General features: G+C 40.2%; 6 protein-coding genes, 1 long non-coding RNA gene, 21 other non-coding genes and 1 pseudogene across 30 annotated transcripts in view; 16 read left to right on the top strand and 13 right to left on the bottom strand.

Annotated features, from left to right (window-relative positions):
* Positions 1-2,951: 2,951 nt before the first annotated feature.
* TRNAS-UGA (transfer RNA serine (anticodon UGA)) lies at positions 2,952-3,033 on the bottom strand. Its single transcript has one exon. It is a non-coding gene; the product is annotated as a tRNA-Ser (tRNA).
* Positions 3,034-8,148: 5,115 nt separating this feature from the next.
* Positions 8,149-8,220, top strand: TRNAQ-CUG (transfer RNA glutamine (anticodon CUG)). Its single transcript has one exon. It is a non-coding gene; the product is annotated as a tRNA-Gln (tRNA).
* A 3,691-nt stretch (positions 8,221-11,911) lies between these two features.
* TRNAS-AGA (transfer RNA serine (anticodon AGA)) lies at positions 11,912-11,993 on the top strand. Its single transcript has one exon. It is a non-coding gene; the product is annotated as a tRNA-Ser (tRNA).
* Positions 11,994-23,270: 11,277 nt separating this feature from the next.
* On the top strand, positions 23,271-23,352 carry TRNAS-AGA (transfer RNA serine (anticodon AGA)). Its single transcript has one exon. It is a non-coding gene; the product is annotated as a tRNA-Ser (tRNA).
* A 4,921-nt stretch (positions 23,353-28,273) lies between these two features.
* Positions 28,274-28,355, bottom strand: TRNAS-AGA (transfer RNA serine (anticodon AGA)). Its single transcript has one exon. It is a non-coding gene; the product is annotated as a tRNA-Ser (tRNA).
* Positions 28,356-32,946: 4,591 nt separating this feature from the next.
* Positions 32,947-33,018, bottom strand: TRNAQ-CUG (transfer RNA glutamine (anticodon CUG)). The gene has a single exon. It is a non-coding gene; the product is annotated as a tRNA-Gln (tRNA).
* A 6,203-nt stretch (positions 33,019-39,221) lies between these two features.
* TRNAS-AGA (transfer RNA serine (anticodon AGA)) lies at positions 39,222-39,303 on the bottom strand. The gene has a single exon. It is a non-coding gene; the product is annotated as a tRNA-Ser (tRNA).
* Positions 39,304-44,008: 4,705 nt separating this feature from the next.
* TRNAR-UCU (transfer RNA arginine (anticodon UCU)) lies at positions 44,009-44,096 on the top strand. Its single transcript is given in 2 exon segments — positions 44,009-44,045; positions 44,061-44,096. It is a non-coding gene; the product is annotated as a tRNA-Arg (tRNA).
* Positions 44,097-56,562: 12,466 nt separating this feature from the next.
* Positions 56,563-56,635, bottom strand: TRNAK-UUU (transfer RNA lysine (anticodon UUU)). Its single transcript has one exon. It is a non-coding gene; the product is annotated as a tRNA-Lys (tRNA).
* Positions 56,636-58,478: 1,843 nt separating this feature from the next.
* TRNAM-CAU (transfer RNA methionine (anticodon CAU)) lies at positions 58,479-58,550 on the bottom strand. The gene has a single exon. It is a non-coding gene; the product is annotated as a tRNA-Met (tRNA).
* A 7,758-nt stretch (positions 58,551-66,308) lies between these two features.
* TRNAL-CAA (transfer RNA leucine (anticodon CAA)) lies at positions 66,309-66,416 on the top strand. The gene is made up of 2 exons: positions 66,309-66,346; positions 66,371-66,416. It is a non-coding gene; the product is annotated as a tRNA-Leu (tRNA).
* A 2,442-nt stretch (positions 66,417-68,858) lies between these two features.
* TRNAL-CAA (transfer RNA leucine (anticodon CAA)) lies at positions 68,859-68,965 on the bottom strand. Its single transcript has 2 exons — positions 68,928-68,965; positions 68,859-68,904 (listed from the first exon to the last, which is right to left on the bottom strand). It is a non-coding gene; the product is annotated as a tRNA-Leu (tRNA).
* A 4,908-nt stretch (positions 68,966-73,873) lies between these two features.
* On the top strand, positions 73,874-73,946 carry TRNAT-CGU (transfer RNA threonine (anticodon CGU)). Its single transcript has one exon. It is a non-coding gene; the product is annotated as a tRNA-Thr (tRNA).
* Positions 73,947-80,250: 6,304 nt separating this feature from the next.
* TRNAI-UAU (transfer RNA isoleucine (anticodon UAU)) lies at positions 80,251-80,344 on the top strand. Its single transcript has 2 exons — positions 80,251-80,288; positions 80,309-80,344. It is a non-coding gene; the product is annotated as a tRNA-Ile (tRNA).
* A 15,501-nt stretch (positions 80,345-95,845) lies between these two features.
* Positions 95,846-95,918, top strand: TRNAF-GAA (transfer RNA phenylalanine (anticodon GAA)). Its single transcript has one exon. It is a non-coding gene; the product is annotated as a tRNA-Phe (tRNA).
* A 2,904-nt stretch (positions 95,919-98,822) lies between these two features.
* Positions 98,823-98,895, bottom strand: TRNAG-ACC (transfer RNA glycine (anticodon ACC)). Its single transcript has one exon. It is a non-coding gene; the product is annotated as a tRNA-Gly (tRNA).
* Positions 98,896-99,990: 1,095 nt separating this feature from the next.
* TRNAS-CGA (transfer RNA serine (anticodon CGA)) lies at positions 99,991-100,072 on the bottom strand. The gene has a single exon. It is a non-coding gene; the product is annotated as a tRNA-Ser (tRNA).
* Positions 100,073-108,979: 8,907 nt separating this feature from the next.
* TRNAT-AGU (transfer RNA threonine (anticodon AGU)) lies at positions 108,980-109,053 on the bottom strand. The gene has a single exon. It is a non-coding gene; the product is annotated as a tRNA-Thr (tRNA).
* A 2,254-nt stretch (positions 109,054-111,307) lies between these two features.
* On the top strand, positions 111,308-111,381 carry TRNAI-AAU (transfer RNA isoleucine (anticodon AAU)). Its single transcript has one exon. It is a non-coding gene; the product is annotated as a tRNA-Ile (tRNA).
* Positions 111,382-114,449: 3,068 nt separating this feature from the next.
* Positions 114,450-114,523, top strand: TRNAI-AAU (transfer RNA isoleucine (anticodon AAU)). The gene has a single exon. It is a non-coding gene; the product is annotated as a tRNA-Ile (tRNA).
* A 3,911-nt stretch (positions 114,524-118,434) lies between these two features.
* Positions 118,435-125,138, top strand: LOC111168453 (uncharacterized). Of its 3 annotated transcripts, none has more exons than XR_016394569.1 (3): positions 118,435-118,907; positions 120,332-120,432; positions 122,929-125,138. It is a non-coding gene; the product is annotated as an uncharacterized LOC111168453 (long non-coding RNA). The 3 variants fall into 3 exon arrangements; XR_002643043.2 differs by having other exon boundaries at positions 118,438-118,914; XR_004022379.2 differs by having other exon boundaries at positions 118,439-118,609.
* A 3,896-nt stretch (positions 125,139-129,034) lies between these two features.
* Positions 129,035-129,106, bottom strand: TRNAQ-UUG (transfer RNA glutamine (anticodon UUG)). The gene has a single exon. It is a non-coding gene; the product is annotated as a tRNA-Gln (tRNA).
* Positions 129,107-133,898: 4,792 nt separating this feature from the next.
* LOC115802012 (histone H4-like) lies at positions 133,899-134,351 on the top strand. The gene is given in 3 exon segments (XM_089918488.1): positions 133,899-133,934; positions 133,937-134,159; positions 134,162-134,351. Coding segments are annotated over 3 exon segments (303 nt in total). The 3' UTR covers positions 134,206-134,351.
* Positions 133,907-135,443, bottom strand: LOC111168484 (histone H2B type 1-L-like; annotated as a pseudogene).
* A 104-nt stretch (positions 135,444-135,547) lies between these two features.
* Positions 135,548-137,556, top strand: LOC149748164 (histone H2A type 1). Its single transcript, XM_089918483.1, has one exon. It carries the CDS (start codon positions 135,591-135,593, stop codon positions 135,981-135,983), a length of 393 nt encoding a protein of 130 aa, XP_089774609.1. The 5' UTR covers positions 135,548-135,590; the 3' UTR covers positions 135,984-137,556.
* An 87-nt stretch (positions 137,557-137,643) lies between these two features.
* On the top strand, positions 137,644-138,130 carry LOC115802482 (histone H3.1). The gene has a single exon (XM_030761056.2). It carries the CDS (start codon positions 137,676-137,678, stop codon positions 138,084-138,086), a length of 411 nt encoding a protein of 136 aa, XP_030616916.1. The 5' UTR covers positions 137,644-137,675; the 3' UTR covers positions 138,087-138,130.
* A 538-nt stretch (positions 138,131-138,668) lies between these two features.
* On the bottom strand, positions 138,669-140,471 carry LOC149748165 (histone H2A type 1-H). The gene has a single exon (XM_089918484.1). It carries the CDS (start codon positions 140,433-140,435, stop codon positions 140,049-140,051), a length of 387 nt encoding a protein of 128 aa, XP_089774610.1. The 5' UTR covers positions 140,436-140,471; the 3' UTR covers positions 138,669-140,048.
* A 207-nt stretch (positions 140,472-140,678) lies between these two features.
* Positions 140,679-142,791, top strand: LOC111168448 (histone H2B type 1-L-like). Its single transcript, XM_089918485.1, has one exon. It carries the CDS (start codon positions 140,742-140,744, stop codon positions 141,120-141,122), a length of 381 nt encoding a protein of 126 aa, XP_089774611.1. The 5' UTR covers positions 140,679-140,741; the 3' UTR covers positions 141,123-142,791.
* Positions 142,792-142,897: 106 nt separating this feature from the next.
* The window catches only part of LOC111168450 (histone H4), a 2,150-nt gene continuing 2,098 nt past the window's right edge, over positions 142,898-142,949 (top strand). The window contains exon 1 of the mRNA XM_022562162.3: positions 142,898-142,949. This exon is cut by the window's right edge and continues 2,098 nt beyond it. Coding sequence (XP_022417870.1) covers positions 142,941-142,949 — 9 coding nt within the window. The 5' untranslated portion in view covers positions 142,898-142,940.

Consider the following 142,949-nt stretch of genomic DNA (forward strand, 5'->3'; position numbering starts at 1 on the left):
GGGAGGTAATATCAGTAACTTACATTTGTTTGAGACTCTGTAGGCCGCTATCTAGGGCATGCACTTGCATGACGAGGCTAGTATCAGCTCAAGGTCCCTGCACACCACTTGGCCAAACAAATTGGATACTAAGGCAGTAATACCATGGAATAGCTTAGCTAAACTCTTGACATGTATAAATACAGATAGACGTGAATAAGAAAAACAAATATGGAAATGATAGACAATCCATTAGGAAAATGGGCAAAAGAGTTCTACAGGTCCTTCACAAAAGATATATCAAAATAACCAATAAACATACAAAAGGGTGATCTTCATTCATCCTCAGAAAAAGTGAAAAGTAAAACAATTAGATTCCACTATTCTATTTGTTAGAGTTTACCAGAGAAACAAAACCAATAGGATGTGTGAAGGAGATTTATTCTGAGGAATTGGCTCATGTGATTATGGAGGCTGGCAAGTCCAAAATCTGCAGAGTGAGCAGCAAGCCGGTGACCCAGGAAGAGTTGATGCTGCAGTTCAAGTCTGAAGGCTGACTGTTGGCAGATTTCCCTCTTACAAGGGAGACCAGTCTTTAATTTTATTTTTGCAATTGGATGAGGCCCACCCATATTATGGAGGATGATCTGCTTTACTCAGAATCCACTAATTTAAATGTTACTCTCATCCAAAAACACCCTCAGAGAAACATCACAGAAGCATGGATTAATGGTTGACCACATATCTGGGCACTGTGGCCCAGCAGGTTGACACATAAAATTAACCATCATATTTACCTACTGGAAGGGTTAAAATAAAATAATAAAAGACAGATAATACCAAGCATTATCAACGATGTGGAGCAACTGGACTCTCTCATACATGGGAATATAAATTGGTTCAATCACTTGCAAAATTGTTTTGGCATTACATACTAAAGCTTGAGCATACACAATGACTGCAATCGTGACTCTGCAATTTCGTCCATAAGTGTCTCCACCCAGCAAAAATCCTTGTTTGTATTCACTGAAAAACATATATAAGAATATTCATGGCAACACTATTTATAATAGCCAAAATTGGAAACAATCCAAGTGACTTTGTAGAGGAGGTGGATTTTAGAAATGCCTTGACATCTGGGGCTGATTTTGAAGAGTGGAGATGGTGCAAAGATGCCTGTCAGAACAAGGGGCTTCTGTGACTGAGGAAGCTCAGAATAAGAGTGTCCGGAAGGGGTGAGGACATTCCTGTATTTGGTACCCTGCTGGCTTCTCTTCTGTTCCATCCCGTCCATCTCCTAGCCTTCCTCCTTCTCGTTCTCTCCCTCACTACCCCCTCCTGTTTCTCCTTCCTTTTGTTTTTCCACATATTCTCTGCTCCTACCTGGACCTTTTCTTTCCACTTTCTTCTGCATGGGAATCAAAGTACTGAGTTTCTGAATTCATATTTTGTTTCCTGAATCAACTGTAAAGCCCAGATAAATGTTCACAACCATGTTTAAGTAAGTCGACAAAAAACCAAACAACACAATCAAAAAATGGGCAGAAGATCTAAACAGACATTTCTCCAAAGAAGACATACAGATGGCCAAAAAGCACATGAAAAGATGCTCGACATCACTAATTATCAGAGAAATGCAAATCAAAACTACATCAAAAAGTCTACAAACAATAAATGCTGGAGAGGGTGTGGAGTAAAAGGAACCCCCCTACACTGTTGGTGGGAATGTAAATTGGTACAGCCACTATGGAGAACAGTATGGAGGTTCCCTAAAAAACTAAAAGTAGAACTACCATAGGATCCAACAATCCCACTCCTGGGCATATATCAGAGGAAACCATAATCCGAAAGGAAACATGCACCCCAATGTTCATTGCAGCACTGTTTACCATAGCCAAGACATGGAAGTAACCTAAGTGTCCATCAACAGAGGAATGGATAAAGAAGATGTGGTACATATATACAATGGAATATTACTCAGCCATAACAAAGAATGAAATAATACCATTTGCAGCAACATAGATGGACCTAGGGATCATCATACTGAGTGAAGGAAGTCAGACAGAGAAAGACAAATATCAAATGATATCACTTATATGTGGAATCTAAAAAAAGGTACAAATGAACTTATTTAATCTATAGAAACAGAGTCATGGATGTAGAAAAAAATTTATGGTTACCAGGGGGAAAGGAGGGGAGGGATATATTGGGAGATTGGGATTGACATATACACACTACTATATATAAAATAGATAACTAATAAGGACCTACTATTTAGCGCAAGGAACTCTACTCAATACTCTGTTAACCCCTATGGGAAAAGAACGTTAAAAAGGGTGGATATAGGTATATGTATGTATAACTGATTCACTTTGCTGTACAGCAGAAAGTAACACAACACTGTAAATCAACTATACTCAAATAAATTTTTTTAAGTTGATAGTTCAAATACCATTTTATTGTGCAGTGTTGGGCAAGTCAATTCTCAGTTTCTTCATCTTTAAAATGGCGCTAATATTATCTACCTGATAGGGTTCTATTGGTGATTAAGTGAGATAATCCATGTAATGCCAATTCAATGCCTGGGGCATAGTAAGGCTTCAAAAATTGTAGCTGTTAGAATATATACTGTTTTTATAAATCTTGAGTTCCCTAGAACAGATAGTAGCAGTGAAATCACCTCCACCCTAGGAGAGGAAGGAATCTGACTTGGAGGCTGAGTGAATCCAAGTTGGCATGACCTGTAAATAAGGAAAAAGGAACAGCCTTCCTCGATTCAGGATTTGATATCATGCTGACACCGTGGTAGACTTACTCCTCTATTTCAAACTGTCAGTGTTTCAGGAGGACAGGTTATTTGACCCAAGGGAAATAGGTGACGAATGACACAGGGTGAACAAGACTACAGAGCAGTTTCGGTTGATAGTGGCAGGAAACTATGCAAAGAAGCCTTCGTCAGGTGCGGATAAAACCGTAGTCGGCAGGATTTGAACCTGCGCGGGGAAACCCCAATGGATTTCAAGTCCATCGCCTTAACCACTCGGCCACGACTACCTGCTGAAAACACCTTCTTGTTAACAGTGTTGAAGGTATAGAGAGCAGCGTGCCATTTAATCGCTGTGAATCAAAACATAGTGAAAGCTATTTTGGTACATAACTATTAGGTCTGGTAACAAAGAATTTCCTATGTCCATTCAGGGCTTCTCACGCTTGGATGAAATAAGTCATCCACGGCAAACTGAAATTCAGCGGAGGAAGATGGAACTCAAAGAATCATTCTGAGACAAAGGGATTCGAATTTCCTATGCCCTAGAACTGAGTGTCGCCCTAGTAGCCTCAGACCTGCAAGTGCCAATGGAACTGGAATCGGGCTGGAAGAAATCTGGGGAAATCCGAAATCGTGGGGCCAGTCGCGTTTACTTTTCAGCGTTAAACACTAAAACAGAAATATCTTCAATGGCTTTCAACTGCTTTTACCTTTCCCTGCCTTAAAAGAACTACTTGAAACCGGACTTGAGCCGGGTGCTGGGTGAGAGGGGTGGGGAGGGTCCAGGAACTGAAGGAAAAGATGCTGGGAAGATCTCCAACCCCTCAGGAGAAGTTCACTCCTTTTCGCCTTCCCCAGAGAGGAAAGCCCATAGCCCAGGAGCCTTACGAGGGAGAAGCAGCCTGAGGACATTCTCTATCTCTCTTAACACACAAGGTCGTGAATGCCAGACTAAATCTAGCTGTAGTAATAGGATTGTTTCCGGGTTTAGAGACTTGATTCAGTGAAACGCTGTAGAAGTGGATTCTTTTTTCCTTTTTTTTTCCTTTTTTTTTAAATGGGAAATTTAGGACTATAGCTCTGAGTTCTGAGAATTGAAGTACTTTGCCAAAAACACCGTCAAGTAGATTCAGACAGACTTTCAGTTACAAAGGGGAGAATGCCTTTCATGGCTGAGGCCCTCAAACTCTTTCATACGTAGAGCTCTCCCATATCTGTTGTCATTTACGACAGGCAAAGAGACAGTTGTTCCTGTAGTGAGTTGAGTTGTGTCACCCAATAAGGTACGTTGAAATCCTAATTCGAGATACCTGTGAATATGACTTTATTTGAAAGTAGTCCTTGCCAGTGCAATCAAGTTAAGATGAGCTCATACTGGATTAGGGTGGGCCCTGAATCCAATGATAGTGTCCTTATAAGGAGAGGGAGATTTGAGACATACAGAAAAACAGACACACAGAGATGGAGATTGTGTGAAAGGGAGGCAGAGACTGGAATGATGCAGCTGCAAACCAAGGAGCTACAAGGGTTTCCAGCAACCACCAGAAGCTAGGAGAGAGCCATGAAACAGTCTCCTGCAGACCCTCTAGAACCAAACTTGCAGACACCTTGAATTTGGATTTCTGGCCTCTGGAACTGTGAAAGAATAAATTACTGCTGTTTTAAGCCACTCACTTTGTGGTAATTTGTTAAGACAGCCCTAGGAAGCTAACATTGTTCCCCTCTCCTTATGCTTGGAACAAGATCCTTCTTGCCACTTTAGCACTTCTAAATTCCACCAGCGAGGCTCATGCAAATAGTTACTCCCTTTCATGTGGTAAACTCATTTTGAACAAAACTCTCCTAGGGAGGTAATCCAAACTAAAAGAAATCATTTATGTGCAGAGACATTTATGATACTTTTAGTTATAACAATAAAATAATTAAACATTTTCGATAATGGGGAGGGGGATGATTATATAACTTGGAGTATATATATACCTGGAAGAATATTACCAAGCCATTGAAAATAATATTTTGTAAGAAGTTTTGAATAGCTCAGGGGAGAAGCACAAGATATAATGTTAAATGAAAAGAGTAGGATAAAAAATATATGTGCTATATGACCTCAATTATGTAAAATTTGGGGGGGTGGGAGAAAATAAACAAAAGTGTTGCTAGTGTAGTTTCTGGGTTGTGTGATTGAGGGTTATTATTTTTTTCTTTGTTTTTCTATGATGTGAAGCAGACATCATTACTCAAGTTTTAAAAGTGAGGAAGCAGAAATAGTGATTTTATTGCTGGAACAAGAAAAACGTAGTCTCTAGATGCAAGACTTTTGTATTACTCCGTAATCAAACATTGAGCTCAAGTGGTCATTTTCCAAAGGGACTACTGTTTGCTATGGTGGTGAAACCCAGGACTTTATCTTTGCTTTCCTATGATGCTTGTAAGTTAACAATAAATGTAATTAAAAGAGGTGTAATCTCACAGTGATGAAAAGAGCAGGAGAGCAAATAACAGATGGTAAGAAGCATTGTTTGCTTTCCAAATTGCAGTAGCATGAGGCAGTTGAGATTTATTCCTTACTTGTGTAAGAGTCCGTTGTAGATTTTTGAGTCAGCAAAGAAAAGGGAACACATTTTTGCCCTTGTGCTGATTCAGGGACCCAGCTTCTTCCACCTTAAGAATCTGCTATCTCCTAAGCCTTGTGAAAGTCCATGCTTCTTAAAAGTCTAAAGGAAAACATGTTACTTTTGCATTCATAATCCATTTATTATTACTAATCACACAGTCACACTGAGATGTAAGTTGTCTTGGTAGATACAGATGCTGACTGGGTAGCTTATTCCCATAGACAACTCTGTACTATGGAAGATGGAACATGAATTTAGGTGAATACTACAATTACCAACAACATTTTGGGAGGTAGAAAGGCATTGGATAAATAGTAATTGAATTCATAGAGTGACTAAAGCTGAAACCTTACTGTGTGCAAGGTGGAAAGCTAAAAATTATAAAGTTATTAACACCTGTAAAGGATATTACAGATCCTTGGAAAGGCTAACAGGAATTGAAAAAAAAAAAAACATGTAACCTTAGGCTTGTTACTCTGGATTGCCCCTCTCTCACAGAGGTCAAAGACAAGACTTTCATTTTAGGGCAAAAATGCTCCAAGATGCTCTTGACTTACAGAGACTAAGCACAGCTGAAGGTGGAGGTGAAGAGCCATACTGAATACTGGGGGATTGAATGAAAGTCTCTCTGGGAGACCCACAGCTCCTTTTCTGTATTCGTTTCAGAAAGCATGGAAAGCTAACTTTACATAACCTCTGATCCTAAACACTTAGAAGATTAAAGGATTAGTCTCTGAGAAAACTGTCATGGAAAAACTGAACCACAGATATGAACACATCAGGTAACCTGATTGCGGTGGTCTGTCATATACAATCATTCTAGAATGGGTACATCTATTGGTATATAGGCTTATAGTACCAATTAGGTTTTAGGGTCTACTTCTTAAGTAAGACTGGACTGCTAAGGGTCACCAGAAGTTTGAGGAAAGATATGCACTGAAGCAAAAAAATGGAAGAAAGAGAACGTGATGGAAATAGAGACCAGTAAGTAACAGAAAGAAAAAAAAAGTATTATTAATTTTTTCAGAACTAAAAGAACATTTTACACCTATGGGACAATAATAGTTGCTATTATTTTTGAAAGAGCATCAAGAGGACAAGAACTCTTGAAAATTTTTAAAAACTGTGATGATAGGAAAAAATTTAATAGAAGGGTTGGACGATAAATTTGGAAATGTTTTCCCATAAAAAGGAAGAGAAAAGAAAGATGGAAAATGGGAGGACAGAAGATAAGAAAATTAAAAGGTCATTCTAGGAAGTCCAACAACATCTGATTGAAAGAGTTCCAGGAAAAGACAACAGGGAAAATAAAGGGATGACAATTACTTATAAAGGCAAAAAAATCCCCAAACCTAAAACATCCACCTATTTATTGCTCCACACAATGAATGAAAAAGACCAAGAATATACCGGAGCGTCTATTTAAGAATGGCATTTAACTTCATCACCACAATGATACCTAAAAGACAAAGGAGTCATGCTCACCAAATTCTAAGATAAAATGATTTCCACTCTAGAAATCTCTAGCTGACCAAACTAAATCATTTATGAAGTTAGAATAAATACCTTTTCAGAAATGCATTATATTTGGTGGTGGGAGGGGATAACCTGGAAGCAGAAACCTCCTGAGGACTTAAATCTGGGTGTCTCTAATGCAGGGAAATCGGAACCCGGGGGTGGACGTTGGGGGGAATCACATTCTGGCAGCAGGCCTGTCTGGTAGGGTCTGGAGTCATGGAGGAGACACAACTGCTGTTGCCAGGTGATGTTACATGAGGCAGAGAAGCAGTTACGGTGCGGCCTCTACAAGCTGGAAGTATTTCCTTCCACATACCAGACATCTTTATGCAACACAGGTTGTCTTGGCTGAATGCCGATTTGTCTTCAGGGTTCTTGCTCAGAAGGTTCAAATCCGCACAGCTACGATTTTTTACTCTTAGTAAAGACGTTTGCTTTTCTCCTCAACCCTTCCGGTTGGCAATCTGGAGGCTTCCGTCTCCTGCTGTTTCCCTACCCTGCTGCGGAGGCAACGAACCGTCCTGGACAACTCGCGTCCCCTGCTTGACATCAGGAAAAGTTTCCTGCTGAGGAGTTTGGGAGAGTCTCATATTTGCTGCCCTTAGAAGAGGCAGGTCACAGCTTTCTCAGCTAGAACCAAGTTACAAAACCCTGCTTTGAAAACATTCACGCTTTTTTATCGTGCTTTACCCTTTGGTCTCCACGAGGTGGAAGCTTTCCGAGAAGCAGGAGCCATCTCTTAGCATCCCGCTTTCTCTCCCCTGGGCAACGCCCCACAGGGCCAGGACTGGTTGGCACACCACGTCAGATGAAGTCATCCACAGTTTATATGTCACGAAATTAAACTTCCAAGAGCGTTCCTTGCGTTCGAAGAAGAGAACTCGGGACACAGACTCGGGAGGCAGCGAGCCCCGCCGTTCTTCCAGCAACGCAAGCGGGGAGCGCGGCTCGGCGGACGCCGTGTTGGAGCCGCCGGCCTCTGCGTCTGGGCAGCCTGGCTGACTGCGGCCCAGCGGAGAGCCGCCCCGGGAGCTGCAGAAAAGGCAGAGGGGCGCTAAAAAGCAAGGACCTACCGTATCTATCCCTAGAAACCGATTTGCTCTTGGGTTTTGCACTAGGAGTCCTGTGCGCGCAAGAAAAGGGACGTGTGCTGTGGAGGCAGATAGAGAAAACAAGGATGCGAAGTTCGGCTTTTCAGAGGGCTTCTTGATTGCAGAACTGAAGCTATATCGTATCAGGGAGGAGCGCTACCTGTACTGGTTGCTGCGGGGTTCCATGGTGTAATGGTTAGCACTCTGGACTCTGAATCCAGCGATCCGAGTTCAAATCTCGGTGGAACCTAAGAACTTTTACTACCTAATCATTTAAATGTATTTACTTATCTTTCCAGTTTTCCTTTTAGGGATAGTTGGCTGGGAATCCGCGGTTCACATTTCACCTTTTCTTTATAGACTTTAATATACGTGAATAAATGAATATTTATCGTGGTATAATACATAATTTTAGAGTTTTTCTTCCTTGTGAAAGTTTAAAATGGCCAAGTATACATTCTGCTTTTAAATTATCTTAACCAGATGGGAAGAATTTTCAAATAGAACTTTAAAGACTCAAAGCCAAAACAGAAAATAGCTTTCAAATTTGTTTTAAAATATTCTAGAAGTAAAGAATTAAGATACAATCACATCCTTATTATTCCTCATTATATTCTAATGAGAATATTTATAAACGTTTGTTGGGAATAAAAGTGTATGATGTCCTTTCTACTGTTATTAGCTAAAGAACGCTTTCATTATATTAATTTCCTTATATTAATTAATTCAATTTTTGTTAATTATTAATATTGCATAAAATATAGATAAAATTAACAGTTTTCTCAAATTATTAATTATTGAAGCCCTTGAATACCCATTCACACTTTAACTGATTCATAGTATTTCAGCATGTAAAGCACAGAAGGATATTTTCACTCTATGCTTAATAGCTGGAATTTTTATTCTCATTGCGTCTATTTTTTTTTCTAACTGAATTTTCAATTACCAGCAGATGTTATTGAGCAATCTGGAAAAGCAAATTGCTAAAATAAAGGGGGAAAACCACCTGTCGACACCTTTTCTTTCTTTGCTATGTTATTGTGGTTGCTAATACTTCAGCCTAACTGATACTGCATTTTATGAAGACATCAACTGCCTGATTGTAATTTGAAATCTTAACTCCTCAGGAGTTTGTGAAAAGGCCATATTTTCATTTCTACCAATGATACAATTTGTGCAAAGCCCTGCGTGGATGCTATTATCAGAGACTGCTTCCTGGTAGATGTATACCCCTGAGGCCTCAAACCCTTTGTTATAGGTACACGTTTTGTCACCTTCCCTTAGTGCATTTACTTATAAAGCCATGGAAATTTGATAGGTACAGCGAACCTCAGCTGGCACCAGTTCCTAATAAGGATGTCCACAACACTATTTTTAAACATAGGACTCCATAATAAAACATCTACTAATTCACCTCCAAAACTTGAACTCAAAAAATGGAGAAACAACCTAACAAAGTCAACAATTGTTGTAGGCAGTGGGGTCCTCAGGGAGCCACTTCCTGCTTCTATTAGTACAGTGGAATCAGCATGGTAGGTCAGGAAAAGAAGACACTCTGGAACTGAATTCTTACTCTGTGAATGTCTAACTGTAATTTTTGAAATATATAACTGCTCTGTACCTCAGTCTCTTTATATGTAAAAGAAGGTAAGGCATTCTTTACTATGCTTTACCATAGTAAGTACCTTGCTTAAGGAAGACACTCCACAAATACTAAAGCTCTCTCTCCCCCTTTTCTTTTCTCTCCTCCTCCCCCTTCTCCCCCTCCCCCTTCTCCCCCTCCCCCTTCTCCCCCCCTCCTCCTTCGAACAAAGGAAAGGAAGAAAAAAGAAAGAAAGAAAGAAAGAAAGAAAGAAAGAAAGAAAGAAAGAAAGAAAGAAAAAGAAAGAAAGAAAAGGACAGAATGGGGGAAAGGGGACATTTTGGTCTCTTTGGATAAATTCAAGTACAATGATGCTTCTTTCCTAAAAACATTCTTCTTCCCAGCAGAAGCAGCCCATCCTCTATCCCCAAACACTAGCCTATCCTTGCTTTAAAAACAGGTAAAGATCTCACCTGAAGCAGTTATCTTGTATGAGGATATTGATTTTTCTCAAGACCCACCTCTACCACTCCTCTCTGCCTACAGGACTCAGGGAATCAGTATATATTGCTATTTTACATACTGAAAGAATTGCAAGATCATGCTAATTCATATCAAAAGAAACCAGAGTAATGTGTGTGGGAGTGCTAGGTCAGGAAAAAAGAAACACAGTGTAGAATTCGATCAAATTTATTAATATGGGTACACTTAATGGAGACTCTGAATTTAGTGTGTTAGCTAGAATAGCTGGGGGTTATTATAACAGTGTGCTTGGTAGGTTGCTTGCAACCTGAAATCAGTGGAACTACAGTAAATAAAGAAGCCAAGACTTCTTCGGTATAAGGTAGAGAAAGATATCCAATATCTTAAAAGATGCAGGAAACTTGCAATGGATTTATCACATGTGACACCCACTCATCCTCCCTCTATTATCTCCCTAGAGGGCTCAAAGGACACTTTCCTCACAAAACCCCCTGAGAAACAGATGGGTGGAGGGAGTGCCAGGGTCCTTGGGAAGCTCTCTAGTACCTGTCCTCTGTAGAAAGGTTTGATGGTAGTACATGCATCCCTAATTTTTTTTTTAATTTATTTACCTTTTTGATCCCCTTCCTCCATTTCTCCCACTTCCCCTGGCCCTGCCCTCACCTCTGACAACCACTCATCTGTTCTCTGTATCTATAAGCTTGTTATTTTTTTTTTTTAGATTGGTATTTGTCTTTCCTCTCTGGCTTATTTCACTTAGCATCATGCCCTCAAGGTCCATCCATGTTGTCTTAGATGGCAAGATTTTATTCTTTTTTATGGCTGAATAATATTTCATTATATATGTGTGTGTATGTGTTTGTGTGTATATGTACATATATATATATATATATATATATATATATATATATACTATAACCTGTTTAATTCCTTCATCCGTCGATGGACACAGGTTGTTTTTATACCTTGGCTGTTGTAAACAGTGCTTCAATGAACATGGGGGTGCAGATATAATTTTCAAGTTAGTGTTTTCATTTTCTTCAGATAAATATCCAGAAGTGAAATTGCTGGATCATATGGTAGTTGTATTTTTAATTTTTTGTGTAACCTCCATACAGTTTGCATAGTGGCTGCGCCAACTTACATTCCCATCAACAGTGCACAAGAGGTCCCTTTTCTCCCCATCCTTGCCAACACTTGTTATTTCTTGTTTTCTCGATAATAGCCACCCTAACAGGTGTGAGATGATAGCTCATTGTGGTTTTGATTTGCATTCGTCTGATGATTAATGACATCGAGCAGCTTTTCATGTACATGTTGGCCATATGTTCGTCTTCTTTGGAAGACAAAGATCTATTCAGACCTTCTACCCATTTTAAAATTGGATTGTTTTCTTGCCTTTCAGTTGTATGAGTTCTTTATATATTTTGGATATTAATCCCATATCAGAGATATGATTTGCAAATATTTCTCCCATTCCAATGGTTTTATGGTTTTAGATTCTTCATTCAAGTCTTTAATTCATTTCAATCTTGACATAGGTCTTGGTGATGATTTTTTGGATTTGACGCCACAAGTAAAAGCAACAAAGGCAAAAAAAAGCAAGTGGGAGTATCAAATTAAAAAGCTTCTGCACATCAAAGGAGACAAAATACAAAATCAAAAGCCTTAGCCTCCTTCCGTCAGAGCATCCGAATAAGGAGTCATTCCAGTCTGAGGAGGAGGCGTTACTTGCCACAACTGCATATTTGTCTAAATGATGCCAAAGAGTAAGAAACTTTGCTTAATACAAGTACATTTTCCGATAGAAAATGTGACACTTTGAAGAGAGCCAAAGTTCTCTACAGCTACTTCCACGAAAGGACTCCCTTGTCAAGTAGTCGTGGCCGAGTGGTTAAGGCGATGGACTAGAAATCCATTGGGGTTTCCCCGCGCAGGTTCGAATCCTGCCGACTACGGTACCTTTCCCTATTGAGGCATAGCCAGTTGGGGAAGAATGCTGTTGCCTTACAGAGAGAAACTGGATTGTTCTCCAACCTGGCTCTTTATGGTTGCCGCTGAAAAGCTCCACGAAACACGCCGGTTGCGTCCCGAACAGCGTGGGGTCTTTCTATAACCATTATTATCTTTAGGTAATTACTACTATTATTTTAAAGTAATTTTCCCTAGAAGAGCCAAGGCTTTGGTGATGCCTTCCTGCTTCCTGCAATCAAAACCCTCCTTGCTAGGCAGCGTTTTCTAAAGAAAAAACTTGGCAGAAACGTTTTCCCCTTATTGGGGCTCTTCTGCAGTCATGTACATCCTTGTTCACGTAAAAAAGGAAACTCCACGAAATCTTGGATCAAATACAAGTGAAAGCCAAGACTCATAGCTATGGTTGCGAATCCAAACTGGGTATTAATAGGCAAACCACTACATAACTAAAGATATTAATTAAGCCATTTTTTGGGTAACCCGACAAAAATGTTGACGACATTATGCCAGACTGACTTGTCTTGGGGTCCAGGACAGTGGTAAAGAGAGAGGGACTTAAAATGAGGTGAAGTTTTGACTCATTCTGGGCACAGAATTCAGATGCAAAATCCCATTGTATGATTAACATGTTTGGGTTAATGTATTAAAGTGTTAAAGGAATGCTAACCACAGCTGAGCACCTTTCTAGGAACTCCTAGGAAAATTTGATTATCACTACCCTGACAGTTTAATGGAACTTGTCCTCACCTCTCTTGTGGAGATTGGCGCAGTTGTCATACTTTGGTGCATCTCATCCAAGAATGCATCTAATAATTTTTCTTAAACACAGTGCTTTCCATATTCATTGATTAAATACCAGATTCCTTCCTCTTTCATGTGTCTGTTTAGAGGAATGAAGTACAATAAAAAGCGTTGAGTTGCAAAGTCACATGGGTCAGTGATGCTGAGCTGTGACAAGTCCTCTTTGCTGAGCAGTGTCCGCCTGATGAACATGACTTGGTTTTGTCTACTAAGACCTGGGCTTCCAGAGGATGAACTTCTTTCTTTGCAAAACTCATCATCTCTCATCAAGCTGTCTCTCACATTCAGCATACGGGTTGCTTTGAGAAACTAATAGAATTCTGGAATGTCAAAGCTAATGAAATGTTAAGGCCCTTCTGTGGAAACAATTCCTGACTTTAGAGCTGAGGAAAGTGACTCACATGACATCAATGTACAGAATTTAAAAATAAAAATTTGTTCAAAAAGATACCTTAGAGAAGAGTGTTGATAGTATAAGCAGAAATTCCTCTCATTCTGGATACTTCTTTCTGTAGGAGCCCATGGAGAATGAAGCTTCGGTTCTGGGGGCTGGAATAGAGATCCTGAGCCAGGACTGACCATTACACAGAATCTTGCTTTGTGGAGTATCAGCCTGTGATCTGGTTTCCAAATACTGCTTAGGATTCTAGAAGGGGTTCTTCTCTCTTTACTTTTAAATCACTGAAATTTCTTATAAACAAGGAAAATAAAACCAAAACCAAAACACACTGGTGAACAGTGAAACAAAAACCAGAGTTACAGCAACTGCAACAGAGGATGTAAGTAAGGAAGTACATTTCCAATAGAAATAAATGTGAGCCACTGACATAATTTAAAATTTTCTAGTAGTCATATTAAAAAGTAAAAGGAGACAAGCATAATTCATTTTAATGATGTATTTTATTTAATCCAATATATCCAAAATATCATTTCAACATGTAAGCAATATTAAAAATTGACAGTGTGATATTTCACGTGTTTTTTTTTTTCATACAAAATCTTCAAAGTCTGGTGTGTATTTTGCAGTAAGAGCTCATCCCAAGTAGGACCAAGTGCTTAATAGTCACATGTCTCAAGTGGCTAAAGTATTGGACATCACAGATCTAGAGTGTGTAGAGGGCATAGAACTGAGTTGGTAGAAGACTGAAACCAAGGGAGGGTCTACACTGCAAACAATAGGCTACAGTCCAAGATAGAAGTCTTCTTGGCATGCACTTCTCGGTGCTTTTGGGACTCGTGCTGCTGTAACACCCAGTAACTAAACTTGCTATTTCAGGGAGCTCTTCCTTACCTCCCTCAGGAGTGTCTGCGGAAGCCCAGCGAGTGCTGTTCCCAGCTCCTCTTCCAGCGCGGAAGGCCGCACCTGGCCCAACATGGTGGACAGCTCCTGTTTCAGTACCGCGGGCACTGTCAGCCCACCGAAGATTCTATTTCTAGGAAGGCAGAGGCCGGGAAGTCCACGAGCCTCCTTCACTCATGTCTCTTTTCTTTTCATTTGTTTCAGTTTTGGGGATCATTAGTCTCTGATTGGCTGATTTGCTGTCCTGAAAGCCAAGGTAGAGTTCCTCAACTGTAGAATTGATTATTAGCTCCTCCAATGTTGTCACTCTCAGGTCCTTCACCTCCTGAAATCCTGTGCATTCTTAAAGGTTGCCTCCCCACGCCTCCTACTTCGAAAAGTCCTCAAGTTCATCCTTCATTCCCCTCCTTCTGTGCTGCTTATGGTGTCTTTGCCATAACATTGTTTAAGAAAATGCAACAATAATATTAGTGCTTCCATATTTCTTTGTTTATATGTCTTATATGAAACTACTTCTATATTTATCATGCATTCTGCCTGCTAGCATGTGTATTTTTGAAGAAGTGAACTGTTTAAGTCTTATCTTAATCCTCCAAGCCCAGGTAGTCGGTTATTAAATCACTTTAAATGATGTAAACTAATGTAGTAGAAACTAACCCCATTTATGAATCGAACTGGTGTGTGTTCTTTAAATAATATGTTCCTGTAGTGCATCCTTTCATCTCTTTTGTTTTCTTGGCACCATTTAAAAGTCTCAATAAAGTAGATGGTCAATTAATCCATCATTTTTCCTTATATATGTTATTAATCTTTTATATTTCCTTTGCTACACCTGTTAGTCTTTCAGAAGCAACAGAACAGCCTAAATTAAGTGTTATTTATGAGCTATCTTTGACTTTGAAAAGGAAAGTGCCACCTCTACATGTAAATTGTAGTAAACACTCAGTAAAAACACAGAATTCAGAATAATCATTAAGACTTAAGAGAGCCAATGTTGTCTAGCATCTGTCTCCTTTTGCATGCTACCTTCTTCAACAAGAAAGGGAGAATATCACAAATCAAGGGCTTCTTCTCAGTGGAGATCTTAGAGTAGGGGTTGAAAAGTAAATGAAATAACCTCTGGTTGAAAAAGAACAAGGTTCCATTCCACTGTGTAGGACCTATATATGTTTAATTCTAGTGTCCCAAATGTGTACCGTGAGAAACCCACACCCATGATCCCTCTGAAAAAGGCGAGAGACGCTCTAAGAACTGGTTTGACTGGCATTTTAGCTTCAGGCATGGGTGCACTTTGGCCTCCTAATTTACAAAATTGAGGTTAATGACTCACATAGCCATATTTCAAAGATGATATTTCTTCAGCAACTTTGTACTTAATTACAGTTTAGTAATGGTTAAGCTTATTAGTTAAAATTATGTCTTGTAACATAAAGGAGACTCTTCAGTGTAGAGGGTTCTCAGCCTCGTGTCTGTGTTCTCCAACAGTATTTGTGAATCCCTGATATGGTTTCTACAGTTGTTAGCTTTGTGTCAGGGCCATCTCTCTGTGAGAGGTTGAACAAATTTTATTTTACATACCGTGGGATTTTGAGCCAAAAAATAATTTAAGAGTCTCTGTCTTACTAACTTCATGACCATTGAATGAGAAGAATTTGTTAGCTCTATTTTGTTGTTTTGGGAAATACATAAAATGACTATGAAAAGATATGTGGGCTCCAAACAAATTCCTTCTCACTTTTGTAATAGATTTATCTGACATGAACCCAATATCTGTCTTCCCAGTGACAAATTCACACTTACCACTATACCGGGGAAGAAAGTTTTATTGAAAATCACTATGCTCACTGCCATGCCTTTGTATATTTCTAATGTCCACAGACCAAAACAGGCACACGTCCATCTAAAGCAAATAATTTTCAAAGCCTTGCCTGACCCATGTTGCTAAGGGCATTGACAAAGTTTTTCTTTTTCTTTACATTTCACTATCACGTTGATCCTGAGAACAAATAGGCAGTATCTTAATCTAGTTCACAAGCTACCTCTTGTACATAGAAAAGACATGGACTGGTACTCTCTTCTATTCAGCACCTTCAAGTCCCATTCACCTAAAATTACAAATTTCAATTTTATTTATGCTTTCCACCTTATCTCTGTCATCATGCTGTCAGTATTAGGCAGTTTCTTCAAACTGTCACTGTGTGGGCTATATTTATTTTCCCTCTATGGAGTATTCCACCTAATGGACTTGAATCACAAGGGCAGGGGTCATGCTCTTTGCCTTGTTAACTTTGTGTTATTACACCCCCGTCAATATGATTAATTCCATTCAGAAATGGGGTTTTATCATATCATGAACCATACGAAAGAGACTTTTTAATTAAGGTGGTTAATTAACCATTAAGGTGGTTCCCAGAAGTAATGATTAGCACTCTGGTCTCTGAATCCAGCCATCTTGAGTTTAAAGAAGCTGTTTATTTCACAGCTTTGTTTCCCTGTTGTCAGGAGTTCATTGTCTACAAAAGCCATACTAAGCAATTTTATTCCTGATATCTCTCAGCACTTAATATCTGTATCTAGGAGGCTTCAGACAGCCTCATCATGTTTCATAGGGAAAGAAAGGGGTCAAAAATAAATACATTCATTTAAAATAGCATCAAAAGGAATAAAATATTCAGGAATAAATTTAACAAAAGAAGTGCAAAACTTATACTCTGAAAACTACAAAACATTGCTGAAATGAATGGACATCTAAATAAAGAGGAATATATCTCATGTTCATAGACTGGATCTTAAATTAACATTGTTAAAATGGCAATTTTTCTCCAGATCGTTCTACAGATTCAATGCAATTCCTATCAGAATCCCAACTGACCTTTTTGTGGGAATTGATGGCTTGATTTAAAATTCACATGGAATTTCAAGGGACCTGGAATATCCAGAACAATCTTGAAAAGAAGAAAAAAGTAAGAGGACTTGTACTTCTCAATTTCAAAACTAACTACAAGGCAATGATAATCAAGACAGTGTCATAATGGTGTAAGGATAAGCATATAGATCAATGGGATAGAACTGAGAGTCCAGAAATAAAGTCATATGTCTATGGTCAACTGATTTTTTTAAGGGTGCCAAGACCATTCAGTAGGGAAAGAATAGTCTTTTCAACAAATGGTGCTGGGAAAACTATGTAACTACATGCAAAAGAACGAAGTTAGATCCTTACCTCATACAATTTATATAAATTAAATCAAAATGAATCAAAGACATAACGTAAGAGGTAATATTATAAAACTCTTAGAAGGAAACATAGGAGTAAATCTTCATAACCTCAGAGTTGGCAGTGGATTCTTAGATATGACAGCAAAAACACAAATAACAAAAAATAATTGATAAATTAGACTTCTTAAAAGTTACAAACTTTTGTGCTTCAAAAGACACTATCAGGAAAGTGAAAAGACAACCCAAAGAATGGAAGAAAATATTTTCAAATCATATATCTGATAAGGGACTTGCATCTAGCTTATACAAAGACTCTTACAACTCAAGACAAATAACCCACTTAAAAATGGGCAAAGATATAGGGGTTCCAGAAGAAAAAGAGAAAAAGAAAGAGACTGAGAAAATATTTGAAGAGATTACAGTTGAAAACTTCCCTAATATGGGAAAGGAAATAGTCAATCAAGTCCAGGAAGCACAGAGAGTCCCATACAGGATAAATCCAAGGAGAAACACGCCAAGACACATATTAATCAAACTGTCAAAAATTAAATACAAAGAAAACATATTAAAAGCAGCAAGGGAAAAACAACAAATAACACACAAGGGAATCCCCATAAGGTTAACAGCTGATCTTTCAGCAGAAACTCTGCAAGCCAGAAGGGACTGGCAGGACATATTTAAAGTGATGAAGGAGAAAAACCTACAACCAAAATTACTCTACCCAGCAAGGATCTTATTCAGATTTGATGGAGAAATTAAAACCTTTACAGACAAGCAAAACCTGAGAGAGTTCAGCACCACCAAACCAGCTTTACAACAAATGCTAAAGGACCTTCTCTAGGCAAGAAACACAAGAGAAAGAAAAGACCTACAATAACAAACCCAAAACAATTAAGAAAATGGGAATAGGAACTAATCACCTTAAATGTAAATGGACTAAATGCTCCCACCAAAAGACACAGACTGGTTGAATGGATACAAAAACAAGGCCCATATATATGCTGTCTACAAGAGACCCATTTCAGACCTAGAGACACATACAGACTGAAAGTGAGGGGATGGAAAAAGATATTCCATGCAAATGGAAACCAAAAGAAAGCTGGAGTAGCAATTCTCATATCAGACAAAATAGACTTTAAAATGAAGACTATTACAAGAGACAAAGAAGGACACTACATAATGATCAATGGATCGATTCAAGAAGGAGATATAACAATTGTAAATATTTATGGACCCAACATAGGAGCACCTCAATACATAAGGCAAATACTAACAGCCATAAAAGGGGAAATCGACAGTAACACATTCATAGTAGGGGACTTTAACACCCCACTTTCACCAATGGAGAGATCATCCAAAATGAAAATAAATAAGGAAACACAAGCTTTAAATGATACATTAAACAAGATGGACTTAATTGATATTTATAGGACATTCCATCGAAAAACAGCAGAATACACATTTTTCTCAAGTGCTCATGGAACATTCTCCAGGATAGATCATATCATGGGTCACAAATCAAGTCTTGGTAAATTTAAGAAAATTGAAATTCTATCAAGTATCTTTTCTGACCACAATGCTATGAGACTAGATATCAATTACAGGAAAAGATCTGTAAAAAATACAAACACATGGAGGCTAAACAATACACTACTTAATAACGAGGTGATCACTGAAGAAATCAAAGAGGAAATCAAAAAATACCTAGAAACAAATGACAATGGAGACACGACGACCCAAAACCTACAGGATGCAGCAAAAGCAGTTCTAAGAGGGAAGTTTATAGCAAGACAATCCTACCTTAAGAAAGAGGAAACACCTCGAATAAACAATCTAACCTTGCACCTAAAGCAATTAGAGAAAGAAGAACAAAAAAAACCCAAAATTAGCAGAAGGAAAGAAATCATAAAGATCAGATCAGAAATAAATGAAAAAGAAATGAAGGAAACGATAGCAAAGATCAATAAAACTAAAAGTTGGTTCTTTGAGAAGATAAACAAAATTGATAAACCATTAGCCAGACTCATCAAGAAAAAACGGGAGAAGACTCAAATCAATAGAATTAGAAATGAAAAAGGAGAAGTAAAAACTGACACTGCAGAAATACAAAAGATCATGAGAGATTACTACAAGCAACTCTATGCCAATAAAATGGACAACCTGGAAGAAATGGACAAACTCTTAGAAAAGCACAACCTGCCAAGACTGAATCAGGAAGAAATAGAAAATATGAACAGACCAATCACAAGCACTGAAATTGAAACTGTGATTAAAAATCTTCCAACAAACAAAAGCCCAGGACCAGATGGCTTCACAGGTGAATTCTATCAAACATTTAGAGAAGAGCTAACACCTATCCTTCTCAAACTCTTCCAAAATATAGCAGAGGGAGGAACACCCTCAAACTCATTCTACGAGGCCACCATCACCCTGATACCAAAACCAGACAAAGATGTCACAAAGAAAGAAAACTACAGGCCAATATCACTGATGAACATAGATGCAAAAATCCTCAACAAAATACTAGTAAACAGAATCCAACAGCACATTAAAAGGATCATACACCACGATCAAGTGGGGTTTATTCCAGGAATGCAAGGATTCTTCAATATATGCAAATCAATCAACATGATACACCATATTAACAAATTGAAGGAGAAAAACCATATGATCATCTCAATAGATGCAGAGGAAGCTTTCGACAATATTCAACACCCATTTATGATAAAAACCCTGCAGAAAGTATGCATAGAGGGAACTTTCCTCAACCTAATAAAAGCCATATATGACAAACCCACAGCCAGCATCATCCTCAATGGTGAAAAGCTGAAGGCATTTCCACTAAGATCAGGAACAAGACAAGGTTGCCCACTCTCACCACTCTTATTCAACATAGTTTTGGAAGTTTTAGCCACAGCAATCAGAGAAGAAAAAGGAATAAAAGGAATCCAAATCGGAAAAGAAGTAAAGCTGTCACTGTTTGCAGATGACATGATACTCTACATAGAGAATCCAAAAGATGCTACCAGAAAACTACTAGAGCTAATCAATGAATTTGGTAAAGTAGCAGGATACAAAATTAATGCACAGAAATCTCTGGCATTCCTATATACTAATGATGAAAAATCTCAAAGTGAACTCAATAAAACACTCCCATTTACCATTGCAACAAAAATAATAAAATATCTAGGAATAAACCTACCTAAGGAGACAAAAGACCTGTATGTAGAAAATTATAAGACACTGATGAAAGAAATTAAAGATGATACAAATAGATGGAGAGATATACCATGTTCTTGGATTGGAAGAATCAACATTGTGAAACTGACTCTACTACCCAAAGCAATCTACATATTTAATGCAATCCCTCTCAAACTACCACTGGCATTTTTCACAGAACTAGAACAAAAAATTTCACAATTTGTATGGAAACACAAAAGACCCCGAATAGCCAAAGCAATCTTGAGAACGAAAAACGGAGCTGGAGGCATCAGGCTCCCTGACTTCAGACTATACTACAAAGCTACAGTAATCAAGACAGAATGGTACTGACACAAAAACAGAAATATAGATCAATGGAACAGGATAGAAAGACCAGAGATAAACACATGCACATATGGTCACCTTATCTTTGATAAAGGAGGCAGGAATGTACAGTGGAGAAAGGACAGCCTCTTCAATAAATGGTGCTGGGAAAACTGGACAGGTACATGTAAAAGTATGAGATTAGATCACTCCCTAACACCATACACAAAAATAAGCTCAAAATGGATTAAAGACCTAAATGTAAGGCCAGAAACTACTAAACTCTTAGAGGGAAACATAGGCAGAACACTCTATGACATAAATCACAGCAAGATCCTTTTTGACCCACTTCCCAGAGAAATGGAAATAAAAACAAAAATAAACAAATGAGACCTAATGAAACGTCAAAGCTTTTGCACAGCAAAGGAAACCATAAACAAGACCAAAAGACAACCCTCAGAATGGGAGAAAATATTTGCAAATGAAGCAACTGACAAAGGATTAATCTCCAAAATTTATAAGCAGCTCATTCAGCTCAATAACAAAAAAACAAACAAGCCAATCCAAAAATGGGCAGAAGACCTAAATAGACATTTCTCCAAAGAAGATATACAGACTGCCAACAAACACATGAAAGAATGCTCAACATCATTAATCATTAGAGAAATGCAAATCAAAACTACAATGAGATATCATCTTACACCAGTCAGAATGGCCATCATCAAAAAATCTGCAAACAATAAATGCTGGAGAGGGTGTGGAGAAAAGGGAACACTCTTGCACTGCTGGTGGGAATGTGAATTGGTACAGCCACTATGGAGAACAGTATGGAGGTTCCTTAAAAAACTACAAATAGAACTACCATATGACCCAGCAATCCCACTACTGGGCATATACCCTGAGCAAACCATAATTGAAAAAGAGTCATGTACCAAAATGTTCATTGCAGCTCTATTTACAATAGCCAGGAGATGGAAGCAACCTAAGTGTCCATCATCGGATGAATGGATAAAGAAGATGTGGCACATATATACAATGGAATATTACTCAGCCATAAAAAGAAACGAAATTGAGCTATTTGTAGTGAGGTGGATGGACCTAGAGTCTGTCATACAGAGTGAAGTAAGTCAGAAAGAGAAAGACAAATACCGTATGCTAACACATATATATGGAATTTAAGAAAAAAAATGTCATGAAGAACCTAGGGGTAAGACAGGAATAAAGACACAGACCTACTAGAGAATGGACTTGAGGATATGGGGAGGGGGAAGGGTAAGCTGTGACAAAGCGAGAGAGAGGCATGGACATATATACACTACCAAACGTAAAATAGATAGCTAGTGGGAAGCAGCCGCATAGCACAGGGAGATCAGCATGGTGCTTTGTGACCACCTAGAGGGGTGGGAGAGGGAGGGTGGGAGGGAGGGAGATGCAAGAGGGAAGAGATATGGGGACATATGTATATGTATAACTGATTCACTTTGTTATAAAGCAGAAACTAGCACACCATTGTAAAGCAATTATACTCCAATAAAGAAGTAAAAAAAAAAAATGGGCAAAGAGCATGAATAGACATTTCTCCAAGAAAGATATACAAATGGCCAATAAGCACATGAGAAAAAGATGCTGTAATTAATCATCTGGGAAATGCAAATTAAAACCACAATGAGATACTACTTCACACCTCCTAGGATGGTTTGAATGAAAATGACATATAATAGCAAGTGTTGGGAAAGAATGGAGAATTCAGAACCGTCATACACTGCTGGTGGGAAGGAAAATCATGCGCCCACGTTGGAAAACAGTCTAGCAGTGCCTGGAACAATTAAACATAGCTTTACCATGTGACCCAGCAATTCCACTCCTAGGTATATAAACCAGAAAAAGGAAAATATATAAATAAGTAATAATGATAATAAAACTCAAGTTATTTTGAAGTATGTACAGTGAAAACTAAAATCTCTCTCCAGTCTATGTGCTCAGCTATTTAATTTCTATCCACAGTAGCAAACTGAAACCAGGTCTCATACAATCTTCCAGAGTTAAAATATATGCATACACTTAAGCTCTATTTTTTAAAAATCATTACTGTTACATGTAATTCTTAAGTGAATGTTAAAGTTTGTTCCAGTTTGCGGGGGATATCTCATGAACCTCCACCAGAGGCTGGCAGAGCAGAAGCTGATCTCATTCCAACAATCCATCAAATAAGGAGTCCTTCCAGTTCTGAGGATAAAGTGTTACTTGGCAATATGGTTACAACAGCATGATAGTCACCCAAATGACAACAAAGAATAGGAAATACTGACTGCAAATACTCTTTCTGATACATGATTCAGTCTTTCCGGTATGTGATTTGCTTTTATGAGACCTAAGTTTCAGCACAGCTGTTTACTTTTATAAGAAAACACCTTGTCGGGTAGTCGTGGCCGAGTGGTTAAGGCGATGGACTAGAAATCCATTGGGGTTTCCCCGCGCAGGTTCAAATCCTGCCGACTACGTGGTAGTTAGCTGAATTAGTTCCTTAAGGCTGTACATTTTGACAAATCCTGGAGTTGCTAGTCCAAAGACAAAACATGAATTCTAACCAAGATGCAGGTGGTTACTAAACTCGCCAGTTTATGATCCTGCAATTAACTTACCCATGATGGGGCTCCATCGTGCTGCCCAGAAAAAAGAAGTCATAATTACTGTATTTTCCAGTAGGCTTGACCTGTATCCTAATATATTTTCTTTCCTCCCAAGAAGAGTCCTAGCTTCAGAGATACCTTGGTGTTTCCTGCTATCAAAATCCTACTTGCTTCTCCATGGAATTGTTACCTTTTCAGGGATTTCCTTTCTCATATATAACTGTATCCTTTATATGTCTCAACACACTCATGTTTTCATGTCTGAGTGAGGTTGATCTACAACTCCAGGCTTGCTTCACACAACTCCAGCCCGTTTATGTGGTAAATAAAGTGCTAGAAGTAAATGCTATTTGAAGACAGCAAAATTCTTTGCCCCCATGTGACTGGAAAACTGTATCTACCAAAAAGCAGTAATCAACTGATATAAAGTTTATTTTCCATCCCTATTAAGAATTTTAGGGCTTCCCTGGTGGCGCAGTGGTTGAGAGTCCGCCTGCCGATGCAGGGGACACGGGCTCGTGCCCCGGTCTGGGAAGGTCCCTACATGCCGCGGAGCGACTAGGCCCGTGAGCCATGGCCGCTGAGCCTGCGTGTCCGGAGCCTGTGCTCGGGAACGGGAGAGGCCACAACAGTGAGAGGCCCGCGTACTGGAGAAAAAAAAAAAAAAAAATTTTAATATTTACACTAATCAAACATAATAATCATGATATGAAGCTCTAATGATTTTGAGGTTATATGCAATGAATAGAATCTATCTTCTATCTGTGTGCTGTAGCTGTTTAGTTTCTCCACAGTGAAATGAATTTTTGTATAACCTTCCAGAGTTATATGTGTGTATAGTATTCAATCCACTCTTTATTTTTAAATGAATGGTAGCAAACTTATATTCAGTGATGGTCTTGGTTTTTTCTCTCCCTTAAACATATATTCTGACCTGTACAAAATATGCCCAACTGATTTTTTGACAACAGTACAAAAAAAATTCATTGCAGGAGGGATAGCCTTTTCAACAAATGGATATCCATAGGTAAAAACAAAAACCCACGGTGACCTAAACCACATTGCATATACAAAAATTAAAATAAATCAAAACTGAAATGTAAAACTATAAAACTTTTAGAGAATAACATAGGAGATCTTCAGGATCTTAGTCCTTAGACTTGATACAAAAGCCCAGTCCTTAAAAGGAAAACAGATAAATTGAACCTCATCAAAATTAAAAACTTTTACTCTTCAAAAGACATTATTAAGAGGTTGAAAAAAACAAGCTACAAATTGGGAGAAAATATTCGCAAACCACATATCTGACAAAGGACAATATCTAGAAAATGCACAAGAATTCTCAAAACTCAGCAGATTAAAACAACAACAACAACAACCCTAACAATCCAATTAGAATATGGATAAAACACAAGAGATATTGCACTGATGGGTATATACAGATGGCAAATCAGCGCATGACTAGGAACATGCGCAGGGAGTTTGGCTCAGCTTTATAAAATTGACTCTAGCAATGTCAAAGTCCCTGGCCATAATGATCTTACAGCTTTCCCACATACCCTTTTTCAGGTCTTGGCTCAAAACTTTCCATTTCCTAGAAAATGACTGATGCTCAGCTGCATAGACCAAATGAACCTCTTTGGAGGTGGCTACTGTGTTCTGTTAATGCTGGTGGGAGAATACTGGCAGTCAATACAGATGTAGAAGTGAGGGCCCCCTTCTCCCCCCACAAAATTGTCTTGGGCTGTCAACACTGGCTCTGCAGTTTCTATGGCAGAGAATAGGGAAAAGAACAGAAACTCTGAGAATCAACTGGAGAAGGCGAGCAACCTGCAGAATTCAGAAGAGAATCAAAAAGAATGAAGGACAGCTCAAGGAGGAAACCAGTCAGCATCTTCTGAGGTTTGACTTCTTGCTGCTACAAACCACGCTTGCCTCAGGGGAAACTTGTCCCGAGGTTATGGAAAAATCCGCATTTCAGAAAAGGGACTTGTCCCTACCCTTGGGAGCTTTCATTTCCAGTTTGGGGCCTTGGCAACATGTTGAGTCGCTGGGGCCTTCTATCTTAATTCCTAAGTCTCTCCGTTTCCGAGCGATGAGAACACGTTCAAACGAACCTTCCATATGAGGAGACCTTTGAAAGTGTAGAGCGAAGTGTTGATGACTCCATATCGAGTTATGGAGAGAAGGAATCGCAGTTGGCCCTGAATCCCGCAAGAAGGGGGAACTTGGAAAAAGGGAGGCTTACTTTGGAGTCTCCAATAATGGAGAGCAGCAGAGCAAGTGAAACCTGCGCAGACACAGGAGGAGGGGAGAAACTAAAGCTGAAACAGAGATATTGTCTACTTTTGCCTGATAGATAGGAGTGCGTACTTGGAAGGAGGGAAAAGAAGAAAGGTAGTCGGTTCCAGGACCAAGAAGAAATCCTGAGGCAAGGGCTTTGGTTGAGGAAGAACCTGACTCTTGAAAGGTTTTATAAGGCTTTGCTGGGTTCTAGTTCTGGAAATCTGACATTGTAGCCATCATTGTTCCCTACCTAGCTATCATAATTCCCAATCCAAAGGGAATGATTGGCATCCACTTGAAGAAAGGGTTGAAGATTTATGAAGACCTCAAACTAGAGATGGTGTGGTATTAATATTTTGAGAATGACATGACTGTAAGGGTGGGAAATAAAGCGAAAAGTGTAGAGGAGGCGGATGAAGAAAAATAATGAAAAGAAGACATTGAAGTGTTGAAAAATTGGGTAAGAATCAAGACTGAAAAGTATTTCTCAGCTTTTTGCAGTGAGCAGAGTGGTGCAGCAGGAGCGTGCTGGGCCCATAACCCAGAGGTCAGTGGATCGAGACCATTCTCTGCTAGACTTGCATGTTTTTCTCAAGTCCAGAGATTTTTTTCCTGCTTCCTACACCTACTGAAACATCCACAAAGCAGAAACGGTAGTCAAAAGAAAGCCACCAGAGACAATCTCACAACCATTCTCATCCTCTCATCTTCCTGGGACAGGAGTATCTCATTTGCTCTGCTCCAACTATATTCAAAGCCCACAGAATGATGGCAAATGCTACCCAATCTTACTTGTCTTCCACCTCAACTGCTTACTCCCTCACTGCTTGCTTGGCTCTCACTTAGAGGTGCTCAAAAAATATATGCTGAACCAGAGAAGCCTTACCATGACCACGGCCACACACATTTCCTCCACTGCTGGTGTTGTGGTCTTTGAATGGGATGAAGTCAAGATAAACTGTGGAAGGAAAGCATTAGACAAAGACCCGGAATGATGGGGAATCTCCATGTGTTGGGCGGAGGCAGAGGTGGATTAATGTGATTCCACCTTTTCCTAGAGGAAGGGACGTGGAGGCGAAAGTGTCCAGTTGGGAAATGCTGGGTAATGGCGGGAGAAGAGGGAGAGGAGCGGTGAGAAGAAGAAAAAGAATGGAAGATGACGAGAAAGGAGACCAGAAGTACAGGACTGGGGCGATGTGGAGTTTGAGGGAGACGGTCTTCACCAACTGAAACAAAAATAATTTCAGCCTCCCGTTTGTTTGGTTTGTAAGGGACCAGGAGGGAGCTTGACCCTTGAGCCTAGGACTTCCTGACCTCCCGCCACACACCTAAAAGGCATCAAGCAATTACATTATGCTTCAGTCCTCTTCATCAGCTGGGTGTTGCTTCTTCCTCAAATAGAAGCTGGTTTCCCTCTGCACATTTTTGTATAGTTCGGGCCTGGGGCTTTTCTCCTGACTACGCGGAGATAAAACACACCCCCTTCATACACGTGCAATCATTGATTCCAGGAATAAACTCCCTGAATCAATCTTACCCTAAGTACTCAGCCCGACTTTGATCTACTTTTACCCTGCACTTTCGCGTATTTATCGTCAATAATGCAGAGATCAGCAATGACCCGCTCAGCTGCCACCGATCCCCCGATCCCCAAGGCCTGGGGTGGAATTAGGAATTACCAAGTCTTCGGAAAGACCCATATATTCCCTCAGATTATGGACCACTGAGTTGATAGAGACGCGCACTTTTAATCTGAGCATCTATGATTCAAATCCCTGTTTTTCTTCTTTTGATTTCAGCCTCACCAGATATGACCTACCGCCTACCTGGAAGATCGCTGCCCAGTGGAGAATGTCTGGGGACCCAGTAAGTTAAGAATAAGAAAAAAAATACAACTTGCAGATCCATCCACAGTCATACCCATAACTGCTTTGGGGCCCCAGTAAAAGCCAGCCAGGTGTAATGTTGTCGTCCCTATCTGGCTGGATCACAAAGGAAATGGCTTTATTTAATTTCTTTAGTTGTGTAAGTAGTTTGCTTATTAATACCCAGTTTGGATTCGCGACTTGGTGACCTAGCTATGAGTCTTGGCTTTCATTTGTATTTGATCCAAGATTTCGTGGAGTTTCCTTTTGTACGTGAACAAAGACGTACATGATTAGAGAAGAGCCCTGATAAGGGTGCGATTCTTTGGACACGGAAATGCTCCTATCAAGTTTTTTCTTTAGGAAAATCTGTTTTGTAAGCAAGGTTTTGATTGCAGGAAGCAGGAAGGCCTCACCAAAGCCTTGGCTCTTCTAGGGAGAATTACTTAAAAATAATAGTAGTAATTACCTAAAGATAATAATAGTAATAGGAAGACCCCACGCTGTTTGGGGCATAATCCGGTTGCTTCGTGGAGCCTTTCAGCGGCAACCATAAAGAGCCAGGTTGGAGAACAATCCAGTTTCTCTCTGTAAGGCAACAGCATTCTTCCCCAACTGGCTGTCTCAATAGGGAAAGGTGCCGTAGTCGGTAGGATTCGAACCTGCGCGGGGAAAGCCCAATGGATTTCTAGTCCATCGCCTTAACCACTCGGCCATGGCTACGTAGCAGGTGCTCATTCTATTAGCATAAGTGGCTGCATGGAACTCCAGCTCTCTTCAAAGGATCAAATTTTCTACCAGAAAGTGTATTCATACTAAGAAAAGTTTCTTATTCCTTGACATCATTTAGACAAATATCACGCTATGGCGGCAAACTGGCAAGTAACACTTCCTCCTCAGTCTGGAAGGGCCCCTTATTCTGATGCTCTGCTAGAAGAAACCTAAGCAGGAGACATCCTGAGAGACCAGCTTCCTGATCTGGCAGCTTCTGATGGGGATCCTTGAGATACACACACTCAAAACTGAGACACACTCTAACATTTGTTGCAGAATTATGAGTATAACCACGATTTGAAAAACTTGAGATGACCATCAGTTTTAAAACTAAATTTTTGGGACATCCATATAGTGGAAGATTCTGAAATTTCTAAAAGATTTCAATCTTTTAGAAAACTCACAACTATTTGATTTGAAGGATTGTCCCACCTATGTCAACACTTTTTTATTTTCCTGCATCCATATGCAAGAATAACTAGGGAACAGACCTCAAATAAAACAGCCCCCCAAACCTTAAAAACGTGAAAATTCATGTTACAAATTTAAAAGACTTATAAAACTGTGCTCAGTGTTCTTTCAAAATGATTTTTAAAAAAGAAAAAAAAATAGCAAGCAAGAAGGGGTGGAGAAGTCTTCATTAATTCTAACAGTCTCTAAATGGCATTGATTATTTGAGAAACAAGTTTAAGGTGAATGCTTTCACTGTGGAGTGTATCGAACAAGACAGACGATTAATCCAACTACCACTTGAGGCAAATATCCGCTCTCGAGCAACATCAGTAAATAACCAATAAATCAATAAAAGACATTGTTCCGCTATTCACTTACAAAACTTGATGATTACTTTACACTGTAAAAAGCAACAACAACAAAATTAACTCATAATCCTGCAACCCAGAAGCCAGCACTAGCAACGTTTTGAAGTACTCCTCCTCTACTCCCAATATTTCATATGCAAAAGTTTTGCATAGTTGAAGTCATGTTCTTTGCATCCTGCTCTTGTCAGTGAACATTATAAACATTTTCCCAGATCAATTACAAAGTGTTCCCAGATTTTGTTTTACTGGCTTTGCAATGATCTATTACACAGATGAAGCAAAAATATTTAAACACTTATCTATTTTTAAATACCTGCTTTTTGCTATCACAATGAGAAATAAAAATAAAGATTTTTATGCAGTACGTGTTTTTCTTTGTTAAGATTAGTTCCTTAAGAGGGTGCTTCTCAGACTTCGGTGGGCATCAGAACCACCTGGAGGGCTTCTTGTTAATACAAATTGCTGGATCTCCCGGCTTCTGCTCTCCCCCCTCCTAGCAAGTTTTTAATTCTGTAGATCTGAATTCAAGCCCAAGAATCTGCATTTCTCACAAGTCCCCAGGTGGTGCACATGCTGCTGCTGGCGACAATAACTTTGATAAGACCGCTCAAGGACAACAAACTTGAAAATAAATTTACTGTGTTAAAGGTTATAAACTCCTTATGAATCTAAATGGAGGTATATAGCAAGCGCCACGGTAGTAAGACCAAATAATATTTGCAAGACTACAGTGAGGGGAGGATTGTTTTTACTGTCCTAAAGAAAAACATGTTTTTTAGCTACCAGAGGGACAAATTCCAGCCTCGATCATGGAGGTCACATTCCTTTTGTATCTGAGATTCTCTTTAAATCTACTAGTTTATGCCCTGGGGACGCACTTCCATTCCTAGAACTCAGAGAAAGTCCTTGGTTTTGGAGTCCTTGACATTTCCATAAAAAGGAATCTAAGCCAAGTGTCCCCTTCATCATCCCATTCTCATAAACCAGATAGTCTCTGACTCAAGAATCAACCGTATTAATTTAGCTAGATTTATTCTGACATATACATGTTTGCATTTCTTTTTGGCGCTATTCTGCATTGAGAATGTCTTCCTGCTGAGTTCGGATCCCTGGAAAAGCTGTATTCTGAGTTCCTCCCTTTCCCCCGGGCTCCGGAGGCTGAAGGCTTCGTTCGCTTGGGAATTGTCTCGCGTCCTTCACTAGGACAACATAAGTGACCTTCAAAGGAAGGGGTCCGAGACCTCTCCTGCCTTGTCTTTTCCAGTTAGGACAGAAATTGCTCGCCCCCCACCCCGCCCCCTCATTCCGAACTGTCGCCGCAGTCCAATTTTAATCGTTCTTTTGGAAGCATGTCAGTTTGATCCATGGAAGAGATTCCTGATTTAGATTTTAAACCTGAAAGTAAACATAGATGACTCCTCACCCCCACCCCCGCCATTTCTTGCACGTTCCCTTCATTCGAGTTCCTTCTCCCATTGGTATTTGCGACTGGAGGTTGTTTAGAGCTCACTCTAAACTCAAAGCTCCCCTTCAGCAGGTTCCCGAGAATTAGGTGTGATCGTGCGTGTCCAAGATTATCACCGGCTTTTGGTCAAGCTCCAGCGTCTAAGAAGTTCGAGTCGCTTGTCTAGGAGCATTTTATTCAATTACATCACCAGCTGGCTCTTGATTTGCTCTAGATGAGCTCATTCATTCTCGAGGGAGTGGCCTGGACAGGGCTAAGAAACTTTTTGTTGCCAGACCTACCGTTGGGGAACGTGCCACATATCCACCACTAGTTTTCACTTTAGCCCACTAAACAGTCAGTAAGTTGGTAGTTGTGGCCGAGTGGTTAAGGTGATGGACTTGAAGTCCATTGAGAGTTTCCTGCGCAGGTTCGAATCCTGTCGACTAAGATTTTACCAGGAACTCTGCGTGGTTAAACACGCCTGAAAGAACATTGCAGTCCCTCTTTCTACTATAAAAGCACAGTGATATTCTCCTACTGTTGATTCGTCACTATGGTCAACCAAAGGGCTGTCGGGTTTCATAAAAAGTAGCGAGACGGGCCATTTTTGTTGAACACTTAAGATGTGATATAAGCAAGAGCTCCATAATATTTATATCTCCATTTGGTATTTAAACTGTGTGATGGCAATAAATGTATGCAGTAAAGATAGAGTTACAGTTGCAGAGTAGAGGCGTTTTTTGCATTTTCATCTGGGAAAGAAAATTTATGTATCAATAAATACAAGAAAGATAAAGCAAACTTCAATTCTGACCAAATTAAAAGTGATCTGTGCAGTATATGAACGATGGAGCATGAAGAGTAGATTCCACATACTGTGAAGGTCGAAGGGCTGTAATGAGACCATAAGTAGTGTTTTCCCAGTACAGCATATGCAAAAAACAAACAAACAAACAAACAGGGGTGTATAGTGTTTCACAGTTAGTGGCACTGTGAGAGAGAAAACCAACACTCTCTGGTTTTGAACAATGAAATATGTTTACATGTGGAAGCAGGAACTTCACAGAACTCATTTATTATGAAGGAGAATCTACATATGAATGTTTGGATAAGCAACTTACACATGGGCAATGTTAAGAAGAAGCAGACAGTGAATAAGATCAGTGTATGGGGGAGAATCTTCATTGTGAGCACACTTGGAGTTAGTGATATGTGTTGGTTGTGAGAAAAAAATTTTGCTTAAAAATTCCACACACAACCTGGTATCATAAAGAGACTATTTGTGTGTGGGGGGGGGGGAAATCTTCCCAGCCCCTAGTCCACGTGAAATGCCTGCAAATTTCTAATTCAGGAAAACAAAACAAAACAACTCACACTTCATCCAAGACAAATACTATACTAAAAAAAAAAAAAAAAATTTCCTGAGACCTGGGCAAAACAGTACAAGAACAAATGAAAAAAGGAAAACTTATATACAAAGAATGTAATTAGTAAAGAAATCATTCATTAGCATAAGTCACTCATTTTATCTGAGAAAAAGAGATGTTTGGTGTTTTGTGCATGGCACAATGACCAGACGAATATTGCAATGAAAATATCATTATGGATTCCCCCCTCAATTTTAACTTGAAGTGTGTTAAATCTGTAGATATTTTTTAAATGTAATAATGAGTCTTGCAGGCCCTTTTACTTAGAGTCACCTACTTTAAGATATTCTATATTTAGATCTGCCCCCCCCCCCGCCCCACCGTGTCTGTGGTGTCTGTCTGTATTTAGTATATATAAAGCACTTATATATACTGGGTTCAGTGGCCTTGTGGATGGGGTGGAGTGCGTCAGAAATTGTGCAGGTAGAGGTCATGGGCAGAAGAGAAATTTGCTATTAACTGTATATTATCCAATACTATTAGATTTATTTATTTCCCATATTTGAAATATTGAACAATTTCAAATATTCTTTTTAATGTGCACAGAAAATAAACTTTATTAAAGAGCGTTATTGCTTTTTATTAGAGTTGGCTTTCTAGTCGCAGCAGAGTGCAGGGGTTTTGTTATCTTCCACCTGTACTTAACTTACTTCTGATACTTCTTTTATGCCTTATAAAACGAATTCCATTAAACCAGAATGGAATTCCACTTCTGCCTCCTCACTCAGATACAAATATGTTTGGACTCACAGGAGCTCACAGGAGATATTAGAGGCAAAATTGATAGCGGTCTTTTAGGTGGACAGTATTTTCCGGGGAAAACAAGTGAAACGAAAGGGTGAAGCAGGTTCCACCGAGACTTGAACTCGGATCGCTGGATTCAGAGTCCAGAGTGCTAACCATTACACCATGGAACCGCACTCGAAAGGCTTCACATCATAATTGTCCATGATATGTCTTAGTAGCTCTACTGAAATCATCTAGCTTAAACAATCAAAATTTTTAGTCTACGTCCACTCAGGTCACTTTCGAAGAAAATCCTAGGGGATTTAATTTTATTTATTTTTACTTTTCATCCTATTTTTTGCCAAGGAACCCATAGTGTCTGCCCCCTACCATTAACTCAGAAACTTGGCGATCCTAGCCCTCGCTTTCTTCATTAAGAAAAACAGAGTGAGCAGTTCTTATATACACCAGCACTGAACTGAACGTCTTATATCCATTATATGATTTAATACTTAAAAACTCGCTGAAACTTTTTTAGTCTTTATATAGACGGGAAAACTGAGCCTTAGAAATTTCAAGTCTTTTATCTGCACCTCTGCTCAATTTCAGCCATGTGATATTTTTCCCCACAGAGTATGTAGTTATCAGGTCCATTGCCTCTAGGAAAACAAGCTTTAATGTGTTAATTTCTGGCACATTCACAGAAGAAACCTTGAGAAAAGCTACGTTTTCGAGAAAATGGAAAAGGTATGCTTGAAGAAAAAGTCTGAATTTTGTCACCTGTAGCGATCTGTAAGGGACGCGATATTTCAGGATCAGTGACTCATCATACTCGCCTTCATCAAGAAGAAGGTGCCCAGTGAAGGCTGCCAAATTGTACTAAAGACTTTGTGGGGTGTTTTTGTTTGTTTGTTTGTTTTACTGCTATTCCATAGACACCTTTTTCTTAGATCCAGAGCGCTTCCTTAAACACTAGGTTTCTTGGGCGGTGTCGGTGGATCCCTCCGCGTCTACGCAGCCAACAGAACCCCTGACTCCCTTTCAGCTCGCCTGTCCTCTCGCCTCCTTTCGGCTGCACTCACCGAGGCCTCCCAGCAGCAAGTTTCTGTTGAGATTTCCACAGAGCTTTAGCCGAGTTGCGCTTTGGAATTTGTGTTGGTGGAATTCTGGGGATGCTGGCTCCTTTCCCAGCACTCGTCACAGTGGATGTGTATATAGGCATTCTCCTACGACTGCATAATGACTTCTAACTCCATGGAAGGACATCTGCCCCCTTAAATGAGGCGGCGCAGTGACTACCCGGGGAAAACAAATGTCCGCCCTCAGGACTGTTCTGAGAGTTCAGTGACAGAGGCCTCTGCGATGGCAGCGAGAACGTCGCCACGTACGGCCCTCCGCCTCTCACTCACAGCAGCTTCCTGCTGTCTGGTGCACTCGCCCACGTGGCGGAAGATAACAGAATGGAACTCTCCTGCTAACTGAGATGAACAAAATTGCAAAGGGGGCCCACTTCTTCCAGTAGTCTCAGTGGTTACAAACAAACACAGGAGGATCTTGCAAAACATTAACCCCGTGCAAAACCCTTATAGTGCGGACCTTCTAAAGGCTATAGGAACTTGTACCAGACTCTGAGTTGTGTTCTCCCAACACAACTGCATATGATCTCCAGCGCGTGAATAAAGTATTATCCTGTAACTCACAAGAGCACAGAACAAAAACCATAGCCAAAAGAAACAATTTTAAAGGGAATGTAGAACTAACGCGTGCAGAGTCCAGAGATAAAACCTCCCCACCTTTCCTAAATAAGCCATTCTCTCAGGCCGGGTGATAGACGATGTCACCTCTTTGTCTAGGGCTACTATATATATATATGTGTGTGTGTGTGTGTGTGTGTGTATCAGAAAATCAGGAAGAAGGGATGGGATAAGAAGAAATTAGAAATGAAACAAAGAATTCAAACAGATTTTTTTAAGTTCTTATTGTGGAAAAAAGTCATTAGATTAGCACCTTTTTCAAATCATTTGTTTAGCTAGTTTTACTGAATTCCTGTGAAGGATCGGATGCTGTGCAAGGTGCTGGAGGCATAAAGATAAACAAGATAAGCGCGCAACCCCTGTCCTTGTGGAGATGCGTATCTACTAGGAAGGGAGCTCTATCAACGTGTACATAAAACAAAGCCTAGCCAGGAATAGGTTGGAGAAAGCGCTTGTAACTCAGACTAATGGCACAGGTATGATGGAAAGCTAAAATACAAATAAAATGGAATTTGGTTTGCACAAGAATTAATACTGCTACTCTGCAGAAAGTGCTGGTCCATGATCTTCCATACAAAAAATGCACAATAAGAGTGCAGCACATGGATCCTGATTGTAAAAGATGGAGTGGTTTATCTTGGGCAGCAACAATATAGTAATATATAAAAGAGAAAGTAAAGAATAAGCTCCATAATGGACTTAGAATTATGGCTCAGACAAGCCCCATTGCTGTTTACTTCTAGGGGGACATGCCAGCATCAGAATGTGAATGTGAAAACCAAGTAGGGCACTGCTGGTGAACATAGGAGCTTCCGGTGGGGCTTTTATCCTTAATATATTGGTGAGCATTGGTTGCCATGCGGGAAAAAGGCATTGAGCCCATGTAGAAAAGCTGCTTGTACTAGTTAAAAAGAATTTGCTTGGGGCCTCATGGCCACCAAAAGGCATTTAATGCATTTTTCAAAATAAGAAAATTAAGTTGGCATTTTCCTCTCTCTCCCTTTAATAGATTGTGAAGTTATTAGGAAAGACTTCTAAAACCTTTGTTTGTTTAGCACCCCATGGCAAATGGAATGGAAACTTAGGCACTCTCTCACACCAAGATGAACCTAGACACAAAACACAGCACTTAGCAAACCATGCCAGGGAATTCACAAAATTATTGAAGACTCTATGCCTTAGGCTAAGAGTTCCTCCTTTATATCATGTAGTCTAATTGTAACTATTAAAAAATGAAATCACTCAAGTAAAATTAGGCATAAAGCTGCTAAAGAAACATCTTTAAATTCAGGCTCCATGACTCATTAGCCCCAATATTGTAACTTACGAGGCAAAGCTGCACACACGCCTGAGGCTGAGATTCTAGTCAAACCAGTTCTGAGTGCCCCTCTCATCTCAGAGTGGTTGGTTATGGGATGTGGGTTCCTGACTATGCAGTTTTGAGAAGCCAGAGTTAGACATCTCTAGGTCAGGACCAGTGGATGGAACCAGGTTCATTTTTAAGCACAGGGTGATCAGAATCTGCACTGCAGCTTATCCTCAGTCTTCATCCAGAGTTTCCCATGAGAAAAATTATCTTTGAATTACATTTTCCTCATTTCTTTTGAGGAAGGAAACACGTAAAATTCTAAGAAGCAGCATGTCCCTAAAGTCTCAATGGATATTCTAAAGCTTGTATAAATTAAATATATTTTTTTCCCGAGGCTTTTCTTGTTGCAGTTGTCCAATTGGAGGGAGCACCTGGTATCTCCAAGTCCTAGCTGTTACATAAATCATGCTCTATGCAGAATTTCTTGCTTCTGGAAGTTTAAGAAATGGAGAAGAAAATCCAGAAATTGATGGAAGTACAAAGAGAAAGATAAAAATCACAGTCATGGTGGGATAGTTTTGCACAATACACCTCTCTGAAAAACTAATTAAAAGCACACATGAAAAAATAGCCATAAGACAAAGGAATGCAATTCATATAATATACATACATATATAAGGAACAGTGCACATACCAACTTCTGGATTCCAACTTTTTCCAAACACACATGGAATTATCTCAAACTTGACATTTTACCAGGCCACAAAGCAAGTCTCCAAAAACATAACAGGGTTAGATACATGCTATTATTTCAGAACAATAAAATTGTGCCAAAAATCAAAACACAAAAGTTAAAATTTGTATTTGTTTACAAAATAAATATGCTTCTAAATAATTTATGGTTTAAAGACCAAATGTCAATCAAAATTAGGAACTATTTTACATAACATTGTAAGTCAACCATACTTCAATAAAAATATTGACAAAAAAGAAAGAAATTAGGAACCATTCTGAAATAAATGATAATAAAATAGTATATGTCAAGACATATACTGTGCAGCTAGAAGGGTACTTAGAGGGTAAGTGCCCTAGATATCCTAGAAGGGTACCTTAAACACATATGTATAAATAAAATAAATGCTAAAGAGTAATTAAGCATTCGTTACCTGAAATTAAGAATCCGCCACTAATTTAATTCAAATGAAATACTATGGAAGGAAATAATGAAGCAAAGAGCAGATAGTAATGCAATAGAAAATAAATACAAAATGGACTCAGAGTGTTCATCGAAAAGAAAGCACAGCTAAAACTTTTAGGAATGGAAATGGACTATGTTGAAGACAAATCATCCAGTGAGTTTGTGTTCATTAACCCAAACAACAAAGACACAAGTGGCTGTGGAGAAAGCTTTAATATTTGACTCCTAGGGACTACTCAGGCTGTAAGCTCCAGGAGCGCTCATGGAAACCCTATGGCTTTCTGAAGAAATCTTGTGACAGTCACATACTCAAGGTTTAAAATGTATGGTTGCCTTATGAGTAATGTATTTTAATGCAAAAATTAAGTAATGCATTTTGAAAATGAAAAATAGCCAACAAAACTAACAACAAAAATTGTAATCTCTTTTTGATTTTTTATTGTGACAAAATATACGTAACATAAAATTGACCATTTTTAAGTGTACAGTTCAACGGCATTAAGCATATTCACATTGCTGTGCAACCATCATCACCATCTATCTCCATAACATTTTTCATCTTCTCAAACTGAAACTCTGTATCCATTAATTAATAACTGCCCATTTCCCCCTCTTCCCAGCCCTGGGCAGCCGCCATTCTACTTTCTATCTCTATGAATTTACTCTAAGTATCTCATATAAGCAGATTTATACAGTATTTGTCCTTTTATTACTGGCATATTTCACTTATCACAATGTCTTTAAAGTTCACTCATGTTGCAGTATGCACCAGAATTTCACTCCTTTTTAAGGCTGAATAATATTTCATTGTATGTATATTTTGTATGTATGTACATTTTGTTTATCCATTCATCCATCAATGGACACTTGGATTGCTTCTGTCTTCCTGCTATTGTGAATAATGCTGCTATGAACATGGGTGTACAAATATCTGTTTGAGTCTCTGCTTTCAGTTATTTTGGGTATACCCAGAAGTGCAATTGCTGGAACATATCATAATTCTATTTTTAATTTTTTGCAACTTCATTGAGATATAATTGACATATAACATTGTGTAAGTTTAAGGTGTACAACATAATGATTTGATATATGTATATATTGCGAATGATTACCACAATGAGGTTAGTTAACACTTCACCAAAAGGAGTACGAAGGTTGCAAATAACACCCAAAAGGATGTTCAGCATCATTAACCATTAGGAAATGCAAATTAAAATAACAATGAGGTATCATTACACACCTATTTAAATGGTTAAAATTAAAGATACAGACAACATCAGTGGCTGGTGAGAATGAGGAGCAACTAGAAATCTCATTCATTGCTGATAATAAAGAAAAGTACAGCCACTGTGGAAAACAGTTTGACAATTTCTTATAAAGTTATACACTTGCCATATACCCCAGCAATTGCACTTCTAGGAATCTATCCAAGAAAAATGAAAATGTACATACGCTAATGTTAATAGCTTTTTTCCCCACAATCGCCAAAAACCGGAAACAACCCATATGTCCTTCAATGGATAGGTGAAGAAATAAACTGTGGTACACCCTCACAATGGAATTCTATTCAACAGCAAGAAGGTACAAAATTTTGATATATGCAGCAACTTGCGTAAATCTCAAGGCATGTTCTATCTTAAGTGAAAGAAGCTAATCTCAAAAAGCTAATGTTACATTTCGTATGATTCAGTTTCCATAACATTCTCAAAAAAGTCAAACAAAGCAACAGAAAACGTATCTGGTTGTCCAACTGTTATGTACAGGATCAAGAGGTGACTATAAAGGGATAACACAGGGGAGGTTTATGGATTGATGGAACTGTTCTGTATCCTGATTATGGTAGTGGTTACACGAATATATGCGTATAATTTCAAAAAGCCAATATTACTCTATGACAAAATTTTTAATAAAATAGAAACAGCTTAACACTTTCACCAATGTGTCTCTTTGGGGAGGGTTTTGGGGAGAGAAAACTCAGGCACCCTTGAGCCTTGTACAAGGATGGGAACACGGAATTACTAAGGCTCTACTAGGGCAAAGTTTTTGAGGGAGTAATTTGTTCTTTGTTTTTCGCCGGAAGCACGTTTTTGCCAGGCTGCGGCAGGTACACTCTCCGTAGGTTAAAATTTCGATCGTAGCCGGCAGGATTCGAACGTGCGCGGGGAAACCCCAATGGATTTCTAGTCCATCGCCTTAACCTCTCGGCCACGACTACTGGTGGGGGAAAGAAGGGGTCTCATTATAAAACGATATGTGGTAGGTATAAAACTAAGACTCCTGCGTAGATAAAAGTGCGTGCAGCGAGTTGGGCAAAAACACTCCGGTGAATGAAAGCTTGGAGAGGGAAGTCAAACTCTCTCCGGCAGCCCCGACATTTAGGAGAACTGGGATGAGAGTACTCGCTGTACAAGTATCTTTGTTCAAAGTTCAGGTCAGTTCACCAATTAGCGCCTGCCTCCCTCGCGGATGAGTTGGTTTCATGCTGGGTGCTGGGGTCTCCGAAACAGGAACCAAATTTACTCAGCACCGAGGTGAAATCAGCGTAATCCTACTTTTAGGCGTGGTGGGACCAACCCTTCTGCTAGAACTTCTAGCCTGCTCGATGAATGATACTGTGCTCAACGGGTTTCAGGGAAGGAAATGCTCCCGCTGATTTGTGTCTAAGGTGGGAGGAGAGAAAAACGACGTTGAAAATCTCCTCTGGATTCCCTCACTCGTTCCTAGGCTCCTAATTTAGGCCCAAAGTATTAATCTCACTGTGTTTGGGAAAGTGCTTTGCAGATACAAATACGCTTTCACTTTCCAGACACGTTAAGAAGAGGCATTGCCGGTCCATGAGTTTCATCTTCTGTGAGATCGTAGCTGCTTTCTAAAAAATGGATTACGTGGTTCGGTTTTTTGGGGGCAATGCAAGGGCTCGTTTTCTCTAAATGTAACTCACATGGCACGTTTCCCGTTCTCCTATTTACATTTGTAACTCACTGGTTCCTTCAGCAGAATTTCCAGATGCTCTGCAGAAACGATTCAGAATAGAATGGTCAAATGCAGATGCTGAATCCCAAGATGCATATATAGGTCCCCATTTTATGTCCAACAAACTGGTAATGTGTAAGAGGTGAGAGCTGATGAATATGATGTATCTTGAGAAAGCTGGTAGGTAATTGCTTGGATTTAATACATTATATTTAACCAGAAGTAACAAAGTGTTCTTTAAATGGAGTTCTATTCAATTCAGATATCACTGAGAAAGCCTTATGGGAGGGGTAGATCTAATTAAATATCAAATAATTTACTTTTATCTATATCCAGAAAAGATCAATAATGCCATGACTAACAGAAGAAATCTGCTCATGAAAAGCAAGTGCGTCACTCACTCTGTGTGCTCATAGATTCAGAGCATTTCTAACGTGTTTTTCCATTGGCAATTTTTGGAAAATTCCCAGCCATTTGCATTAAGAGATTGCCAAATATATTTAAAATCTTTATCTTCTGTCCCTGTAGGAGTATTTTTGGGGCAGACCTGTGTCATGAGCGTTCCTAAAACGTTTTTTTAAAGTTACAATTTTTTTGTTATGAAAATAAAAGATTAGTTTATCAAAGTATGCATACAAAATAATTTAAAAAGTCTAATTAAATATCAGCAGGTGATGGGGGGACAGACGGCTCCATGGATTCTACAAACTTCTAACTAGCATCAATTATTCAAGAAGCAAACTCAAGGCCCAAGTGATTGTGAAGGGCATTGAAAAAGAGAGTTGCTCAAACCAAATACTACTGAGGTAACATTCAGTAACCTCAAAGTCCTTGAGTCTACGTTTAGAGAATTCATCTTTCTTGTGCCAAGTAAAATAAATTTCTCCTTCTTGAGAAAACTTGGGTAATGATGACTAACACACTTGGGGTCGGGGGGGCGTAGAGAGAAACCAGCAACAGCAGCACTTTGGTTTATCTCTCCCTCAGTATTTTGAATGCAGAAAAATGTGGATAGTTGAAGTCATACAGGATATGAATTATGCCAATGTCTTCCAGACAGAAACCACCAGGAATACATATGCAGTTGAACAAGTTGGGCATACAGCTCCTTGTAGCAATTGAGAACACAGTGGGGAAGCATGGGTACATCCTAGTAAAAGAGTACTAAAAAGTACTCAAAGAATTTAGTCTTGTGTTGGGCGATTTGGGAAAAGAGTTAAAGAATCAGGACTTTGTTTTAGATTAAATGCTGTCTGGAAGTAAGGGGTGATTCTGTGATTAAATAGTTTAAATTTAGGATTAGGATTTAAAATCCTATCCTGAAGGAAGGAAGAATAGAGCAATGCTAAAACTATGATTGGCAAAAAACCTTAGTCATTTTTTGGCATGTGTATTTACCAAGATAAGGAGGTTTGGGGTCATTTTTGTGATTTGAACAATGCTTTTGTGCAAGTGTGTGTGTGTGTGTGTGTGTGTGTTTCATGTTTGTGTTCGTGTTCAGGCATGATTACAAAGTGATCTTAATTTTGTCTTGATCAACCATGGTCATAGAATGGCCTTGTCTGACATTGGTGCTCTGTGAAATTGTTTCTGTTCAATAAAAGAACATCAAGTCCTAGCTGATAGTACCAGGTCAGCTCCCAAATGTCAAGGGCTGCTTTTATCTCTCGAAATTGTGTATTTTACTAATTTAATTGAATATTATATCAATATTTTTTCAGGAGCTTTCTAAATGTTATTTCAGTGGCTTTGTAATGTTCCATTATTCAAATGAAGTAAGAATTAATGAAATATTCCCCTTTGTTGGACAGCTATGTAATTTCTGCTGTGCTACTGTTATCAATGTTTTAAAAATACCATCATTGTTTTTGTGCACCAAATGTTTTTCTTCAGTTAATATTAATTTCCTAGAACAGTGTTTTACGAAACGAATTACTGATTCAAGTGTTATCAAGCTTAAAATTAGCTGAAATGACTGTATTTGGTAAGTGCTCTGGTTTCAGGAACAAATAACATCTTGTGAGATTATAAAGAAGGGAATAATTACTCCTGTTACAGCAGAGGAAAAGAGAAGCTGGTGAAATTTAACTACGAATGAGAGTTTGGGAGATATGGACTTGAGAAAACTTTTCCCTTGTAATCTGAAAATGTGTTGGTATTTACCTGTGCCCTAGCAACACACTTCGATTCCCAGAATGGGGATTGGAAGTCTAAATTAACTGTCCCTGTCCTGTTTCCCAGTAGCAGGAAGCTGGCTTAAAATCCTCCTCTCATGAACCACATAATCTCTAAACCCAGAATCAACACTATTTATAATAAAACTTAATTTTGCATAGCTTTATTTACATGTTTCTACCTGTCATTCGAGCTTTGTGCACGACAGAACTTCTGAGCGAGTTGGAGACCGTCCCTGAATCCTCCTTTTCAGTAAGGAAGGGAGCTGGTCAGCTCCCCACCGACTCTTAGCCAGCATTCCCCCCACGTGAGACTTCGAATAGTCCTTTGGGCCAGGGGAAGGGCAACCCAGTTTACTGTTAATCGAAGTCAGTTACCGGTTAGCTGTGAAAGCAGACGCAGACGACCCCGATTCTTTCGAGTGCCCTTCATTCCGGGTCCTTCTCCCACTAGCATTTCCAAGTCTGAGGCTGCCTGGAGGTGCCACTCAGCTCCGGCCCGCGTCTCCTCAGTTCCCGAAACTTGGACTTGAACCGACACGTCCTCAAAGACAAGAGGCTGGAGTATAAACTCTGTGGTCAAGGAAGCTTGACCAGATCTACCTCCCACCTCCCCAGTCCTTAGGCTGCCGGAAGGAGCTGAGGAGCTAAGGGAGTGATGCGCGGCGTGGTCCTGGGAAGAAGCCGAGCATTGGGAGAGCAACCACGGCCTGGAGGAGAGGATGCGGGAGTGGGCTGCTGGTGTGAACGCGCAGGCCCTCAATACCCAGGCTCCTAAGCTCTAGGGCTGCAAGAACTTTTTCACTCAACTCAAACTTCAGCTCTGGTCTAACACGTCCTTTTTCTGCTTTGCGTTTTTGCAGACAGTCGGTTCAGAGATCGCGTTTTGTCTTGTAATTTTCAGAATTATTTTCATTTCTGAAATAAAATGGCCTGAGCTTTCTTCTCTTCCTTCTACAACCCTCCTCCAGTTTCTCAGATCACAACCGCTCGCCTGCTCCGGGTCAACAAACCTTGGACTCTCCTGCACTTGAGTTTCACCCTTAATGACCTCACCTGTAATTCATCCCTTTCTGTCTTCAAAGACATCAACCCACGTGACCGACGGTCGCTAAGTGAGCCAGTGCGACTGGACCATACGGTGTCACAGAAAAGCGGCAGCGAATAAAAAGGCGTCTTTTGATCTCAGCGCAGTCACCAAAAGAAAATTCCCGAGTTAGAAAACCTGCGATCTTTCCAAAGCTCCCTGGACGCATTTAAAAACTGTAGTCCTCTCCTTCAAGAGAGAGGGCGACAGTGGGATTGCGTTGCTCCATGAGCCCATTGGCAAAACAACATACGAACTCACCTTTTTCAAAAAGAACACAAGTACGAACAAGAAGGACCCCCAGATCGAAAGAGAGAACTCCAACTGGAGGAAAGGGAGTGGTGGGGCTGGCCACATATTTACAATATCTCCCAACGTCATTTGCTGGAAGTTCCTCAAATTCCATTTTTGCGAAGCCAACCGTCCCGAGAGTGGACTTGGAGAGACCAAATGAAACTGGACAAACTATTTCTTATTTCATGACAACGAATGACATTAGTTACTGAAAGGCTCAGAAATTCCCCTATGTTGGGCATTGCGTGTCCCTTGCACTGTCTTATTTGTTTTTGTGTTTCTTGAACTTTCACGGTGACTGGAACAGATTAAATCTCCACGAATTGTATTTATTGATAGGCAAATAAATAATCACCAGTCTTTGGGAACCAGCCAAGCCCCATGCATTGTCAGGCTCTGTGGCGCAATGGATAGCGCATTGGACTTCTAGTGTGGAAGCGAGGTATTCAAAGGTTGCGGGTTCGAGTCCCGCCAGAGTCGTGGATGTTTTGTCACCAAGTGGATTCCCTTGCCAATAGCCGGTCCATTCCTGTATGAATTGAACGTTTTCTCCACAGTCAGCGAATACCAGGTCCCTACATTTCTCACTGCCGATATTTCTACTTTCTGGTGTTAACATTTGAGGAGCTTCTTCATAAGCATTCCCACGTGTGTCAACAGTGATTTGATGAAAAAATTATATATCTTACCCATCTTTTGTGTGTATATACATGATAGCAGGAGAAGAGAAAGAATCAGAAAGCCAGATATCAGGGAGAATTGTTGGGGCTTAAATTATACTTGAAATCCTATGGGAGGAAAAGTAGATTCTGTCATTCTCAAAGTTGAAAGTGTCATTCTCATTCCTTGGAGTGGCTACATATTGTAAGTAGAGCTGTTACTAGAGCCCAGGACTTCTGAATAAGAACTTTTAAGCACCCAAAATTGGGTCAGTGGATAGACAGATTGTATTGTTACTAACAAGAATGCAGTAATAAGGCAGAAGTAGAAACGGATGTGTGCATGGGTCATTTTCTGGGTCCAAAGATAAACAGTCACATATAGGACATTCATAAGAAATGTGGTCTGTCACAATGAGAAAAAATAAATTTTTTTTTTTTGCTTGAATGCTTTGCTTAGTTTTGGGGAGTTCGTTCTAATAATGCCAACGTTTCAGGCCATAACTGTTTCTTATGTCACTTCTGTGCATTCCTTAGGAAACCATAATTATGAGTAAAAGTAACTGATTCATAGGAGAAGATGCTGGTGATCCTTTCCCGGAAGAAAAAAGTGAGGTAACAGGATGTGAACCCAGCCGTGGAAGTAATGGTCCTGGCTTCTGTACTAGGATGACAACACAATGTCTACAGTTCTGTGGCAGAAAATTGGAAAAAGAACAGAATGCTAGGAATCGCTTGGAGAAGAATGGCACCGTGCAGAATTTAGTGGGAAATCAAGAAAGGGCCAATGATGGCTCCTGCAGGAGGTCAGTCAGCATCTCCTCAGTTTGGACAAGGCACAGCTGCCCTGGGCTCTGGAATCCTGGGCTAGTTTCACCACAACGCCTTATCACTTGGAGAGCAGTTGTTTCTTTTTCCTTAACATACTCGAGACATTAGTATACTCTATCTGCAGAACCCCACTTGAAACCTTACTTCTCATTGTTAAGAGTATTTTGTCTCTAAGAATTTTTACTTCAGAGCAATGCAAATTCATTTAAAATTAAATAGGCTAAAATTATGCATTTGAAAGCTAAGATGTGAATATGGCTAACTCAGCACCTGGTCACAGGGGAGGAGACTAAAATTGGCTCTGGTCTTGGATGTGAATAAAGTCTTTGATGAAGGAAAGATCGTAAGTTTGGACTCTAATAACTAAAAGATTAATAATAATCCAGAGAACCAAGGGAATATAAGATCTGCACAGTACCTGAAGACAGTACCCAAAATGTCTAAATAAGTTTTAGTGACCACTCTTGCTTGGCAAAGAAAGAGCTTCTTTGGGAGGATAGGGAAAGGAGGAAGTTAGTCTATGAGAACAAGAACTAAAGTGGAGGGAAATGGCTTTGCCTAAAAAGGATTTAATTTAAAAAGTTTCTAAATGGCTTTGCCCAGTTCCCCATCTGGAATAGTGGACTGTCATTGACAAAAAAAAAAAATCCATAGACATAACCATAAAGTTCTATTTTCTGATCCATCATCCATAGACAAAATGGTCAAGACACTACCAAAAAAAAAATCAGTTTCCTTTATAAAGTGAAATGGCCACTTCAATTTTCTTTGAAAAATAAACGATCTAGACAACATTATTGTATTATAATCATCAAACTTGCTAAGAGACTAGAACTTAATTACTCAAACCACTAAAAAGAAATCATAATTACTCTAAGCTAAGAAGTTAGCCTACTACAGTCTCATGGATACTGGCAGAAGATACAAGACTCCTGGATGAGAGACAAAGGACAGTTTATTATTCACCACAGTATCAGTAGCCAGATAACATCATTTGAACTGATTCCCCAAGTATCATATCCCCACAGGGATCACTGGGAGGACATCTTGGAGGCTGGCTACCAGATATGTCTAAGTGTGGTCTTTGTATTTATCCATCTTGGTTGTAGTAGGGCTTTTTGAATATTCAGATCAATTTCCAGTTATTATCTTTTCAAATGTGGCTTCTTTCCAATCTTTTCTCTCCTTGCCTTCTTGGCTGTAACTGTCAATGTGTTATACCTTCTCAACTTCTTGATTGTGTTTTCCTTTAATAACCTTTTTATTCTGGATAATTTCACCTTACCAGTTTATTAACTCTCTTTTTGCTAATTTGTTTTAAAACCCATCCATTACATTCTTAAATTATTTTTTAAAGTTTATATTTTCTTTTTCTATTTTCAGGTGGGTTTTTTTTTTGAGTCAAAATTCTTAATTTTGTATGTCATTTCCTTTGACTACATTAAGAGCAGCTAGTTTTGAATCACTTTGTTGGACTACCATTGTGTGGATTCCAGGAGGGTCGGTTTCTACTGTCGGATGTTTCTCATCGTTTTGGTCAGTTTTATTGGTGCTTTGGAAATCTGCCATCAGAAACGAAGTGTTTTACCAAAGAATAATGGATTGCATACTTTTCTTTTTAAACCTCCCCTTGCCATGGGACCACTGGTAAAGTAAAGTAAGATCACTTGAAACAATATGTACTGGTTTGAAGACTATGCTTTTAAGTCATAGTATGCTTTCCAATAGTCATCAAATTTTGGAATAACTTGAAGCATTGCTAGCTTGATTCAGTTCAACTTAAAATTTTTAGATGGGTTAGAAATTACATGGAGTTTCTATAACAAACATTATCCATACTAAATTAAGATATTATTGAGACAGAAATTACATATTTTATTGTATGTCCTCCGAAAACTCACTGATACTATAGTAAAAAGACTTTTTAAAGCACAACTATGGGAAGAACACAAAAGAAGTGAAAAGCAAGAAACATTAAAGCCAAAAAACAGGTGGACAAATAGTAATAGACTTCACAGAAACAACCCGATTTATACCAAAGATTCTTCAAAAAGCTCTGGAACTGAGAGCGCTATGTACTGGAAGCTAAAGGGAAACTTAAAGCAGATTGTCTAAAATTTGAGAAGCAATTAGATTCCTAAATTCTCTGCACTTATATATACTGACTGTTTGGCCTTCTACCACCCAGGAAGAAATCTGGAGATTTATTCTTCAAAGAAAATAAAGAATGGGGTTAGACTGTTACAGATGAGGATCTGAGTACCATAGTGAGAACGGGAGAGGTTAAGCATTTTGGTGTATAGGAACGCTGAAGGCCAAAATGCCTAGCTCTTTTTCTTCACCTTACTCTCAGATCTCTGCCAGTTAGGGCTTTACCCTGCTGGCAGGACTGAAAAAAACAGACTTTCAAAAATGAAAGGTAAAAATACTAAGGATCTATGTACGGGGCAACCGATGTAAGTTGGGAAAGTCTCACATAACAGATAAGCATATTGAAGGCTCTCTTCACCATTACCTCAGACTTTGAGTTATTTTTATAACCTAAAAAATAAAAACAAAAAACCCTTGAGAACACTCTCCACTAAAACAGTGGAGCAATTAAATGAACAAAAAATAGATTATAAACAGGTGAGCAAAGAGAAGATTCAGATGACAGCTGTGCAGCAGGTCCACAGAGCAACCAGTTCAGACTGCAAGCAAGTAGAGGTCAACTGGGAAAATAGCTTCAAGAAAAATATTTGAACTGATGTATTACCTGATTTGATTGATTTTGTGGAAAGCTCTACTGAAAGCTATTTGGCAGTTAAGGAAGAATTAGCAATTACCAATAGATGCGAAGGAACTTAGGCACATTAAAGTTTTTCTTTTTAAAGTTTGCCGTTTTAGGCAATTATTAGCATCCAGTAAAGAATGGAAACAGAATCATAGCTCACAACAATGCTGTGTATAATACTTTCATAGGAAAATGACATAAACAATAAATGTTGAATTAAACAAAAGCTGGAACATAATTATTTTGGAAGGATAAGGAGTAGTGGGTGATGGTGGTGTAAAACAATTAACTAATTAACATGATGGAAAGTAAGTGGATAATATCTTAATTGATTAATCAATAATAGCAGTTATACATATTATTTAGGAAAATAGAGATCTGTAAATCCAAGAAGGAAACAGTTAAAATGTTAATTTTGGTGGCATCTAGACAAGATAATTTGAGGAATTAGGGGACAGAAGACTTATGTATTTCACAATAAGACTTCTAGTAATATTGAACCTTTTAAAGCATATGCATGCTAGAGGAATTTATACTGAGACATTCAGAAAGCACTCATTTTTATTTTTAATATAAGGACTATTTATAAAGATGTATACAATTAGAGAAAAACCACCAGGGAGAGTGTAGTTCTCCAGCACAAGTAATAGTAGGGGTATTATTACTCCTATACCTGAGGAGGCATTGAGAGAGTGTAATTACTTGAACTCAGAAGAAGAGAGCCTTGTAGAGAGGGCTACCTTGAGGGGTGGCCCCCGGTCAAGTAATGCAGCTCATCTGGTGACCTGCAGGGAGAGAGACAAGAAGTAAATACCTGCCACTCATCTCTCCTCCTGCGACTCCCACTGACCTAACCCAGCTGGAAACTAAAGAGCTCGAAAACCCATACAGGCCAGGTCCAAGGGCTATATCAGCATGCAGTAGGGTGAAGAGCCACACACACACACATACACTGTAAAAAAAAAAATATATATATATATATATATATATGGCACAAGCACAAAAGAGAATTGACAATGAAAAAAACAGCAAACGATATAGATGATATTAGAAGAGAACAACAAAAACAGAACTAAAATTTCAAAAAGGATTAGGTAGAAAATGATATGTAAAAAGAAAAGCAAAGAAGATTCAACATATGAATTGCTGGATTTACCAAAAAAAAAATCAAAGTAATAAAACATATATTTAACAAATAATTTAGGTTCTGTTAGGTAGAGCCACCCTTAGGGGCAATGGGACCTGGGCAAGTTTTTCTTTCATTCTTTCTTTCTTCTTTCTCTTTCTTTCCTTCTGTCTATAAAAGCAACTTGATATTTAAAAATTACTCCTGGTTGAGAATCGCTGTTCTACTCCTTCTGCCTCTCACATCTCTCTTACCTTATGCCATAGACTATATCAACCTCTTCATTTCACAGCCCATACCCTTAGACTAGCAAAGAGACGTGATGGGAGAAGGTATGCAAGAAAGGAAAGAGGAAGGAGAAGAAAAAAAGAGAGTCAGTTGAGGACAGTGGAGAGGGAGGGACACGCAGGAGAGCTGTGGAAGAATATTCAAAAGTTATCCTTACAGAACAGTTAAAATACTGAATATAGGAACTTATAACCATGTAAGACCTGCATTTTAATACTGATATATTAGTATTATTCCATAGATATTCATAAACATGCAATTTTTATTGAAAGAAAGAAAAGGAAAGGAGGGAAGGAAGGCGGGCGTGATGAGGGAACAGACATCTAAATCGCACTGGTCCAAGAAGGGTGAAATATGGATGGTACTGGGTAAGATTTGGCAACGCCTCCTACGAAGGTAGTTGCGATTCACTCACAGAAGTTGCAGAATTTGGGCGTGATAAGAACAGAACAACCCCATCTCAGAAGTGGGGTTCGAAACCACGCCTCCAACCAGAGACCAGAAACCCCAAGCTCGGGAAGTAGAAACTTGAGTCTGGCGCCTTGGACCACTCGGCCATCCTGACATACTCGCTTTTAAGTGTGGTATAATCTGCTGCTGTGATTAACAGCCAGTGAAATTCGTGTTACATCCGGAATACGTGGGGTGAAACACAAAGCTCTGAACTGATCGCAAAACGGAAGAGGCAAAAAGACAAATTTTCATAGAAGCTGGAGGCTGTTGCTATGGCACAAAGTTAAGTCAGCCCCAGAGCCCGGGAGCCGGGGGTATTGATAAGCCGCTCCCACCACGCGTCCCCTTACCCCTCCCGCACCGCGCTGCCTGCCTCCCAAAGGCCCGCCAGGCCACGGCCCACGACGGTCCCCGTGGTGTGGGAATTTCACAAATCATAGAAAAGTCCACAGAACAGAGTTAGCGCTGGTTTCGAAGACCGCTTCAGCCTGCTTCCCGCAGTGTTCATGCTCTCGCATTCCCACAATAAAATAAAAAGTAACATAGGCAAGGAGAGAGCCCGTGAGAAGGGCTAAAGCCCTCCTTTAATAAACCTATTTTTAAAAATATAAACCTATTTAAACATTAGAACTGCCCGTCTACGAGTACGAGACGGGCGTATTGCACACTCTTCGGTGTTTCTCCCCATAATCTTCACTTCTCCTTCCATATCTTCTCTTCACTGGCTTTTATCTCCCTCATTTCTTTTCTCCCATTAATTTCCTCCCAGTGGCCTAGGGAAAGGGGATGCGATGTATTATGTGATACAGGATAATAGATACATGAGTTAAAAGGGTTGATAGCCGTTACTGAGTAACAACTAGTTTCTCTCTCTCTCCACCCCAGCCCCCCAGCCCCCAGTGGTAAAGGTGAGAGGTTTTTACTCTGTTGTTTATTCTTCATTTTGTGTCAAGCTAGTTCCTACTGTCCTTGCTTCCATTTCCTATGGTTATGGCTCCCAGCGTTGTAGACACCAAGTGTAAATCAGTTATTGCAGTCTACTTTGTATATGGACAATGGCCAAAGGGGAGTTGATTTTACTTTTGTTGTTTACCTGTCTGTAATTTTTTGTCTGACTGAGCACCTAAGATATTATTTGCTGCTTTCCTGACCTTCCCTTCCCAAGAATGTGACTTTTTGCTTTCCTATGGATAAAGCTGACTTGATTTATTTTTTTATTCACTTATTTATTTATTTAACAATATTTATTTAATGTATACTCAGATTCTGTAGTTGGGTCCGAGGATACAGAAATGGAGCAGTTGGGGGCTGGGGGCAGACAGTACCCCAAGCTAATGAGTGCCAAAACACACTCCTGCCAAAGTCTGCCAGTGACACACCTGCAACTGAAAAAGTTGGTTTTACTAACTATTGCAGCAAGAGAGAATGCACAGCAGGGTAACAGTGGAGTGTCTCAGTCAAAGAGTGTTAGAAAGAACTGATTATGGGATTTGGGCTTTGGTTAGGTGATTTGGGGGAGGGTTTAAGGAAGCATGGCTTTGCAGTTGTTTGTATACTGTCAGGAGGTGGGGGTAATTCTATGGTTGGATATCTTAAATCTTATCTAAAGGGAGGGCAAACTAGAGTAAAACTAGAGCTGGAATTAGTAAAGAAGCAGCAGTCGTTTATATGAAGTGGGAGAGGGAAATGTTTGGTATTCTGTAGCTTGGACAATGTTCATGTTTTCATTTGTGTGCAGGCACTATTATGGAGTTGTCTTGTTTCTGTCTTAATTTACTAGAGACGTCTTGTCTGATATTGGTGTTCTGGGAAATTGTTTATATTCAACAAGAAAACATCAAGACATAGCTGTAAATGCCAGGTCAGCTCCTGGATGTCCAGGACTGCTTTTCTCTGTCTCATAATTAATATATACAGACAGCTAGATGGTGGTAAAAGCCATAAAGAAACATTAAGCAAGGAAGAGATACTGGATGTGAGGGAGATTTTTGACATTGTTGAATAGTGTTATTATTGACGGTCTCATTGAGAAGGTGGCATTTGCACAAAGACCTGAATGAATAAAAGGATTGACTCATGTGAATATCTGGGGTAGATATTTCCAGGTAGAGGGAATAGCAAGGGCAAAGCTGATAAAAGGGATGAGGCCTGATGTTTTTGAGTAAAGGCAAAGAAACCTATCTATCTGGCAGAGAACTTGTGCAACGTATAATCTCATTGCTTAACCTGTCTCCATCCTTTCCCAAATCAAGATTATCATCCTTTCCTGCCCACTCCTCCATCCCTAGGCCTCACCGGAGCTCTCATCCTATTCTTTCTTCCACGTCTGATTTTTATCTTATCAATGACCTTGAGAATCAGAAAAAGTACCTAAAATCACATGAAGCTCAGAGATACAGAGAGGATGTTTATTTTATACACTACTTGGACATTGGGAGGAAAAATATTCTGCAGGTGTGATGGTTTGTATTTTTTTGGTCAAGTCAAAATGACCTCTGATCACATTAAGTAATATCTAAATGTTATTCCCCAGGTATATAATTGTCACATTATATTTAATTTCTGAAATTCTGTGTGTAACTTATATAATAAAATGACATTTACACACACATTATTTCATAATGGTTAGTATTATAGGTAATATGAGTTTTATGCATTATTTTCTTCGTATTTGGTCAGGATTGCATTTGGCTTCATGTATAGAAACCACAATAAATAATGCCTTAAATAATAGAAGGATTACTGATTCAAAAATAAGTAGTCCTGGGTTAGGCAGTCCTCATGAAAATAAGCACTTCCTATCTTCCTCTTCTGCCACCTATGCTTTGGGATGTTTGTCCCCATGATCTCTCTACGGGTGCTCAAAAACTGTCTCATGAACCAATAAACATTGAATGAAACAAGAGCATTATTTCCTTAACTGCCAAGTCATTCCTGTCTTTGGAGGAGTGGGCCTCTAGATAAAATGTGGAGGAGAAAATTAGAGGACGTCTTGGATTTTTTTCCCCTAGCCCTGAAGAACCCAGACATCCCATTTCTGAAACTGAGGGGAAACTACCAAAGGGTACAACCAGATTTGATTCTCCTGCATTAGGTCCAGGTTATGAACCTCATTTCTCCCCATCTTTTCATTCTTTGGAAGATTCTCCTCAGTTACTCCAGTCGTTCCTAAAAATGGTCATCTCCTCTGAGTTCCCCCACAGGTTGGTGAGGGAGCCTGTGCATCTTCTCTTCAAACATATCTGAGAAGTAAATACGGTCTCCGAGGGTCCTTCTGCCCAGATCTGCGAACCCCCTTTGGCAATAATTGACTCTAGGAATAATCTTCATTCTCCCAGCAATTAAAAAGTGTGCTTGAACGTACAGTGCAGAGGTTAAATGTTCTGCTTGGTGAGTAAATGATTCAAGTGGTCGAGCCACACTTTTGGAAGACCCTAGTTTTTCTGAAGCCATGGATTACTCCAGCTCTTCCTGGGCATTGAAATTGCTAATGGAATTTGGTTACTTATAGCATGAATTAAAACCAACAACAGGTACCTTGATGGCTCAGTTGGCAAAGCATCAGACTTTTAATCTGTAGGGCCCAGGGTTCAAGTCTCTGTTCAGGTGCTGGTTCCTGTGTGTTTTTTTTTTTCTTTTTCTTTTTTAGGCAACGCACATTGACGTATTTTGGAGAAAAGGGGGAAGGTTTATGTAATGTACTTTAAATGACTCAGAAAAATATGATATACATAGAGGAAATAATAAAAACAAATGGAGTAAAATGTTAAGAAAAGGTGAATCTCGGTAAAGGGTGTTCCCTCTAGTATTTTTATTTTTGCAACCTCTTGTAAGTTTGAAATTATTTACAAATAAGAATTTTACAGTTAAGTATATTAGTAAATGTAATTGTATAAACATCAAGAATCACCAGACTTTGAAATTTTAAACTACAAGTTCAGCAATTTTTACAGGTTGTATATGTCCAAATTTCAAAACATCCAAGTATAAAAGAAACCAGCGCACTGTATATGTTTAGGTGTACTGTATAACTTATGTTAGCTAGCACCTAATAACAACAACATTATCAGGCTTTTTCTTTTTTAACCAACACAATAGGTTTTCATTTTTACATATAAAAATTAAACTACTTTAGCAAATTAGAGCTATGGAAGGTGTCAGCTCAAATGTCCATATTTTTACATGAATTGAAACATACTATCCCCGCTGCACACTTTGACACTCTGTGGTGACTCCATGATTTGGAGGAGAAACACAAAGTTACTTCTGTTGTTGCTACATAATGGGCAACAACAATATAACAATATCATCTATGTTAGATCACTAGTGGGTTTACTTTTTTTATAATGCTTTACAAATAGTTTAAATTTTATATTAAATACAATAAAAAATGGAATATGTTAGTAACATTGTCAGAGTAACTAATGACAGAGAAATGACCAGCGGCTCCCAAACTTTGAGGCATATTGAAATCACCTAGGAGGCGATTTTAAAAACCTACTGAAGCCTGGCTCCCACCCCCAGACATTTTTAAAAGCACCCAGGTTAATCTAATGTGCATCAAAATTTGGGGACCATTGAGAGCTTTCCAAGGGCGGTTCCTGCACAAGCAACATCTCCATCACCTCAGTCAACAAATGAAAATTCCCACTGCAAGATCCTGGAATTTTTCCAGAGCCAAATGCGCACATTTTGAACCGCCACACTGAGGGTAACTTCTTCAGAGAGAAGGCGGCCGTGGATTCCCATCTGTAGGCCTTTGCTTGCTTGGTGGACGCATTGATAAACCAACACGCAGGAATTCGACATAAAACAACAAAAAGAGAGAAACAAAGCAGCAAGATTCCCTTTCTATGCAGTTAAAGACTGGGAACATTGCCTCTCCGCGGGGTAATCGAACCCCGGCCCCCTCTATGACAGGAAGGGATACTCACCACTGCGCTAACGAGGAAGATGTAACCATTGATTCGAAAGAGTCTCAACTGAAGATACATTTACGCTTTGTGTCCTGAACTCTTTCTGGGCAGTGAATTCCTGGGAGTTTCACCAATCTTTACAATAAGAATCTGTTATAAGAATCTATAAAAAGGAATTCCCCACTTATCTAAATCTGAAAACGGCCCTGCAAAGGATCACAACATTGCTATAGTTTAATCACTAATAGCAAAGAAATGTTCTTTAATAGGCATTAAACTTTAAAGCAAACAAACAAAAATCTCCCTCTGCTCCAAAGAACTTCCTTTCTTCTTCACCTCAAGCTTTTTCCTTATTTTATATTTACCTCAAGGGTCACCTTCCCCTGGGACTTTTTTTCACACCAGTGTGATTTAGATGTATTTCCTCTGTTTCACTTTGTCATGATAAGATCATATATAGATGTGTGAATTTCTATGTGGAATAAAGGTAAGGGCTTAGTCTTAAAATCTAGGTCTTAGATTTTTCAGGGTGGGCATTAAATGCATGTTTATTTTTGTGTAGCCTCTTGGTAGTAGAAATTCCACTGTTAGGAATAGTCCTCAGTAAAATTCCAGCTCAGTTCCATAGGTGGCTTTGCAGAGGACAGTCATTGTAGCAATTCCAGGCAGCAGAGAACTGGAGACAACTTGGATATCTAAAATGAATGTGCTACACAGAGAGAAAAACAGTACGTTTTCTAGGGCTGCCAGAACAAATTACCACAAACTGGTTGGCTTAAAAACAACCGAAATTTACTCTCTCTCAGTTCTGAATACTAGGAGTCCAAAATTAAGATGTTGGCAGGGCCATGCTCTTTCTGAAGGTTCTCTGAAGAACTCCTTCCTTGCCTTTTCCTAGCTTCTGGTGGATCCCAGAAATCCTTGATTTGTTTTTGGCTGTAGCTGTATCATTCCAATCTTTGCCTCCGTCCTCTTATGACTTTCTTCTTTCTCTCTGCATCTGTGACCTTTCTTATAAGGATACCAGTCATTGAATTTAGGTCCCACCCTAACCCAGTATGACCTCATCTTAATTTAACTAATTACTCCTGCAAAAACTTATTTCCAAGTAAGGTCACATTCAGAGGTTCTAGAAAGACACAAATTCCAGCTGACACTATTTAACCCACTAAAATTAAGCATGAAGGATGAAGTGTTATATGCATAAACATAGTTAACTGCACCAAAGTATGCATTAATAGCTGTAAAGGTACTGATTAAAACTGGTTGTGATGAGAGGGAAGGGAGGTGGAGAGGAAGAGTATACAATCTTATGTTATTATTGTTCAGACTAAAGAAACAAAAGAGATTCTCTAAAGAAAGACAGGCACCAAATGCCTAACAGGCAAATCTTCATGGTTCATGTTCTTTGATTGTCTGGTGAGAGCTTCCTGGCTCATGGACCGCTGTCTTCTCACTGTTGCCTCACGTGGCAGAAGGGAGAGAGAGCTCTCTGGGGTCTCCTTTGAGAGGGCACTATTTCTATTTAGGAGGGATTAACTCATGACCTAATCACCTCTCAAAGATCCCACCTCCTAATACCATCACATCTAGTCGGGTCCATCCAAATTGCTCCCCTCCACTCCCAGATTAATGAATCACTTTAAGGGAACTTTAAATGGCTTACTTCTCAATAAATCTATTACTGGTTTATTATTTTTATATGATGCCCTTTTTCGATTCCTCTTAGAAACTTGGGGAAGTGTTTCTGTGAATATTTGGGAAAGGAAAATTAATGAAAAACTAAAAGGTAAGCTATTTTAGGTCAGTGCCTTTCCCTGATTTGGCTGTTAAGGTTTCCCCACTTTCAGAGGCATTTCTAAATGGGCTCTGTTACCTGAAATGGAAAAGTAATCTATTCCGCCTGAACAGGGACTTGAACCCTGGACCCTCAGATTAAAAGTCTGATGCTCTACCGGCTGAGCTATTCAGGCTTCATCAGTAGTTTTTTAACTCATTATACAGAATGCCTAAGAACACCGAGGTGTGCTAGTGATGTTCATGATTTCGGAAATCACTTGGGTCTGCCAGGGGCGTTGATCGCGTACCCCCGACCCAGCGCTGCAACTGGCTTGACTGTATTGAAGATTCCATTTAACCCCCAAACTATTTCTTCGTTGCACAGACAATTATTGTGTAGCACTTATTGCAGGGGGAAAGTCGTGCTGAGAGTAGGGTGGGATCCGTTGGGGAGGGAATATTCCTGCAGTTAATGATTGCAGACAGAGCCCTTTGAGGCCGCACCCACTCATCAGAGGCGGCTTTAGAGCGGGCGCGCGGGCTCCTTCACCAGCAATGACATCAGTAGGTGGGAAGAACTTCAGGAAAATCAAAAATTGGGTAAAGAATGAAGGTTATGTCACAAGGAGGAGGTTTATTTCCCTTTGTTTCCTCCAGTGTTTTCTTTCAGAGTTGGGGTCTCCTGGAATTTTAACGCCACAGCAAGAAACAACCTAACGCCCACTTCGAAGTGGCGCTTCCGTCCAGGAAAAGAGCTCCCTGAAAACCCACTTCTTCAAAATTTTCTTACATCTCACTTTTTCAGCACGCCCACCTTTCCTTCACACGCCTTTTCTTCACCCTCTCCCCAGTCTCCTTCCCCCTCTACTCTTCCCTTCGTCTCTCCAACCTCCCTCTTGCCAGTGTGGGGAGTCCACATTTGTCCCTGTCCTATTCCTTTACTTTTCAACTCCACATTTTATCTTGAGCTCCACTCTCTTTAAAGGCAGGAAGGACCAGGCAGGTGGAACAGCATTCGCTGCCTCTGTCACGGCAGGTCTTCATTTGTTCATGAGACTGTTACCGAAAGTGGGGTCCGGGTGTCCGCTGCTCTAATACTTGAGAGGCAAGCTTGGTGAAAAAGAAAGTTTGCTTTATTTTGGAGGCCGGCAACCGGGGGAGAGGGCGGACTCCTGTCCAAAGGCCGACTCCCCCCACTGACAATGAGTGGCCAAGAGCTTTCAAAGGCGGGTTTCAGGGGTGGATAGGCAGAGGGAGGGCGCTACATGCAGAAATAGCACTGTTAGCTCTGACAGTCATCTTGAAATTGGTTGTGGTTGGTCTGATCAGTGTCATCTTGATTGTTTTGAGTACAGCCAATCTTTAGTTCCAAGGCCGATTTTTTCCCATTTCTTTGAGGTCAATTCTCAGAATTGTGGCAGCTTAGGTCATGGCTACAGTCTGGTCATCAGGTAGTTAACTTCTTCCAGCTGGTGGGGATTTCAGTATCTACAAGGCAGCTCACAGGATGTGGCTCAGAATATTACCTATAGCCCTTGAGGAGGAACTAAGGGGCATTGACTTTGCTCAATGACTAGACTATTATTATTTTGTCCTCTTTGAATGCTTTCCTTTGCTTCTGCATTTTCTCACTTCTCTGATTATACTTATTCTTTTGACTAGTTTTTCTACAGATAAAAGGCAGGCGGGGGGCATGGGGAGGGGCGGGGAAGACCGAAGGGTCCCGTTCCATTTCAAGTCTTGTTAACACGTCTGCATAGGCAAAAATGCAGTGACAGAGTCACTGCACACAGACGATAATTAAGATGTTGCATTGTTTCCCAATATGTTGCGAGCTTTATAAACATTGATAAAGACACATTTTTGATAGAGGTTAATTTTCATTAAGATCCAAAAGAAAACAAGAAATGTAAATCAGTAGTGTCACTGTCATGAGTGCTTGAATTTAGCTGCCTCTGCCTGGTGTTCTTATGGGAATCTTGTAGTTTGAGGGAGTGAATAACGTGTGTTGGTCCAATATTGGAAAAAGAAAAGTCATAGCAGAGGATGGTTTCGATCCATCGACCTCTGGGTTATGGGCCCAGCACGCTTCCGCTGCGCCACTCTGCTCTCTGTTTTTGGCTACTTTCTTGTACCTTATCAATTTGTACACAGACTGATAGACGCTCAAGCCTGTCAATTCTTCCCCCTCTCCCTTTCCCACTAACTTCCTTCTTTCATTCTGAGTTGGCCCCACATTTCCTTCTCAAGATTGCTGCCTACGAGCAAATCTCTAAGGCTTCTGCACTTTTGCAATTTACTCAAAAACCGAAGCTCTGAAACCCTTTCTCAGGAACTTGGTATTCAACCCGTTAGGGTCTCCTACACCGATTTCTAGGGATGAATTTAGAACTCAGACTTTTTTCCCCCGCGCCTCCCACAGCTCACTCCCAGACTCTGAAGTTGCGACGCCTTGGCTCTTCCCCCTCAATGGCAAGGCCGAGGACAGGGCAGGGGCACTGTACGCCCCTGGAGAAACTGAAGACGTGGCGGAAGAGAAGAAAAAGCAAATACTTCCGAGAATTGTCACTCGCAGAGCTGAGGGAGACGTGAAGCCCAAGGTGATCTACCCTAGCTGGATTCTTTGTTCACACCTCAGTCCACGGCCACCTGCTGCCTGCTTATTCAAAACCAGACTTCTCCCTTTTTACTTTCATGGTTATATGCCACATTCTTTTGTATGATTTGGATTGCTCTAATATATTTTTAAAATAAGTGTTGGACATCGAAGGTGCTACGGAGGAGGTGAAACTTTTAAGTGGATTTTTACAAAGACAGGTTATCAATACTCCAATCTCCTTAGGAACCAGAAATGATCATTTTCCAAGGGCAGAGAAAACTCGAGTTTCTTGAGACGAACCTAGCCACCAGTATTCAAAATCCAGAAGGGTGATTTTTGCTGCATAAGTCTACCTCAGGAGATGATTGATTGATTCCTTTTCTGAGCTGTTCTTTCCTTCTCAATTCCCCTCTGAATTCTGCAGGGCTCCGATTCTACTTTTTTTCATTTTCTCTGCTACAGAAGCCAGACTTTGTCTTAACCTCCTAAGACCGCAGCCATGGAATCATCACTTCCTCAGATATTTTCATCCCCAGTAACCTCCCCAGCTACATTAACAGAATAAAACTACCACCTTCAAAAAGAGAATCATTGGCCCATGGTCTTGTAAGCCAGTAACTTTTAGTCCTGAGTGCTCTCCCAGGAAAACCTTGGAAGGAAGGTTTGGAAATTCGATGAGGTATGGTTGGGGTCCAGGCCTTGGCATTATTAGTGGCCTTCTGTAAATCTCTTCAAAAGCTCAATGCAAATGTTCTTATTCCAGCAAAGTAACCTGAGTCCTTGAGGGTCACACCGTTTTTGTGGGCCTTTATATAGCTTTGGATTCTAGGGCATATACCACACATATTTCATTTCTATTGTTCATTCCTTATTGCCTCATCTTTAGCTTCAAATTTATCTTTCAATTTCTATTCATCTGCTTAAAGTTCTTATTTGAAAGGCCCATATTGCAGTCACAGTTCAGCTACAGGATGGAGCGGCTAGAGGAGCTGCAGACGATGTTTCATCACCAAAGGGACCAAGCCAGTATCTCTCCCACAAGATTCTGAATATGATCTGTGCTCCTTAAATGGGCCAGATTCATGGGCCTGAGGCCTATGCAGTCACGCAGCTCACTGCCCCCAAACCCACACTCAGAAGGGTCCTGCTCTTGGGGTTCAATGCTCTGCAATTGCTCTCTTGAAATTCTTAATAGTTTTACCTTTACACACGTTTCGTGAGGTCCAATAGGACACGGAGCACGTGCAGTTGTGGGGCTTTCGTTGAAGCCTTGGCTCTCACAGGTCCCACCACCCAGAGATGAGTTTTCAGCGGCCAATGTACCCTTCAGCTGGCAACCTGCCCTACTATCCTTCCCCACCCGCCTCTCACACCTGCCTCAGCAGTAAGCCCCCTGGGAGGTCTAGGGAAGAGGTGGTTGTTTAAGGAGCATAACCCTGGTGCCTCTCGGGTGTGGCACAGTGCCTGTTGTCCCTGCCCCAGGCTGGCAGCCTGACAGTGCCAGGCTAAGTTGGGTGGGAGTCTTGGTGGGCGTGAGCCCGTAACCCAGACTCATATGGGTATATTTTCATAATTTTAACAGCACTTTCTTCCTGCTTTTTGAACAAAGGGCCCTCATTTTCATTTTTCACTGGGTCCTGTAAGTTATGTGTCTGGTCCTGCTCCCCAAATTTCCATAGAGTCTGGTTCTCTTTCCTGCAAACCTCCCCCCCTCCCCCCCAGTTTCTTTACTATCTTTCTATCACCTTTGAAAAGTCAGGTCTGAATTCTCAAAGAGGGAGCCTGATGTCTTCACGGGAATAATGCAGGATCAGCTACTCCCCACAGGATAGGCCAATAAATTGAGTGACGAGGTGTTGAGGCAAGGGGAGTGACTATTTGAGAAAGCTAAACAACAACAGCAAAGAAGAAAAAAGAGAAATCCAGCTAACCAAGAAGATGGTGGACAAGTGCCCTTAACAAACCATCTTAATATGGTTTTTAAAGGCACAGGCTTTTAAAGGCAGTGTGAGGGAGGGGCTCCAGGGTGTGTGATGAGCTTGTGCACAGTTCTCAGGCTGGTTGGCATCAAGGTGAAATTTTGAGCACCACACGTCTTCTGGTTTCAGTCAGTCTGGGGTCTCCATGCTTGTGGTCAGCAGTTTTCATCTGGTGGGCGTCTGCTTCCCGTACAAAGTTAGTAATGTGTGTCCGACCTTTACGTCTATCTTTCAGGGAGCTGGGAGTTCAGTGACTCTGCTATACGGCTGGTTTATAGTCTAAATTGTTACTAGTTTCCTGGACCAACAGCTATTCTTTGTGTCTATGTCTTCACAATTCCTAATAGTTAACTCTTGAGTCAACATTTTGAGACTCAGAGGAGGCCTGGGATGTTAAAGCAAAAAGCCTTTAACCTCAAAGGACAAGAGCACAGGGGCTTGTATATGGTTTCAAACCTTCATTTTGAAATCCCACTGCTTAATGCTGCTTAACCACTCCCCTGTAGTACTCCCTCAGCAGATTTTTTAAAATGTGGTCATCTGGATTGAATTGTACTGAATTGACCTGGAAGTGTTTCCAGGGAGGAGACAAAGTAAAAACATTTAAAGGATACCAGTGAAGAATATCTTTAGGAACTAAAGGTAGAAAATAACTTTTAATTAAAAGGGGAAAATCCAACAATAAAGACAAAGATGACAACTGTGACTATATTAAAATCAAAACTTTTCATTAAAAATATTGCACTTCATGGGAGGGGTGGTGGTGGGATAAACTGGGAGATTGGGATTGACATATATACACTAATATGTATAAAATAGATAACTAATAAAAAAATCGCACATCATTCAACACTCAAGGGATGGGGATAAATAAAAAAATTAGATACAAATGAAGAAAGTAAAAGTAGAAAAAATATAAGTGAATATTCCTGAGTCAATAAAACAGAGATTAATAGAAGAAAAATATGAAAGACTAGTAAATAAGCATGAAAAAGGAGATTTAAAGTTCCAAACAAGAAATAGAGAAAACAGGATTAGAAGTTGCTCCTTGACTGGAGAATCAGCCAGTATTGTTTATATTTAGTCTGTAGATTCTGGAGTTAAGATATCACATGATGGGTAGTCTTCCTGTTAGCATGAAAAGAGAGCACCATGTCTATTAAAAGAGAAAAAATGTAATCTCTCTAAAGTTAGATGTTGAAGGGAAGCAGAATATGTCACCCCAAAATATGCCTCTTTGGCATGTGAATTATTTTGAGCTGAAGTCAATCAAGACCCAGGTGACTCAGGAAAAAAAATTTTTTACCTCTCCCATAGCTACCCAAAAGAGTTTTGATAGGGGGCCTGTACCAGAAAAAACAAACAAACAAATAAAACAACAACAAAAAACTATTACCAGATGTAACTTTTCTATCTGAAAGACCTATCTGCATGGCAGGGCAAATTTCTAATTACCAAACTCCTCCTCTTCTTATCCTCCTGTGAACCACACACCTCCCCTTTGAAGCCTCAGGCCCCTATCCCATTCCTGAGCTCAGGGTGGCATAAGCCTCAATTCGCCAATTTGCCCCTGAGCCTCATATCTTTGGGGCTCCTGTACTTATGAAATTAAATCAGCTTTTCTCCTGTTAACCTTTCCTATGTCACTTTAGTTACTAGACCAGCCAAAAAAAAACTAGAAGAAAAGGGAAATTGTTTCTGCATAGTAGTCAGCTCTCCATATCCCTGCACTCACATTTGCAAATTCTGATCGAAAATATTTGAAAAAAAATTTCAGCAAGTTCCAAAAAGCAAAATTGAAATTTGCCAAGTGCTGGTAACTATTTACATAGCATTTACATTGTATTTACAACTATTTACACACATTTACATTGTATTAGGTATTATGAGCAATCTAGAGATGATTTGAAGTATTAATATATGGAAGGGTGTGTATATGCAAATACCGTGCCATTTTATATAAGGAATGTAAGCATTCTCGGATTTTGGTATCCTCAGGGGTCCTGGAACCAATCCCCCAAGGATACTGAGGGATGACTTTATTTGCATATAACCTACACTCATCCTCCCGTACACTTTAAATCATCTCTCGATTACTTATAATACCTAATACAATGTAAATGCTGTGTAAACAGCTGCTTGTGCATGGCAAATTCAAAATTTGCTTTCTGGAACTTTCTGGAAATTTTTTCCTAATATTTTTGAACCACCGTTGTTTGAATTCAAGGATTTCAGAACCTAGGGATACGGGAGGGTTGACTGTATCTCTGGGGGTGGAGCCCAGGCATCTGTGCTTTAACAATTGCTCCAGGTGATTCTTTCGTATGTTAAATGTACTGAATAAGAATCTGCATTTAACCAGATCCCAAGGTGATTTGTAAGCTCATTAAAATGAGAGAAACACTGACCTACAAAACTTAAAAAAAAAAAAAAGGCTACTGTTCCAAGATGCTTCAAGTAATATAACTTAGACTTGCAGATACTAATTCCACATTTATGTTTATTTCAGAAACTGTTCTCTTTTCAAGCCAATTTCTAACTTATTTTGAGTAAGTGGAACTCAGTTGCAGAAGTCTTTATTCCATTGATTTCTAGCTTATGAGAAAATTCCATGACTTTGCGCAAATACTGCCATCACAGACTATCTTCTTTACGGCCTAAGCTGTCCCAGTCTCTGTTCAGGAGCTCTTAAAACAACCTCTTTCAAGTGCACACATACAGTTTGTGGAAAATGTATTTTTATTGTTCTTTCCCCTAAAAGACATCCTTACAAGTGAAAGCTTCAAAAAGTTCCCGGAAGGGATTAATATGGAGTTAATCAAACTGTGGAATCTCTAATGTGGAGTCTTTATTTCTCTGGTTTGCCAGATTTTGAACATTTCGATTGAGCTGCACATTGTATTGGGCTTGGGAAACAAAATTCACTTGCCTCTGGAGACACTGCTGATTTGGAATTCCCTTCACGCTACATACACCTGATATTTTAAATAATCAAGTGGGGAGAGATAGAAGAAAGATTGGAAACAAAAGCAGGATAATACATTTGTTTTTATTCATCTTGGAAACACAAGAGTCCATTAGAAAGCATGTAAACTAAGGAAAGTATAAAAGATTTAAAAATGTTCCACCTGACTACAGCACTGTAATTAAATATATACCCCCTCAGTTTTACAAATAGGTAAACTAAGACAAGAGTCAGAACTCAGGGACATGTCTCCATTTCCACTAACACTCTCCTAATTAGCTTACTGTTAGGCGACTTCCATAAATTGTCATATGTGTCAGGAAAATGTGTCCAAGATTTTAAAATGAACAACAGAATTTACTGGGTCCTTGCGTTAGTGAAGTACTGGGCATTAGTCTAGTAGACCACGTAGGAATTATCTGATTTTATAGGGGTGTGCATCTCTGACTGACTTTCTATTTACTAGGCTATTCTGGAACTGTATGGTGGGAGAAGTTAACTCACAGAAAATTGATAGTAATGCAACTGGTTCTTGTTTACATCAATGCAAAGGATTTTCCTCAGTTGAGATACAATTTTACCCAATAGAAGAAATAAGTCCAATCTTAAGTTTTATTACCCTACAGAATATTAACCAATTTTGCATCTGTTAGCACATTTATTTCAGCCTTTCAGATTGTGTGTTGTCTGTTCTTCATAATCTCCTTTGAAGCATTTTTAACAGCTTACTCATTGGTTAGTGAGATATATGAAATCTTTGACACTTTGTTCGTATTATATTGGTTTGAAAGTCAAGTTTTCAGCTTTTCATTGAATGATAACACCAATATGTTTGGGGGGTTCAAAAGAGGGAGAGAGAACTCCTGACTGGGATGTCGAGGGCTGAATGACAGAGCACATGACCAAGGGGAAGGGGGAGCTGTTACGTTTGAAAGATTATTAATTGGCAGAAAAGGAGAACCCAGAGCACATTTTCTAAGCGTTTGGAAGGTAGGACACCATAGTTCAGAAAAGGCAATGGAGCAGGGAATTTGGGTTGTCGCAAAACTGTATAAATGCCAGAGGTTGTAAATAGAACCTCGAGGGTGAATTGTCTCTTCAGTGACTGCTCCTTGTCACATGGCTTGCTGGGGAAAGTACCTACATAAATTCTTTTTAATCCCTCAAGAATCTTGAGGTAGGAATTTCCCTCTAAATTTACAGATGAAGGAAGTGTTCACAGATGGTCTCAATAATATAAAATATCACACATCACAGTTTTGTAAGTGATGAAGCTTGAATTCAAACATACACATCTGATTCAAGATCCTCATGTTTTCTACTCTTCCTGCATTGCCTTTAAAACTGTATTTTAGGTTCTCTGCATGAAGACCAAAAATGAAGCAAAAGAAAACAACTCACCCCTGATCGTTGTGCACACAAAATTGGATCTTTCAATAGCTGTTTTGCCAGTTCATACGTATGTGTTTGGGTTGTTTTTCTGTAGGAAATGAAAAGTTTCTGAAGGCTATTAATTTGGGAGACTAACTAAAGACTACTATGGGACAGAATGGAAAGAAAATATTGGATGAACCTCTCTCTTTAACCAAAGCAGGAGGGATTTTAGCAACAACAAAAACATTTTTTAAAACTCAGTAGAGATTTTAAACCAAGACCAAGACCTAATTTGAGTCCTCCATGCTCTATATTTCTCTTATTATGTGTCCTATAATAAACCACATCCTGTTTCTTCACTTCACATCCCTTCTTTCACGCAGGTGGAAAGAATGGAAGAGGGAAGATAAATTAGAGGGAGAGAAAAATGGCAACGGAAGGAAAGGGAGGAGAGAAGAGCAGAGAGGATAAGGGAGTGGACCCTTGCAGGAACTGTTAAGATGCTGGAAATACTACTGTACAGGGAATCTTTAAGTCCCACTCAAAGGCCCAGTCTCCACTAATAAAAACTTAAGATAAAATACTGTGTGATACTGTGAGCAGCGGGGAAAGCTCCTGAAAGCCGGTAGTTGCAACATGGGCCGATAAAATCTATATCCCAAGTCCCCTACTCCTTAAGGTCGGTCTTGTAACCGTGGTCAGCGGGGGGTGGAGTGAGAGAAAGAGACTCAAAGTAGGTGATGTGGGCTCCCGGTTTTCAGAGCAGCATCAGTTCTGTCGCCCAGCGCACGTCTTCACCGTAAAACTCCTCCTTTCCTGTCTTTCGGTTTTGCAAATAGTGCTTGGTTTGCTCCTGTAATTTCTAAAAACGACTGGTTCCTCTCCTTCCTGGATGGAACAGTCTTCAATCATGGACAGAATTGTTACCGCTGAGGAGCTGCTGCTGTCGTGTCAGGATGGCCGAGTGGTCTAAGGCGCCAGACTCAAGCTTGTGTCTTCCCTCTCCTGGGGCTTCTGGTCTCCGCATGGAGGCGTGGGTTCGAATCCCACTTCTGACAGGATTCAGTTTTGTTCTCGGCAGGCACACTCACCTTTCAGCCTTTTAAAAATCTCACTCTTGCCCTTCCACCTTGGTTTCCCCTGGCACTTGAGCATCATCCTCGCTTATTCCGTAGTTCGGCCCTTTCTGCCTCTAAAGACACCCCTCCACCAGCGTCTCCCGAACCTCCAGTCAAGCCTTTGACAAATGAAAATTCCCAATTAGAGAACCTGGAGTACTGGGTACATTTTAAAAATCTTAGCGCCACCGATGATGACCCTCTCTTCCCGAGAGAACCCGGCAGTGGATTTCCAGCAGAAGGTCGTGCCCTGCTATGTCAGCCTGTTGATCTTAATGAAACCCAGGAACTTGACTCAAAAACAAACAAAACAAAACAAAAATACAAAGTAACCAGGAAGATCTCCCTTTCCCGGAGAGACCCACTTGCTGTGGGCAGGAGGAAAACGTTATACTGGCTGCTTCGCTGTTGGCAAATCAAAGGCCAATCTCCTGCATGACCACACCAGCCAGAAGGACCCAGACTTTCTCTAGTGGTAGCTCAGCTTAAGGGTCTCCCACACAAAGTCCTAGACTTTTCCAGTGGGGAAATTATTGGAAAATTCACAGCTTTTCCCCATAGAGAGGAATTGAAAGAAACAAAATGGAAACAATCACACAATTGTTAAAATCAATTTGCAGTCTTTGTATTTTTGTATTAATGAGAAAGATATACAAAGGAGTAAGTATATACAGTTTCTGGTTTTGCCTTTTACATTTAAAAACAACATCACAATACCTTATTTTACCATCTCCTAAGTTAAATATTTAAGAAACGACACGTTGGGAAAAGTGGCAAGTACTCAGAACATTGTCTCCTAAGTTGTTTTTTGTTTTTTTTTGTTTTTGTTTTTTTTAAATCAAGCTCTGTAACAATTTCCTGGCTAGAAGGATCCTCAGAGCTCAGTACTCACCATCTTGAGCAGGTGTTGGGTACCTTATAAAGAGAAGTAAACATTGTAAAATTATTTTTTATTTTATCAATACTTTTTAGGTTTCTCTGTCTAGTCCAAAATACAGTAGGAATGCTTTGAAATACAAAATAAAGCCAGTAACAGGAAAATAAACAGTCCCAACTCGAAACAATGGTTGAAAAAGATGAAAATGGAGAATGGAGAAAAATAATTTAGAATTTCATGATTGCAGGGGAAATGCAGAGCAGAAAAGAGTGGTGCGTGCTTAGGAATCTGTAGAGTGTAAAAAAGTGGAATTTAATGATGGAAGGGAAAGAGAGGCTTTGGGTTCAAAAGGTAAGTTAATCACACTTGGTTGTCCAGGGCTCATTTGTGTTATTGGTCCATGAAAGGTCACTCTCAGTTCTAGTTTGTTTCATGGCCTGTATCCATCCCTTTCCTCTCCTTGCAACATATAGATCCTCTCTAAAGTTGTTAATGTTCTTTAGAAAAGAAACTACCCTCAAAAAAATGCTGTTGCTTTGTGTGATTTTAATTTTCATTGGCACTGTTCATCCTGATATTTTTTCTTGTACTCAACGCAGTTTGAAAAATCTATTGTCTTGCTACATTTACATCTGCTTCTATGTGCAACTACTACATAGTATGAAATTCATGGGTGGCCACTGCTGTACACCTGATGGACATCTAGGTTGCCTCTAACAATCTGGTACTGCAAAATGCTACACTAGGTAAGGCCAAGCATGGAGCTGAGCTGGAATTTCACTGAGATACATTTCTAGGAGAAAAATTGCTGTGTAGTGATTTAAAAGCTATACAGGAAGAAAAACTCATTTAATGTCAAAGCTGCAGAAGTCTAAGATCTTAATTTTAAGACCAAGATCTTACTTAGCCTATGTAGAACTTCATAGAAGGCATTTTTTACTTTATAAAATGAAAGACAAGACATCTAGATCACATCATTCTGAAAAGAAATCTGAAAATGAGCTATCAATTTACTTAATTTTAATAGTATGAGCATTTTTGGGCTATTGATAACCAAAAAATGTTTTCAGCAGCGTCATAATCTTGAGGGACTTTCCCTCTTAGATTTTAGACGTGATATAAGAAGGTGACAAAGGAAACTTTTTGTTAGAACTTTATAACAGATTCCTTTCTGTGTGCAGAAAAGCAGTGAAGGTTTCAGTAATTCTTCCCACAGTAAAAACCCAAGATCCAAGTGTGGATGACCGGTCAGTTGATCCACTAAGGAAAAGACCACAAGTTGTTATGGTAGTTTTTTCCTGGGAAGAGGGATCTCACAGAAGGCAGCGCTGGAGGTTGCCTCCATATAGCTCTGAAAGTATCCTAAGATTCTCAGACTGGGGAATTCTCATTTTCGAGTGCCCTTCAGGGTGGGAAATATTTGCGGTGCTGAGGGTTGAGTTATTATGAGCTAACCAAGGTGAAACTTTTGACCTGAACGTGGCAAGTGAAACAAAATAGGAATGTGTCAGAAGTGGGATTTGAACCCACGCCTCCATTCGGAGACCAGAAGCCTCAACGGTGAGAAGTAGATGCTTGAGTCTGGCGCCTTAGACCACTCGGCCATCCTGACACGTTGCTCTATTTGGAAGTGTTATACTGCAGACGCCGAGGGGTTAGCGCCTAGCTGCGTCCCAGAAGAAAGCTTCTGAAAATTTGTCGGACTAGTTCTGAGTTCAGAGACTGAGAAACAGAGAGAGGTAGGAGGTACGAGCGTTAGCGAGGACCTGAATAATTCTTTCTGCCTTGGAGACAGGGTGGCAGGGTACTGAGCGACACTCCCTCCTCGCCCCTCCCCCTTCCCCAGTACTCCCAGCCCAGTCTCCTGCTTTCTGCTCCGCCGCCCGCCAGACCAGGGTCCCGCGCCTCACACGAATCTCCTCCTACGGCCCCGACCCCCACATGTGATCTGGACCCCAGGTCACTGTGTTCTTTGTGATTCAAACCTTTATCCAGCAGGTCCAGTTCGATGCTGCCCCAGGATCGGTGGAAACTTAAAGTGAATAAATGGTCAACCCCACTGCTCTGGACAAGAGAGGGTCAGTCCCCTTGTTCTCAACCCATCCAAACTGTGATTTTATCTCCTGGAGCCATACTTACATCATTCATTCCACCCATCACCGTCTCCTGACCTTCAGGGTCGCTTGTGCTCTACAGTAATAATCCTGCCTTTCTTCTCTCTAGAGCTCTCAGATGCTTTCCAATAAATATTACCCATCTTGGGTGACCGCAGCTATTCTGAAACATAATGTTGAAAAAAATATGTTTAAGTGACTGAAAATGAAATAGCCAAAGTGGGGGAGGGACAAAAAGGAAAAAAAAGAGAAGAAATATCTTTGTTGCAATGATTATTCTAGGATTAAAGGAGAGAAGAAATTTAAAATTCCGATAACTAGGAGCATCACCAAGTTTCTATAATTAGGCTGTAAAATCTAAATCTATAGGACACTTAAATTTGAGAGCTATCACTTTTTAATTTGTAATTACCTCATCTATTACCCTAAAACTAAATGGGAAGCATCTCTTTTTAAAAAATAAGTTTATTGCTTGTAGATTTTAATCTTTTTATTGTGACTATTTTTTCACTATACTAACAGTACAATTACAAAGTATGCAAAATTGACAGTTTGTATTTTAATATATACATATGTTGAATTTTTGCACTAATGCTTCCTATACCTTGAAGCATAGGTATATTCCTATACACTCTTGAAGTCTATTTATATATTTTTTTGTAGATGAAAACGTCTGAATACAGGTTTAAAATATTTGGAATACTTGAAAATGGATATTATCAAAATATAATGTAAACATGAAATTGCAGCTGAAATATGCCATAATTCAATTTTCTTTATAGACTGATTCTTGCAGGGCCCAGTACAGTCAATATTCCATGAACTGCTGGGTAGTATGTTTCCTAGGCACCTGTTTAATATTAATATTAATTTATTTTAATGTCTCAAAATTTTCATTACAAGTCCAGGGGACATTGGATAAGTGAAATCTGAGGAGATAGAGGCTTCTAAGTGGTTAGAGTTCAGTCATAAAAAACCTGTAGTAAATTGTATTTTCCAAAGATGGCCATACCGCTGTATCTCATGCCACGTGTTTTCCTTTGAATGCAATTTTGACACATTTCCTTCCCGAGGTTGCGGGGGTCTCTGTTCCCTCCCCTTGAATCTGGATAGGTCTGTGACTACGATGGAAGAGATACTCTATGACTTCCAAAGCCAGGTCATAAAAGGTGATAGAAGCTTCCAATAGTTTTCTCTCAAGACATCTGTCCCCGGAACCCAGCCACCACACTGTGAGGAAGCCCAAACTAAGCCGCAGGGAGGGACCACATGGAAAATAACTGAGGCCTCAGCGCACAGCCAGCAGCAGCTGCCATACATTTGAGTAACCCATCCTTCAGATGATTTCCTGCCCCTGGTCTTAGGGTCTTCCACTTGAGTTTCCAGAAATCACGGAGCAGAGGCAAGCTGTCCCCACTGCGCTCTGCCCAAACTCTGTGAAAACCAACAAATCTGTGAGAACGAATAAATGACAGGTGATAAATTAAGCCGTTTAAGTTTTAGTATGATTTGTTACGTGACAATAGTTAGGTATGGATCAGTCTTGGTCCAATGAGGAGAGAGGAACAAATAACTTGGCAGGAAAAGTTGTTTATTTATTTATTTTTCCGTTTTATTGAGATATATTTGACATATAACGTTGTGTAAGTTTAAGGTGTACAACGTAATGATTTGACATATGTACATATTGCAAAATGATACCATAATAAGTTTAGTTAACAACTATCAGCTCACATAGTTACAAGGTTTTTTCCTTGTGATGAGAACTTTTGAGATCTACTCTCTTAGCAACTTTCAAATATACAATCCAGTGTTGTTAACTACAGTTGTCATGTTGTACATTACATCTCCAGAAAGTATTTCTCTTATAATGAACAGGGAAAGTTTAATACAGAGAATTATTACCTAAAGAAGGTGTTGGAGAAACAAGGAATTGGCTAGTAAAAAAGTAAAGACAACACTGACGAATAAAGGAATAGCAAGTCTAAGGAGCAGTCACTACCCTTAGGGCTGAAAACAGCTTAGGAAGTGCCCCTCACCTACAGCTGAGCCAAAGCACAGAAGGAAGAGCCCTCTACCCTTCACCCCACCCTTAGCTAAGATCCAGACCTCGATGGGGAAGGCACGGACATGGCTCACTGAAGAGTAGAGAAATTGCTCTCGGGTTGTGCCAGCAGAACTTGCTTGAAATGTGCCCTCTGGAACTGGCTGGAGATCCATCTTCCAGCGTTTCTTGGAAAGCTCTTCTTGGAGAGGTCTCTCACTGAGAGCACTCCACTATAAAACACTCAAGGGGCACGCTGGCCAGGGGAAGTTGGTGGCTGCTGGTTGCTGCTGGATCATGAAGCAGGGGAAAGCCATGCCTGGTGTAGCAGCAAGGCCCTGGGGAAGCAGCAGTCCAAGTAGTGCGTGGGAACCAGGATGCAAAACCCCCTTCCTCCTGCAATGATTCTCCACCATCCTCTACCTGCAGAGTTTCAGTGCCGACTGGCAAAAGAAAACCATTTAAAGGATTCATATCCATTTCCACAAGGCAGGCAAAAAGGGTGAATTTGGGACTGAGCGACAATAAATTCATGATGAGTACTGGGTAATGGACATTTTGTCACCTGAAAATGGGAACAAACCCTAAAGCATGTGACTTTGGGCCCGGGCAGCAGACAGAAACTAGAAAGACCTTGAGGAGAATGTTACTGAAAAGTCCTGAGGACAGTTTCTTCCTGTTGCCCGTCTCGCCGTATTTCATCGAGGTTATACATTTCTTTAGGTGCAAGAAAACCAGAGGTGAACACTATAACCTAAATACAGGATGAAATCTGAGAAAACTGCAAATCACAGGTTTGTTGGGACTTTATGAATCCCTCTTGAGCCTGCATCCCCTTCTTCTCTGATACTCAGGAGATGAAGAGGAGCTTCCGGTGACAGGCCCTTCTGCACAGGCAAGTTTAGGATTTTGGAGGATCTGAACAAACTGGCTCCTCTGGAAGGCAGGAGGCAGGCCTTGAGTCCAGAGACGTTTAGGAAGCACTGATGAGTAGCAGTGATAAAATCGACCTCAATTTCCTTCACTCCCCTCGCTCTCAACTTCTTTAATACCCCGTTTCTTTTTTTGCTGCGTTTCCCTATTATTTGCATTTATGACACTCCAGGTCACAAGGGCATTGTTTTGCCTGTATATGACTTTGGTGAGTGGGAGGTAGAGTGTGTTATTTTTTACCCTGGGAGACCTTTTAGAGAGCTGGCGGGCTGGCTTTTCAGAGACTGCAGCCTCTCCTCTGGGTTATGGGAGAACTGTATTCCAGGTTGGGACAGATGCATAGAGACTGGACTCCCCACTTCTCCACCAATAAATCTTATTTTGCTGAGTTGTTTTAATGTTACTTGTATTTGTCAGTAGTCGAGGTGTTTTGGTTTTGCTTTTTGTTTGTAATTAAGAGCCATTGTTTCTTTATTAGCCAGCTATCAAATCCTGAAAGTAGACAGGAAAACAGTCCTTGCTTTGTTTCAGGTGCACAGGGCCTCTGACTTGGGACAGGAGACCTAGGATTTGTGGTTGAGTTTTCTTCTTTACCGGCTCTCTGTACGTTATGGTTGTTGCTTGTGTGAGCTGAGTCGCTATACAGATTTTTTTTTTTCTTTTGGTGACCCTCACAGCCCCTTTACCCGGGTGGAAATTAACAATTTTCTGGTATCTTTGCCACAGCTCCTTTGGACAGAACTTTTCTATTTGGATTTCAGCGACGCGCGGTGGAGGAGAAACATGGCCCTTTCTTTACGCCCCGGGTTGAGGCTCCAAAACGTATTCCAGCCTCAAGGACTAGGCTACAAAATGCAGAGCCTCTCCTCGGCTTCTGTTCCCGGGAGGTCACTCAATTTCCTTCTTCCTGCTGGCCTCATCATTACCCTCACCCCTCAGTCTCTCTTCTGATAGCTGATATCGGGGAATTTGAGACAGATCTTGCCTGCTTTCCCCCAAGGCTCTAAGAACTGAAGTCTGGAATATCTGGGCTTCAATCGGTGCGAAAGGTACTGCAGAGCACCGGGCGTGGCTGTAACTAAAATCAAGTGACCCAGTAGCTCTCACCCCAACCTCCGCATCTTGGCTGGTGGGCTAGCTGTTTATTCCCCACTCCCGTCAACGTGCAACCTCTGACCCTCGGAGGCTCTGGATTCAAACAAAACTCTCAGAGGTGATTTAAGGGTCTTGTACTTCCTTTGACAAAAGCGACTCGAACGGGATATTAAAACTATCAGAGAGTGAGGGAATTTGTTTGACCACAGCCCAGAAAATCGAAAAGGGGATGAGGGCAGAGCGTCAAATTTTCTAGAAACCAATCAAAACAAAAACCTAAAGATCTCAGCCTATAATCTGCTTTAGGAAAAGGAGTGGAAATTTTATCAACCCGGGCTCCGTAGCTCAGGGGTTAGAGCACTGGTCTCGTAAACCAGGGGTCGTGAGTTCGAATCTCACCGGGGCCTTGGAAGCATTGGTTTTCCATCTCGCGCAGACTTTAATTAAGAGATGTATTTCTAAGGGGTGAGTTTCGGTTATCCTTGACACCAAAACCTAGAACAAAAAATGGACCTTTTCAAGTAAAAAAGGAATTACACAACAGAAATAAAGCTGCTGTGCCATCTGAGTTCTTGATGATACCTGAAATTCAGGTATGAAAACCTTCCTCGAAGTGCCACCAACACAATTAATACCAATATAAGCTGGCTGATAAACTATCAGTAATTTTTATTGGGATTCAATAAATTGCAACGTACAGTCCTGACTAACTTGGGTGCTATAAGCCTAAAGAGATATTGTAATTATCGATTTTATCATACTTACCTAATGGACTTTAAGCTCCCCTGAATGCAGGAGTCATATCTTGTTTGACATTGTATCTCAGAGCCTTGCAGAGTGTGGAACCTAGTGGGTGCTCAGTAACTATTGAATTAAGCCGAGCTGAAGAAATGTAACCAGAGTGTGGTGAGTTTGCAAACACCTTAGGAGGCATAAAAGTTACCTGAAAGCCAAGGAACCAAGGTCAGTTTATAGAGAAGAACAAAGAAAGTAACACAGTGCTGATGAAGATTCAACCTAAGTAGGAAGCAACTAATCTTCCCGGTCTCAATTTATGATCTCATTATTGGAATTAGCTGTCTGCAAAAGCAAACCCCTGATCACTTCTGAATGGCTAACATAAATTGCTAAAATCAATAATCTACATCAAAGATTAAAATGATGGAATTTCCATATACCACATTTGTATTAAATAATTAATAATATAATAATACCCCAAAGTCACAGATACATTCCTCAAAAAGTACTTTGGATTCTTGAAACAATCCAACACACTTTATATTGTATCATGTTTGAAAATTTTATTGTAAATTGCTAAAGATGCAGGACAGGCACAGATGATTCGTTTTTATTAAAATCAACCAGAGTAGCTGTCTGTTTCTTGCAACTGGGGACTCTGGTCGTTCCTCAGTCTTCAGAGTTTTTTATGCTTTGCATAGCTTCATGAATACCACTCTCTCTGCTTGAAATATGCCTCCATCCCTTCTTCTAGCTAAGCCCTACTCATCTTTCAGAATTCAGCTCATGTATCACTTTACCTTCAATCTAGGTGAGAGGTGTCTTTTCATAGCACCATTTGTACACCTTTATTATAGCATATATTGGATAATATCTACTAAATAATTGATGTATTTTTTTCTCTTTTTCTTCTAAATTGACACTTATTGATAGTCGAAACCAAGCCTTGTTTAGAGCTGTATCACCACAGCAAGTTGGAATTCAAATATGTGTGAATACATTTTTTAAAAATGAATGAGTGAATGCCACATTTCCAAACCTGCATGCACTCTGTAGACAGATGACATTATCAGGAAATTATTTAGCCTGGTGTTAAAAGGAAATAATACGGAAAATTAAAACCATCTTTGTAATAACTTTACAGTGTTAATGTCTATAATATTTGCAGTTTATCCACTGAACTTCAGGGACCTTGATTTTGGCACACACTGGTAAAAAGCTGTTAATTACGTGGCACCATATTCAGTAATTTAAAAAACGCAACACATGGTTTCCAGTTCCTCAGGTAAACAGCTTGGAAGTCTCCGCCCTGTCCTAGCAACAATCAAAAAGCTGAACAGACTAAAAACCAACAACTCTTCTTGAATCCTTAAGAGAGAGGAGAATACAGGGCAAACCCTTACTGGCAAGATTGGAGAGACAAACTGGTGCATACGAGTCACAAACCTACCAAGCAGAGACCCATGGCCAGAAACTGCCGGGGAACGAGCACTGGGAAGAAAACCTGAACTGTAATTTATGAATTTCTGGAGGCTCAATGTGGACAACTCTGAGAGTTAAAAACTCCAGGGGAACTCAGTCACAGGGGGCCCTAACAATATTGTGAGATTTACTGCCAGGAGTTCAACCAAGTTCTCACAGTAAATATTGGAGAAAAATTTTTTCATAATACTGGCAGAGGAAAAAAAAAAAGAAGAACTATTTTGAAATACACCAGAAGACTCTGTCCATCTATAAAAGGCCTGCTCTTGGGAGAAACTAGTTAACCAGAGCCTAACCTGATGGGGTATTAGCAGAGCCATATTGACTTGGGGGAGGGGAAATACTCTATTTCAGTCAGTTCTAGCCTTCTATATGGGAGAAGGAAAATGCCCAATGCCAGCCCAATCTAATCATCCTATCCCATCTAAGGGCCGGGGTTGGGGGTCGGGGGAGAAAAAAACAGAAATTTTGTGAAGTTCACAGTCCAGATGCGTAGACTCACTAAAAGGTCACTGACCTAATCATATGACTATAGAACACTTCCCTGCCCCCCACACCTCGCCACCACATTACTAAAGGTCTATTTACAGCAGTCCCTTCTACTCAGCACATCATGTCTGGCTATCAAGAAAAAATTACAAGGCATACCAGAAGGCAAAAACCAAAAACCAAAAAGACACTTGAAAAGACAGACACCATAGCGGGAATGTTGGAATGATCAGACCAGGAATGCAAAACAACTATGATTAATATTCTAAGGGGGCCAATGCATAAAGTAAACAGCATGCAAGAACAGAAGGACAATGTAAGCAAAGAGATGGAAATTGAAAGAAAGAAACAGAAAGAGAGAGAGAAAGGGAGGGAGGGAGGGAGGAAGGAAGGAAGAAGAGAAATGCTAGAGACAAAAAAACACTATAATGGAAATATAGAATGCCTTCAATGGCTTTTAAGTAGACTGCACACAGCTGAGGAAAGAATCTCTGAGCTAGAGGATATATCAATAGAAACCTCAAAAACTGAAAGAGCAAAGAGAATAAAGGCTGAATAAAACAGAACAGAGTATTCAAGGACTGTAGGACAACTACAAAAGGTGTAACGTGTAAGTAATGGCAATACCAGAAAGAGAAGAGAAAAAGAAACAGAAGAAATGTTTGAAACAATAATGACTGAGGCTTTCCCTAAAATTAATGTCAGACACCAAACCACACGTTGAGGAAGCTCAGAGAACACCAAGAATACATAACAAGGAGACTACAAGTAGGTATATCATTTTTAAACTACAGAAAATCAAAGATAAAGAAGAAGTCCTGAAAGAAGCCAGAGGATAAAACACCCTACCCATAGAGGAACAGAGATAAGAATTACATCCAACTTCTCCTCAGAAACCATGCAAGCAAGAAGAGAATGAAGTGAAATATATAAAGTGTTGAGAGAAAAAACCCCACCAACCCAGAATTCTGTACTCTGCAAAATTATCCTTCAGAAGCAAGCAAGAAAGAAAGACTTCTGGGTTTCGCTGATGGTGCAGTGGTTAAGAATCCGCTTGCCCATGCAGGTGACACAGGTTTGAGCCCTGGTCCGGGAAGATCCCACATGGCGCAGAGCAACTAAGCCCATAAGCCACAACTACTGAGCCTGTGCTCTAGAGCCCGCAAGCCACAACTACTGAGCCTACGTGCCACAACTACTGAAACCCACGTGACTAGAGCCCGTGCTCCACAAGAAGAGAAGCCATCACAATGAGAAGTCCGTGCACCACAGTGAAGAGTAGCCCACGCTCACCACAACTAGAGAAAGCTCGCGTGCAGCAACGAAGACACAATACAGCCAATAAATTAAAAAAAGACCAACAAAAATTTAGGGGATTTGTTGCTAGTAGACTTGCCTTGCAAAAAAATGCTAAAAGAACTTCTTAAGAGAGAAGGAAAAAATATAGGTCAGAAACTCAGGTCTACATAGACAAAGAGTACTGAAGAAGGAATACGTGAAGGTAAAATAAAACCCTGTATTTTTCTTATTCTTAATTGATATGCCATATAACAGTTTGTTCAAAATAATAGTGTAAACAAAGTATTTGCTCATGTATGCTTATTTGTATATCATATGTATATGTATTTGCTTATGTATGTTTACATATATGTGACATGAATGACAGCAATGATACAAGGTACAGGAGAGACGAATTGGGATTATTTTGTTATTATAAGGTACTCACACTATTCATGATGTGGTATAGTGTTATTTGAAAGTAGACTTGGATTAGCTGCAAATGTATATTGCAAACTCTAGGGCAACCACTAAAAAAAAGTAAAAGAAGTATAACTGATATGCTGACAGGAGAGAAAATAGAATCATATAAATGCTCAATTAAAACCTCAAAAGTCAGAAAAAGTGTAAGATGACAAACGTAGGAAAAAAGAACAAGGGCAACAAATAGAAAGCAATAATGAATTCGTAAATATTAACCTAACTATATCAATAATCACTCTGAATATTAATGGTCTAAATACCCCAATTAAAAGATGGAGCTATTATCAAAAAGACAAGAAATTACAAATGTTGGTGAAGATGTGAAAAAAAGGGAACCCGTCTGCACCCTTGGTGGAAATGTAAATTGGTGTAGTCACTATGGAAAACAGCATGGAGGCTTCTTAAAAAATTAAAACTAGAACTGCTATATGATCCAGCAATTTCACTTCTGGTATTTATCTGGAGCTTGAAGGAAATGTCCACTTTGATGAACGAAGTTGACCCAGAGAAAGGGATCCAGATAAATAAATACTCCAACCTCTCTGTCTTCTCTCATTCTGGTTTCCTGCTAAGTGCTCCCACAAATGAAACTCAAAGCTGAAGTCACAGGGCAGGGGAGCCCATGCTGTGGTCCATACAGGCTGGCCTTCCATGGAAGAGTAGGCAGAGATCAGAATGTGTGTGTGTGTGTGTGTGTGTGTGTGTTAATATTAACAATTAAAAGCACTTAGCTTTCTATCAACATTTTTCTCCATTATAATGCCTATGTTGTGTTAATGAAAGTCAGTTTAATATCCAGTGACATACTGTGAGTCTTGTAAGTTTTCATCTCTTAAGAACAGTAATTCCCTAGATACTGGTTCTTCTTACCTAGATCCAGACTTGGAACACAGCACCATGAGTGCTCTTATGAGGTTTATATAAATCACTCAGAACAGTGCCTGGCCCATGATAAGCTCGATCCAACTAGTGGCTGCTATTGTTATTTAGATGGAATGACCTCTAGAGGTTCAGGCAGATCTCGGTCTCTCTCTAGGACTGTGTGGTGGGAATGTAGGAGGAGATCGTGTGGTGAGATGGTCATTACTAAAGAGTCTATATCGCTTCTCACTGCTCCTCACTTTAAGGTGTATGTAAAGATCCCAATTCAGTAATGCAATAGACACCGAGATGTGGAAACACTTCTGCCCTCACATCCCTTCATGCGTCAGTATGGAGAAATTTGCTCACTGGTCTATTACTCTCTGTCCTGTTTGTTAAGTACTCTGTGGTCAGGAATAGACTATTCCCTTCTTTACACAATTCTCCTTTTCTCTGACAGGAATTATTCCATAAAAGCCAAAAGGTTTCATATCTCGTGTGTATGTGACAGCTGCGATTTCCCCACGCCAAAAACAAGCCAGCAAACACACAAATAAACAAAACTAGCCTTTATAATTAGATACCCCAGGCAGGAAACGAGGATACTGGGTGGGCATTAGATCGCAGAGGCAAACTATCTGCAATGAACCTCTAAAGAAGGTCAAAACAGGTGGAGGAGCAGGGTGGGATTAGGGGTGGTGGGCACCGCCTTGATTTCTGTAACACGCGCCACAAAGGAGCGGTTACCACTCTGGCTTTTCCCGCAAGAGATGCCGGACCAGCTGGCTGTATGACTTCGAATGCGGTTTTCAGGCAGGCTCGGGGAGGATTTGGGGGAACCGGGAGGCGCAACCTGGAGGTGCTGGACAGCGATGCGGGTAGTCCCTCCAGGAGCGCGGCGGGTGCTGGGAGACTCGCGGAGTGAGGGCTGGGCTGTCTCGGCTTCTCGGCGTCCTCCATCTGGTAGGAAGCATCACGGACCAGCCAGGCGGTGCGCGGTGATGCTCTGCCTCAGCTAAATAGCCCTTGTCTTCCATGGATATCGTTCTCTTATTGGGGTCAAGGCGAGGAAGAGCTAGAGTCCGCTCGCTCTTTCTCCTCAGCCTTCTCTCGGGGCTTCTAAAAGGAGCACCCCCGGATCCCGGGGAAATGCTGATTTCCGCTGGCGTAGAGGAAGGATCACATACACGCTTCCGCGAAAGATGAAAGTGTCTCGAACAAAGCGTGTTTTATTCGCCAGGGTAGCCGCGGTGGAGGAGGGTAGGGGTGAAGAGGGTCCCTAGCAGTGTCGCGCGCTCCAGCTCCAGCTTGTCTCGGGGACAGAGCGCGCCTGTCGCTCTTGACTCTGTAGAGCGCGCACCGAGAATGCAAAGAAAGCATGCTCCAGTGGCGCAATCGGTTAGCGCGCGGTACTTATACAGCAGTATATGTGCGGGTGATGCCGAGGTTGTGAGTTCGAGCCTCACCTGGAGCATGTTTTCTGCCCTTTAAGATTCCAGTCTCTTTTCATTCTACTGCTTTCTGTTCCTCTTCTTTAAAGAAAAAGCTGAAAAGAGGTTATTACATTTTCCATGGTGAGAATGCAGATATTCCATGATTAAGGAGGATATTTGGTCATATTTCAAACATAGGAAGAAATCACAAGCCAAAAGGAGGCAGATTGAACATATTCAAGCAGATTCGATTCTCCTCAATCAGGAGAATTTAAAGTCAGGTTGTACAGCCTCAGATGAGTCTCCCCCACCCTTTCCTCGCTCCTTTTAAAATACCATTTCTCAGATCCTTGGGGACTGAGCAAGGAGGAGGAAAACCTGGGTCTTGTGCTCTGCAATTTCGTGCAGCTGTCACCGGGGCTCACGGATTTGCGGAAGCTGCTGTCAGGCATCTTAGCTTTGAGTTCCACAAGATTTGCAGTGAGGTTGCTGAACTCCATCTTTGAAACATACATGTGCTTTGAGTCAGGCTCCACCGCCTACTTTACATAAACCAGACTGGGGAACAGAAAATAATTTCCCCCAGCAGTGAAACATAGGTGGCTATGTATGTATCTCTTCCTAATTTAATCAGAAAATAAACGGCTTTGTTTGGGAAAATGACATTCATCCTGACGCTGTGTCTGAAATAAATGATTGAATGTTGCTCTGCTTTTAACCAGTTTCTCCTGGATTTCAGTGTCTCACAGGGCCCTCCTCTTCTGTCTCTTACATATGGATATATCCCACGGTTCCATCTCAGCTTTTTTCTCATCTAATGATATACACATTCTTTGTATTATATTCATTCCCTTGATTACAACATCTCTCTAAATACTGATGATTGTAATATTTCTTTCCCATCCAGTCCTCGCATTTGAATCCAGACCTATGCATACTACTGCTTACAGGACGTTTTTGTCCAGAAATTTACACAGATCTGCAACATCAACGCATGGGATAATCATCAACTTCAAATCCACTCCCTCTCCTGTGCACTGTATCTCAAAGGCAGTCATTCAACAAACACCTGATGCCTGCTTTTTGCCAGATCCACTCTAGGTGCTGAGATTACTGCAGTAAAATTTAAAAAATCAGCCTCTGCTTTCTGGAATCTAAGTTCTAGTAGGGAGAAATAAACAACGAACAAGTAAATATAAATATACAGTTAGACAAAGTGATGATACGTTTTATAGAGAAAAACAAAAATAGTATAAGAGGGATCAGGGATAACAGGGATTATGCTGGGAGTGCTATATGAGGTAAGGTTGTTAGAGAAGGCCTCTCTAAGCAAGTGACATTTGAGCAGAAACCTGAAGGAAATACGGGAGAAAGTCTTGGATATATATGTTGAAAGAGGTGGAGGCAGAGGTAAGAACAAATGCAAAAGCCTAGACGTGGGAATGGCCCCATGAGCATAGTTAGAGGAGAACAAGGAACAGAGGTCGCTCCAGTAAGTCCCCTACATACGAACCTTCAAGAGGCGAGCTTTCAAAGATGCGAATGTGTGTTTGCACATCCAACCACATAAGTTAGTCCACGTGTCTGGCATACCTTGTCATGTGCGTGTATCCGCTACAAGTAGGTGTGTTTTTGTGTACTTTACTGTACAGTACTGTACAGAGTACGGCAGTACAGTCTCTTTATTTCAAGCCCAGGATGTCTGGAGGCAAGCATAAAAGCAGTGGTGATGTAGATGGTACTGCTAACAAGCACCAGGAATTGGAGGCTTAGAGAAAGGACGAAGAGAGACAAGAGGAAGAAGTAACTGAAGAACCAAAGAGATTCAGGATGCAGGCAATGGCAAGGGGATTTTCTTTCTTTGAGGAGGCACTGTTAGTTTTGAGGCACGGGACCTGAAGGTAGAACGGTGCACGAAGGTTGCAGCAGCCGTTCAGAATGCAATCCAGTGCTACCGTGTCATCTACGACGAGAAAAAAAGGGCTACTACCCAGATATCACTGGATCGTTTTTTTCAAGAGGGTAGATAGAATTGAATCCAGCTAGGAACCAGAACCTGAGCCATCAACGTCAGGCATTAGTGAAATTGCAGCTTGCCCTCTGTCTCCTATCGCTGATGATCCTTCAACTCTACTATCTCCCACCTCCTCTCCCTCCTCCATTCATAACTCTTCTTGCCTGTTCACTCAGTGCCAGCCCCTGTGTGCCGGCTGTTGGACTGTACTTTTCAAGGTACTGTACTGTAAGATTAAATTTTTTGTGTGTGTGTTTGTTTTTTATGTATTATTTGTGTGAAAAGTATTATAAACCTATTACAGTACAGTACCATGTAGCCGATTGTGTTAGTTGGGTACCTAGGCTAACTTTGTTGGACTTCGGAACAAATTGGACTTACAGATGCACTCTTCCAAGGGAACTCGTTTGTATGTAAGGGACTTACTGAATATTTAAACAGAAAAGCCTCTTCAATGATTCTTAAAAGCTAATGCGTGACATGATATTTTATAACACTAGTTAAGACAGTGACCAAACGACGGTTGAGGAAACAGTGTGAAAGTAAAGTTGCCAGAGGCACAAAGGTGTCTCCAGGGGCTATTCATGTTTCCTGTAGGAATCTCAGACCAGTCAAGGGCTGGGGTTGTCCCTGGTTTCCATGGCTTGATTTTAGAACTCTGAAATGACTCTGATCACACCAGCTTCTGCGGAGCTGTTCAAAACAGAAAACAGAGATACAGTTCTCTAACATTTCCTTTTTAGTAAGACATGTATGTACAATAAGATTCACCCATTTTAAGTGTACAGTTTGATTAATTTTGATAATTGTATTAATTTCCTATTGCTGCTGTAACAAATTAGCACAAACTTAGTGGCTTAGCACAAAATTATTGTCTTGCAGTTCTGTAGGTCAGAAGTCCAAAATGGCTCTCACTCGACTAAAATCAAGCTGTTGGCAGGTCTGTGTTCCTTCTGAAAATTCTCACAGAGAATTCTTTTCTTGCTTTTTCTAGCTTCTAGAGGCTGCCCACATTCCTTGGCCATTGGCCCCATTCATCTTCAAAGCCAGCAACTGCATCACTCTGATCTCTGCTTCTGCTGTCACATCTTCTCTGACTCTCATCTTCTTATGCTTCTCTCTCCTATCTTTAAGGACCCTATGATTATATCAAGCCCACTTGGATAATCCGGGGTAACCTCCTTGTTTTAAGATCCTTACCTTAATCACATCTGCAAAGACCCTTTTGCCATGTAAGGAAGCACATTCACAGGTTCTGGGGACTATGGTGTGGACCTCTTTTGGGGAGCTCTCATTTGCCTACCACAATAGTTATATACCATTGTACACATAGCACTGCATTTAACATGGGGAACAGCACCTTTCCCCTAAAAAGTTTCCTCCTGCTCTTTGGTAGTCCATCATCTCCCTACACTCCTGCCTCTGGCCACCAGTGATCTGCTTTCTATCACCATAATATGTCCTTTTCTAGAATCTCATGTAAATAAAATGATACGGTTTGTAGCCATTTGTGTTAGATTTCTTTTACTTAGCTTAACACTGTGCTGATCTCTGTAGCACAGAATCATTTTTGATTCCCGGCTTCTCCACACTCCCCATATTTATCTGTTCCTGAGTCTTCTCAGTTCTATCTTACCTCCTTAATATCTCTCAATATTACTGTGCTCACAGTCAGTGTTCCCGAAGGCCTCCTCCTATGGCAAATACTCCTCTTCTGCCCTGAAACTTCTTTGCTCCTCCTTTTCATTTGCTTCTACTTCTTCCATTGGAGATCACTTGTCTGTCCTCAGGACGTGATGAGAGCTCCACCTCCACAGTTTGGATCTCACGCTCTCCGGTGAGCTACATATGCTGTGCCAGGCACTTGATGTATTAGTTCAGTCTTATCTTAATTCGCTCTCATTTATTGGGTCATAAGCTCCTTGGGGGAGACAGGGACTGCATCTTCATTGCTTGTTTATTTAGCGCCCAGCTCAGCTGCTGACTGAAGAGATTGTAACTCTCACATAATTTTTCCGCCTGTGGTTTCGTGGAGGTCTCTGCTTCCTTTACAGCACTCTTTTGTCTTACCCCGTTCTCACTGCTTAGGGTGAAAGTTTATTGTATTGATTTAATTTATTCATTTTGGCAAAATAAAGGTTAAATTTCAGCTCTGGGAAATGAGCAACATTAGCAAGAGAGTTTTGTTTTGTCTTGCAGTTTCTTTCACTAAAGGAATGTAAAGATCTGAGGTCAGAAAAGAGATTTGCCAGTGCAAATAAAAAAGACCTCTTAAGCTCTTTTCTCCACCGATAATGCTCATCTTCCTCTTGTCCATGTGACAGACGTCTACTCATACTTCATGGCCCAGAAAAAAAATCTGATAATTTATTTCTTCTTACTAATAGATAATTTGTAATATTAAATTCACATTTATCTCATTGTTAAAACGATGTATTTACACATACAACTGTCTTCCTACTAGTTTGCTTATCAAGGACAATTGCCATGACTTTATTTAAAAAAATTTTTTTTCAATTAAGTAGTCCTGTATGTGACACTTAGTAATACCTCAAAAATATCAATAGAGTCTCAAAACTGTACAGTGGAATAAAGTCAGAACTTTGGATAGAAGAGGAGGATAGGAAAAGAAGAAGGAAAAGATAAGGTGGTTTGGATGGGAATGATGAGAAGGAAAAACAACGTGTTTCTTTTTGGTTGTTCCAGATGAAATTATTGGACATTTTGAACACTGTTACTCAAGGTTTTTCTAGAGTTGATATATGCTTCTGCCAAATAAAGGACTAACATATATGTTTGGCTAATAATTAGAATTCGAAATGAGTTTGTTTTAGCCCCATCGTAGGGTAAATAACTACTGTAGATCTCATACTATTATGAAAAAGAGTTAAATATTCTGCTTAAAATTTTTTCCTCTTCATATAAGAATACTCCAATAATTTTTTAGACTATTTATAGAATTATAGTGTCTTATATAATAGTGGAACAAGAAACTTTTCTTACCATTTTGACCTTTTGGGTTTCTTTACTATTTATTTCTCCCCAGTTTCCGTTTCTGTTGCTGATGCAAGCTGAAAAGATTTGTATCCTTAAAGGGTCTCCAAGTGATTTTATCTATAACATAAATATGGCCTACTTTTGTGTCTCTGGCATGTCCAAATTATATTTCATATAACTACTTTGTTAATTTTCAAATTTTTTGTATACATAATATATTCATATGGTTCAAAATATTTTATGTATAAAGGCCCTCCCTATTCCTATCCCCAGCCAACCAGTTCCCCTCAGTACAGGCTACTCATTTATGTTATTAGTTTCTTGGAAAAATAGAATTATTCGCATTCTCTTTGCCAGATACCATTCTAGGTGAGGGTCTGGGGAGGAGCCCATCCCTTCCCATGTAGAGAAAAATTTGGCCACGCCCAAAGAGAGGTCTGGCCTTTGCCCTCAGCTTTTGGGAGGTAATCTATATCACATCTAATAGTAGTGTATTTGGGGGGCGGGGGGTGGTGGGGTTGGCCATTCTCTGTAGCCATGTCAGAAAAACCAACCATGTGATTTACAGGGAGGGCTTCGGTTCACTCAGTATCAGTCAGCCTAGCGAGTGAGTTCAAGCATGTGGGTAGTCAATCACTCATGCCTATGTAATGAAGCGCCAATAAAAATTCTGGACAAGGAAGGTTGGGTGATATTCCTGAGCTAGCAATAGTCTGTGTGTATTGTCACACATCGACATCAGGAGGGTAACTCATCCTGAGGACAAGGAAAGTCTTATATTTAGAACCCTGCCAGAATCTACACTATATGTCTCTCCTTTTGGCTGATTTTAACTTGTATCCTTTTTCTGTAATAAGTCATAGCCAGTGAGCATAATAGCTTTTGGTGAGTTCTGTGAATTCTTTTAGTGAATTATCAAACCCAAAGGTGTTTTTGGGAACCCTCCCCAAACTTGCAAATAGTGTCAGAAGTGAGGACAGTCAAGGGGACTTTGTTGTTTGACTAACTCCAAGTAGAGAGCTAAATACCTCTTCCAATTTGACAATGCTTCCCATGCAATATATATATAGTAATATATCAAATAAATTAAACTCTTTCTAGCACCTCTCTTTTTACCTCTTTTTCTAGGGCCTTCTGGGAAATCTCAAAGCCAGTTTTAGCTGCAAATGATGTACATTAGGACTTGATTTGAGGAAGAAAAATGTCAAAAGTTGTCAGATATTTTGAACACCTAATTAAACAGGATCACATATTACTGGAAAATGATACTTGGCTGCCTAGTTAATCAAAGTGACAATAAGATTTTAAAAGTAGACATAGAGGACTTCAAGTTTCTACCCCAATTGTAAAAAGTTTGTAAGCCATCACTCCCTACCTCACAACAACAGGAAAGCTAAGAAAAACTAAAAACTAACAACTCTTCTTAGATATATCAGAGAATTGAGTCACAGGGAAACATGCTGACAAAAAAAACAGGAGAGAGAGGCAGATCCCATGAATCACAGTTACCAGCCGGTAGAAGCCCAGGAGCAAAAGCTCACAGCTGGAGCCAGTACTAGTTGGAGTATCCAGTACATAAACTCTAATTGACATGCTAAGAGGAGAGAAAAAAGAATCTATAAAATGCTCAATTAAACCCAGAGAAGGCAGAAACAGAGTGGAAGACAAAGAATAAAACAAAGAATAGGAAAATGAATAGAAAGTAGTTACAAATATGGTAGATATTAATCCAACAATAGCAATAGTCACATTAAATATAAATGTTCTAAATACACTAATAAAGAACAAAGACTATCAGAGTGAATAAAAAGACAAGATACAACTACATTGTTATCAGTTGAATTGTGTTTCCTCTGCTCCAAATTCATATGTTGAAGCCCTAACCTCCAGTATTTCAGAATGTGGTCTTATTTGGAAATAAGATAATTGCAGATGTAGTGTGGATAAATGCAGATTAATTAAGTTAGGATGAACTTATACTGGAGAGGAGGGGAATCCTAATCCAGTAAAACCAATATGACATCTCCTTATAATAAGGGGAAATTTGGAAGCAGACATGAACACAGGGAGAATGCCTTGTGAAGAGGAAGGCAGAGATTGGAGTAGTGCATTTACAAGCCAAGGAACACCAAAGATCGCCAGCAAACCACCAGAAACTAGGGGAGCTCACAATTTATATTTATAACTAATCTAAATACTCTTTCAAATAACACTACACAACTTCATGGGTAGTACAAATACCTCATAACAGAATTTTCCCAATTCCTTCCTCCCATCAATTATAACATTGTTGTTATTCATTTCAATTATCTATAAGTTATAATCAGTGAATACATTGTTGCTATTATTTTTAGCAAACTGTTATCTGTTAGATTGATTTTAAAAATAAAAATAAAATATTTGATTTTACCTTTATATATTCCTTCTGTGTTTTGGGTTGAACTGAGTTTCTCCAAAATATTTTGAACTAATAAAAATTAAAATACAACTTATCAAAAGTTGTGGGATGTAGAGAAAGTAGTGTTTAAAGGGAAATAGACACTGAATGCATATATGAGAAAAAAAAAGAGAGAAATATCTAAAATCAATAAGCTTCCACCAGAGGAAGCAAGAAGAGCTAAATTAAATTCGAGGGAAGAAGAAGAAAAGAAATGACTGTAAAAATTGAACTTTAGAACTGAAATCGATCAAATTGAAAACAGGAAATTAATGAAAAAAATCAACAAAACCATAAGCTTGTTCTGTGAAAAGATCAATAAAATTGATAAACCTTTAGCCAGGTTAACAAAGAAAAAAAAGAACACAAAATTACTAATATTAGAAGTGAAAGAGGGGCCACGAGTACCAGATAATAAAGGAATATTACATATTATTATTTATGCCCACAAATTTGATTACTTAGATTGAATGAGCTAATTCTTCAAAAGATACAGTTAAAATCCCAGCAAGTTACTTTATGTGTATTGATAAACTGATTCTAAAGTATATATGGAAAGACAAAAGATCCAGAATAGCCAACAGGATGCTGAAGAACAAGGTTGGAGGTCTGACATTATCCAACTTCAAGATTAGTTATAAAACTACAGTGATCAAGACAGTATGGTACTGGTGAAAGAATAAACAAATAGATCAATGGAACAGAATAGAGAGTCCAGATATAGATCTAAACCAATATAGTCAACTGATCTTTGACAAAGGAGCAAAGACAACTTAATAGAGAAAAGACAGTGTTTTCAACAGATGATTCAGGAACAGCTAAACATCCATATGCCAAAACAAAACAAAACAAAACAAAAAACAGTCTAGGCACAGATCCTACGTCACAAAAATTAGTTCAAGTAGATGATAGACCAGACCTAAATGTAAAATATAAAACTTCTCTAGATAACATAGGAGAAAATCTAGCAGACCTAGGGTTTGGTGATGACTTTTTGCCATGCTGCATGGCTTACGGGATCTCAGTTCCCTAACCAGGGATTGAACCTGGGCCAGGGCAGTGAAAATGCTGAATCTTAACCACTAGACAACCAGGGAACTCCCATGACAATGACTTTTTTAGATGCTACACCAAGAGTATGATCGGTGAAAGAAAAAAAGTGATAAATTTGACTCCATTAAAATTAAAATCTGCTCTGTGAAAGCCCATGCAAAGAGAATGAAAAGATATACCACAGACTGGAGAAGATATTTGCAAAACACATGTCTGATAAAGGACCAATATCCACCATACGCAAAGAACTCTTAAAACTTAGCAATAGGTAAACAACCCAATTTTTAAATGGACAAAAGATCTGAATAGACATTTCATCAAAGAAGAACTACAGGTGGCAAGTAAATGTATGAAAAGATGTTGAACATATATATTTAAGGATTTGTAGATTAATACAACGAGATATCACTACATACCTTTTAGTAGGCTAAAACCCAAATGACTGACATCAAATGCTCTTGAGGCTGTGGAGACAGAGACTCACTCATTGTTAGTGGGGATGCAAAATGGCACAACCACTTTGGAAGACGTTTGACAGTTTCTTACAAAACTAAACATCGTCTTTCCAGATGATCCAACAATTGCACACATTTGTGTTTACCCAAATGCATTGAAAACCTATGTCCACACGAATATCTGCACACAGACATTTATAGCAGCTTTATTCGTAATTGTCAAAATGTGGAAGCAACCAAGATGTCCTTTGTTAAGTGAATGAATAAACGGTGGTACACCCATACAATGAAATATTATTCAGCACGATAAAGAAATGAGCTATCAAACCATGCAAAAGACATGGAGGAACATTACATGTGTATAGCTAAGTGAAAGAAGTCAGTCTGAAAAAGCTACATATTGTATGATTCCAACTATTGAACATTCTGGAAAAGGCTATAGAGACAGTGAAAAAGGTTGATGGTTGCCAGGGGTTGGTGGCTTGTGTGAGGGATGAATAAATGGAGCACAGGAGATTTTTAGGGCAGTGAAACTATTCTGCATGACATTATAATGATGGATACGTGACATTATGCATTAGTCAAAATCCATAGAACTGTACAACACAAAGAGCAAACCCTACTGTAAACTATAGACTTTAGCTAGTAATAATGTACCAGTATTGGTTCATCCATTGTAACAAATGTATCACACTAATGCAAGATGTTAAGAATCGGGGAAACTCCGAAGTGGGGAAAAGATGGTATATAGGAAGTCTCTGTATTTTCTGCTCAGTTTTTATGTAAACCTAAAAATTCTCTAAAGAATAGAGTCTAGTTAAAAAAGTAAACATAGGAGGTAATGTAATTATAAATAACCTTAACTGTTTCGAAAGTGGAAAGACTTTGTTTTCTTAAATAATCAAGACATAATAAAAAGAGTGTCCTAGTAGTTAAATTCTGCCATTTTAGGAGGTAATGAACTGAATTGTTATCATAATGCAAAAGCATGTAATGGTGAGGGTTGAGGGGTGGATTTTATATTTTAACCCCAAATGCCAAAGGTAAACAAAAACTGGCAACAAAACCAAACCAAAATAGTGCTCAAACAAGGAACCAAAATCAAATCCTTACCATGCTACAACTGACACATGTCTGGAGCACAGGGTCCAGGAGCTGGACTCACTGAGCGATCTCCAAATTGCCAGTCAGGAAAGGGCCACAGCAGGCGTGCGAAGACCTGGTGCCTGGATGGAAAAGATGGGTGTCTGAGGTGGGCTATGACTCATGGCAACAAACTCTCAAAGACGAAACCCAGATAAATGAGATTTATTTTATGCGGGCTATTGCATTCAGGAGAGAACTCCAGATTCAAAGATCAGTGTCTCTGCAAAGTGGTTTGCTTTAGATTTTTATAGGGAATAGTAGACGAGTTACAGGTGAAGTTATTTACATTGGGAATTGCTCGGAAATCTCAATCAGATGAATAGAAAATATTTATCTCTGGGTCTAGTTACTTTTAAGGGGATTGTACAGAAAAGGGTTAACATAGAAGCCTGAGATTGCTATTCTTAGAAAGATTAGCTTGCAAGATGGGCCCTTAGCTGGCATCTGGAAACTAAGATTTTGAAATAGTTCCCACCATTTCTTAAATGACACAAGTGGCTCACTCTGCCTAAACTGTGCAAACAATATGGTTTATCCTGAACACTTTCCTTCTGGGAGTTCTGGTGCATGCTAGGCAGCTACCAATAAATACCTGCACACTGAGTCTCTAATGAATGAATTTCCCTTGTGGACATTTCCCATGTGTTGTCTTTGCACTTATATACAATATATTATATATATATATATATATATATATATATATATATATATAAAACGACTCCTATTTATAGATTAGAATGTTATTGTTGTTAATGGTGCAGTAGGTACTGCCTTTGGGATTTCTCATTATTCATGGTGTTCAGTTAATTAGGCTTTAATTACAACAACTAAACATTTCTAAATATTGTATTTCCATTTTCAAATAGTTGTGATAGCACTTTTCTATGTAAAATAGTGTAAGAAATAATTTAATTAGGATCAGTGGGTTCTAATAATGTCCACATCAAGTATCCGAGCTCTTTCTTCTTGATAAAGACAAAGACTGTGTCTTTGCTGTGGCTAACGTGGGTAGTATGCTGGGTAATGCTTTAGTTCTTTTAAGATGAGGCCCTAAATTCAAGCCCCTTAATATGAAATTTGAGCTTAACTTCTGCCTCTGAGAAAAATTATGTAGGACACGAAATCCTAAAACTCCCACTACAACAAGAAAGAAGGTGAGATGAATCACAATTACAAACATCATATTTGTAAAACATGGGAGTGTTATGGAAGCAATGAAGACTGTATGAATTTGAGTTTCAGAGAATGGTAAACCCTTCTGTGGTGAGCTTATATTAACTGGATTTTTTTCTTTTGTTTTGTAACATACTGAGATTAGCTTGTAAAAGGACTGTTCTGGAGGAAAGAGAAACCCGAAAGGATTTCGTTGGTTAAGGGAGCTGACATGATAATTTAGAAACTACAGGAGCCCCAAATATGATTAGTTTCCCTAATGAGACACTTGATAGATTGGGGGACTATACAAGCATACTTGGGGAGTTTGGCCAAAGGCTTCTAAGGACAGAGTAAAATCTTCCATAATCATACTGTTTAAAACAGAAAGTCCAGCTAGAGACAGGCCTCTATCTTGTACACACAGCTGCTCTCCCTTTCAAGATGTTTGCTAGATTTGAAGCTGTAGGAGATAGGAGACTAAAAACTCAAAATATCTGAGGGCCAGCACGTCATCTCCTACAGTCTTCCACAGCTAAAGAGACAAACATCTGTCAGGGTAAAACAAACAAACAAACAAACAAAAAATGCTCAGGAAATTCAAGGAACAAGAACAAACTAGACCTAGTAAAGATGTGAAAATTTAAACTGCATGATTAGCCAACCTCACCAAATTGACATGTCTAAAACAATATATAGAACAGTGTTAGAATGCATATTACTTTCAAATGTACCTGGAACATATATCAAAATAGACCATATAATGAACCATGAACAAAATCTCCAAAGACTTAAGTTATGTAGTATATACTCTCACATCACAGTGGAATTAAATTATAAATCAATGAATGTATCTAGAAAATCTCCCACTGTTTGGAAATTAAGCAAAGAACACATTTCTAAATAACACTGGGAACAAATAAGAAATCAAATGGAAAATATAAAATAGGTAGAATTGAATGATAATGAAAATATGACATATTAAAAGTGCTGAGGTGTAATTAGAGCAGTGTTGAGAGGCAAATTCATGTCTTTAAACGTATATGTTAAAAAGAGAAGGTTGAAAATCAAATATTTAAGCTTTCATCAAAAGAAGCTAGATAAACAAGAGCAAATTAATTCTAAGAAAGTAAAATGAAGAAGATGCTAAAAATAAGAGGAGATATCCATTGAAATGAAAGCTAATACACAATAGAAAAAAATCAACAAAGCAAAAATATTAACATCTTTTTGCCAATGAAGTTAATGATTTAGATGAAACGATTTGTCACAGAGTGAAAAATGCAATTTGCCATAGCTGACATAAGAAGAAATAGAAAATCTGATCTGTCCTATATCAATCAGAGAAATAGAATCTCTAATATGAAATTTTCCTACAAATTAAACTTTAGGTCAATATAGCTCACTGGTGAATTCTTCCAAATATTTAAGAAAGAAATAATACAAATTGTACACAAATTCTTCCAGATAATATAAAAGGGAAGCTTCCCAGCTTACCTGATGAAGTTAGCATGATCCTGATATCAAAACTTGACTAGGACATTATAAAACTAGAAAATTTCAGGTCAATATATCTCAGGGAAATAGATGAAAAATTCTAAATATTGGTAAATTGAATCCAGCAACATATTAAAAGAATAATCTATTATGACCACATGGAACTCATTCTGTAAATTTAAGAATATTTGGTTTAGCCTGTAAAAAGCAATATACATTACCACACTGAATTTTAAAGGAAAAAAATTATATGTATATCTCAATAGATGCAGAAAAATTATTTAATAAGGTTCAATCCCCATTCATAATTACAATTTATACAAACTAGGAATAAAGGTATCTTCTTTAATCTAAAAGAGTATTCAGGGGAAAAAACCCTACAACTAACCTTATGCAATGGTGAAATATTGAAAGCTTTCTTTGAGATTAGGAAAAAGACAGGACTGTCCACCATAGTAACCTCTATTCAGTATTGTACTGGATGTTCTAAACAACAGGTAAGGGGAAAAAAAGTATAAAGCCTAGAAAGAAGTAAAACCAGCATTGATCACACTGACATGATAGCATACATACAAATCCAAATGATCTACTAACAATTATCATTAATAAGTAGATCTAGCAAATTTACTGTATATAAGGTGGATATACAAAAATAAATGGCATGTCTCTATACTAACGATAAGCAATCAGAAAATGAAATTTAAGAAGAAATGCCATGTAAAATAGCATTGTTAAACATCAAATGCAGAGCAGTTAATCTTTTAAAACAACACTTCAACACTGAAAACTTCCAAACATTGTTGAGAGAAATTAAAGACTTGAATGGAGGAATCTACCATGGTCCTGGCCAGAAAAATCCAATCTTGCTAAAATATTAATTCTCCCCAAACTTACTTATAGATTTTATGCATCGCCAAAAAAACAAAAAACAAAAACAAACAAAAAACTGCTAGCAGGATTTTGGGGGAGAGTGGGAGGTGGAAATTGACAGTTGATTCTAACATTTATATTGAAATAATAATTTTTTAAAAATCCAGAATAGCTATGGTAATCCAAAGTGAGAAAAACAAAACTGAGCCCCTATATTATCAGATATTATTACTTATTTTTAAGTTAAAAAAATTAAGACAGTGTAATATTGGTGTAAAGACAGACATATACCAATGGGACAGAATAGAGAGCCTAGGAAAGAAAAAACACGTATGCAGTTCCCTGTTTGATGACAAGGAGACATTGCAATTCAGTGGGGAAAAGATTGACTTTTCAATAAACAATGCTGGGTCAATTGAAATCATACAGTAAAGAAAATGATTTCAATCCTTATCTCACACCATATATAAATTGAAAATGGAATATAAACTTAAATGTTAAAAGTAAAATACTTAAACTTCTAGAAGAAAACATAGAATAGCTTCATGACTTTAGTGTAGGCAAATATTTCTGAACTAGGATGCAAAAAAGCACTAACTGTAAAGATTGGACTTCATTAAAAGTCCAATTGGACTTCATTAAAACTGAAAAGTTCAAAATACAAAATTAGGAGAACTAAAGGTGTGCCACAAATTAGAAGATATTTGCAACACGTATACCTGACAAAGGACTTGCATTCACAATACGTAATGAACTACAAATCAATTTTGTAAAAACTGGCAATCAACCCAAGTTTTTAAATGGGGAAAAGCATATAGGAAGATGCAAAATATCATAGTCATCAAAAATGCAAGTCAAGATCACAAAGACCTATCACTACATCCTGGCCTGAGTAGCTAAAATTAAAATAACAATACCCAGTAGTGGCTAGGCTGTGAAGCAACCAGAAGCCTCATACATTGTTTTCAGTAGTGAGAACTGGTACGTGCATTTTGGAAAACAGTTTAGCAGCACCTAATAAAGTTAAACATACATATATCCTATAGACCAGCAATTCCACCTATGTATCTATCTAATAAATCAGTGATTATGTTCACCTAAAACCATGCACAGGAAGGTTCAGTGCTTTTTATAATAACCCTAAATTGAAAACCAAATGTCCATCGACTTCAGAATGGGTAAGTAAATTGTAGTATATCCATAAAATGGAAGTCGATACATAGGAACAAACTGCTTTTAACTACTTTAGAAAACATAGGTGAATCTCAAAGACAATATTGAGTGAAAGAAGCCAGACATAAGAATGTGGAGTCTACCTGATTCATTGTAAAAGTTTAAAAACAAATGACAGTAGATATAGTGAAAGAGTTCAGAACAGTGGCTTACTTTGCGGGGGTATCAAATCAGAGGGAGCAGGAGGGAGCATGCATGGTGACAAAGGGGTGTAAACTTGTAAAAATCAACACGCTGTACACTTAAGATTTGGGTACTTTACTGTATATAACTTATACCTTAATAGAATAGAAAGGAATAAAAAACGACTGAAAGAGTAAAAGATATTTAAGCGTCAAGCTAGAAATGATCCCAAATGATGTTGTCTTATGTATCTAGGAAGCTTACCATTCCAACAGGAAGCTCTGAATCACCACACCCCTATAGCTATCCAATTCGTATCCTTAAGAACAATACATAAATTTTCTTTTATCACTGTTTTTTTGTTCTTCCTATCATACTCAGGAAACTTTGAGTATGTTTCCCCATTGCCTGAGTTTTTGTTGGTACAATTATTTTTGAAATGGGAAATACGTTACATTTTCAGAAAACAAGGCAAAAATTTTTCTTTTTTCTTTCTGAAATGGAAGAGGTTGTTAAGAAAAGACTATTTAAAGGGAGTAGCTGAGACAAAGTTAGCCAGGGGGTAGCCGAAATAGCTCAGTTGGGAGAGCGTTAGACTGAAGATCTAAAGGTCCCTGGTTCAATCCCGGGTTTCGGCACTTATTGGACACCGTTTTGTAATTGTGAACTAGGAGATACTGACCCAATACCAAGTGTCCGTCACCTTCAAATATATTGTCCCTAGTGCCATTTATACAGTGAGGAGTTACATACATTTACCCTTAATTTCCATGGCAAAAAGCAATTCTATGCCCATATGCATAAATTCTTCCACAGCTTCAAGTAATTCCTTGCGGTAAAGAAAACAAAAATACCCCCAAAATACCCCACAAAACTTAGTGCTTTATTTAGTTTGCACCTAGATGTTATTAAAGGCATCTGTAAGAAGCAGGGCATAAGCACTTTCAATTCTCCACTTATTTACAGTAATTCTTTTGGTGTTCAAATTACTAAAACAAGCTCATTCCTTCGCGAAGGCTTTCTATGTGAACATCAGGGATCTATACACAAACTGTGGGATGTACAAGGATCTTCAAAAGCCAGAATGTGGTTGATTTTGACAAGTACAGAGGACGTGTGACTGCAGAAGAGGTGTCAGATAGATGTCTTTTCTGTGATTTTTGAGCACCTTGAAGTCTTAGCTCTTGCAACCCAAGACAAGAGCTCTTGAAGACTAGAGGAATAAAACTTAGAAGACTCTGGTGGAACTTGAGCCAGTAACGGTTGAATATTTACCACTAGAAACCCACACTTCTCTCTTGCGCCAGTGTCGGCCTAAAAATCAACAAAATCATCACTTGCTGATTCATTTAGCTTTAAATTAATATATTCGTTGAAAATTTAACTAAGGGTCAGTCAGCATGAAAGTTCGAAAAGTAGAAAAGAAATGATACAACCTCATGAAATGTAAAGGGACGTTTCCCGAGGCTGCAGGAGATTCCTTCAACTTCACATGTTAAAAACTATAGCCTCACCAAGGACCAAAGAACACATCTCACTTTTTCTATCCTCTCCAACCTAGTGCTTGGATCCTCTGCTTCTCAAAATGGAAGTTGAGTGATACAGAGAATGAACAGTTGGGTGAAAATTTTAATACCGACTTGAAAAAATTAGGTCACTAAGTTGAAAGTCATTAAAGAGACGTTTGCTATTAGTGATCCAGTAGGGACATGCTTCTAAAAACCGGAGGCTCCCTTCATTCACGATTGAAAATCTCATAACAGTGCTTTCTCCACAAATAAACTAGACAGCCTCTGCATGAAAATTTCTCTGTGGATTTTCTAGTCCAAATAAGAAGAATTGAAATCGTGCAGTTTCCTCATGAAAGTCTATGAATGTGGTTTGAGGGAGAGGGGGAAAAGAAGTTCCTTTTATTTTTCAAACACAAAAAATGTAAACAAATTTACTTTCTTAAAAGAGAGTAACTTTCAGAGTAGCAGATTAGTTCAGTTGGTTAGACCGTGGTGCTAACAACACCAAGAGGGCGGGTTTGATTCCCGTAGCGGCCAGTCGAGGTGTGGTTTTGGCCTTCTGGTGCCTGCCGAGTAGGCACTTAGAATCCAAAGTACGTATTAACTCCGAAACGCTGCTGCTCAGAACAGGAAGTTCAGATATTGTCTTCTTGGTGAAGCAAGAAAGCTATGTATTTTCGTTCCGCCTTGGTTGTTGTAGTTTTTCAAAGTAAAAATAACTTTAAAAGTTCAAGTTTATTGAAGAAAATTGAAGGAGTAGTGTGGGAACGAGACGGTTGTGTTTTAGGGAAGGATTAAGGTTAAAAAGAGTTACGAAATGTGCCTGCTTAGTTTTTGTGAACCTTCAGGAGACAGTGTTATTTTGGCGCTTTAAACGAGTTTCAATCGAGAAAAGAAAGCAAGCTCAGGGTGGCCAGCGACTGAGTTGTTTAGAGCGTGGTCCTAGTAGCAGCAAGACGCGGGGTGTGTTCACATAACGTCTGTGCTTCGTTCTCTTTCCTTATCCCAGGCAGTTTCCAAGGTAAATGCCCGCTCCACGTGAGGTTGCACTTGGCTTTCATGGAAGATCTTCTCTCCCTTTAGCAGTAAAGAGCTGGGAACGGGATAAGAAGCTGTAAGACGCCAGTTCTCCTTTCAATCCGTTCACAGCCCAACAGACTTGGGCCCCCGGAGGCAGCGCGCTTGGTGGTTCCTTTCGTTTCAGCCTCAGGGGCTCCTCATAGCGCACGTCGGCAACTTCGATAAATTTACCTGCGGTGCAGACCGATGATACAAGCTACACCTTCGGAAATCGAGCCACATATTAAGATGCTCTTTTGGTTTAGTTTGAGAAATGTTTCCCACCCCCCACCCACCCTCCCGCCTTGGCAGTGATTTCCCCCCAGCCTCTCTATTCTGTCTCCACACAGAGAAAAGAGGCAGGTCTGTTCTTTGGAGGGGCCGCTCCAAAGCTGCCTTCCCACGTCTTCCTTACACGCTCATCTTTTCCTGGGGTGTTTACTTTAAAAAAATAATGGGGAGGGCACTCCTCTTGGTTCTTCTGTCCACTGAGGTCCGGTTTCCCAGCTCCTGCCTACTTCCAGAAGATGGTCAGTTACGGCTGGTGAGGGAGGGGGAAGAGGGGCATCCGCCGGGCTTCAGAACTGAACCCTAATGGGCCCAACTGAGTGAGGCAAGGAGCCTCTCGCATCCCGCGTCCACAACAGCCGAACCTTTCTTTACTCAACGTTTCCCCAGGAGATGTCCCTTTTCTTTTTGCTAGTAGCCATGCGAGGAAAGAGCTGTGCAGGGTAGTCCTCTGTGAGTGAGGACTCTTCCCAATGGGAAAAAATATTGATGGAGAAGATACTGCGTGATGAAAGGAAGAAAATTTTCAGGATGGTCCTCTGATGCTTCTGAAGTCTCTTTCAGACTCAACTGACAGAAGGTGAAGGATCACTTCCACGAAAGTACTTTCGAAAGACTTTAAAAATTGTTTCAGTATCCTTTTGAAAAAAGTACCTAGGAAGATGAAGGAAAAACTGAGCTCACCGAGCCAACAAGGAGTCGAACCTAGAACCTTCTGATTGGTAGTCGGACGTGTTAACCATTGCACCATTGGCCCCTGCTGAATAAGTGTTCTCACGTTCATATTTTCATTACCATCCACAGTTTATGCCAGCTGAAAGAATGATTGCTTTTTTTCTTTTAATTGAGTAAGAGGTTAAAACCAGAGACTGTATGGACTTTGGGAAAGCATGATTTCTTTTGTGCTTTGGTTGCATAACATAGATTTACATAAAATGTTTTCTTTGAAAACAATGGTTAATCTTCACTTATTCTCTGACTACGCAGTTGAAAACTTGTTTGGTGCTTAGTATGCAGCAGCTCTCGTTGCTTGAACAAATCTCTATGAACTCAGTTATCTATTCACTTTTCCTCACTCTATTTCACATCCTTTCTTACCCAGCTTATATTACTGCCTAGTTTTGAGCTCTTCATTCCTTTTTTTTTTCTCAGAATATTCATCTGCCCTCAAAATGCAATAAGGAGACAAGAATTCAACAGAAATATACATTTTAAGAATCTCATTTGAAAAATAAACTTAGAAAACAGAATAGAATTGGCTTAAAAACGTACTTAGCTGTTCAAAGTAGGCAAAATAGCTGAAAATGCAAAAGTGCTTTAAGAGTGGTTTAGTACGTTAAGGAGACCAAGTTTTTGAAATTCAAGGCAAAGTCAGAAGTTAAAATGTAATATATCCTCTCTGTGCCTCAATTTCCTCGTTTGTATAAAATGCTTGTCTTAAAGAGCGCGTAGCAAATATGATGGAATATTATCTTAAATTTTTATGGCTCTCACCAGCAGCCGCTGGGAATGCTTTAAAGAAGCATTCTTTGTAATCGGCTCTCTACAATCACAAAGAGAAACGATTTTCCCAAACTCCAACGTCTCCTCTGTACAGTTTGCTGCTGTAAACTCTCTTAACAGATTTAACAACTTCATTTCATCGCAGCCAGTATTTTTGAGCGCGCTCTAAACCCGGTGAGGACAGTGGGGAGGCTGGGCTCAGGAGGCTCACAGAGCAATGAAAGGGATTGAAATCTGGCTGCCGCCCACGCTCTTTGAAAATTTGTGTTCTAAATCGGAACTGCAGCCTGAGTGATTTCTGTGAGGCGAGTTGGCACAGCAGTAAATTTTGCGGAAGCCACATCGAAAACGCTGTGAGCAGGAGTTGAACCTGCGCGGGGAATCCCCATTGGATTTCGAGTCCAACGCCTTAACCACTCGGCCATCACAGCTCATCAGCAGTGTCTCTCTGCATCAGACTAAAGACAAGTATGTATTGTTTCCATGCAAAGTGGAAGAAGAGATAAGATCACGGACTTCTAAGTGTCCCCAAGAAAAACTTCTCCAACTCCAGGCTTGCTTATTTCACTCAGTGGCGATTTCGACTTTTCAGATATTTAGGCAAAAAAAAAAAAGTTGGCAACATTTTTTAATACTTCAATTTTTCTTTCATTCCATGGATGTGGGGGAATTGTCTTGTTCTACCTATAAAATCTGAAAAACTTCTCACCACCCCAACTGCTACAGCCCTGCTCCAAGAAACCTTCATCTCTAACATGGAATGTTACACAAATCTCTTAATAGGTTTCCCTTCTTCCACCTTTTTCATCCCTACAAAACATTCTATGAAAAACAGTCTGAGAGATCTTTGTGAACCTAAAACACTTTATGGCACAGCTTTGCTCAAAACTGAACCGGCAACTCCTCATTTCATCAGAGTAAATGCCAAAGTCCTCACTGGGCCTACTGGATTGTCCGTGATCTCATTTCTCTGGTTGTACTCCTTCTTGCCTACTCTGCTGCCATTAATACTGACCCTCTTGTTTTACATTGTATGTATCAGGCACATTGCTGTCTCAGGGCCTTTGCACTGACTGTTCCCCCTGCTGGTAATACTCTTGCTTTGATATATGTATGACTCAGCCCCTTATCTACTTCAGGTCTTTTCTCAAATATCACCTTATCAGTGAAACAGGGCCATAAGTATAAACTCCCCTCATTCCAATGCTTCTCCTCCCCTCATTCCAATGCTTCTCCTCCCCTTATTTCAATGCTTCTCCTCCCCGTTCTTTATTTTTTTTCCCATATCACTTATGATCATTTGACACACTTTAAAACTAGCTTGTTTATTTTGTGTATTTTCTGTCTCCTCTATGAGAGTGCAAACTCCAATGAGGGCAGAGATTTTTGTCTGTTTACTGCTAGACTCCCAGTACCTAGAGGAATGTCTGGTACATTTATTGAATGGATGACATTCAATAAATATTTGCTGAAAATGAATGAAATGGGTTTTAATATCCCATTTTGCAGATGAGGAAGTGAGATGCAGAGAGGTTATTAAGTTTCCCAGGATCACAACATAATAAAACCAAGACAGAAACCCAGCATTCAGACTTCCTTCCTAAAGATCTTTCTGCTCTTCCAGAGATGCCTTAAGGGTTAGGGATGAAATTGAGGGGAGAGGATAGGGAAGCAGTGTTGGCTGACTTGGAGAAAGAGGAAGAACTACAGAGGTTGGGATGGTTCAAAACAAACAGCTTCCTCCGCAAGAACCATGTATTTGACTAGAACTTTTCTGATGCTCACATTCAAAGGCAGCAATCTATATAGTGTGTCTTAGGGAACACTGCCTCAACATCAGGACCATTGTTCATACCCATTCTCTTAAATGAAAAAATTCAAGTCTCCTTTGGTTCTGAAATATTCATTTCCCTATTTCCTCCAGGGGAGCAATACCAATAACAAGCATAATGTTTGTGACAGTTATCTCTGGTTACTCTCCATATCCTCTGAGACTCTTCATATCTGGCTTTCTCTGCCTTCTCCCTAATCTGGTAAAATCACTTTCATATTCTATGCTCAGTATCACCATCTTAATATCCATGTCTTTCTGTAGGCCCACCCTTCTTCTAGAAAACTGCAATAATGTGGAACACTTTAGCCCCAGTCACTCATGGATGCAAATACTGGCTCCAAATTTTACAACCTGGTGATCTTGAGCACTCCTCCGCGTCTGCATCTATAAAACAAGTAAATGATTGTCAATAATAACGGCACCTACCCCCTTACGCTTGCTTGTTAGTTTATACATGAAAAATCAATAACTACTTGATTTAATAGCTGGTAACAAATGGTAGCTATTACTACTGTTCTAGTTCTTTCTTCCCCATTTTTAGTTTCAACAACATAACATGCGGAGGGAATCAGAATATGCCACCCCAAAATATACCACTTTGGCATAAGGATGGTTTTGAAGGCAACGGAGAAAAAGCAAACACAGGAAGGACTCTCAGCCCTCTTCCTCTCTGCCTAAAAGCAGGGCGTTAATTTCCCTTTGTGAAGATGTTCCCCTCCCCATCTCCTGTACCAGAAGGAGGAGAACAACCCTTATCACCAGAGATGGAAAGTCAACACCAAGATGACTGCACAACCAACCTTACTAAAATAACCCTTATCTTCTATTAGTTGCCCTATGTATTTACCTTCCCAGATTACTGCCTTTGGAAGCCCAAATCCCTCTTTTCTCTGTCTCTACTTCTCTATAATTTATTGCCCTTTGTTAAAACAGTATAAAATCTTTTGAGTCTAACTGCTTCTTTGGGTTTTCACTTCTATTCTGTGAAGTCTCTGTGCATGTAAAATTAAAATAAAAATATTAACATCAATAAAATTTGTAAACGTTTTCTTTTAGTAATCTGTCCTTTGTCAGTTTAATTCATAGGTCCCAGCTACAGATGTAAGAGGGTAGGGAAAAAGTTTTTCCTCCCTTACACATGGCAGGTGCAAAGATCAGAGCTTTGCGACTTTGAAGAAAATACACCCACTTCCAATAGGATATTAAGGAATGAACAGGTAATGTGGAGCCAGGCGTACTCATGTTTGAGTCATAACACACACACTAGATCCACACTTAGGCCAGATAGGCGATCACTGCAAGACTCAGTAGCTCAAATTACTGAGATAATGAGTCTTGCAGTGAAATTAGGAAAAGAATACCTTCCTCAGAGAATCATGGTAAGGGTTCAATCTTAACACCAGTATCTACTGAGTGTCTATTTTGTATCAGGTATATGCAAGGCAGCGTGGATTCATTGATGAGCAAAACTAGACACTGCTCTTACCCTCATGCAATTTACTACATTCCAGTGAGAGAAACAGACATTAAGAAAGTTATCACACTGATAAATGTAAAATGTGCTGGGAAAGAGAATACATGATACTATGAGTAATACAGGACGTTCACTTAGGGATTTTAAGGAAGTCTTCCCTGAGAAAGTAATAATCCAGCTGAGATCTAAGCACGAGCAAGAGATAACTAAGCAATGAGGCAAGCACAAAGTTCTTCAACTAGAGGGGACATCACGTGCAGAGAGACTGATTACCTGAAGACCCATGAGTATGGAATACAGACTGCAAGAGACAGTGAGCTGTGACATGAGGGTGGAGAAGTACTTAAGAGTTGGTATTTGGAGCAGTTATACGGAATGTGTCGTATAATATGACATCTACAACGTGTAGTGTGGTTCAGACTCTTAAAATGCTTGTTTCTGCCTCCTCTTGCCTTTATCTAGACAAAATATCCAGAATATGAGATCTGGTGTGACTTAACCTCTAAGGAAAAACCAGTTAAATTCCCCCAATAAGTTTGAAAAAATTCACCTCAAGGATCGTGAGAACCCTCCTAGAGGCTGGTAGGGGCAAATTCGGAGCCCCTGCTTCCCATTCGGAGATCTCAATCTCTGTCGCCCCCGTGTGGTCACTTCGTGCAGGCACGGATGTTAACGGAGTTGAACGCTTTAATTTCCCTGAAGGTGGGTCTGGAAAGCGGGAAGAACCCTCCTTCCTGTGTTATGTCCATTCCAAAAGAAAAACTGTCCTCCTTAATGGTTTTTAGCAAAATATATCATAAAATATACACAAACAAGTCACCAAACTTCTCAACCCTTTCTTATTTCCGGGAAATCCCTCAAACTGCCCGAATACCTAACTGATTTCAGAAATGGTCAGGATCCTTCCTTTCATCCGGGAAGGTCTCCGCCTGAGCTGGATGCCAGATGCTGAGTTTTAGGAAAACGTTGCGTTGATTCCGCTGAAGAAAAGGAATCAACGACAAGCGAGGGCCCCGTGTCCGCCCTGAGCCTGGGGGTGGCGTGGGGGGAGGGGGCGGATCCGGCATTTCCCCCTGCGGGGGGACACCCACTGGAGTTGAATAGCCTAACATCAAGCCCCGCCGAGAAGCAGACCCAGAGGATCTTCCTGGGGTGGTGGGAACGGAGGGGAAGGGGCGGTCCCGAAAATGCAGGGAAGAGTCGCCTTTCTCCAGTACAGATACCCAGGGGGTTCTTGAGGGCAGGGGTCTTCTCTTACTCAACCCCCCCACCCCTACTCCTCCCCACAACTCTTCTTCCCCATCTACGCCTGATGAGTTTTGGAACTACTGGATGGTACCAATAGGAATAAGCATAACTGGACAGTTGTGCGGTCGCTGCTCAGTTTCGAAGTGGAGCGCTTTTCTTCCTCTGAAGTTCAGGAGAAAGTCACTTTGCAGAAAACCCACACGTCCAAGGGAGCCAGTGTCTCCTGCGCAGCGCAGGCGGGGTCTTGTGCAGCGGGTGTCTCCTCGGGTTGACACCATTCGGGCCTCTCGGCCCTTCCAGCGGGAGGACGCCGAGTGCAGGAGGAGAAAGAGCGGCCCGCGACCTGCGCGGGAGGGGCGGCGGGGAGACCCGGGCTTCAGCGCAGGTGGCGTCGGGACGCCTTTTCATTTTAAACCCCTGGACCTCAAAAGAAGCGCAAACGTCTGTGTATGTTTTGAAGTCTGGCACCACAAAAAGGAAGCACGGGTTTCGTGCCGAAATGGGGATCAGTTCAGAAGTAACAGTAGAAGCCAGACCTGTTTCCGCCCGGTTTTGAACCGGAGACCTACCGCGTAGTTAGGCGAACGTGATAACCGCTACACTACGGAAAGTGGACACACGTAACGAACATGTGAAGGTATTCCTTGATGCCCTAGGTCTCTGAAATTTTTCCTTTTTTTTTTGAAATTAATATTATACATGAATAGAAATGCGTTTACCAAATATATCTACCACAATGTTCAGAAGAAACCTGTTCGAACAGCCAAAAAACTGGCATGCCCCTGAAGGCTTCCCAGAGAAAATGACACAAAATCTAAGACTTCATAGATGAAAAGAAGTATGATGGTTGTAGAGAGGTAGAAAGGGAATTTTGATACTGGGAACTGAATGAAGTGGGAATAGTTCGTGGAGTGGAGCGGGGGTGGGAATCCAAGAATTTGAAGCAAGGCATGGAAAGAAATGAGACTTAAATGGAAATATATGAGCCAGATCAGAGGGAAGAGGGATGTGCCTTCCAAAGAGGGGAAGGTAGATTTCAATCTGAATATGATGAGAGATTGGAGACTAACCTATAATTCTTGGAGTATAGACGTTATCATTGAAGGGTTTTTTTTTTTAAATCAAAGCGTAGTTTACATACATTAAAATGCTCTAATCGTAAGGGTACTTATAGCTCAATGGGAAAAAAAATGTGACAACAACTCATTGATTCAATAAGTTCAGCAAATAACAACCAGGGTAAACATAAAGAAAACTATAGCCAAATTATGTTGAAATTCTTGAAAAACAAAGATAAAAACATCTTAAAAGAAGCTGGAGAGAAACGATACTACATGTTAGGTTAAACAAAGATTAAATGGAATAACAAATATTAATTCAAAGAAAGGTAGAAAAGGAGAAACAGAGAACAAGTAGGACAAATGGAAAAAAATTATGATGACCAACTTAAACCCAAATATAAATAATTGCATTTAATGTAAATGCAATAAACAATTAAAAGGCAGAAATTGGCAGGCTAAATAGTAAAATAAAACAAAGAAAAACAGGAGTCCTCTGTGTCCTACTTACAAGACATACACTTGAAAAATAAGACAAAAGATTGAAAGTAAAGTGACGGGGAAAGATAAACTATGAAAACATCAACCATTAGAAAGCTGGTGTGGGTATACAATATGAGACAGAGTAGACATCAAAGTAAAAAGTCATACTAAAGATAAAGAGGAACATTTCATAATGATAAAATGATCAATTCAGCAAGAAGACATATCAATTCTTATATGAAGCAAAACTGAGAAAACTAAAACAAGAAATACAATAAGCACAGTCATTGTTGGTGATTTTAAAGACCACTTGAGCATCTGATGAGAAACTGACAGAAAAGGGGAAATAAGTAGGGATAGAGAAGACGAACCATAGCTAGTAACCAATCAACTTGACCTAACAGACATTCAGACTACACCCAACTGCTGCAGAATTCACATTATTCTCAAGTGCATATTAAAAATTCACCAAAACAAACAAGTGCCTTCAAACAAGTCTCAATAAAGTTTAAAGGAATAAGACAATTTTTTAAATGTTTTCTGACAATAACAGAATTAAACTAGAAGTCAATAACAAAAAGATAATTAGAAAATTCTAATACTGGGAAACAAGCATTACACTTCTAAATGAAGTATAAGTACAATGAGAACTAGAAAATACTTTGAACTGAAAGAATGAAAATACAACATGCAACTAAGCAGTGCTTAGAGGGAGATATATAGGTTTAAATGCATATATTAGAAAAAGAAGAAAGGTTTAAGATTGGGAAATTTTAAGGAGGAAATTATGTTTTGTATTTTAAGCCAGAGATTTTTGTCTGCTGTGTTGAGAATGGCTTTAGATGGCCAGTCTTGGAGACAGGGAGAAGAGGAAGAGGCTGTTGCAGATTGTGGTGAAGAAGAGATATTGAAGATCCAAATAGGAACCAACAGATGAACAGAAGGGAAGGACATCTCACATATGCTGAAGGTAAAAATCAGGAAGACTTTGAGATAATTTGATTGGTCGGGTAAGGCGGTGGGAGGAGTCAAGTTTTACCACAGATTTCCAGTGGGATTGATGATCAGATGAGCTCATGGCGTACTGTGCAAGTGGTACTCATGTGAAATGCAGGTGGCAATGGAAATATGAGTTTGATATTAGGGAGACACCTCTTTCAGACATGGATATTTTGAAAGATCAGCTCTAGGCAGGCAGCCAAGGAAGGGTCAGCTCCAGAGACTCCACAACAGAGACAAGATGTAAATGTCAGCCCTGGAGAGTGCCGAGTGCTTTCAATTTTTCCATGTGTGATCGTGGTTTAGGTGCAAGGCTCAGAGAACTTTAAACTTAACAATCTGTGGATGTTCAAGACTCCTAAGTTTGGTGTGCTGCTTATGTGGAATTGTAGACGCAGAGAAGAAAGTATGGTAACAGGAAACAAGGACAGTTGAATCCAGAAGATCTCAGTTAAGTCTGCAGAGTAACAATGTTTGGAAGTAGTTTTCCATAGTGTAGTCGTTATCATATTCACTTCACACACCTAAGTGTGTGGGCACCAAGTGGAAACACTTCTTAATCATTTCTCTCCCCCCAACATTTTCCATCATCACTGTGCCTTACCTTCCACCTTTTTAAGGGACTTTCCATTTGAATCGGTTCACCAAACTTTATCCAGTGCCCAACACGAGAAATGAATAGCTGGCCATGAAGAAGAAAGAACCACACAGCTGGCCTAAGACAGCGTCAGGCCTACACTGAGAGCACAAAAGAGGAGCTGTCCGTTTGAGGATCCCAAGCCAGGACACATTTAATGGCGGAGGAAGTTTGAACGAAGAATTGTTTAGGTCAAGAATGAAATAGCATTTCAGTTAGAGAGAAGTCCCTTTAACAAAGACACAATTGTGAATGTCCATGATTTGTTTAAAGCCGTTTTATAGAATAACGATAGCTTTATCATTTAGTACTATTAAGTAGTCAACATTTCTGGAGGTACAGAATATTACTGATTAGATTCAATTCCATTTTAAGGGGTTCTTTAAAATGTCAGTCTTCTGACACATTTGCATACCTGATGCTCAACAAAGGTGTAATTCATCTGTTGGCCCATGACAGTGAGAAGCAAGAAGGTACTTAGGGTGCAATCATTGCTTGTAGAATTCTATGCACATTTCTAAGTATGGGGGAGTGGGCATTTGTAGAGTCTGACAAATTATTTTAAGATATATCTTAGAATACCAAAAGAAACTGCAGATAAAACAGAAACACATTTGTTTTTAGGATTTGATTTTTTCAGAACTTTTATGTAAAAATCTGTCTAGAAAAGAGGCTAAGACTTCAGACCTCAAAACGCTTTTTTCATCTGTGTCAAAACTCTTGTTAGATGCTTTATATGTTTTGTCACTAACCATTTTTCTCTTAAGATGGCATCATATTCTCTTTTCAAAAATTTCAGTGATGTCCTAGAGTCCAGAATCACTTAAAAAGTAGAAACAAACAAACAAAAAAAAGTAGAAACAGCTATTACAGTACTCAATTTAAAGTTTAAATTAGGGGTTTTTAGCTCTTTAATTTTTTCCCCTTACCTTCCTCTATTCTTCCTTTAGAATAGAGGTAAGAGCAAAAATGCAAGGGAAAATTGCAGGTTTACTAGGAGAAATGGTGAGTAGCAAGAATGATTCAATGCTAGAGGATTTAAACTCACCCCAATTGACCATGGGTCTCTGTCTTCAGTGCACTATCCATTGTCCCTCAAAGGTACTTGATAAATACTTCTACTTATGACCTTGAAATTAGAAAAGCCATTAGCCATTTAATGGTTCATTGTAAAAAAAAAATTGAGTGCCAACTCTATTCCAAGTGTGTCTGAGGTTGAAAACATAATTAAACCTCTCAGTAATCAGGCAAATCCAAAGGATATCTGAAAGGGCATGTATTTAAAGCTGTTGAATCTCCATCACTTGATTCAAACAGTTGGATAAAGAGGCAAACCTCTGCTAGGCTAGGCTAGCTATCCACTGCTAATATCATGATTTGGACAAATATTCAGAGCCCTTAAATTACTCTTGGTATGTGTATTGGGAATGCTTCTCCGGTTATTATTCGACCTTCTGCCTCTGTCCTCTTCTACAAGTACCCCGTTTTTCCCAAGCAAAGCTTAAGTCCTGAGTATTGGAAGATTCATCGGGTGTCAATTCAAGTTGGAATCACCCAGAGAAAAATACTTTTTTACCACGTTAAATCACTCAGCAGGGTAGGAGTAGGCCCCGCTGGGATTCGAACCCAGGATTTCCTGTTTACTAGACAGGCGCTTTAACCAACTAAGCCACGGAGCCTCACTCGTTGGGGCATTTGGTTACATATCATTTGAACACAATTTTACACACCTCTGCTCTAATGAGTCTAGTAACTGGTTTACCAGGTGATTAAAAACTATATATATATTAAAAAAAGACACCTTGTCTCAGTCAAAACCAAGGAAAAAATGTTCTTTTGGAAGAATAAATACAGGGACTAGATTAAGATGACTATCTCCTCCTGGGAAATTGTTCCAGCGTGGACACCACTAAATTCACTAGATTTTAAACTCTGGCAGCAGGGGTCAAAGCCTTTTTCCCAAGAGAAAAAATGAAATGGCTTTCTACTAACCAGCATTTTGTTCAAACCACACCTGCTCTCTTCTCTGTTAGTGTGTTGAGGCGTTACTGGTCAAAGATTAGCACATGTCTGACACATGGTTGCTGGAAGAACTGTGTTTGTTGCACCTGTCAAATCATCCTCGGGATGGCAGCACTGATCTCTCCACTTCAGGAATGTTGACTTCTGATGGCTTACTACTGGGTTGGTCTCTGTGCACTGTCCTCAAGAGAGAAGAGGCACCTTGCTCAAAGTTATACCTGCCCCTGGGTGCAGCCCAAATCCAGCCTCAGTTCAGAACATTACTGAAGGGCCATTTCAGGTTCAGATATCCCAATGAGATCAGCTGAGGCTGCTGTTACAACAGCAAGTTCAACTTCTGCCTCCTCCCAATCCTACTTCCCTCACCCTCTCACTGCTGTTGATTCTAAGAGTGTTCCCAGTAAAACTCTTGCACACAAATCACCATCTCAATGTCTATTTTCCAGGGAACTGACCTATGACCAAAAGCAAGTGACTGTGGCCTACTATCAAAGTAAGTCTGAATGTGGCCAGATTTTCAAAAATCACTTAACCATACCAAGTACCCTAGTAAAACAGGAATGATAGATAGTACTAATAATATTCTGCTCTACAAACTTTCAAAATTTTCACCACGGAACAAAACAAATGAAGACACCTGCAAGTTGATTTGGAAGATGTACAAATTTAGTGAAAGGTGCTAAAGAACCAGAAGAATCATTTACATTTATGATATTAAAAGCAAAGGATTGAAATGGAAAGTTAGAAAATAAATGGCAAATTTAGCTAGTCAAAGGATATGATTCTCGTTTCTAGGGGGAAAAAAACCCCGTGAATACCAAATACTAAACACTTTATATAGTAGCAGTGCATATCCAAAAGGAAACTATGTAATATATATAGATATATATGCACACATGTACTTATAAATGGCGGGAGAGAGCATAAAGAAGGCTTTTTACAATGTACACAGGTCAATAAACTTCTGAAAAATACTACTACCCCTAACTTAACAGAAACAGTCGTGGTGGGAAGGAGGGAAGAAGTAGAACCCAGCAAAGAGAGCAGAGGGTGACTCAGGAATTAGCTGCTCTGCTGGCCCCTCCCTGGGTTGACACCTGCCCGCAGGTGGATCAGGGTGCACTTCGGCCTGGAAAGGGTGCATTTCTCAGTTATGCCTCTCGAAGGAGGTTTCCCGCCTCTTTCCACTGAGTTGCCCAACTGGGGCCTCGGCTTCTCCTTCCCTTTCAGATCCCAACGTTCTTCTCAGGTCCAGATAACTGACCTGACCCCTGACACGTCCTGGCTTCGACATCCCTTGTCTTTGGTTCTACCCAAGGACATGGCCGGTCAGATGCTCTTGAGAAGCCATCCGCAAGGTTCTTTCCCTCCCGCGGACCCCAGCCACTCAAGTGTTCGATGACCAGCACTGCAGCACAAAGGCCGTGACTCCCCCGCGCGGAGAGGGAGGCCCGAAAGCACAGCTGAGGACTCAGGGTCGCGGTGACCGCGGAAGGACCCCAGGGCCAGGCGGCCACAGGGTGCAGGTTCCCGGGTACCGAGGCTTCCAAGAGGAGCTGACCTGCCTGAAATGGTCTCCAGGAGCAGAGAGGAATCTGGATCCCGCGCGCAGGAGCCGAGTCCTTCGAGGTCTGTGGAGGCTCAATGGTCAGTTCCGTGATCCACACGTCGCGGTCTCAGGAAGCCCTGACTGGGGACGTTGGCCTGAGTCTTCTCGGGCCAGAATCCGATGTTTGAGAAAGATTAAGTTTTCCCGGAAGAAGGACACTTCCTTGAGACAAAATAAGAAGCTTTTTCTTCCCACCTCATCCATTTCCCCGGCCAAAGAAGCAACTCTCTCTTCCCAGTGTAAACTGCAAGACAATGCTGTTTAAGTATCATTGGTAATGTGAAGAAAACTAACATTGTTCCGGCCGGTTAGCTCAGATGGTTAGAGCGTGGTGCTAATAACGCCAAGGTCGTGGGTTCGATCCCCACACGGGCCAAGCTGGTTCGACATTTTCTGTCCCCCAAAAGAGTAAACCTACCCTAGAATGCTAGAGTTCTGTACCTGGCGTCCGAACTGCAAAGAGGAAGAGTCTCTGAACGTAGTAGGACTATCACCTTTCCTTCTAACTTCCTTGCTAGGGAGTTCTAGAACCTTGCTTGGGCGGAGTAAACAGACACCCCCCCCCGCCCGCCCCCCATAAGGCCTGGTACCTTTTCTAGGCTCCAGGCGCTTCTCCAACTCACAAAGCTCAACAGTAGCGGAAACCTGCAGGTGAAAGGTACAACAGAGGGCCATTCTTTGTTTATTTCATTTTGTTTTGTTTTCCTGTAAGGAAACTATTTCTCGGAGAAAAAACTGGGTTATTTGATTGCTTCCTCCGAAAACAAATTGTAAAACCACCCATTCTTCATATTGCTCCCTCTGGGTCATTCTGTACTCCCCAGTTCCGTCTAAAGAAAACAAGATTTAAAAATAGAAAGAAAAATTGTCCAAAACTTAAGTAGAAAAAATGACAGAAGATCTTTGTTTTATACACTCTGCACATTTATACCAACATGAAAGGTATACATAACTTTAAACATTTTAAATTTTGTTTTTCTTGCATAAATAAGACAATCACATGTTTAAAAAAGGAGAAACTAAAAATAGATACATTGGAAAGTTTCGCTTCCATTCTTATCCTCCACCAGCCCTGTTTTCTCCATCACCTCACATAGGTAAAGTCTGTCCTTAATTTTTCATTTATCCTTATTGGTTTTCTTTATGCATATACAAGTAAACATGTATATTGATTGTTATTTTTTCTTGTTTATCCACACGAAAGATAGCATAATTATTTATTCACTGTTTTGCATTTGCATTTTTCTCTTAGTATATATTGGATGTCCCAAATTGCACTTTCAACTTTGTACACTGTCAAATCAGAGTTTATTTTAAAATGAGTTGGTCCTGCCAGCCAGAAGTTGACTGACTCTGCAAACTTCTTAACCATTGTACAAAGTGTAGGCTTTTCCAACCCAAGGAAGGAGATGGTGGAGATGATATCCATAATTTTCTCTTATAATGTGAAATAAAGCACTTTCTTAAGCCATATAATGTTCAAAGAGGTTTGAATATGGGCTCCCAAGCTGCTCAATAATCAAATAAAATTAGGTATAATTTCAACAAATATTTATTGATCTCTCTCACTTTTCAGTATGGCAGTTATTGTCCTTCATGAAAAGATATGAAGGAAATACAGCTAATCGACAAATTAGAGTACCAAAAATGTGTGCGCGTGAATATGATCTCTTTAAAAAAAAAAATACACTGCAACTAACTCTCAAATGATTCAGGGGGAAAAAAATGAGTACATATGAAGAGAGAACAAAAAACCAAACAAATGTAGAAAATGTGGTAACAATCGCTGAAAATGGATATAGAGTATATAGGAATTCTTTGTATTATTTTTGCACTTCTTCTGTAAGTCTGACATTTTATATATATATATATATATATATATATATATATATAGAACCTTAAAAGTGTAAACTCAACCAGAATGTGTACACACATATATTAAAGGACATTCAACAAATGTGCTGACTAGTAATTCCCTCCAGATGGTGGAATTTATGGACCATATTTATTTTCTTCTTTTTGTTTAGTCACACCTTCTAAATTTTCTACAATGAACCTTTATAAATAATTGTATAATATAAAAAGAAAAAAAACTTCAGAGTAAAACAAAGAGGGAGAAAAAAAATCAATCAATCTCTAGGGTGTTTGCTCTCAATGTACCTCCTTTCCTTATTGGGGAACCAAGAAGAGGAAGTGAATTACTAAATAATAGAGTAAAATTCCTAGAAAGAATTACCCTGCCATAATAATGCAGTGCACATGGCTGATGCTCAGAGTTCCTTATCTGGGATAGGAGTTTTCAGGTCTATGTTACATATTCAATATTAGTGGTGAGATTAATATTAATTGAAAATTGAAGCAATTAATACCCTGGGGTATAAATCAAGATGCTATGAATTTGGTTATTTGAATAGGAGGGTCCTCAGAATATAGTAATCCAGCAACAAAATGATGAACATGATTTTAAGAAGCGATTTAGTGACTTAGTTAAAAGGAAGTTCTCTAGAGCTAAATGATGAGAATGCTGATTCTAAATTCTGTCCTTGGTTATTTGTAAAATGAGCATGATTATAATACCCACCTCATAAGTTAGTTGTTATGTTTAAATATGTTAATTCATTTAAAACACATAAATAGTGTGTTTTATTTAGACATATGGTACATATGTCTAAATAGTAAACGTTGAAAAACCAGAACTGCAGTATAGCATAGCAATTCTGGGATCAACCTGAAAATGCAGGTCTATTTTATTCTCACAACACTGCATTCATTCCCAAATTCAATGTATATTCTTTTCCACCTGTCCTAAGAATCAGCTGACTTTTCTCACCTCAGATCTAGTTCCTCTTTTGTTCATGCAAAGTTTTGTTTCCTGGGTTCATTTTAGAGCTTTTTCACGATGAGTTTTTTCCTAGCTCAGCCTCATTATCAAGGTCATATGCCTTTTGTTTATCACAAGCATTACATTTCCATTATTTCCTTGTGGAAGGAAGCTTTTAATTTTTGCTCAGGGATGGATGGGTGGATTGCTTTAAATTAGTTGTTCTTTAAAAATACTGCTCTTATTCCTTCCAACCACGCATTCTTCTCATTCCCAAAGAGTCTGCAGGTTGGAAGACTCTTTTCCCATCTCTTATCATCCTTTACTGTGGTCTCAAAGACGCAAATACATCAAAGTCCTTACAATCGAATGTTTCAATTTGCCATTTTCATTACAAGTGGTTTTTGTACTTGTTACAAAAGAATTTGCATTGGTTCCAAGAAAGGATGTCCTGAAAGACAAGGTTCATTCTTTACCAACACAGAGCTTTCTTCTTTACTTTCTCTTTTAACGAAAAGTGGGCCCGGTGGAAATAGGACTGATGAAATTCCTGTTAATGGTAAAGAAATTCCACGAAGTCAACGCTGTTAAAAATATTAACGAAGAGCCCCAATGGGCATGCAGGCCTGTTAGCTCAGTTGGTTAGAGCGTGGTGCTAATAACGCCAAGGTCGTGGGTTCGATACCCATACGGGCCATGCCTTTGATGCCCCCGTGGCAACCTCGGATAGTTTTCTTTGCTCATGATTCAAAAGGAAATCATAACTTCTTACAATCATGAAAGCTTGATTATGACCATTTAGATCCCTTCCCTACCTCTGAACTGATAATAGCCAGCAAGGGAACGCCTTTGCTCACTGGTTTAAACCTAAATTTGTAAATTAATCGCCTATAAAGGCTCAGGACATACATATTTATCATAGACTAATCATGAATTGCCCCTGGAACTTAAAATGGGGGTAGAATCTCCTGAGTTATCCAGTTTATGTGCATGAGTAGTGCATATCTGAACAAAATCAGAATTATATTAAGAAGGAAAAAGGGTGAAATGGATACGAGGTAGCAACTGTGACCAGTAGTATAGACTGGCTTCCTCTACACCTCTGCCACCCCGTTGTAGTGTGCCTTCAATACACTGGGCCTGCAGCACTAAAAGCTACATTTCTCAGACCTCCTTGTCACTAGGATTCCCTGTGTCACGTAGCTTTGGCTGAGCAGATGTACTCGTGCGAGACTTTGGAGAAATGAATACTGTGAGATAAAGCCTGGATAGCTCTTCTGGCATATGTCAGTCTAAATAAAGAGGTAAACTGAGGCAAGTTAAAAGGACCAGAAATTGAGTTTATTTGGGAATAGCAGAGGAATTGCAATTCAAGAAATGCATCATGTAGCAAGCCACGGGTGGGTCTGTTGAGGGTTTGGGGTGGCTGTATTTACGGGCAAGGAGTGTAAAGGGGGGGAAGTCCAGCCAGATTAGTGGCTATTCATGGATCAGGAGATAAGTCTCTGTCTTCTGTAAATCAGGCATTTAGGGGAAATCAGTCCCTCAGTTCTTATCTTCCATTCTTCTGAGGGTGCATGTGTGAGATTCTCTATTTCATATCCTCTGGTTCAATTTTAGATTGAAATCCTTTCACACGTGCGTGGTTGTTGGGATATGTTAGTTTACCTGCAGCTACTGTCTAGGATTTTGTGGAACCAGAAGTGGCAGCAGTAAGATTTCTACCGAAGCATTTTCATGGCTGGGTGCTTCTGACAGTGTAGTATCCACACTTGATTCTGGTCTCCAAGAAACTCTGTAAACTCATAAGAAATCCCTTTTAATTTTACTTAATTAGCGTGGATTCTATTTTCTGAAACTGAGAACGCTGATTAGCTATCAACATTGTCTGCTGCAGTTGTGGTAAAGATAAATGGTGGGAAATAAAGGCCAAAAAACTCCAGTTAAAAAAGCTGTGGTCCATATTTGAGGTAAAGTAAAACTTAAAGGAGTTTAGGCAATTGATGGAGTATAAGAGAAGGCCTTGACATTGGGAACACTGTGAATGACTTCTGACTTTTTAGCTGGCTTTTGCACAGTGAGGCTTACCCATCATAGATCAGCCTACAGATCCTACTCCTTCATGGAGCTTGATCGTTTTACTCATCTATCTGATTGACAGACACCAGATTTCTCTCTTTTCTCTCCTGTGCTGTCCCACAGCCATGATAATCTTTTCTCTTTACCCATTCCACTGATTATGATCCTTGTTTCTCTTTTTATATCTCTATGCTTGTCCACATTCCTTGATTTTCTTTTTGCCCCACTACTCCATCCTAGTATCATTACCCACCATTACCACTATCTGAGATACCTTCGCATTCCTACCTCTTTCCTACTGTCCTACTCTTTCATTCACATAAACTTTATACTCAGGTATCAGCTTTCCCAAGACAGCTTTCCCAAACCAGGCCTGTTGGAAGTTTGTCGCCAAACCTTTGATGATAACATAATGTTTCAGATGATCCATGTCTATGGAACTGGTAACATATGGACCTTAGATACTTTTATCTAAGAGATATCTAAGAGATATCTTTTATCTAAGAGATATCTTTTAGCTAAGAGAGTTCTCCCTCAAGCCCCTCCTTGTTACTCACCTGTGACCTCAACAGGTTTCCAATCTGTGCACAAAATAGGCAAAGAGTTTGCTTTTATGGAGCTTTCATTCTAGTGGGAGAGACAAACAAGTAAACAAATGAAGGATCAAGATAATTCTGAGTAGTGGTAGGTGTATTATACTTATGAGAAAATAAGACAGGGTGGTATGATGGAGAAGACTGGGTGGAAAACTATTTTAGATGGGGTGGCCAGGGAAGGACATTCTGCAGAGGTCACTTTCAAGCTGATAAGGGAATGTGGAAAAAGTCAGCCATGAATGATTTGAGGCAAAGCACTGGAAGAGAAGGCACAGCAACTCCAAAGGCCCTAAAACCAAGTGACCTTGCAATGCTGTAGGGACAGATGGCCAGTGTGGCTGAAGAAAACTGGTAAGGGAAAGGATCTAGTACTCTGGCTTTCCCTGCTCATATATATCTTGGAACAATCTCTAGTTTCAGGTGGTCCAGCTGCAAAGTCTGCTGTTGTGAGGTAGGTTTGCTGATCTGTGGGCTTTGCCATTAGGAAATAGACTGAAGCTGGTGAAGGGTGGAAGAGTATGTTGGCCCCAAATATGCCATTTTGTCATAAGGATTATTTTGAGCTAAAGGCAGTTGAAAAATAGCAGCTATAAGAAGAACACTCTAATTTTCCTTCCTTTTCTTTAAAGTAGGAGATAAAATTTCCATGTGAAAGATGTCTTCCTTATATTCTGAGAAAAGTAACATTCCTATTATTAAGGATGGAAAGCTTAGGCTGAGGGAAATCTTTACAAATTAACCCTTATCTCCCTAGTCAGTTCACCCAATTAACTATCCTAGCTCAAGCCCCTTTGCCTTGTCATGATTTCATAATGTTACTACTCTTTTTCTGATTCAGTATATATGCATCAACTCTTAACTGCTTCTTTGGGTCTTCATTTCCTTATGAGGGCTCCCATATCACAAAAACTTAAATACATTTGTATATTTTTCTCCTCTTAATCTGTCTTTTGTTACAGGGGACCTAGCTGAGAATTTCGAAGGGTAGAGGGAAAGATTATTTTCCCTCCCCTACACTGGAGTGAGTGACTTGAGTTTTCTGATGTGTGCATTCTTAAAAGTCCCTGGGAAACAAAATCTCAGGTTTCTTCTACAAATACATGAAAAGGAGAAAGAGAGAAACTATAGTTTCAAAAAACTTGAGACATATATGTCCAATGAATTGTTTGTAAAACACATAGATATGATATATATCTTGTATATATGTATGATTTTTATAATATATATTATAGAATATATTTACAAAATATATAAAACTGGTGAAATTTGAACAATGATTCGACACTTGATCTTATTTTTGTTATTATTTTTAGATGTGATAAGGATATTGTGATTATGTTTTTCAAAAGCATCCTTATCTTTTAGAGATACTTTAGTTTCAGTATTGTGTCAGTCATATAGGAGCTAAGCAGAAGGAAAAATCAGTAATACTGATTTTCTATTTAACATACTGTACTCATTACGGATTTTTTGCATTAATTTTCATTTAAAAATATTGCTTTAAAATATTATTTGTGTCTATTGCTAAGCTTTTTGGCAGCCTCTTAAATTTTGGGCCCGAGGCAAGTGTCTAACTCGTTTCATCTTAGTCTAGGCTGTGTTAAATTTACCAATGACACGTGTCTGAGATTTACTTCAAACAATGTGTCTGGAGGAACGAGGGTTGGGTTATATGTTAATAAGATTGCCGTGAGTTGATAATTGTTGAAGGTGTGAGATATGAACATCGAATTCATTGTACTATTCTATCTTTGCATGTATCCTTTTGAAGTTTTTCCCAAATAATTTCTCTGTCAAACCTTCCCAGCACATTTAGAAGGCAGGGCCTATGACCGAGTTAAAGGCACGTGAAGCTTTAACAGCTAGAAATAACCACAGAGACGCAGAAACCTCCCAGGTTCCTAGAGCGGACCTGGAAATGACGTCAGTGGAGGTAAACCATCCTTTATTCAACCCCAGGGCGGAAGAGTTCGCCGTTTTGTGTTCCGGAGAGTGGGCCTCCGCGGACTCTGGAACAAACACCCTGAATCTCGTGCCCAGGCAGCACCGCCTGGTTCTTCCAGGCGGCTTGAGAAGGGCTAGGCTTCGGAGCCTCCAACCTGACAAAGGTAGGACTTGGGCAAATATCGAGAGGCCTAAGTCTGGGACTAAAGTTGGCCCCCATGGCGCACATTCTTGCTCAGAAGCAGCAGATTGCAAAAATCAGGAGGTGTCGGGGCGGGCGGGGGATGAAGGCAAGTAAGCTCCGGCGCTTCGCCTCCGGACCCCAACACAGCCTCCGCGGATTTGGGAGCGGAACGGAGTCGACGACTCTGCAGAGACGCCTCTGGCCAGAGAGCAGATGGCACAGGCCTGCACACTCGCCATCAATACGGTCCATCTGGAAGCGGCCTGGCCTAGCGGATGGTAATAGGTAACGAGTCACTATTTATGGGTGTGGTTATGAGGGGCGGACGCATGCAGGGAGGCATTCAGGCTCTTGAGCGGCAGGTGCTGGAGAGTGCACATGCTCTGGGTAATAATACTTGGTGGAAAACTGTTACCCGCAAGGCAGAAATGTTGCGACTGTGTTGAGTGCAGTTTGATGATTCTGGGTATCAAGTAAATATGAGCTGTGTAATGGTAAAGGGGGGGGGGTGTTCGTCATCAGACAGTACGTCTCCACAGCCAGCCTGCCTTCACTTTAGAACCACCTAGAGAGCTTTTAAATTTCCTAGGTAGTGCTAGTGTGCAGCGGGTGATAATAACCACTGAGGTGCTGTCAGGTCCAAGAAGTGCATCTCACTCTACTCTTCTGGGCGGAAACCATTCTTCTGACACTGTCTAGTCGAAGCATTGGGGCCTAACTAGCACTTAATTTGTGTGTAGAGGTTCTCCGAATGAAATTTATCAGCAGGGTCCAACACTTGGATAATACAGAGTAGAAGAAGACAGTTCTCATTTTATGCTGTCTAATCTGAGGCACTCAGCAATATTTTTCTATGTTTAAGCAGATATTTCTTCAACAAAAAGGAAGAAAAGCAAGATCATTGTTTAGTATAAGAATCAGGGATGTTTGAAGATATGGCTGAGGATGTATTTGCCCTCAGGTTTCATCCTTGTGGTGGCATGTGTCAGAATTTCTTTTCTTTTTAAGGCTGAATATTATTCTATTGTATGTATATACCACATTTTGTATATCCATTTATTCATTGATGGGCACTTGGATTGCTTCCACCTTTTGGATTGTGAATAATGCTGCTATTGCACATGGGTGTACAAATATTTCTACGAGACCCTGCTTTCAATTCTTTGGGGTATGTACCCACAAGTTGAATGGCTAGATCATATAATTCTATTTTTAATTTTTTGAGAAACCTTCATACTGTATTCCATAGCGGCTGCTCCATTTTACAATTCCACCAACAGTATGCAAGGATTCCAATTTCTTCTCCTCCTTGCCAACACTTGTTATTTTCTGAGTTTTTTGATAGTAGCCATCCTCATGGGTGTGAGGTGGTAGTATCATTGTGGGTTTGATTTGCATATGCCTAATGATTATCGATGTTAAGCATCTTTTCCTGTGCTTATTGGCCATTTGTATATCTTCCTTGGTGAAGTGTTCAAGTTCTTTTTCCATTTTCTAATCAAGTTGTTTTTTTTGTTGTGATTTTTTTATTTTTAATTGAAGAACCTCCTTCATCTGCTATTCTTTGCAGGGATGGTAGATAAAAGAGAAGATACGCTCAGAAATAAGTCTTGAATCATGTTCAATTCTTCTGGCTTTTTTTTTTTTTTAGTATATGTGTGTAGAGAAGGTAACACTTAAAAAATGAATTCTTGTTTTCCAGATGGGCAAGGTGAAGACAGAATTCCCAGGCAGCAGGATGGTAAACAGTGCAGATCTGAGAAACAGCCTGCTGACGTCTGGTAACGTGTATAGCAACAGCAGGTAAGTCTGGAGAGAAAGAGTTTTATAGATCATGTAGGAGACTTAGACATGCATCTTGTAGCCCAGTGCTGTCCAGTAGAACTTTGCATAATGGTGGAAATGTCCTGCATCGGTGTTGTCCACCATGGTAGTCACTGGCTACCTGTGGCTATTGGACGCTTGAAATGTGGCTAGTACTATTGAATTTATTTTATTGAATGCTTATTAATTTTATTAGCTCCATATGGCTAGTGATCACCATATTGGACAGTACAACTCTAGGCAGTGGTTTTAAATGAGAAGTAGCATAACCAAATTTATATCTTAGAAAGATTACTTTATAGTCAGAATGTGGAGAATGTGTTGGACAGGCACAAGACCCCAAGCAGTAAAATCAGTTAAGAGACTTTTGAAATAATCTAGGAAAGTGTGTATAAACTTTAGCCACCTCCTCAGTTAACAGCCCTTTATTCTCTTTTTTTTTTTCATGTATTTGTTAGGTTGTTTATATGATTAGAACCCCAAAGAACAAGTAACAGTGGTTTAAGTAGGGTAGAAAATTTATTTATCATGTGAATGTCCTGCTGAAAGTCAAGTCAGAAATTTCTGGAAGCTCTTCTCCAAAAAGTTCTCCAGTGGCCTGTGCTTTTCTTGCTGCTCTGCGATCTCCAGAGCACTATCCTTGTCCACATGGGCAAAACCAAATCACAGCCTATAGGAAAGGGAAGGAAAATATTGTGACCAAGCAACTTCCTTTTAAGCAACATGACAGAATGAAAGTTGCCCACAACACTTTTGCTCACACTCTGTGTTAAGCTAAAACTTGGGACATTCTTTCTGACATCAGAGGGGCCATATATTTAGGAAAGTGTTTGTAAGTATGAAAAGCATGGGCAAATTTTCGGCCACAGCTCAGCCTTTATATAATCATGTCCTTGCATGGAGAAAGAAGGAAGTGGTCTTTGAGTGTGAGGAATAAGAGAAACCTTTTGTACAACATCAGAGAATCCTTGCTGTACTGGTCTGCTAGGGCTGTGGTAACAAAGTACCACACCTGGATGACTTAACCAACAGAAATATATTGTCTCACAATTCTGGAGTCTGGAAGTCCAAAATCATAGTGTCAGCAGGGTTGATTCCCTCTGAAGGGCAGTGAGGGAAAGATCTGTTTCAGGCCTTTCTACGCTTGTAGATGGCCATCCTTTCTCTATGTCTCTTCACATTGTCTTCCCTCTGTGTGTGTCACTGTGTTCATCTTTCCTCTTTTTATAAAGACACCAGTCATATTAGATTAGGGCCCACCCTAATGACCTCACTTTAACTTTTCCTCATTTTATTTTTTTAAAGACCCTGTCTCCAAATAAGGGTCACATTCTGAGGTACTGAGGGATAGAACCTAAATGTTTGAATTTGGGGGTAATACAACTCAACCCATAATACCTAATAAATATCCGACCAGAGTTCACATCTCATTTGACACCAGGAATCCATATTCCTTAAGGAAACCATTCATAATAACATTTAACATGGTTTTATGGCAACCCCAAATAAGTTTGTCAACTGCTGCTCTGTTTTGATAGTTAAAGCAGAGGTGCCCAAAGTACAGACTTCAGCGTTTTAAACAGTTAGAAAAGAAATAAATCCAGTCCTGCCTGTCTTCTTTAAATGGTCATCCAGTTTCTTCTGTCAGGGAACCTAAATCTCCAGTTATTAATGCCAGCCTGAAATTCAGGACAGAAGAACTTAATTCTTAAGTTAATGCTCCTTGTTCTGCAACTTTATATAAATGAAACAGGAAGAAAATACACGAAGAAGCCTTTTTTAAAGAAGTATATGATATATTTGGGAAGTCACATTAAAACACAGGCACACCGCAAGAAGTACCCTGTAGGACTACTTATAAACAGGTATTTAAATAACATAAGCGGCATTTACAAGTTCAGTAGAATCTTTTAAAAAAGGAAGAGAGAGAGCAATTAAGAGGCTTCCATGCTCTCAGGTTTTTTGATTTCATGTGATGGCTGAGATGGAGCATGCAGAGGAGTAGACATCCTTTTTGTTAAAATATTTGGATGCTTGAGTCAAGAAATGTGGGCTTGAGAGCCATATTTTTTTGATCTTTAAATATCTAATGAAAGCTGTGGACTGACTCCTCAAAAAAATACACATACATTTGATATTTTGCATGAGTTTCTGTGTGTTCGTGGATACCCTTTAGGCAGATGCTGTATATTATTTATCCTAAACTCCTTTCTCCTTTGATTTCCTCCACCATGGTAGCTAGAAAGCCAAAATCCTTCCCTTTCTTCTCTCTTGTAGTTGGGGTGGGATGTGAGCTGGGTCTGACCACTGAGATTCAAGTGAAAGTCGCTCGTGGGGGACTTCTGGAAACATTTTTAAAATGCGAGTGACTTCTCTAAAAAACATATAAAGGGAGGGGCTGTGACTTGGCTGGCATGCTCCATCAACTCTTTACCCTATATCCTTTGCTCTTCTCTCTCCCTGTCTGGAACTCAGACAAGATTCCTGGAGGAACAGCAACTATTATAAGTCTGTGATGATAAAAGCCACGGAACAAAGACAATTGAACAAAGAAGACAGGGAGCCTCGGAACTTCATGACATTCTTGAACAGTGGTGCCAGCCCTGGACGATTGACCTCAGGACCTCTTGCTAAATGACATATACTAACTCCTTTCTGTTTAACCCACTGGAGTAGAATTTTCTTTTGCAGTGAATCCAATCCTAACTGATAGGCTAATATGTATTAGCACCTGTTGTGGGCCAGTGGAGTTCTAAGAATGTTTATGTACTAATGTTTTTAATCCTCACAATGAATGACTTTATGAGATAGACCAAAGGTTCTCAAAGTGTGGTCCCTGAGCCAGCAGCATTAGCATCACCTGGAAACTTGTTAGAAATGCAGATTTGGGGGCCTGACCCCAGACCTCCTGAAGCAGAATCTCTGGGAGTGGGGCCCAGCAGTCTGTTTTAACAAACCCTCCAGGCGATTCTGATGTATGCTGAAGTTTGACAACTTTTATCTCTGTAGGTAGGGTATTGTTGTTGTCCCCATTTTACAGATAAGTAGACTGAGCTGAATTTAAGTCACTTGCCCAATGTCACACAACCAGCAAGACTGACTCCTAAGTCTGTGTTTGTTGCCACTATGTTACACATGTTAAGAACTCCTGCTCTAAAGTAGTAGTCTTCAAAATTTGAAAGCATGCTCCTCTGAAAAATTATGTACCCCCCTGCACAATTTTAGATCAACATCTAAAAATTTCACATAAGTTCAAACAGTTGTAAAGAATCTGATTTCCAGTACATTGTAAATTGTGCCATTTCAAAATGTGTTCCATCACTCTTCTAAATGAATCTAAATACCATAGTGATTATTTTTTAAATGGACTATCATCTATTTAAAAAAATAAGTTTTCTCTAACATTTGAAATTTTACATCTTCTCTTTTGTATTTGAACTCGTATTTTCATTCCCCTACCCCACAAAAATACATTCTATTGTAACATGGCTGTTTTTGATCTACTCTGCTGTGCTCTACCCCAGGCTAACTGGTTCATATGTCAGCTCATCTCAATTTGTTCTCAATTCTTTACCAGGAGCTTGAAATGACAAACTGAAACATTATTTAAATCTCCAACCTCCCCCTCTTTATCTTCTTATTCCCCTGCAGCTGAAAATGTCAAATAGCCTAGGGGAAGAATGCTCTATGGGCAGTAAAATGTATTAAAAGAAAATCTAATTAGAAGATCTTAGCACTGTCATAAGTATATACATAGAGGGAAACAGATAAATTTAAAAATGGATACAAGGATATGTAGAAATTAATAAATGACACAGTTGATATTTCAATTCAGTAGGTAGGCAAAATTGATTTTAAAATAAATTGTGATGCTATAACTAACTTTGCCTATTGGAGAAAACAAAGATGGACATTTACCTCTCAGCCAGTAATAAATCAAGTTCCAGATAGATTAGTGACTTAAATACAAAATATAAAATAATAAAACATGTAGTTGCAAATAATAAGAGAACTCAGAAGAAAAATATTTACTTGGAAACTATTGCATAAGAAAAGTTTGAGCAACAAAGGCTTAATAAAAATATGCTGCGATGAAAGCCTACAAAATCATAATAAGCTATCTTAAATCAGATGTACACAAATGGGAAATTCACAGAAGAAAGAAATCCACCTGAAAATTAGAAATGAATGAGTCTGAGAATGAGATGATAGTGAGGGGGCTGCTTTGGTCTATCACTTCATTGTTTTAACCAAGGACAGTGTCTTCATGCTATCTTAATTCCTTAGTCTATGAATTGCCAAATATTTTGATGCTCTTACACACTGCTTTCCAGTGGTCTTCTAAAATGTTTCTTAATAAATTTAAATCATTCTAAAGAATGTAATTGCCAGTATATGGTAAGATTTGAACATTAAAAGAGTCCAATCCATCATTGATTTTTTTCCATTGGAACCTAAGAGCAATTTGATATACCCTGGCATCCTTTAAAAATGTACTTGGTATACTTTTATTTAACAGTCGAAAAATGTTCATGAGTTATTTTTCTCTTTCAAAGGCATTTCTGTTCTATAGCTGTCATGGAATTTTATCCCCATATATTGCATTTTTTATGCTTAAAGGCTGTGACTGATTATTATACTACTCCAAAACAGAAAAATATATTAAAAATGAGATATGATATTTAGCTTTTTCCAATGAGTGTCTTCGTATTTTAAGAATCTCCCCCCACCCCACCCCCCAGTTTGAGTTGTTTTCAAGTTTAATAGTAACGTGATCAATAAAAAGTATCTCAAAGTATTTTTGAGAAGTATTTAGTATATGAAGAGTAAAATCGTATTTGAACCTAATGAAAGGGACAGGACTTTTTCCCCCAAGTTAGCTCATGTGTCTGCGGATGAAAATTTCTGGGAGCTGGAATGGGAAAGCTTCCGTAGAAATAGCAGAATTATCAGAAATTTGCAGAGAGGAGATGGATAACCAGGTAAACCTCAGGTTCACACCAAGATTTGAACTCGGATCGCTGGATTCAGAGTCTAGAGTGCTAACCACTACACCATGGGGCCTGTTCTCACTTAGTGTTTGCTAAATTCTTGGATGATATAGTTCTTCCTCCCTAAGTCCCTTTATCTGGTTATCTGAAAGGTATAAGCACATTTTGCTTTTCTTCCTCTACGATTAAGTCATGGACGCTTACCTGTCACATGCCTGCATCCATCCCACAGAGTGCTCGGTTTTGTGACAAGTGTTCTGTACTATTACTTCACCCAAGGCTCACAATCGCCCTGTGAGATGGGAGGCATTGTCGCTATTTTACAGGTGAAGAAACTGAGGCAGAGACCTGGTGTCTTTCACCCTACTTTGTTGGATCCTGTTGCTTTCACGAAAATTCGTCTTTTTCTAGGGTGATAATCTTTCTCTTTTACGGACGCGTTATGGAAAGATTTACCAAAGTAGCAGAGGAGACATTGGTGTTTAAGAAAAAACTGAAATAAACATGCTTGGAAGACGCGGCTGGAGGAAGGATCCCTGCAGTCCCGGGAACACAACTCAGAGTTGGGGGGCGGTGGGAGGGAAGCAGAAAGGAGAAGCGCTCGGGAGTTTTTCTAGGACCGAGTCCAGCCCCACGGCCCTCCTGCTCCCCTTTCACCAACGGGAAATATGAGCAGAGGAGACTCCCAAAAGGACACAAAGAAAATTCCCGCCCCGCCTGTCACATCTATTTCCTGCACACACATAGGCGCCCACACTTCGTGAAAACCCACAAGACAAATCAGTTTCTGTGATGGGTCTTGGTGAATGTTCTGAGTCGCATCCTAATCCAGTATCTTCACAAACTCCTTGCGCTGGCTTTTCGCTGGCTCAGAGCGCGACGATATCCTGCGCAAGTTTAGGAGTGAGTGCCTAGCAAATTCTTTAGTGGTATAGGGGAGTCCAGTTTTGCTCCAAATATTTTTCCAGGATTTCAGATTTTAAGCGAAGATAACGCTGGAGGCGGGCTTCGAGGACGGCGTGCCCTCTTGTGGACACAGACTATAAAGCGCAAGCCCTCCCTCCCCGCCCCAAACAAAACCCCACCAAATACCCCAAACAAACCAACAAAAAACTCCACAACCCTATAAGTATCCCTGTAAACACCAGGCTTCTTGCAGGATTCCCTTGCAGAAGGATTTTTTCAGGGTGGCTTTTACTGGAAAAATCTTAAATTGGTTCTTTTCTGGAAAGCTGGGTTGGGAGTTTTCCTCAAGCTTAGAGCAGGTGGAGAATGGCCAAGGACGGTTCATTTTCTGCATAGAGTGGGTAGGAAACCCTCAGGAGAGAGGGTAAACATCCTCCACTGGAGATTCTAAACTGTCGAAACCTGGCAGAGTCAAGAAAAATGTCCTTACAAAGGAGATGCTTTTCAACCTGTGCGGGGAAAGCCAGGTAGATTCCTCTTCCCTCGGCATAACCGGTCAGCGACGAATACACCAGTTCAATTACATTTTCCAACGCCACAGGGAAGAATAGTCCCAATGGCCTCGACCCTGCGCGGTTCCCGATATGTTAACAAAAGTGCACCACGTGCAGGAAGGTGCCTGTGACTTGTGCAGCAGTGGCTCCCCGTCTAGCAGAGAAAAGCATCTGTACTTCTCCAGGGCCACATCCTACAGCTTTCCCAGACTCTTGCCCCCAGGCAAACTGTGATGAGAGCAGCAAGTGAAACCCTTCTGAGTAGGGGAAAAATAAGTGCAGCGTTCAGAAGTTAAGGTCTGTCTCTTTCCTGCACCCTCAGAAAGGGAAAAAGAACACCTTCAGCCTAAATCCTAGCTTTCTGTGCAGCGCTCAAAAATCTTCAGCTGAAGGACAAATGTGTAATTAGTGCTTTCCAGAGGCTAAGCCCATGGCAGGCACTGGCTTCCCTCCAACCAATAGGTAACCGAAACTAGGCACATACAGACTTCAGGAAGACAGGGCAAGAATGTAGTCAAAGGAGACTTTCTTTTCAAACTCTCATTCAAAAGTGCAAAATTCAGTGCTCCAATTACACATCCCCCCACCCAACTTTAGCTACCGCTGTGGTCTCATTAAGATAGAGTCGTGGTTGACATTCACCTTCAGGGAGGCTTCTGCTCCAGTCTTGGGCAAAGACTTGTTCTTAGAGTCACTGTAGACTTGGGATCATTGAAGGAAAAGAGTGAAAAGAAATCTGGGAAGAAGTGGAGCAGACAGATTTGGAACCAAGCGTGGACATGAACTGTCCTGGGTTCTGGGATGATCAAACCAGATTAGGTGAAAACTTTATGCACTCAGCATAAAGTTTGTTTGTTTTGTTGGCCATGCATCTTGTGGGATCTCAGTTCCCCAAACAGGGAAAGCCCGGAATCCTAACCACTAGGAACCAGGGAACTCCCTGCACTCAGCAAGTATTTTTGAACTCCTAACAGGAAACAGGGACTCTGTGACTGAGAACTGAGGTGAACAAGGCCACAGTACTGGTCTCTCCCCTAGGAGACCTTGCTGTCTAGAGCAGGAGGGAGGGCTTATCAAACAAGCAATTAAAACCTGAGGTGGTAGGAGAAGGGGACATTCCGGTGCTGAGGAAAGAGATGGGGCACGAAAGCCTAGAGGAAGGGAGTCAATGAAGTCCTCAGTAAGAAGGGCTGAAAGGGCTAAGTTAATATTTGAGGAATGAGTAGAGAATCAGACCTCATAACATGAGGGGAAATGGGAGGGCAAAAAAGTTTTGCTGGTAGAAATGTGGAGAGAAAAAAAAAAAGGAAGAATAGAAATAATTTTATCGTGGCTTGTGACTAGAAGGTAATTTGGAGGTAAGTGTGTGACAGGAACGGTGACAAATGAGGTTGGAGATGTGGGCAGGTTAGGGCAGCAATCATTAAAATGTGGAAAGCTGCCCGAGCAAAGTGAAAAGAACTTGTCCTGTCTTAGGATTCTCAAAGGTGACAACAAGGGCTGCTCACTCATGGGTTGCTACCTGCAGTTTGAAGAACTGTACCACACGGATCAACGTAATCGAAGTGCAGAAGTATTACTAACATAAGTCTAAGAAAGAATCTAAGGAATTTGCAGCTAAGATGGGACGAGGTGGCCTGAAAGTGGTTAAGGCCCGGGACTGCTAATCCATCGTGCTCTGCCTGTGTGGGCTCGGATGCCACCCTCTGAGAAAGCTCAGTGAACAGCAAAGCCGCGAGGGAAAGCAGCTTCTAATCAGATATTTATCACGTCTCAGTTTAGACTTCCTTTTCCAGTTTTAGGGTAATGTGGCCATTCTTTTAAAAACAGAAAGTCCGTTTGCATGCGTACATAGATTCCTTTCTAGGAATAAAGCGAGGGGAGACAGTCGAGAGACAGCCCCTCCGCGCCCGGACCTGGGCACAGGTAACAGGGTTGGCGGCTGCTCCCCGCGGCGCTGGTTTCTGCATATAGCTTCGCTCCAGCAGCCGGTGAGCTCCGATTTCCGAAGCTTGACCAAGATACTATTGCTCATCATGACTGACGTGTGGTGGGCTGGATTACAGAGGGAAATGCTGGTTTTAAGGGACGAGATTGCAGAAATAAAAATGAAAACGAGAACATTCAGCAAGGTCCCACCGAGATTTGAACTCGGATCGCTGGATTCAAAGTCCAGAGTGCTAACCATTACACCATGGGGCCGACAAGGAATAATTTTGGAAAGGTATCTCTTGTGACAAATATCCATCTTTTAGGCACCGGCTCCCAACTAGTAAATTTTAAACAACGTGTTCCCCCCACCCCACCAACAAAACTGTACCGCCCCCTGGAGGGGCATTTTGAAAACGTGTGGCTGTTTTGGTTGTCTCAATGGCTCAGGGCACAACTGGCGTTGACAGGACAGGGCCAGAGATGCTGGAAGTCCAGCTGTGCTCAGGACAGTCCTATACCCAAGAATTATCGTTAGGACTGCACAACTTTTGTACTTTTGTAAAACGACATTTTCATCTGGGTTTTCAGGGACCTTTTCTAAGGGTGAAATCCCTGCTTCCACCTTTGTACCTCCCACTTAATCATCTTATATACAACTGGCAATGCTGTGTGGGACCTGGTTAGGATTTTGACTTTTATCCTGAGATGGGAAGTCACAGCTTCTGGTTAAGTGTCCTGGGAGACTCACTTTTGGAATATATGAGAAGTCTGAACATTCTGGGCCACCACACAGTTACGAAGCCAGACCACATAAAAGTGCTCTGGCAGACAGTCCCAGCCCACAGCCAGTGTCCGTTGCCAGACATGTGGGTGAAGATGCTTCCAGACGATTCCAGCCCTCAGAGGCTGTCCCAAGAATCACAAGTCAGTGACCCTCCACCTGGGGCCCCAGACATCTTGGAGCAGACAGCCATTCCTGCTGTGCTCTGCCCTAATTCCTGATCACAGAATCCATGAACATAATAAAATGTTTTGTTCCACCGAGCTTGGGCTGCTTATTATGCAGTAACAGTAACCTGAACAACTCTAGAAACAGGAATTTTCCTGATCTACTCCCTTAGTTTTACCCAGTAGGACTGTCCCCAATTTTTTGCCACTATAAGTAATGTTTTAGTGAACGTCAGTGTCTTCTTATGGGGCTATTTAAGTTTGTCATATATTTTCAAAAATGATTGTTTACAAAATTGTTGGGCTTGCGTGGGGTTTTGTGAGAATGGGATGATTAGAGATAAGAAAACTCCCCTAAAGACACCATCTAAGTGCTATGTACGGTTATTATATTAAGCTGTAAAAAAACATTTGTTGGGGTGTCATTCATTGAGTGTACATTCCAGGCTCTGCACTTGGTGCTGGGGTATGGCTGAGAACAAGACTCCTTTGTTGGAATTCACCTCTTTCGGGATGGTTTTGCAATAACACTGTTTGTTTCCCTGGATCTAGAGCCTTGCAGAGGCGGCGCCACCTCGTCTTGCGTTGCAGGACATCTTTTTCAGAAGCTATTTAGAAAACATGCAGGCTGCCAAGGCTCTGTGCAGAAATTAAGTTGGACTAAGAGAAAAAGACACAAGAAGCTCAAAACTGCTCACCCCATAGCTCCCTTTCCCCAGCCACAACGGCCTCTTGCAGTTCCCAGAACACACTAAGTACCTGACTTGGTTACTTGTTCCTTTTGCCTGGAACAGATTTCCCCAGGTAGTGACTCAGCACTTTATGCCAATGACTCCTCCACAACGCCTTGTCTGCATACCCTACTTAAAATTGAGATCCCCAACTTCCTATCCCCTTTCCTGCTTTATTTTTATCCAAATCACTTACTAAGGAGCTGATATATTAAGAATTTTATTAATTTATTTTTTTATTGCCTAGCTTACCCCTTCCCTCAAAGTGTCACATGAGCAGGAACTTTCACAGGCTTTTTTTTTCCCTTTCACAGGTTTTTTTTTTCCCAAGAAACTTTCACAGGCTTTTTTTCACTGTGTATCCTCCATACTAGCATAGTGCTTGTCACATAATCATAGGTGCTTAACAAATACTCGATGATGAAATAAATTAATTTCCCTTTTGCTGGCTGATTGGGTCACATAAAATCATTGGCTCTACAATGATATGCCTGATTTATAACTGGAATTGGCAATACTTTCTATATAATTCTTCTTCCCTTATTGTATGATGCTTAATTATTTCCCTGATACATATATTGTTTTATTCAATCCAAACAACTTTTTGATGAAACCGGGCTGGCTTTCTACCCCTGTTTTGCGGATAAGGAAACTGGTACGAGTTTCACTGACTTGTCTGTGATCTGCACAGTGACCAGAATGGCATTTGCCTCTTTGTCGTAGTGAAGTCACCCCTCGGTGACCTCAGATCATCCATTTTCTGGTATTTTGTTTTGTTTTGCCAAGGAACCATGGCCTTGGTATCTAAGAGTTCTAACTCCTACCTTCATTGCATGGAGAGGGAGAGGAAAACCTGGGGGCCACTAAATGAGAGGTTGGTTGGACCTCTGCTTGGTTAAGCTTGCTGGTCTCCTTCTCACCCCTTTCCCTTTCTTCCTGCAGCACAGTTTTACAAATGACAAAGTTTTGTTTTAAAATTCTAAGTCTGTAGTCTTTTTTTGTACACACAGATATTGAAGTTCTAAATCAACACATTTGAGAGCCTAAAGGGTGCTAACCTCTCCCATATGTAAGTGCATCTTTGGGGGCTCTCATCTGGGAATTCAGTTTTATAAACCTTATGTGGGGTTCTTTCCCAGAAGTTGAAGAAAGGGTACAGAAATAGAACCTGGTCATAACAGGAGCAGGAATAGATGGATGAGGTTCTTTGAAAGCACTTCCAAATCTCTAATGTTTCTCAGATATTAAGAAATCATGCAAATGTAAAATGATATAAAAGTGAAATTCCAACAATTTAATGACAGATATGTGCACGGGAGTTGAGATGGAATGCTAGAATCCGAGCAAAGGAAAGGTGAGGTGTGAGGATTGTTGGTGACCTCTACCTCAAAATCCTCCAGGGAGACAATTAATTCATGCTAGATTGCAAGTGTGACTGTTTAAGATACAATTATACCAAGGATAAAGAGAGAGAAGTTATAGTACTGTTAAAGATTTATGAAAATGTTCCTTAGGAATCAGGCTACTTCATTTACTTTCTTGACTTTCTAAAGCAATTTGTGACCAACAAATTGGTCAGTCAGGCGAGGCATACTTCTCATTACAACTAATATAGTGAATTCTAGTTTGATGAGCATCTCTTGTGAATTTTGTTATCGTGAATATATTCCTCAGATGTAAGAATCCTAATAAAGTCCCAGCTTGAAGGATTCCATTGTTACTTCCAGTTTATAACAACTAAGGCTCATAGAAACACTGGAAAGGGAAGCAGGCCCTCCTTACGCTCTATGGATTCTCGCATCTCTGTTACAACTTCTGTCTTATAAACCTGCTGAGACAGACTAAATAGTAGGTTCTCATAGAAGAATATGAGGTTATAGAAAACAAATTTATTAAAAAACCTGCATGAACGAAGGTGAGGAATGTACCTACTAAACATATGAAAGTAACAAAAAACAAAGAATACCCTTATTATTGACAATAAGCCAATCTGTACAGTAGAGAGGACTTCCTGGATGGTGGAAGATAAAGCCCTTTTGAAGGATAAAATCCTCTGCAGCCTTTTTTCTGTTTTTCATGTAAAATATGAACTCAGGCCTGCTTTTTCTTATAATATTAACTACTTAAATTTAAGAACCTAACCTTAAAAATGAAAGTCTATAATTAATGATTCTCAAAAAAGTAAGATGTTCCTCTACCCTGAAATTACAGTTCCAATCCTCCTTCATAAAAGTAGTCAAAAGAATTTGATCTAAAGAGTTGTCAGATTCTCTTTCTCCTGTCCAATATGGAATTCTCTGCCGGTATTCAAAACTACCCCCGAGTTGTCTGTTCTCAGTTAATAAAAATGTGGGAGTCTCATTTGATTTGTAAGAGATCTCCTAGGAAGTCCAAACATTAGACATTGTTGCATATTCCTTAGATATAGATCTATGCAGTTTGCAATTCTGATCCCCTGGCTGGCTGCAAAGGTAACAATGTTGTATTTGACATCTCTTTTTAGGTGGTTAAAAAGAGGACTACTAGTTCCAAAACGGACCAATGGTACTTTCTTTTTCTCCTTCATGCTCAGGGGAACAAAGAAACTCCTATGACTGCTAGGTTAATTTAACAAGTAACGTGAGAGTCTGCTTCATTTAAATAACCACACAACACTAAATTGGCATCTTGAATCGTGAATACTTCAGAATCTTATTTGATAAACGTTTCATGGTTCATACCTAATGGTTTTATACTGAAATCCTGTCATCGTTTTGAGAAGCCCAGTCCTGTAGACTTTAGTCCCACTGACCATTTCCAATGCCTTGAATGTGATGTCCACTTTCTTACTTCAAGTACCCAGAATGCTGTTTTGTACACCACCCTCCTTTATTGGTAATATTATTTATTCTGTGCTCCTTGGGCTTTCCATGCACATCTCTACTGAAGCATTTATTATCTTACCTGTGTTTTGTTTGTTTATTTATGGACAATGTGTACATATGATTCAAAATTCAAAGTGCTTAAAACGGGCACAATTAAAAAGAGCCTCCATCCATCCCTGCCCCTAGGCCATCCAGCACATTCCGCATTCTCTGGTTAATCTCTTTTTCGTGCCTAAAATACATCTCTGAGTCCACAGCACCTTTTCTTCCCTCCAAGGGCACCGCACCTTAGGCCTCACCTTATCCAAGATGAACTCAGCTACTTCGGGAGTTCCGCCTTTGTTTGGAACAAGGAAGGGGGCGGAACGAGAAATGCGAGTCTTTCCCTCTCGAGTTTCTCTAGTTTTTAATTTGGTCCGAAGAATTCAAATAAACGGCTGCCCCCCCCCCGCCCCCCGCCTTGAGTACACCTTTTTTCCACGGTTGTCTTTAGAGTTTCGATTTATCTGTACTTTCAACATGGCAAGGCCACGGCAAGGCGGGGAGGGGCTAGGGTTAATGGTGCTGCTAAGAGCCACGGTAAGGTCCTGTGTGCCAACATCCAGGGTATCACCAGGCCCGCCATCCGGCGCCTGGCCTGCCGCGGTGGAGTCAAGTGCATCTCCGGTCTCGTCTACAGAGACCCGCGGGGTGCTGAAGGTCTTACTATGAAATGTGACCATGACGCCATAACCTACACCCAGCGTGCCAAGCGCAAGACGGTCACCGCTGTAGACTTTGTTCTCTCAAGCTCCAGGGACACACCCACTATGGCTTTGGCGGCTGATTGCATTGTATCTTGTATTGCTGTTTTCAATTGTAAAAGCTCTTTTCAGGGGTACCTATCTTTTCTTTTAAGGGGTTATCTGTTCAGATCACGTATTGTAGCTGAAGTCTTGTTCCTTAGTTCCTGCACTAGTGTACGGTCATCGTGGTCTGCTGCAAAGTGATACGAGAAAAAGGGCTATGCAGTCAATGGGTCTGGGGTTCCTGTACACGTAAAAATGGCTTCCATTCACAATGCTTACAGGCTCCCAGGCGCACTTATAGAATGTGCTAAACTGCAAACATTTTAACCTTGGGGCTTCCTAACTGTGAAATTAAACTAGTATCTAAAGGGAACCAGTCCAGTGACCTCCTGGATTTCCCTGGCGTTGTCATTGTTGTTCTCGAGGTTTTCAGGTATTGTCTGTCCAGTCAAAACCTGGGGAGACGGGCTAGATGAATCAAAGAACATAGTGTTGACACCAGAAGTGCTCGCCAAAATGCACTTCCTTGTCTGAACATTTGTCAGATTAACACCAAATTTGGGTTAAACGTCACCTCTTCAAATATTACCCAAATCCAGCAAAGACACCTCCTCCTTCTCTCTCCCCGCCACCTTCCCCCACCCCCCGCACGGAAATGACAGACAAGGCGCCCCAGCTCTTTCTTGAGAAGTGTTAAGTAGCTCTGAAAAGAGCCTTTGGGTTTGGTAACGCCTATAAACACATTTACTTGGAGCTGGTATACTTGGTGACAGCCTTGGAGCCCTCAGACACTGCGTGCTTGGCCAGCTCTCCAGGCAGCAGGCGAACGGCCGTCTGGATCTCCCTGGATGTAATGGTCGAGCGCAATGCGCCAGGCGCGACGCCTCGCCCGCGATGCGCTCGAAGATGTCGTTAACGAACGAATTCATGATGCCCATGTCCTTGGGCGAGATGCCATTGTCCGGATGGACCTGCTTCAGCACCTTGTACACGTACACGGAGTAGCTGTCCTTGCGGCTGCGTTTGCGCTTCTTGCCATCCTTCTGTGCCTTAGTCACCGCCTTCTTGGAGCCCTTCTTCGGGGCAGGAGTGGACTTCCGCAGGCTAAGGCATGCTGAAGTACTGCTATCGAAATGAAACAAAGGACCAGGAAAGTAAAAGGCGCTTCTTTAACAACAAGGGTTTATGCAAATAAGGTGGGATAAAGGTGGCTGGTGATTGGTGATTGTTCTCCAGTGACGTCATAGCTCAATTTTTGCCCAGTCAAGGTAGGCATCCTGCATAGTGGCGTTTCCATTGGCCTAAATGAAAGTAAAATGTTAGCCAATCGTACCGCTTCCTTTTCGCGCCTAGCAGGGCCTATAAAATATGCGTTTTTAAATTTTTGCTTCTTATCTTTGATAGCGGTTGTTGATCCCGAGCCATGTCCGGGCGAGGCAAACAAGGCGGCAAGGCTCGCGCCAAGGCTAAGACTCGCTCTTCGCGGGCCGGGCTCCAGTTTCCCGTGGGCCGAGTGCACCGCCTGCTCCGTAAGGGCAACTACGCCGAGCGGGTCGGGGCCGGCGCGCCGGTGTACCTTGCGGCGGTGCTGGAGTACCTGACGGCCGAGATCCTGGAGCTGGCGGGCAACGCAGCCCGTGACAACAAGAAGACGCGCATCATCCCGCGCCACCTGCAGCTGGCCATCCGCAACGACGAGGAGCTCAACAAGCTGCTGGGTAAAGTCACCATCGCGCAGGGTGGGGTCCTGCCCAACATCCAGGCCGTGCTGCTGCCCAAGAAGACCGAGAGCCACCACAAGGCTAAAGGCAAATAGAAGTCTGGATTAGTTTAATGCAGCTCAAGTTTCTCAATCAAACCAAAGGCTCTTTTCAGAGCCACCTACAGTTTTCTGGGAAGAACTGAGCACTAGGTTTATAAAGCTTATACTCTAGATAATACTTAGGACCATTATAGGTGAATTATACCAACCTCAAAACTTGTGTTAGGAAGTGATTTCCACTCCATGTTAAAGTGTGTGAAATAACCTATAAGCTTTGATTCATCACCATTGGCAGATTTGAGAGGTTATGTGGAGTGAGTCATTCTTAAGTATTGTCACCTTCACCTCTACCCATCATGAACCTCTGGAAAGCACAAACTTCTGGTGGAAGGTCAATGTGCCTTTTTGTGGCAGTTTTAAGACATTTTTGTTTTCTGGGTTCTAGACATCCTGAATGTTCAGGGATCAAACCAAACCTGTATCTTAGGTCAAAGGCCATTTTTGGAGCCGTAAGATACCTGAGAAAGACCTAATTTCACATCAGTGTACATTACCTTTTACATTGCTGATTAAGGAATATTTAAATACTCAGGCTTCTTATTGGAAAAGTTAGCTGAGGTGCCTGACAATTATACTCATTGTTTATTATTGGGTTCTCAAGTATTTTCCAAGCTCCCTTGCACCCATCCATACAAACATGTCTACATAAGTCGATGATCATTCGTTTCAGGATAAAAATGCTAAGTTCTAGTTTAAAATGCCGTTTTCTTAGTCTTTTTATTGTTAAAAGACCCTGTACTGATGGGATTAGATCGTTTTTTCCTTAAAAAAAAAAAAAAGCTTGCCTTGGTAATTTCTAGGCCCTGGGGGGAGGGGGAGGATCAGATGTATCAGATGCCAGGCAAGGAGGCTCTCCTAAGGTTCTGCCAGTTGCTAAGGAACTATTGGATGTAGCTGCAAACCCAAGGGGTGTGTAGCTTGCGGTAAACATAGGTTACTGGTGGGGAATTAGATTCTTTAAAAACAAAGGAATTACATTCCTAAAATAGAAAAATAAATTGTGCTGCAATGGAATTGTTTTATATTAACTAACAATGAAAAGAAGCTCATGTAAGGATGGGTTTCCCTATGAAGTTATTAACCCTTTAATTCCGCACATGCAAATCAGATTGTACTTACAGAAAAAATTTTTAAAGTTCTTAAAATTCGTGTTTGAAGGAAAGCTGAGGGGTGATGGTACAGCGCTGCTATTAACCAATTGTGGCCACTGATCACTGGATATGTGGCTCGTTTGAACAAAGCAGTAGACATGCAATATGCACACTGGATTTCAAACTGCAAAATAAAAAAAATTAATGTGAAATATCTAACAATTATATTGATTACATGTTGAAATGAATATTTTAGATATATGGGGTTAAACAGAATACTACTAAAAATAATTTCTTGTTTTTATTTTGTTCTAATGTTGCTAGAAAAGTTTCTGTTTCTTATGTAGCTTGTATTTATTTCTACTGGAAATTGCTGTTACAGAGCAAACAACTTTACAGGAAAAATGAAAAAAATTGAGGTCACAGATAACTGACACTGTCGGAGGATTGGGGGAACAACAAATAAAATTTTCGAGTCCTAACCAGTCCGGTTACCGGTTGGATAGTCCTGGTCTCCTTTTGTCCAATCAGCTTGTGACTCTCGCTATAAATAGGTGGCTAGGGGGCGCCTTTATGCTAGCTGAATCATCTAGTCATGGCTCGCACTAAGCAGACCGCTCGCAAGTCCACCGGCGGCAAGGCGCCGCGCAAGCAGCTGGCCACCAAGGCGGCCCGCAAGAGCGCGCCGGCCACGGGCGGCGTGAAGAAGCCGCACCGCTACCGGCCCGGCACGGTGGCCCTGCGCGAGATCCGCCGCTACCAGAAGTCCACGGAGCTGCTGATCCGCAAGCTCCCGTTCCAGCGCCTGGTGCGCGAGATCGCGCAGGACTTCAAGACCGACCTGCGTTTCCAGAGCTCGGCCGTGATGGCGCTGCAGGAGGCGTGTGAGGCCTACCTGGTGGGGCTCTTCGAGGACACCAACCTGTGTGCCATCCACGCCAAGCGCGTCACCATCATGCCCAAGGACATCCAGCTTGCCCGCCGTATCCGCGGGGAGAGGGCGTGAGCCTGACGGTCTCCCATCCACCCCAAAAGGCTCTTTTCAGAGCCGCCTACATGCACACTGAAAAAGGACTGTTTCCCTGCTAATTACTGCTACTAGCTTTGCTTGTGGGAGACAGGTGAACTTTATACATTGTGATTTTCTAAGTACTAGGTGTATGTGTTATTTCCATCTCCCAATTTAGTAAAACAAGTGGTTAGATCTTTCTTACATTCCTAATTTCTCTTTAAATTAGAAAACACTACTGCTACGATTAGACTGTCAGATGTAATCATGCCCATTCCTTTATCTGAGGGGACTTGTGAAATGTAGGACCTATGATTTCCACATGGGATTTAGGGTGATGCTAATATTTTACCAAGTTAAAATGATCTAATGCTTTCTACTTGGATTAACACCTTAAGCAAAAAATAATTGAGTGTCCCCTCCCAGGAATCAGCCTTCCTATGGGAAAAAAGATTTGATGGGAAGCAGTCGTCCCCCACCCCCGCCCCGGGCACATCTAAGGCCAATTTCTAATCAGATTGGTATTCTTGAGTGTGTAAACAGGGCCTTCTGGCTTGGGGAACTGAGATATTAAGTCAAGAGGGGCCCACAACAGAGATGGCCCTTTCTGCTGGCTGGGTAGGGCACCCTCCCCTGAATATATGCAGTTAGTATATTGCTTCCCCAAGTAATCTTTAAGTCCTCATTATTTGAAGATTTATTCAGGGGAAATGAGCAGTCCTAGTTATGTGTACATTTCTAATTATGTGGATACAAATATTCCATGTCTCTAAACTATGTGCTGAACTCCGGTAGTGTTATCCTTCTACCTAAGCTTTTCTGGAATTTCAACATAATTTCATCATTCCATACAAGGAACTTGGATTTTTGCTATAGTAATGGCTCACAAAAATGAATACTCAAGACACCAGACCATTTTGGATCATGCTAATGGGTAGATGGTGATGCCAAGTACTAAGATAAGATTCACTGGGAAAGTAGTGATGATGTTCAGTCTGGGATATACATTTTGAATTCCCCGGAGATCTACAAGAATATCAGAAAGTAGATGTATATGTATGTCTGAACTTGAGATAAGTCTGGGATGGACATAAGATTTGGAAGTCATTAGTATATATAAAGCATTGAAACCAAAGGACTGGCCTAGAAATCCCTCTGGCTCTTCCTCTCTTGTGACCACTCTGCCTTATTTGCCAGTATCGAACTTTTTGTCATTTGCCTGCATACACAAGCCATGAATTTGGTGACGCTCATTTTCTGCTGGAATCCGTACACTTTCCTCTATTTCCCGACTTCCTTTAATCCTCAGACCAAGTGTTACCTCTCACAGATCTTATTCCTCTATGCTCCCCTTATATTCTGAGGTTACTTATCTTGCTACTTTGTTCTTTACTTACTTTTGTTTCTTCCCTTTAGATTTTCTTTAGGACCGGCGGCGTCTCATTAACATTGTATCCTTAATGCCTGGTATCCAAGTGTGTGATATTTGTTGAAAATAAGCCTAAGTAACGACTGCGTATCGTAAGTGTTTTAAAACAACTCTTTAAAAGCAAATTTTAAGATGCAGGATTTACTATCTTTCTGACACCCCAAATGAGTTTGTGTATCATTCACAAAAAACCACCTCAGGGCCCCTCCAACAGATGCTTTGGCTTCATAAAAACTCACTTATGCCACTTGCCTAACTCCCACACGTGGATCTAGATAGATGAGTCAATAACCTTGTAACTTCACTGATTGAAATTAGTCTAACACAAATGTCAATTTTGTTGACTTCTAAATAGCAACTGTGAAATACGGAACACGAAAAATATGGATATCCTGGGACTGAAGCCTAACTAGAGAGTATCAGTACTGCACTTCACAGAACAAATTAAAAATGTACCAAGTCGTGTCACCTTTTTTATGACGATAGAAGTGGCTCTGAAAAGAGCCTTTTGTTGCTTCGAAGCTTGGTCCCTACTTGGCCTTGTGGTGGCTCTCGGTCTTCTTGGGCAGCAGCACGGCCTGGATGTTGGGCAGGACCCCACCCTGCGCGATGGTGACTTTACCCAGCAGCTTGTTGAGCTCCTCGTCGTTGCGGATGGCCAGCTGCAGGTGGCGCGGGATGATGCGCGTCTTCTTGTTGTCACGGGCTGCGTTGCCCGCCAGCTCCAGGATCTCGGCCGTCAGGTACTCCAGCACCGCCGCAAGGTACACCGGCGCGCCGGCCCCGACCCGCTCGGCGTAGTTGCCCTTACGGAGCAGGCGGTGCACTCGGCCCACGGGAAACTGGAGCCCGGCCCGCGAAGAGCGAGTCTTAGCCTTGGCGCGAGCCTTGCCGCCTTGTTTGCCTCGCCCAGACATAATTCGGCACTAACCGACGCTCCCAAAGATAACTGACACAAAAACTTTAAAACGCACCTTTTATAGCCCCTGCTGGGCGCGAAAAGGAAGCTATACGATTGGCTAACATTTTAGTTTCACTTAGACCAATGGAAACGCGACTATGCAGGATGCTTACCTTGATTGGGCAAAACTGAGCTATGACTTCACTGGAGAAGAATCACTAGAAACCTTTACTGCACCTCATTTGCATAAAGCCTTGGTGTTAAAGAGGTACCTGTTGGCGTCCTGATCTTTCGTTTATCCCTTGTATCGCAGTTCTTCGCCATGCCTGAGTTTGCCAAGTCCACTCCTGCCCCGAAGAAGGGTTCCAAGAAGGCGGTGACCAAGGCCCAGAAAAAAGATGGTAAGAAGCGCAAGCGCAGCCGCAAGGAAAGCTACTCGGTGTACGTGTACAAGGTGCTGAAGCAGGTCCACCCGGACACCGGTATCTCGTCTAAAGCCATGGGCATCATGAATTCGTTCGTTAACGACATTTTCGAGCGCATCGCGGGCGAGGCGTCGCGCTTGGCGCATTACAACAAGCGCTCGACCATCACCTCCAGGGAGATCCAGACGGCCGTGCGCCTGCTGCTGCCCGGCGAGCTGGCCAAGCACGCCGTGTCTGAGGGCACCAAGGCTGTCACCAAGTACACCAGCTCCAAGTGAGTCACTGATTGCAGAGCGATTGATCAGACTTTCTCACACCCAATGGCTCTTTTCAGAGCCACCTACACTTTCCGAAAAAGAGCTTGTCCGTTGTTAGGTCTGTTTTGAAATGTTTCATGTTCTCTTGAATGTGTAAGTATAGCTTTAGATTAAAAGTTTGTACGTTTTTGGGGGAGCCTTGATTCTCATGCATTTTTGCATGTTCGTTACAGTTACCTTTCACTATTATAAGTAGATTTCGTGTACTTAGTGAAGAACTAATAATGCATGTATCCTTCAGTTTGCAGAAGTTTTTGAAGATAACTCATTGCACTGCAAGTAGCCAGAGCATCGCAATAACTCCTGGGGTTTTCTTTAATCTTATCTCTGGATCCTATCCCGATAAGCTACCTAGTTTCTGGGTCCTATCCAATAAGCTACTTAGCTACTTACTGCCTATGAAATTGAAGTAAGGAATTACTTACTCCTGGAGGATTCAGAAGTCGAAGGTATTAGTTGACAAGGAGGCCGAATTCGCAGCCAGTGTGTCTGAGTGCTTCCTCCCTAAGCTGCAACGGGCCCACAACCTTATGCATTATTAAAATCTCAACCTTAATAGTTGGAAGCTGGGGTAATTTTAAGATCGAGTGCTGACAGGACTTGATGACTTAAGAGTTACGAGACAGCATAATGTAGATTGTTTCATTTTCTAGTTTCTCACCTAGTTCCCTCTCCTTTCAATGTACCCCACCTTGCTCCACCACCTCCCATACGTAACTGTAAAATGATAAGCATTGCTAAAGGGATTAGATGGCTTTTAGTCATGGAGTAAACAAGAGCAGTTTGAAAACTAAACCTGAGTCCTTTCTCTTGTAAGAGAAAAGAGTTGGAAATTTAAAAATTTTTCCTTCACCTCTTCAGTTCTCTTTGAAATTATACCTTTCCTATGTTGGTAGGAAAGCCTGGTGCCTCTGAAAAACCCAAAGGCGTTTTCTTTTTTCTTGAAACAAGTTACAGTGTTTAAAACATTTTAATGGAAACACAATAGGAAGAACTAGTGTCCCCAGTACATTACAGAAATTAAAGAGGGTACTTTATCACTGGCAAATAAACCCATAAATCTTGCTTGCTGACCACTTGATCAACCAGACAAAAAAAAAATCATCTATCCCCAAATTAATTCTGAATGTAACAAATAGATTTGGGAAACCATAGTATATAGAACAGAATAGAATTTTAGTAATAGCTCCAAGTATGATGTTAAAGGCATTTCATTGGTGGATAAAAGAATTATTTTAAAAATCTGGCTGATTAAGGAATTGCTAGGGAATTGTTTAAAACTGTGCTATGGAGAATTAATGGGAAGGAATAATAAGCAGACATTAATAACTTGTTATTAAAAACTCAAGGGAAATTGAGTTAAATACACCAGTGTAAAGAGGTTTTAAAAGGGCATATGCAGCATTGCATACATTCTCTTTGAAAGAATATGTGCTTTTATCTATTCAACAAAATACCAAATTAGCTACCAGCAGTGATCTCTGTATGGTGAGATAACGAGTTTTGCCCTTTTCCACAACACTAATGTTTTGCGTGCGCATTCAAAAGCAATTGTTAAAGCCTTAAAACATGGTAACAAAATAAGTTACCACAGCGTGAAACAGTACAAAGGAACAGAGAAGGCCTCTTTTTCTTTTTTCTTTGTCAAATTCCCCTCCCCCGCTTAGGGAGGGTCTTCCCGCCTTCAGGTTCTCAGTTCGGTCCGCTACCGGACGTATAAAAGCTTGCATCCGCGAGCTGTAGAAGCAAAGTTTTGTTGAGCTTCAGTGAGTGCTCGTTATGTCGGGT

Source organism: Delphinapterus leucas, chromosome 10 (assembly GCF_059928025.1).
Source record: "Delphinapterus leucas isolate spDelLeu-1000000601 "Yukka" chromosome 10, BTC_Dleu_Yukka2, whole genome shotgun sequence".
Taxonomy (NCBI): Eukaryota; Metazoa; Chordata; class Mammalia; order Artiodactyla; family Monodontidae; genus Delphinapterus; species Delphinapterus leucas.

Excerpts from the sequence above, each read along its gene's own strand:
- LOC149748165 (XM_089918484.1), bottom strand. The coding sequence starts at position 140,435 with ATGTCTGGGCGAGGCAAACAAGGCGGCAAGGCTCGCGCCAAGGCTAAG.
- LOC111168448 (XM_089918485.1), top strand. The coding sequence starts at position 140,742 with ATGCCTGAGTTTGCCAAGTCCACTCCTGCCCCGAAGAAGGGTTCCAAG.
- LOC149748164 (XM_089918483.1), top strand. The coding sequence starts at position 135,591 with ATGTCCGGGCGAGGCAAACAAGGCGGCAAGGCTCGCGCCAAGGCTAAG.
- LOC115802482 (XM_030761056.2), top strand. The coding sequence starts at position 137,676 with ATGGCTCGCACTAAGCAGACCGCTCGCAAGTCCACCGGCGGCAAGGCG.